General features: G+C 56.8%; 7 protein-coding genes across 10 annotated transcripts; 5 read left to right on the top strand and 2 right to left on the bottom strand.

Moving 5' to 3' along the window:
• Positions 1-2022: 2022 nt before the first annotated feature.
• On the top strand, positions 2023-7168 carry cldn7 (claudin 7). Of its 2 annotated transcripts, none has more exons than XM_031897785.1 (4): positions 2023-2457; positions 5858-6022; positions 6281-6365; positions 6498-7168. In XM_031897785.1, the coding sequence occupies exons 1-4, from the start codon at positions 2235-2237 to the stop codon at positions 6664-6666; spliced, it is 642 nt and encodes a 213-aa protein (XP_031753645.1). In that variant the 5' UTR covers positions 2023-2234; the 3' UTR covers positions 6667-7168.
• A 13353-nt stretch (positions 7169-20521) lies between these two features.
• On the top strand, positions 20522-32784 carry elp5 (elongator acetyltransferase complex subunit 5). 2 transcript variants are annotated; one of them, XM_031899651.1, is made up of 8 exons: positions 20522-20646; positions 25366-25426; positions 25635-25715; positions 27054-27277; positions 27423-27592; positions 29384-29464; positions 29554-29654; positions 32107-32784. In XM_031899651.1, exons 1-8 carry the CDS (start codon positions 20592-20594, stop codon positions 32213-32215), a joined length of 882 nt encoding a protein of 293 aa, XP_031755511.1. In that variant the 5' UTR covers positions 20522-20591; the 3' UTR covers positions 32216-32784. The 2 variants fall into 2 exon arrangements, with proteins under 2 accessions (XP_031755511.1, XP_031755512.1); XM_031899652.1 differs by lacking the exon at positions 25635-25715.
• Positions 32785-38330: 5546 nt separating this feature from the next.
• Positions 38331-57656, top strand: ctdnep1 (CTD nuclear envelope phosphatase 1). Of its 2 annotated transcripts, none has more exons than XM_031897958.1 (8): positions 38331-38727; positions 49790-49856; positions 49943-50061; positions 53039-53110; positions 53466-53582; positions 55195-55306; positions 56035-56119; positions 57335-57656. In XM_031897958.1, the coding sequence occupies exons 1-8, from the start codon at positions 38635-38637 to the stop codon at positions 57393-57395; spliced, it is 726 nt and encodes a 241-aa protein (XP_031753818.1). In that variant the 5' UTR covers positions 38331-38634; the 3' UTR covers positions 57396-57656. The 2 variants fall into 2 exon arrangements, with proteins under 2 accessions (XP_031753818.1, NP_001017177.1); NM_001017177.2 differs by having other exon boundaries at positions 38545-38736.
• A 7442-nt stretch (positions 57657-65098) lies between these two features.
• Positions 65099-77814, top strand: gabarap (GABA(A) receptor-associated protein like 1). The gene is given in 4 exon segments (NM_001011192.2): positions 65099-65288; positions 73500-73578; positions 74723-74841; positions 77422-77814. Coding segments are annotated over 4 exon segments (354 nt in total). The 5' UTR covers positions 65099-65198; the 3' UTR covers positions 77488-77814.
• Positions 77815-90929: 13115 nt separating this feature from the next.
• phf23 (PHD finger protein 23) lies at positions 90930-99354 on the bottom strand. Its single transcript, NM_001011148.1, has 5 exons — positions 99133-99354; positions 94712-94743; positions 94380-94475; positions 93836-94298; positions 90930-91485 (listed from the first exon to the last, which is right to left on the bottom strand). The coding sequence occupies exons 1-5, from the start codon at positions 99167-99169 to the stop codon at positions 91277-91279; spliced, it is 837 nt and encodes a 278-aa protein (NP_001011148.1). The 5' UTR covers positions 99170-99354; the 3' UTR covers positions 90930-91276.
• Positions 99355-99880: 526 nt separating this feature from the next.
• On the top strand, positions 99881-115844 carry dvl2 (dishevelled segment polarity protein 2). Its single transcript, NM_001079192.1, is given in 15 exon segments — positions 99881-100088; positions 104021-104090; positions 106814-106959; positions 107029-107129; positions 109265-109391; positions 109470-109560; positions 109648-109717; positions 110003-110142; positions 110225-110301; positions 110384-110451; positions 111899-112033; positions 112141-112290; positions 113838-114014; positions 114099-114323; positions 114413-115844. Coding segments are annotated over 15 exon segments (2199 nt in total). The 5' UTR covers positions 99881-99927; the 3' UTR covers positions 114874-115844.
• Positions 115845-119404: 3560 nt separating this feature from the next.
• LOC101734359 (olfactory receptor 1468-like) lies at positions 119405-120731 on the bottom strand. The gene has a single exon (XM_031898396.1). The coding sequence runs from the start codon at positions 120350-120352 to the stop codon at positions 119405-119407; it is 948 nt and encodes a 315-aa protein (XP_031754256.1). The 5' UTR covers positions 120353-120731.
• Between the last annotated feature and the right edge of the window lie 2409 nt (positions 120732-123140).

Here is a 123140-nt window from a genome sequence, read left to right as displayed (position 1 = left end):
GAGTAGATACAGCGTATCAGGGGATATTACTATAAAGTTACACAGGGAGTAGATACAGCGTATCAGGGGATATTACTATAAAGTTACACAGGGAGTAGATACAGCGTATCAGGGGATATTACTATAAAGTTACACAGGGAGTAGATACAGTGTATCAGGGGATATTACTATAAGTTACACAGGGAGTAGATACAGCGTATCAGGGGATATTACTATAAAGTTACACAGGGAGTAGATACAGTGTATCAGGGGATATTACTATAAAGTTACACAGGGAGTAGATACAGCGTATCAGGGGATATTACTATAAAGTTACACAGGGAGTAGATACAGCGTATCAGGGGATATTACTATAAAGTTACACAGGGAGTAGATACAGCGTATCAGGGGATATTACTATAAAGTTACACAGGGAGTAGATACAGTGTATCAGGGGATATTACTATAAAGTTACACAGGGAGTAGATACAGTGTATCAGGGGATATTACTATAAAGTTACACAGGGAGTAGATACAGCGTATCAGGGGATATTACTATAAAGTTACACAGGGAGTAGATACAGCGTATCAGGGGATATTACTATAAAGTTACACAGGGAGTAGATACAGTGTATCAGGGGATATTACTATAAAGTTACACAGGGAGTAGATACAGCGTATCAGGGGATATTACTATAAAGTTACACAGGGAGTAGATACAGCGTATCAGGGGATATTACTATAAAGTTACACAGGGAGTAGATACAGTGTATCAGGGGATATTACTATAAAGTTACACAGGGAGTAGATACAGCGTATCAGGGGATATTACTATAAAGTTACACAGGGAGTAGATACAGCGTATCAGGGATATTACTATAAAGTTACACAGGGAGTAGATACAGCGTATCAAGGGATATTACTATAAAGTTACACAGGGAGTAGATACAGTGTATCAGGGGATATTACTATAAAGTTACACAGGGAGTAGATACAGTGTATCAGGGATATTACTATAAAGTTACACAGGGAGTAGATACAGCGTATCAGGGGATATTACTATAAAGTTACACAGGGAGTAGATACAGTGTATCAGGGGATATTACTATAAAGTTACACAGAGTAGATACAGTGTATCAGGGGATATTACTATAAAGTTACACAGGGAGTAGATACAGCGTATCAGGGGATATTACTATAAAGTTACACAGGGAGTAGATACAGTGTATCAGGGGATATTACTATAAAGTTACACAGGGAGTAGACAGACTGTATGGGGGTAAATAGACGGTAGGGTCATAGATAGACTGTAAGGGGGGTAGATATGCTCTATGGGGGGGTAGATATGCTTTATGGGGGGTAGATACCTTGTATGGGGGGTAGATACACTGTATGGGGGTAGATACACTGTATGGGGGGTAGATATGCTCTATGGGGGGTAGATATGCTTTATGGGGGGTAGATACCTTGTATGGGGGGTAGATATACTGTATGGGGGGTAGATACACTGTATGGGGGGTAGATATACTGTATGGAGGGTAGATATACTGTATGGGGGGTAGATACACTGTATGGGGGGTAGATATGCTCTATGGGGGGGTAGATATGCTTTATGGGGGGTAGATACCTTGTATGGGGGGGTAGATACCTTGTATGGGGGGTAGATACCCTGTATGGGGGCAGATACAGTGTATGGGGGTAGATATACTGTATGGGGGTAGATATACTGTATGGGGGGCAGATATACTGTATGGGGGTAGATATACTGTATGGGGGGCAGATACAGTGTATGGGGGCAGATATACTGTATGGGGGGCAGATACAGTGTATGGGGGCAGATATACTGTATGGGGGGCAGATACAGTGTATGGGGGCAGATATAAACTCTATGGGGGGTATTATTGTTCCATAGAGAGAGAAAGAGCCTCTGATGTCACCGGTTTCAGTTGAGTCACCGTTTCACTCTCTCAGGTGCCCGGAGGTGGTGACGTCACGGTAGCTGGGCGGGGCCGGGGCCGGGCTCATATAGAAGGCGCAGGTGTCGCACCTGGCTCAGGTATCGGTGAGAGAGCGGAGGAAGGAGACGGATCGGATTCTATCGGCCGGGGATAAACTACTCGATCGTTCGGAGCCCCCCCCCCCCCCCCAGCAGCAGCGAGGAGTAGGGGCCCCTGTGTGTCCCTGAGCTTGTACTTACCCCCCCTAGTGCAGGGGCAAAGGACTCCTACCTACCCCCACACTCCAACCCCCCAGGGATGGCCAACTCCGGGCTGCAGCTGCTGGGCTTCGTACTGGCGCTGCTGGGATGGATCGCACTAATCGCAGCGACTATTATGCCGCAGTGGAAGATGTCCTCCTATGCCGGGGACCAGATCATCACGGCGGTGGCGATTTACCAAGGGCTGTGGATGTCTTGCGCCACCCAGAGTACGGGGCAGATTCAGTGCAAAGTCTATGACTCCCTACTGCAGCTGGACGGTAAGTGCCCCTGGGGCATCCTGTGTGGGAACTGCCCCTCCCCCACTTGTTTTCCCCTGCCCCAAACCGGTCTGACCGGTTCCGACTGGACTCTGTAACTGCCCCACCCGCCCGCCGGGCTCGGCTCTGGCGCTTCCTTGTGGGGGCAATCAAGTGGGGTGGGGTAGTTTCCCTTCCCTGTATGGGGTAACTGCATATTGACCCTTGTGCCCCGCCGTAAGGTGAAGGGCTTTATTTTCAGCCTTTGTTGCCCCCAGGTGGGGTATTTACTTACACATTACTGGTCTTAATGACGTGTTAGTTGCCCCTAGTTACTTGGAGGGGTGGGGGCTATTGTGTTAATGTGCCCTAAGTTTATTATTGCCCTCTCTAGTGCCCCCTTTCTTTGTGATGTAATGGTTCTGTGTTTATTGCCCCAGTGGCTGTTTATCTGTGCAACAGTAGCCCCAGTAGCAGCGATTCTGCCCGTTATGGCAGTGGTTTATCTGTGGAACAGTAGCCCCAGCCGTGTATCTGCCCCTGTAGCAGCGATTCTGTCGCTTATGGGCCGTTATGGCAGTGGTTTATCTGTGTAACAGTAGCCCCAGCCGTGTATCTGCCCCAGTAGCAGCGATTCTGTCGCTTATGGGCCGTTATGGCAGTGGTTTATCTGTGTAACAGTAGCCCCAGCCGTGTATCTGCCCCAGTAGCAGCCCGTTATGGCAGAGGCTTATCTGGGGTTGGTGCTGCAGGCTGCACTGGTATCTCTTATCTGCTGCTGATTAGACTGGGCCCAGATAGTGGGGTTACTGGGTTATCGGAGTTCTGCCAGTTTATATAGGAGGCTGAATGGCTGGGGTGTGTACAGCATGTATAGCGGCCGGGGGTTAGGGCCAGGTGTAGCATCATTCTGTAGGGTTATTCCTGGGAAGTGAATGGGGGGGGCACTACAGGGGGAAACGGGCTGAATGGGGGGGGGGGGGGTAGGAAACTGCAGATCTCCTCCCCACTTTACCTTTCCCAATCCCACCCCCTCACCTGGTTTCTGTGAAACTCACCTGCCCCTCCTTTATTGCCTTCCAATGGCTCCTCCCCCTTCTGTCCTCCCTACTCACCTTTCCCCTTCCTTCCCGGTAGCCATTCACCTTCCCTCTGCCCCCCCCCCCCTGCCCCCATATAGCAGAGATTCAAGTAAGATTTTGGGGGTGGCCCTTGGTATTCTAGGAGCTAGGGCTGTTAATCTGTATCCTTACTGTGTGTGATGGGGGGTTAGTCCCATTCCTTTCTTTCACTTTCACTGAGAATGTGTCCAGCGCCCCCTGCTGGGCTGAGGCCAATGCCACGCCCTGGGCGCATCTCATGATGGCGTCGGTGCATTAGGGTATGGGGGGCAATAGATCGGCCTATATGGTCCTGCTGTAAGCTGTTTGCCCCCCGTGGGGTAAGTTTGTGAGTCAATTAAGGCAGTGGCCCCGGGTTGTTTATTGTATGTTCTGGTTCTGGCCCGGCCTTATACCCCTGCTGTATGGGGCTGCCCTGATGCCCCTGTGCCCACTGATGCCCCTATGCCATGTATGTCATTCCTTGCAATAATATAGTACATGGGGGTAAAGGCAGGGGATTCTCTTGCCACAAGAGCTTACAGTCTAAAGGCTAATGGGAACCTGTGCTGCTCGGCGGTTACACTGCACCTGCTGCCACACGGGCCCCAACGGATTCCTCCTTTGAAATGGGGGCGGAGTTTCCCAGCCAACCAGTCGGGGTGATTCATGTCTTGGCAGGTATCCAATCCAGTGCAGCCAGCGGCAGGTAACAGGCTGTAATGCAGGGAGTCAGGTTGCAGCTACTGAATGTTTCCCTGGGGGTGTCATTGTGTTGCTGACTCTGCTGTCCCATGGGGGGTGCTGGGCTTGTGGGTGGGGCACGGTGCATCTATATATGGGTGGCACACTGGTACCGCTGCCTGGCAGTGCCCGGCTCACTGCTTCTGATATGGGCGCTGTCTGGGGGAAAATAGTATGGGTATTCTCCCTAAGGTGGTATTGGCCCACATGATGACAGGGGCCTTAGATTGTAAGCTCACTGGGGCAGGGGCTGATGGGAATGGGATAGGGACCTTAGATTGTAAGCTCACTGGGGCAGGGACTGATGGGAATGGGATAGGGACCTTAGATTGTAAGCTCACTGGGGCAGGGGCTGATTGGATAGGGACCTTAGATTGTAAGCTCACTGGGGCAGGGGCTGATGGGAATGTGATAGGGACCTTAGATTGTAAGCTCACTGGGGCAGGGGCTGATGGGAATGGGATAGGGACCTTAGATTGTAAGCTCACTGGGGCAGGGGCTGATTGGATAGGGACCTTAGATTGTAAGCTCACTGGGGCAGGGGCTGATGGGAATGTGATAGGGACCTTAGATTGTAAGCTCACTGGGGCAGGGACTGATGGGAATGGGATAGGGACCTTAGATTGTAAGCTCACTGGGGCAGGGGCTGATTGGATAGGGACCTTAGATTGTAAGCTCACTGGGGCAGGGGCTGATGGGAATGTGATAGGGACCTTAGATTGTAAGCTCACTGGGGCAGCGGCTGATGGGAATGGGATAGGGATATTAGATTGTAAGCTCACTGGGGCAGGGACTGATGGGAATGGGATAGGGACCTTAGATTGTAAGCTCACTGGGGCAGGGACTGATGGGAATGGGATAGGGACCTTAGATTGTAAGCTCACTGGGGCAGGGGCTGATTGGATAGGGACCTTAGATTGTAAGCTCACTGGGGCAGGGACTGATTGGATAGGGACCTTAGATTGTAAGCTCACTGGGGCTGATGTATAATCACTGCACAGCACTATGGGATATGTTGAGCCAGTGGATAAGAACATGATTGTGGCCCTTCCTTCCTGCCCCCTGGGGCCAGTTCATGCCCTGTGAGGCTGCCAGTGCTGATATGGTACCTGCGGGGCAGTTGGGTAGAGTGTCCCTTACAGGGAGGTGCTGCTGGGGCATCTCGGCTATGTGGGGCAAGATCAGGCAGGCCTGGGGCAGGGGAGATGCTGCTATGTCTTGGGGTAGGATTCTGTGCTGAATGAGGCCCAGGCACTAAGACATGACAAGTTCTGGCCTATGAACTGGGGGGGGGGGGTCTCTTTGGGGGTTGGGGTGCAGATAAGTAGTTGTAGGGGGGGCGACTGGCCTTAGAGTTTTAGGGAAATGTATGTTTTCTTTCTACCCCTGTGCTGCTTGGCCCAGCCTCTCTTCTGAGAAGGTATTGCTGTGGGGTAAATATCTGGTGGTGCTTGGTAGAATCTCAGGGTAGAATTGGGGTACCCATCTGTAAGGCTCTAACGTGGGGGGGTTGCTTTCAGTTGGAAGATGGTTCTTGGTGTTGGACTGTCTCTCACACTCTTCTTCTCTCTCTCCAGCATCTCTGCAGGCCACGCGGGCACTCATGGTGGTCTCCATCATCCTGGGGGTATTTGGCCTCGCCATATCTACCATGGGCATGAAATGCACCAACTGTGGGGGGGATGACAAAGTGAAGAAGTCTCGCATTGCAATGACTGGCGGATTTGTCTTTCTGATTGGGGGTAAGTACAGAACCACCCCCGTGGGTTCCTAGCTGCTCCTTGTATGGTCCAACACTGAAGCCTACTGAGATACCAGCTGGTCCCATGGCATCCAGGAGAGACCTTCTCTACATTAATAACCCTGGCATGGAGGCAGCTAAATATTCTGGGCTTGGTCCTGACCCGGACATGTCCCCACTGTGCATAACCGGACCCCACATGTCCCCACCTGTGCGTAACCGGACCCCCATCAATAATGGACTCTTCCTTCTTCTCTAGGTCTGGCAGCGCTCATTGCCTGCTCCTGGTATGGGAACCAGATCATTCGGGATTTCTACAACCCTCTCCTGCCAATCAATACCAAGTAAGTGCCCTGGCTTAGCCCATTGGCCGAGATGCCCCCACTGTATAACCCTGTCTATCCCGCCCCCCCAGCCCAGAGGCCACCTCCTACCCTGGTTCCTATGGGTTTCTAACCACGTTTCTCCTACCCCAGGTACGAGTTTGGTGCCGGAGTCTTCCTCGGCTGGGCCGGATCCTTCCTGGCGCTGATTGGTGGAGCCCTGTTGGCATGTTCATGTTCCCGCAAGAATAACTACCAGAAGGGGTACCCCAAGTCCGGGGCAAAGACCAAGGCTCCATCTTCTGCAAGGGACTATGTGTGATGCCTCAAACCCTGTTACCCACCTTATTCAAGCAGCACCCCCCAGGTCACGGCTCTCCACTTGCACCCCAACATTCAGCACTTAGGGGGAAAGAAGAACTGACTAGGTAGCGAGCCGCCCCGTGGCGGCCATGTTGGACCCTTCCTGTGCTTGGCGGGGTGACTTGGAGGGATACTGGGGTGCTGCTTCCTACTCCATTTGTGTGACTGACCAATGAACTGACATTTCTATGCTTGTTTAACCTGTTTATAATAATGCAGCTGATTGGCCGTGCCGGGGCTCCTATGTGATATTGGGGGGCGGGGGGGGATTTTATTGATGAAGTTTGTAAAGGGCATTGGGGGGGATTTTAACACTGATACCCTAATCCCAGATCAGCAGTAAGTGCAAGTGGGCCTGAGCCTGGGGTGTAGGGGCCCCCCATTATGTATCTAGATTTATACGCTTTGTGACTTGTAGCAGATTTTCTTGTTTTTGTAAATAAAACTTTTTTTCAAAGGGACGATCTGGTTTCTTGTAATGATTCTCAGGGCCCCCCCATTATGGTGCCCCCTCTGGAACCTTGGGGGGTAACGGACTGGCAATATCCTTCCAGTACAAGTTCTGAGGGGCTCCTACAGCCTCTGCTACCCACAAGTCCACAGCCCTGACCAATAAGCAAGAGCCTGCTGCTCACTGGCCAATGGAGTGATTGAAACCAGCCAACTGCCCCGGGGCTTTGTCCTACAGCCCAGGTTATACCCCCAGCTTGGGGGCTGAGTTGGGGTGTCTCTCGTAGATGTAGGGATTGATGGGTAAGTTCTGTAGGTAATGGATCGGCTTGGGAAGAACCCCACTCCCTTGGGTCTGTCATGGGCAGAATTTGTGGTCATCCTCTTTGCCCTCAAGTTTTGCCCTTATGGCACTGTTGGTTGGTACCTACTGATCATCCTCTGCCATGTGGCACAGGGGCAATAGCAGGAGGGGTAAGTATTGGGTTATACACCAGGAGGGGCAGTAAGAACACTACAGACTTAAGGCCATACCTACTCTACTCTCTCCCATCAGTGTGCCCATGTAATGTCTATGGGAACTGGCATGGCCCTGGCACGGGGGCCTGTGATAATGGCTGCCCTAAGGTGATTGGCTGGAGGGAGGGGCACTGCCCCCTAGAGCCATGGGAACCCAAACCCATTTGAAGCCAAATGAAGAATGGGAACCGGTTTATAGGGGAAGGGGGGGGGTTCAGGGGGATCATAGCAACCCCCCCAGAATAGAATGGGGAGCCCATAGGTCCCGGCTGCCTTTGGTCTTCTTCTCTCCGCAGCTGTTTAGTCACTGATCCGGAACATTCCATCTCTTCCCCCTGCCAAACCTGCTCAACCAGCAGCATCTGCCCTGGGGCACGTTGGGCAACTCCTGCCTTGTGCAACCAACCTTGCCAGCCTGATGCTGCCGGGGCAATTGCTTCATTCCAGCAGGGACCACACCTGGGCACCTGTTCCACATTCCTGTATCCCAGGGGGCGGAGCTTAGATTGGCCTCATTCTTGCAGCTTTCCCATTGGCCGCCTTTGTTGCATAGTATTTGACTGATTTGCCTTTCTCATCATAGCAGCCAATCAGATGTGTTTCCTTACAGGAGGGGTCCTTCCTCCAATCATTTCATTATAGAATGTATCTGGCTCCTCCCCTTCCAGGTGTTTAATTAGGTCTAATTGTGCTTGTAGGGTAAATAGGCCAAAGGCCGAGTGGGGTGCAATTAGCCCCTTCTCTCCCCTGGGGGTGCCACCTTGCCCTATTAATACTCGGCACCAAGCACCCTATTTCCTGGCCAGGTGGCGCCCCTACCCCAGGGTGCAATTAGCCCCTTCTCTCCCCTGGGGGTGCCACCTTGCCCTATCAATACTCGGCACCAAGCACCCTATTTCCTGGCCAGGTGGCGCCCCTACCCCAGGGTGCAATTAGCCCCTTCTCTCCCCTGGGGGTGCCACCTTGCCCTATTAATACTCTGCACCAAGCACCCTATTTCCTGGCCAGGTGGCGCCCCTACCCCAGGGTGCAATTAGCCCCTTCTCTCCCCTGGGGGTGCCACCTTGCCCTATTAATACTCGGCACCAAGCACCCTATTTCCTGGCCAGGTGGCGCCCCTACCCCAGGGTGCAATTAGCCACTTGTCTCCCCTGGGGGTGCCACCTTGCCCTATTAATACTCGGCACCAAGCACCCTATTTCCTGGCCAGGTGGCGCCCCTACCCCAGGGTGCAATTAGCCCCTTCTCTCCCCTGGGGGTGCCACCTTGCCCTATTAATACTCGGCACCAAGCACCCTATTTCCTGGCCAGGTGGCGCCCCTACCCCAGGGTGCAATTAGCCACTTGTCTCCCCTGGGGGTGCCACCTTGCCCTATTAATACTCGGCACCAAGCACCCTATTTCCTGGCCAGGTGGCGCCCCTACCCCAGGGTGCAATTAGCCACTTGTCTCCCCTGGGGGTGCCACCTTGCCCTATTAATACTCGGCACCAAGCACCCTATTTCCTGGCCAGGTGGCGCCCCTGTGACCAAAAACCCTTATACTGGCCCCATGTTTAGCCAGTGCATGATCTAGCCAAGATGGTGGCAGCCCATTGTTCTGTTTTCCCGCCGAAAGGGTTTTAAACAAAGAAGCTCCCAGAAGTCCCCTCCAGAGGAGCTGGGCAAGTCCCTCCTAGGTTAAACCCCTCCCCTAATGATGCTGCAGGGGACCCTGCCAATTGGAGCTGCTAGGGTTGGGTTAAGCAGAAGCAGGGTCAGCCTCCTAACCAATCAATCCTAGGGGGTGTGGAAAAGAGGGGAGGTACCAGCAGCAGGGTAGAAAACCCAGAGGTTGTGGGTGGAGAAGGAGCTTTTGGTTCATCTGGGTGTAACCTCGCTACGGCAGGACACCCTCCCCTGCGGTTCCTTGGGATCCATCCTAGCTCAGGCAGGAAGATTCCCTCCAACTGGATTACCCTAACCCCTGTGGAAGGACTGTTTGCCCCTGGAACCAAGGTAGTGTGTTTCTGTGGAACTACCCAAAAAGGAACTTTGTTTATTCCCATTGGAACTGCCTGGGGAGGCTACCCAGGTAATTGTGGGGTGTCTGGGTGGGACACCTTTGTGTATTGGGGGTTGGGCTGGGAGACTCGGCCTTTGTTCCCTGGAGACTGTGCAGAGGGGGGTTGCCCTGAAGACTCCCTGTAGGAGGATTGATGTGATTGGGACTTGTGGACCTTCCATGCGTATTGCCCTTTCCCTGTTTATCTACGTTTGGTTGTAATAAACCCCTGTGAAACAACCCCTGTGGCACGTGTGGTATTTCCCTGATTGTGCTAGCGGCTCATACGTCATACGTTGTGTGACAGCCCCTACCCCAGGGTTCAATTAGCCCCTTCTCTCCCCTGGGGGTGCCACCTTGCCCTATTAATACTCGGCACCAAGCACCCTATTTCCTGGCCAGGTGGCGCCCCTACCCCTGGGTGCAATTAGCCACTTGTCTCCCCTGGGGGTGCCACCTTGCCCTATTAATACTCGGCACCAAGCACCCTATTTCCTGGCCAGGTGGCGCCCCTACCCCAGGGTGCAATTAGCCCCTTCTCTCCCCTGGGGGTGCCACCTTGCCCTATTAATACTCGGCACCAAGCACCCTATTTCCTGGCCAGGTGGCGCCCCTACCCCTGGGTGCAATTAGCCACTTGTCTCCCCTGGGGGCGCCACCATGCCCTATTAATACTCGGCACCAAGCACCCTATTTCCTGGCCAGGTGGCGCCCCTACCCCAGGGTGCAATTAGCCACTTGTCTCCCCTGGGGGCGCCACCTTGCCCTATTAATACTCGGCACCAAGCACCCTATTTCCTGGCCAGGTGGCGCCCCTACCCCTGGGTGCAATTAGCCACTTGTCTCCCCTGGGGGCGCCACCATGCCCTATTAATACTCGGCACCAAGCACCCTATTTCCTGGCCAGGTGGCGCCCCTACCCCAGGGTGCAATTAGCCACTTGTCTCCCCTGGGGGCGCCACCATGCCCTATTAATACTCGGCACCAAGCACCCTATTTCCTGGCCAGGTGGCGCCCCTACCCCAGGGTGCAATTAGCCCCTTCTCTCCCCTGGGGGCGCCACCATGCCCTATTAATACTCGGCACCAAGCACCCCATTTCCTGGCCAGGTGGCGCCCCTACCCCAGGGTGCAATTAGCCGCCTCTCATCCCTCCTCATCTTCCCTCGCTCATTCACAGGCCTCTATTAAAGGGGAACTTAACCTAAATAGGATCCTGCCTTCACTTGTGCAAAGCCGGGGGTGGGGGATTCCCATTATCCTGTGCAACTGGCGCTGGGGGTTGTACTCCCAGGGCCCTCTGACAGCTGAAGGAAGTTGGACCACCCTGATCCTGTGACAGTGCTTGGAATTGGAGAGACACATCCTTTTCCCACAATCCTCTTGGATTGGGCATTCATTCTACCCAATGGGATTCTGGGCTGGCACCTGATTGGGTCTCTATAGCTGAGGGCCACAGTTCAGCCTTGGTGCCACCCTTACCCAGCATTCAGCAGTTCCAACCCCAACCAAGGCGGCACCCCGAGTGTAGGTACCGTACCCCCGAACCAGCAGGCCCGTATCGTAGGTACCGTACCCCCGGGGGAACCGGCAGGCCCGTGTCGTAGGTACCGTACCCCCGGGGGAACCGGCAGGCCCGTGTCGTAGGTACCGTACCCCCGGGGGAACCGGCAGGCCCGTGTCGTAGGTACCGTACCCCCGGGGGAACCGGCAGGCCCGTATAGTAGGTACCGTACCCCCGGGGGAACCGGCAGGCCCGTATAGTAGGTACCGTACCCCCGGGGGAACCGGCAGGCCCGTATAGTAGGTACCGTACCCCCGGGGGAACCGGCAGGCCCGTATCATAGGTACCGTACCCCCGGGGGAACCGGCAGGCCCGTATCGTAAGTACCGTACCCCCGGGGGAACCGGCAGGCCCGTGTCGTAGGTACCGTACCCCCGGGGGAACCGGCAGGCCCCTATAGTAGGTACCGTACCCCCGGGGGAACCGGCAGGCCTGTATCGTAGGTACCGTACCCCCGGGGGAACCGGCAGGCCCGTATCGTAGGTACCGTACCCCCAGGGGAACCGGCAGGCCCGTATCGTAGGTACCGTACCCCCGGGGGAACCGGCAGGCCCGTATAGTAGGTACCGTACCCCCGGGGGAACCGGCAGGCCCGTATCGTAAGTACCGTACCCCCGGGGGAACCGGCAGGCCCGTATCGTAGGTACCGTACCCCCGGGGGAACCGGCAGGCCCGTATAGTAGGTACCGTACCCCCGGGGGAACCGGCAGGCTCGTATAGTAGGTACCGTACCCCCGGGGGAACCGGCAGGCTCGTATAGTAGGTACCGTACCCCCGGGGGAACCGGCAGGCTCGTATAGTAGGTACCGTACCCCCGGGGGAACCGGCAGGCTCGTATAGTAGGTACCGTACCCCCGGGGGAACCGGCAGGCTCGTATAGTAGGTACCGTACCCCCGGGGGAACCGGCAGGCCCGTATAGTAGGTACCGTACCCCCGGGGGAACCGGCAGGCTCGTATAGTAGGTACCGTACCCCCGGGGGAACCGGCAGGCCCGTATAGTAGGTACCGTAGCCCCGGGGGAACCGGCAGGCCCGTGTCGTAGGTACCGTACCCCCGGGGGAACCGGCAGGCCCGTATCATAGGTACCGTACCCCCGGGGGAACCGGCAGGCTCGTATAGTAGGTACCGTACCCCCGGGGGAACCGGCAGGCTCGTATAGTAGGTACCGTACCCCCGGGGGAACCGGCAGGCCCGTATAGTAGGTACCGTACCCCCGGGGGAACCGGCAGGCCCGTATAGTAGGTACCGTACCCCCGGGGGAACCGGCAGGCCCGTGTCGTAGGTACCGTACCCCCGGGGGAACCGGCAGGCCCGTATCGTAAGTACCGTACCCCCGGGGGAACCGGCAGGCCCGTGTCGTAGGTACCGTAGCCCCGGGGGAACCGGCAGGCCCGTGTCGTAGGTACCGTACGCCCGGGGGAACCGGCAGGCCCGTATAGTAGGTACCGCACCCCCGGGGGAACCGGCAGGCCCGTATAGTAGGTACCGTACCCCCGGGGGAACCGGCAGGCCCGTATAGTAGGTACCGTACCCCTGGGGGAACAGGCAGGCCCGTATAGTAGGTACCGTACCCCCGGGGGAACCGGCAGGCCCGTATAGTAGGTACCGTACCCCCGGGGGAACCGGCAGGCCCGTATAGTAGGTACCGTACCCCCGGGGGAACCGGCAGGCCCGTGTCGTAGGTACCGTACCCCCGGGGGAACCGGCAGGCTCGTATAGTAGGTACCGTACCCCCGGGGGAACAGGCAGGCCCGTATAGTAGGTACCGTACCCCCGGGGGAACCGGCAGGCTCGTATAGTAGGTACCGTACGCCCGGGGGAACCGGCAGGCCCGTATAGTAGGTACCGCACCCCCGGGGGAACCGGCAGGCCCGTATAGTAGGTACCGTACCCCCGGGGGAACCGGCAGGCCCGTGTCGTAGGTACCGTACCCCCGGGGGAACCGGCAGGCCCGTATCGTAGGTACCGTACCCCCGGGGGAACAGGCAGGCCCGTATAGTAGGTACCGTACCCCCGGGGGAACCGGCAGGCTCGTATAGTAGGTACCGTACCCCCGGGGGAACAGGCAGGCCCGTATAGTAGGTACCGTACCCCCGGGGGAACAGGCAGGCCCGTATAGTAGGTACCGTACCCCCGGGGGAACAGGCAGGCCCGTATAGTAGGTACCGTACCCCCGGGGGAACCGGCAGGCCCGTATAGTAGGTACCGTACCCCCGGGGGAACCGGCAGGCCCGTATCGTAGGTACCGTACCCCCGGGGGAACCGGCAGGCCCGTATCGTAGGTACCGTACCCCCGGGGGAACAGGCAGGCCCGTATAGTAGGTACCGTACCCCCGGGGCCTGTACTGTAGGAAGTGTCGGGGGGAGGGGGTTCTGGGCAGAATTCCTGGGCAGGAATGTGCAGTCGGTGCCCAGTTACAGGACAAACAGCCCTTATGAGCGGATGAGTGGGAGGCGGAGCCGCAGTTTAACCCATAGTCATGGCGACAGACATACAGTTGCAGCTGCAGAAGGAAAGCGCAGAGATTCTGGTTCTGTAAAACATTCCAGTCATTTATTCTGGGTCTGTAGGTTTCTGTGTGAGACACTCAGGAACCCAGTCAGGGGGCAGAACTGGCTTTATAGTGAGGGGCTCTGGGAGGCAATAGAGGGGGGAGGGGGTGCTTCTAGCTGGGGCCCCAAGGTCCATAATTTGCACCTCCTGCCTGAGGAGCAAAGTCACACTGGGGGGGTCAGGGTATCAGGGGTCCTGCCCCGCTGGAGGGGCCTGGGGGGACGCAATAGCCACAATAACAATGGAACCTCACAAAGCCATAGATCCCTGGTGTCGGGAGTAGGCGGGGCAACAAAGTGGCAGCTCCACCCATCTTGCTTCAGGGATCCGATTGGTACAAATGTCACGGGATTCCCAGTAGAGCTAAAGGTGCAATAGGCCTGAATACTCAGTCCCATTAGTGAGGGGCCGCGGCACGTGAGCTTACATACTTTGGCCAAAGTGTGGTACTAACACCTCATTTTTTGTAAAAATTATTTTTAAAGGCAAACTAAGCACTGGCAATCTTTCATTCTCTTTGTGTATAATTAATGGCTTTTTAGCGTTTATAGCAGCTGGTCAGCGCCAGGTTGTGGGTTAGACCGAGCGCTGGCGAGTTTGGGCTTCTGCGCAATTCTTTCATTGGTGCCAGAACTGTGTGGGGCAGAAAGAATGATCCAATCACAGGCGGGTTACTTAAGGGGCCATATACGGGCTGATTCTAGCAGCTTATTGGCCAATGTATGGGTACTAACGACAGGCCTGCCCGGCCAACATCTGACCTGAAACCGGCCAAAGAACCGAACTGGCCCGATATTGCCCACCCATAGGTGAGAGGGGAGATCCGCTCGCCTGGCGTGTATGGGCATGTATGGGCTCGCTTGGCGTGTATGGGCATGTATGGGATCGCGTGGCGTGTATGGGCATGTATGGGCTCGCTTGGCGTGTATGGGCATGTATGGGCTCGCTTGGCGTGTATGGGCATGTATGGGCTCGCCTGGCGTGTATGGGCATGTATTGGCTCACTTGGCGTGTATGGGCATGTATGGGATCGCTTGGCGTGTATGGGCGTGTATGGGCATGTATGGGCTCGCTTGGCGTGTATGGGCTCGCCTGGCGTGTATGGGCATGTATGGGCTCACTTGGCGTGTATGGGCATGTATGGGCTCGCTTGGCGTGTATGGGCATGTATGGGCTCGCTTGGCGTGTATGGGCATGTATGGGCTCGCTTGGCGTGTATGGGCATGTATGGGCTCGCTTGGCGTGTATGGGCATGTATGGGCTCACTTGGCGTGTATGGGCATGTATGGGCTCGCTTGGCGTGTATGGGCATGTATGGGCTCACTTGGCGTGTATGGGCATGTATGGGCTCGCTTGGCGTGTATGGGCATGTATGGGCTCGCTTGGCGTGTATGGGCATGTATGGGCTCACTTGGCGTGTATGGGCATGTATGGGCTCGCTTGGCGTGTATGGGCATGTATGGGCTCGCTTGGCGTGTATGGGCATGTATGGGCTCACTCGGCACTATGGGCACCTGAAGAGAAGAAACTCGGCACTGGAAAAAGCAATAGATAAACGCAGAGTCGGCCGCTCGGCGCCTGTGACTGTAAGGAACAAACAGGCAAATTGTGTCATAAACAGAACCACCGTGCCGTCACCTAGCAACCCGACCCGGATAGAACAATGTGTGTGATTGGCCAACACGGCACTGACACCTTTACTGATTGGCCAACTCGGCACTGACACTTTTACTGATTGGGCAACTCGGCACTGACACCTTTACTGATTGGCCAACTCGGCACTGACACCTTTACTGATTGGGCAACTCGGCACTGACACCTTTACTGATTGGCCAACTCAGCACTGACACTTTTACTGATTGGGCAACTCGGCACTGACACCTTTACTGATTGGGCAACTCGGCACTGACACCTTTACTGATTGGGCAACTCGGCACTGACACCTTTACTGATTGGGCAACTCGGCACTGACACCTTTACTGATTGGGCAACTCGGCACTGACACCTTTACTGATTGGGCAACACGGCACTGACACCTTTACTGATTGGGCAACTCGGCACTGACACTTTTACTGATTGGGCAACTCGGCACTGACACCTTTACTGATTGGGCAACTCGGCACTGACACCTTTACTGATTGGGCAACTCGGCACTGACACTTTTACTGATTGGCCAACTCGGCACTGACACCTTTACTGATTGGCCAACTCGGCACTGACACTTTTACTGATTGGCCAACTCGGCACTGACACTTTTACTGATTGGCCAACTCGGCACTGACACCTTTACTGATTGGCCAACTCGGCACTGACACTTTTACTGATTGGCCAACTCGGCACTGACACCTGTACTGATTGGGCAACTCGGCACTGACACCTTTACTGATTGGGCAACTCTGCACTGACACCTTTACTGATTGGCCAACTCGGCACTGACACTTTTACTGATTGGGCAACACGGCACTGACACCTTTACTGATTGGCCAACACGGCACTGACACCTTTACTGATTGGGCAACATGGCACTGACACCTTTACTGATTGGGCAACTCGGCACTGACACCTTTACTGATTGGCCAACTCGGGACTGACACCTTTACTGATTGGGCAACACGGCACGGACATCTTTACTGATTGGGCAACTCGGCACTGACACCTTTACTGATTGGGCAACACGGCACGGACACCTTTACTGATTGGGCAACACGGCACTGACATCTTAACTGATTGGCCAACTCGGCACTGACACCTTTACAGATTGGGCAACTCGGCACGGACACCTTTACTGATTGGCCAACTCGGCACTGACACTTTTACTGATTGGGCAACTCGGCACTGACACCTTTACTGATTGGGCAACTCGGCACTGACACCTTTACTGATTGGGCAACAAGGCACTGACACCTTTACTGATTGGGCAACTCGGCACTGACACCTTTACTGATTGGGCAACTCGGCACTGACACCTTTACTGATTGGCCAACTCGGCACTGACACCTTTACTGATTGGCCAACACGGCACTGACACCTTTACTGATTGGGCAACACGGCACTGACACCTTTACTGATTGGGCAACTCGGCACTGACACCTTTACTGATTGGGCAACTCGGCACTGACACCTTTACTGATTGGGCAACTCGGCACTGACACCTTTACTGATTGGCCAACACGGCACTGACACCTTTACTGATTGGGCAACTCGGCACTGACACCTTTACTGATTGGGCAACACGGCACGGACACCTTTAGTGATTGGGCAACTCGGCACTGACACCTTTACTGATTGGGCAACTCGGCACTGACACCTCGGCACTGACACCTTTATTGATTGGGCAACACGGCACTGACACCTTTACTGATTGGCCAACACGGCACTTACACCTTTACTGATTGGGCAACTCGGCACTGACACCTTTAGTGATTGGGCAACTCGGCACTGACACCTTTACTGATTGGGCAACTCGGCACTGACACCTTTACTGATTGGGCAACTCGGCACTGACACCTTTACTGATTGGGCAACTCGGCACTGACACCTTTACTGATTGGGCAACTCGGCACTGACACCTTTACTGATTGGGCAACTCGGCACTGACACCTTTACTGATTGGGCAACTTGGCACTGACACCTTTACTGATTGGCCAAACGGCACTGACACCTTTACTGATTGGGCAACTCAGCACTGACCCCTTTACTGATTGGCCAAACGGCACTGACATCTTTACTGATTGGGCAACTCAGCACTGACACCTTTACTGATTGGCCAAACGGCACTGACATCTTTACTGATTGGGCAACTCAGCACTGACCCCTTTACTGATTGGCCAAACGGCACTGACACCTTTACTGATTGGGCAACTCAGCACTGACACCTTTACTGATTGGCCAAACGGCACTGACATCTTTACTGATTGGGCAACACGGCACTGACACTTTTACTGATTGGGCAACTCGGCACTGACACTTTTACTGATTGGGCAACACGGCACTGACACCTTTACTGATTGGGCAACTCGGCACTGACACCTTTACTGATTGGGCAACACGGCACTGACACCTTTACTGATTGGCCAAACGGCACTGACACCTTTACTGATTGGGCAACTCAGCACTGACCCCTTTACTGATTGGCCAAACGGCACTGACATCTTTACTGATTGGGCAACTCAGCACTGACACCTTTACTGATTGGGCAACTCGGCACTGACACCTTTACTGATTGGGCAACTCGGCACTGACACCTTTACTGATTGGGCAACTCGGCACTGACACCTTTACTGATTGGGCAACTCGGCACTGACACCTTTACTGATTGGGCAACTTGGCACTGACACCTTTACTGATTGGCCAAACGGCACTGACACCTTTACTGATTGGGCAACTCAGCACTGACCCCTTTACTGATTGGCCAAACGGCACTGACATCTTTACTGATTGGGCAACTCAGCACTGACACCTTTACTGATTGGCCAAACGGCACTGACATCTTTACTGATTGGGCAACTCAGCACTGACCCCTTTACTGATTGGCCAAACGGCACTGACATCTTTACTGATTGGGCAACACGGCACTGACACTTTTACTGATTGGGCAACTCGGCACTGACACTTTTACTGATTGGGCAACACGGCACTGACACCTTTACTGATTGGGCAACTCGGCACTGACACCTTTACTGATTGGGCAACACGGCACTGACACCTTTACTGATTGGCCAAACGGCACTGACACCTTTACTGATTGGGCAACTCAGCACTGACCCCTTTACTGATTGGCCAAACGGCACTGACATCTTTACTGATTGGGCAACTCAGCACTGACACCTTTACTGATTGGGCAACTCGGCACTGACACTTTTACTGATTGGGCAAAACAGCACTGACACCTTTACTGATTGGGCAACTCAGCACTGACACCTTTACTGATTGGGCAACTCGGCACGGACACCTTTACTGATTGGGCAACTCGGCACTGACACCTTTACTGATTGGGCAACACGGCACTGACACCTTTACTGATTGGGCAACTCGGCACTGACACCTTTACTGATTGGGCAACTCGGCACTGACACCTTTACTGATTGGGCAACACGGCACTGACACCTTTACTGATTGGGCAACTCGGCACTGACACCTTTACTGATTGGGCAACTCGGCACTGACACCTTTACTGATTGGGCAACACGGCACTGACACCTTTACTGATTGGGCAACTCGGCACTGACACCTTTACTGATTGGGCAACTCGGCACTGACACCTTTACTGATTGGGCAACTCGGCACTGACACCTTTACTGATTGGGCAACTCGGCACTGACACCTTTACTGATTGGGCAACACGGCACTGACACCTTTACTGATTGGGCAACTCGGCACTGACACCTTTACTGATTGGGCAACTCGGCACTGACACCTTTACTGATTGGGCAACTCGGCACTGACACCTTTACTGATTGGGCAACTCGGCACTGACACCTTTACTGATTGGGCAACTCGGCACTGACACCTTTACTGATTGGGCAACTCGGCACTGACACCTTTACTGATTGGGAAACACGGCACTGACACACTCTAATGGCCCTACCTCATTCCCATCAGTCCCTGCCCCAGTGAGCTTACAATCTAAGGTCCCTATCCCATTCCCATCAGTCCCTGCCCCAGTGAGCTTACAATCTAAGGTCCCTATCCCATTCCCATCAGTCCCTGCCCCAGTGAGCTTACAATCTAAGGCCCCTATCCCATTCCCATCAGCCCCTGCCCCAGTGAGCTTACAATCTAAGGTCCCTATCCCATTCCCATCAGTCCCTGCCCCAGTGAGCTTACAATCTAAGGTCCCTATCCCATTCCCATCAGCCCCTGCCCCAGTGAGCTTACAATCTAAGGTCCCTATCACATTCCCATCAGTCCCTGCCCCAGTGAGCTTACACTCTAAGGTCCCTATCCCATTCCCATCAGCCCCTGCCCCAGTGAGCTTACAATCTAAGGTCCCTATCACATTCCCATCAGCCCCTGCCCCAGTGAGCTTACAATCTAAGGTCCCTATCCCATTCCCATCAGTCCCTGCCCCAGTGAGCTTACAATCTAAGGTTCCTATCCCATTCCCATCAGCCCCTGCCCCAGTGAGCTTACAATCTAAGGTCCCTATCCCATTCCCATCAGCCCCTGCCCCAGTGAGCTTACAATCTAAGGTCCCTATCCCATTCCCATCAGTCCCTGCCCCAGTGAGCTTACAATCTAAGGTCCCTATCCCATTCCCATCAGCCCCTGCCCCAGTGAGCTTACAATCTAAGGTCCCTATCCCATTCCCATCAGCCCCTGCCCCAGTGAGCTTACAATCTAAGGTCCCTATCCCATTCCCATCAGCCCCTGCCCCAGTGAGCTTACAATCTAAGGTTCCTATCCCATTCCCATCAGCCCCTGCCCCAGTGAGCTTACAATCTAAGGTCCCTATCCCATTCCCATCAGCCCCTGCCCCAGTGAGCTTACAATCTAATGTCCATATCTCACACACTAGGGACCCCCAGTCTCTCCCCTCCCCCTGACTGTATTCAGCCCGCGGTATTTATTGGCAGGAGGAGCCAATAGGAAGCCAATACCCGAATCCTCCCCCTAAGGGAACCAATGGGATGTTTTCCCGCGCAGCAGCTGAGGTTTATATTACATTTTCCGCCCGACTGGATCACGTGATTAGCCCCCCCCACACGGTATAGTGACGTCACTAGAAGCCCAGGCGGAAGTACCCGGAAGTGCGATGATGCTGGAGAAGCTGAGGAACGGCGGTACCCCCGGAGTTCTGCTCATTTCCGGTACTGGGGGGGGGGGGGGTTTCCTGCCTGTCCGTCCCGTGTCATGTGCCCGCTCCCCCCGCACTGTGCGGCCCCAGCCCGGCACTGAGGGAAAGCAGGATAATGCGGCGGGGAAAGGGTTACACAGCCCGTGGGGGCTGCTGGGAGATGTTACGTGTCTCTTTAAAGGGGAGTTATTATTGGCGCTCAGAGTGGGAAGGAATTGAGGCGTGATTGGCTGCACACAATGCTCTGTGGGAGGGGCTATGGCTGTGGGGCCCATTTAGTCCCACCCCCTCCCTGGCTGCACCAATCCCACTCACTGTACCTGCCCCTGCTCTGCCCTCTGTGGGGCTTTCTGCCCAATTGCCCTCTTTTGCCCCCCCATGAGCTGCAGGGTATATATATATATATATATATATAGAGAGAGAGAGGGGGGGGGGAGAGATGCACAACCTGCTCTGAGGCCCCACAGTACTGAGTTACCCCCCCCCCCATGAGCTGCAGGGTATATATATGAGAGAGAGAGAGAGAGAGAGAGAGAAATTAAGTTTCACATTTACTTTATGTAACCCCGCCTCCATCCCATCAGTCGCTATAATTAGCCCCGCCCCTCCACCTGCTATTAATGCCCCTGTGTGCCCAGTCAGTCCCCTTTATCAGCCATGTGACATGGGCAGTCTCTGCGCTTAACGATACAATTGCCCCAGTGATTTGTCCTTTCCCTGTAAATACTGATTTGTAGGGGTGTATCGCCCCCCTAATGTCAGCCTTGTGTACTACAACTGCCCCGCTTGTGCCTGTCTTCCCTCTCTCCTACCCCCTGCCCCAGTCTCTCTCCCTTCCCTGTCTCTTACCCCCCTGCCCCAGTCTCTCTCCCTTCCCTGTCTCTTACCCCCTGCCCCATTCTCTCTCCCTTCCCTGTCTCTTACCCCCCTGCCCCAGTCTCTCTCCCTTCCCTGTCTCTTACCCCCCTGCCCCATTCTCTATCCCTTCCCTGTCTCTTACCCCCCTGCCCCAGTCTCTCTCCCTTCCCTGTCTCTTACCCCCCTGCCCCAGTCTCTCTCCCTTCCCTGTCTCTTACCCCCCTGCCCCAGTCTCTATCCCTTCCCTGTCTCTTACCCCCCTGCCCCAGTCTCTATCCCTTCCCTGTCTCTTACCCCCCTGCCCCATTCTCTATCCCTTTCCTGCCTCTTACCCCCCTGCCCCATTCTCTATCCCTTCCCTGCCTCTTACCCCCCTGCCCCATTCTCTATCCCTTCCCTGCCTCTTACCCCCCTGCCCCAGTCTCTCTCCCTTCCCTGCCTCTAACCCCCCTGCCCCAGTCTCTCTCCCTTCCCTGTCTCTTACCCCCCTGCCCCAGTCTCTCTCCCTTCCCTGTCTCTTACCCCCCTGCCCCAGTCTCTCTCCCTTCCCTGTCTCTTACCCCCTGCCCCAGTCTCTCTCCCTGCCCTGTCTCTTACCCCCCTGCCCCAGTCTCTCTCCCTGCCTCTTACCCCCCTGCCCCAGTCTCTCTCCCTGCCCTGTCTCTTACCCCCTGCCCCAGTCTCTATCCCTTCCCTGCCTCTTACCCCCCTGCCCCATTCTCTATCCCTTCCCTGCCTCTTACCCCCCTGCCCCAGTCTCTCTCCCTTCCCTGCCTCTAGAGAGAGAAATTAAGTTTCACATTTACTTTATGTAACCCCGCCTCCATCCCATCAGTCGCTATAATTAGCCCCGCCCCTCCACCTGCTATTAATGCCCCTGTGTGCCCAGTCAGTCCCCTTTATCAGCCATGTGACATGGGCAGTCTCTGCGCTTAACGATACAATTGCCCCAGTGATTTGTCCTTTCCCTGTAAATACTGATTTGTAGGGGTGTATCGCCCCCCTAATGTCAGCCTTGTGTACTACAACTGCCCCGCTTGTGCCTGTCTTCCCTCTCTCCTACCCCCCTGCCCCAGTCTCTCTCCCTTCCCTGTCTCTTACCCCCCTGCCCCAGTCTCTCTCCCTTCCCTGTCTCTTACCCCCCTGCCCCAGTCTCTATCCCTTCCCTGTCTCTTACCCCCCTGCCCCATTCTCTATCCCTTCCCTGTCTCTTACCCCCTGCCCCATTCTCTATCCCTTCCCTGCCTCTTACCCCCCTGCCCCATTCTCTATCCCTTCCCTGCCTCTTACCCCCCTGCCCCATTCTCTATCCCTTCCCTGCCTCTTACCCCCCTGCCCCAGTCTCTCTCCCTTCCCTGCCTCTAACCCCCCTGCCCCAGTCTCTCTCCCTTCCCTGTCTCTTACCCCCTGCCCCAGTCTCTCTCCCTTCCCTGTCTCTTACCCCCCTGCCCCAGTCTCTCTCCCTTCCCTGTCTCTTACCCCCCTGCCCCAGTCTCTCTCCCTGCCCTGTCTCTTACCCCCTGCCCCAGTCTCTCTCCCTGCCCTGTCTCTTACCCCCCTGCCCCAGTCTCTCTCCCTGCCTCTTACCCCCCTGCCCCAGTCTCTCTCCTGCCCTGTCTCTTACCCCCCTGCCCCAGTCTCTATCCCTTCCCTGCCTCTTACCCCCCTGCCCCATTCTCTATCCCTTCCCTGCCTCTTACCCCCCTGCCCCAGTCTCTCTCCCTTCCCTGCCTCTTACCCCCCTGCCCCAGTCTCTCTCCCTTCCCTGTCTCTTACCCCCTGCCCCATTCTCTCTCCCTTCCCTGCCTCTTACCCCCCTGCCCCAGTCTCTCTCCCTTCCCTGTCTCTTACCCCCCTGCCCCAGTCTCTCTCCCTGCCCTGTCTCTTACCCCCCTGCCCCAGTCTCTCTCCCTTCCCTGTCTCTTACCCCCCTGCCCCATTCTCTCTCCCTTCCCTGCCTCTTACCCCCCTGCCCCAGTCTCTCTCCCTTCCCTGTCTCTTACCCCCCTGCCCCAGTCTCTCTCCCTGCCCTGTCTCTTACCCCCCTGCCCCAGTCTCTCTCCCTGCCTCTTACCCCCCTGCCCCAGTCTCTCTCCCTGCCCTGTCTCTTACCCCCCTGCCCCAGTCTCTATCCCTTCCCTGCCTCTTACCCCCCTGCCCCAGTCTCTCTCCCTGCCTCTTACCCCCCTGCCCCAGTCTCTATCCCTTCCCTGTCTCTTACCCCCTGCCCCAGTCTCTATCCCTTCCCTGTCTCTTACCCCCCTGCCCCAGTCTCTATCCCTTCCCTGCCTCTTACCCCCCTGCCCCAGTCTCTCTCCCTTCCCTGTCTCTTACCCCCCTGCCCCAGTCTCTCTCCCTTCCCTGTCTCTTACCCCCCTGCCCCAGTCTCTCTCCCTTCCCTGTCTCTTACCCCCCTGCCCCAGTCTCTCTCCCTTCCCTGTCTCTTACCCCCCTGCCCCAGTCTCTCTCCCTGCCCTGCCTCTTACCCCCCTGCCCCAGTCTCTCTCCCTGCCCTGTCTCTTACCCCCTGCCCCAGTCTCTCTCCCTGCCCTGTCTCTTACCCCCCTGCCCCAGTCTCTCTCCCTGCCTCTTACCCCCCTGCCCCAGTCTCTCTCCCTGCCCTGTCTCTTACCCCCCTGCCCCAGTCTCTATCCCTTCCCTGCCTCTTACCCCCTGCCCCAGTCTCTCTCCCTGCCTCTTACCCCCCTGCCCCAGTCTCTATCCCTTCCCTGTCTCTTACCCCCTGCCCCAGTCTCTCTCCCTTCCCTGTCTCTTACCCCCTGCCCCAGTCTCTATCCCTTCCCTGTCTCTTACCCCCCTGCCCCAGTCTCTATCCCTTCCCTGTCTCTTACCCCCCTGCCCCAGTCTCTCTCCCTGCCCTGTCTCTTACCCCCCTGCCCCAGTCTCTCTCCCTGCCTCTTACCCCCCTGCCCCAGTCTCTCTCCCTGCCCTGTCTCTTACCCCCTGCCCCAGTCTCTCTCCCTTCCCTGTCTCTTACCCCCCTGCCCCAGTCTCTCTCCCTTCCCTGTCTCTTACCCCCTGCCCCAGTCTCTCTCCCTTCCCTGTCTCTTACCCCCCTGCCCCAGTCTCTCTCCCTTCCCTGTCTCTTACCCCCCTGCCCCAGTCTCTCTCCCTTCCCTGTCTCTTACCCCCTGCCCCAGTCTCTCTCCCTTCCCTGCCTCTTACCCCCCTGCCCCAGTCTCTCTCCCTTCCCTGTCTCTTACCCCCCTGCCCCAGTCTCTCTCCCTTCCCTGTCTCTTACCCCCTGCCCCAGTCTCTCTCCCTTCCCTGCCTCTTACCCCCCTGCCCCAGTCTCTCTCCCTTCCCTGTCTCTTACCCCCCTGCCCCAGTCTCTCTCCCTTCCCTGTCTCTTACCCCCCTGCCCCAGTCTCTCTCCCTTCCCTGTCTCTTACCCCCCTGCCCCAGTCTCTCTCCCTTCCCTGTCTCTTACCCCCCTGCCCCAGTCTCTCTCCCTTCCCTGTCTCTTACCCCCCTGCCCCAGTCTCTCTCCCTTCCCTGTCTCTTACCCCCCTGCCCCAGTCTCTCTCCCTTCCCTGCCTCTTACCCCCCTGCCCCAGTCTCTCTCCCTGCCCTGTCTCTTACCCCCCTGCCCCAGTCTCTCTCCCTTCCCTGTCTCTTACCCCCCTGCCCCAGTCTCTCTCCCTTCCCTGTCTCTTACCCCCCTGCCCCAGTCTCTCTCCCTTCCCTGTCTCTTACCCCCCTGCCCCAGTCTCTCTCCCTTCCCTGCCTCTTACCCCCCTGCCCCAGTCTCTCTCCCTTCCCTGCCTCTTACCCCCCTGCCCCAGTCTCTCTCCCTGCCCCAGTCTCTCTCCCTTCCCTGCAGTCTCACTGTAAGTCCCTGTTCCCTGTGCAGATGCAGCGCCACACAGTGGCAGGGAGTTGTTGCACAGCTTTATAGTGGCGGCGCTGGAGAGGTGAGTAGCCGCCCGTCCTACTGAGTGAGTGTGGGTAAGAAAGTGAGTATGAGTGAGTGTGTTTGAGTGAGTGTACATATCAGTGAGTGCGTATATGAGTGAGAGCGAGTGTGTGTATGGGAGTGAGTGCTTGGGTGAGTACCTGCCCGGGGGGGGGGGCACAGGGATGCATTGAGTGTAACCCCCCCACCCATCTCTTGCCTGACAGGGGGGAGCAGGTGCATGTATTGGGCTATGAGCGCTCACAGGAAGATTTCCTGCTGGGATTCCCGGCACCCCTTGTACCCAGGTGAGTTACTGGCCTCTTCCACCTCTTCTGCTACTGCTGTTCTCTAGCACTGCCGGGGGTTCTAGCGCTGCAGGGAGTTCTAGCACTGCCGGGAGTTCTAGCGCTGCAGGGAGTTCTAGCGCTGCCGGGGGTTCTATTGCTGCCGCGGGTTCTAGCGCTGCAGGGAGTTCTAGCGCTGCAGGGAGTTCTAGCGCTGCCGGGGGTTCTAGCGCTGCCGGGGGTTCTAGCGCTGCCGGGGGTTCTAGCGCTGATGGGAGTTCTAGCGCTGATGGGGATTCTAGCGCTGCCGGGGATTCTAATGCTGCCGGGGGTTCTAGCGCTGCCGGGGGTTCTAGCGCTGCCGGGGGTTCTAGCGCTGATGGGAGTTCTAGCGCTGATGGGAGTTCTAGCGCTGATGGGAGTTCTAGCGCTGATGGGAGTTCTAGCGCTGATGGGAGTTCTAGCGCTGATGGGGGAGTTCTAGCGCTGATGGGAGTTCTAGCGCTGATGGGAGTTCTAGCGCTGATGGGAGTTCTAGCGCTGATGGGAGTTCTAGCGCTGATGGGAGTTCTAGCGCTGATGGGAGTTCTAGCGCTGATGGGAGTTCTAGCGCTGATGGGAGTTCTAGCGCTGATGGGAGTTCTAGCGCTGCCGGGGGTTCTAGCGCTGCCGGGGGTTCTAGCGCTGCCGGGGGTTCTAGCGCTGCCGGGGGTTCTAGCGCTGCCGGGGGTTCTAGCGCTGCCGGGGTCTAGGCCGGGGTTCTAGCGCTGCCGGGGGTTCTAGCGCTGCCGGGGGTTCTAGCGCTGCCGGGGGTTCTAGCGCTGATGGGGCTTCTAGCGCTGCCGGGGGCTCTATCGCTGATGGGAGTTCTAGCGCTGATGGGAGTCCTAGCGCTGCGGGGAGTTTTCTAGCGCTGATGGGAGTTCTAGCGCTGATGGGAGTTCTAGCGCTGATGGGGATTCTAGCGCTGCCGGGGGTTCTAGCGCTTCCTGGGGTTCTAGCGCTGCCGGGGGTTCTAGCGCTGCCGGGGGTTCTAGCGCTGCCGGGGGTTCTAGCGCTGCCGGGGGTTCTAGCGCTGCCGGGGGTTCTAGCGCTGCCGGGAGTTCTATTGCTGCCGGGGGTTCTAGCGCAGGAAACCTCCATTCTGACTCATGCCCCCCCATCAGTTATTTGGTTGTGCCCAGCTTACTGGTATTAGGGTTTGGGGTAATGATATATAAGGGCTCAGTGGATGGAGACCCCCCGGCAGGTTCTACAGGGAGGGAGTGTTGGGTCTCAGGCTTTGGGTCAGTACCTCTCCTGCTGGGGGTCTCTGGGGGTGCATATTGGTTGTAACTAACTGAGCTTTCTCCCCCCAAGGCTGAACTTCCACGATGGATACTCGGACCCCCTGCAATGGCTTGGGGGCCCCCACTCACTTGGCCCCTCTGATTTCACAGCTGAGAGGATAGAGGCGCTGCTCCGGGATTCTGGTTCCGCAGTCACCTTGGTACTGGATTCCCTGAGCTGGATCTTGGCGCACTCTCCCCTTCCATCCGTCTGCCACACCCTCAGGGAGTTGTCTCGGGGGCAGAAAGGAACAGGTGGGTGGGGTTAAATTCTTGGGGGCGGGGATTTATTATTATAGTAGCGCCATTGTGCTGTTGCCCCTCCCTCGAGCGCGGCCAATTGGAAATGACCGCAGATGCCTTATCAATCTGCTTATGCTAGCTCCTCCCCTTTTCCCAGCATCCACAGTGACACGGTTGTTAGCGCTTTTGCACAAGGATTTGCACGACCCTGGGGCCCTCCGTTCCGTGAATCTTCTCGCCGACACCGTCATTAACATGGAAAGGAGGGGAGACTGGGACCGGGTCACCGTGACGCACCGCAAAAAGTCCAGAAAGGTCGAGACCAGCGTGAGTATGAGTGGGGACCCCCGGGGGCTATGGTGCCCTCCCCCGAGGGCTGTTATTCTGTACTACTATTCCATACTGCCCTGTCTGTACCCCCGGGGGCTATGGTGCCCTCCCCCGAGGGCTGTTATTCTGTACTACTATTCCATACTGCCCTGTCTGTACCCCCCGGGGGCTATGGTGCCCTCCCCCGAGGGCTGTTATTCTGTACTACTATTCCATACTGCCCTGTCTGTACCCCCGGGGGCTATGGTGCCCTCCCCCGAGGGCTGTTATTCTGTACTACTATTCCATACTGCCCTGTCTGTACCCCCGGGGGCTATGGTGCCCTCCCCCGAGGGCTGTTATTCTGTACTACTATTCCATACTGCCCTGTCTGTACCCCCCGGGGGCTATGGTGCCCTCCCCCGAGGGCTGTTATTCTGTACTACTATTCCATACTGCCCTGTCTGTACCCCCGGGGGCTATGGTGCCCTCCCCGAGGGCTGTTATTCTGTACTACTATTCCATACTGCCCTGTCTGTACCCCCGGGGGCTATGGTGCCCTCCCCCGAGGGCTGTTATTCTGTACTACTATTCCATACTGCCCTGTCTGTACCCCCCGGGGGCTATGGTGCCCTGCCCCGAGGGCTGTTATTCTGTACTACTATTCCATACTGCCCTGTCTGTACCCCCCGGGGGCTATGGTGCCCTCCCTAAGGCCCTCCCCCGAGGGCTGTTATTCTGTACTACTATTCCATACTGCCCTGTCTGTACCCCCTGGGGGCTATGGTGCCCTCCCTAAGGCCCTCCCCCGAGGGCTGTTATTCTGTACTACTATTCCATACTGCCCTGTCTGTACCCCCGGGGGCTATGGTGCCCTCCCTAAGGCCCTCCCCCGAGGGCTGTTATTCTGTACTACTATTCCATACTGCCCTGTCTGTACCCCCCGGGGGCTATGGTGCCCTGCCCCGAGGGCTGTTATTCTGTACTACTATTCCATACTGCCCTGTCTGTACCCCCCGGGGGCTATGGTGCCCTCCCTAAGGCCCTCCCCCGAGGGCTGTTATTCTGTACTACTATTCCATACTGCCCTGTCTGTACCCCCCGGGGGCTATGGTGCCCTCCCTAAGGCCCTCCCCCGAGGGCTGTTATTCTGTACTACTATTCCATACTGCCCTGTCTGTACCCCCGGGGGCTATGGTGCCCTCCCCCGAGGGCTGTTATTCTGTACTACTATTCCATACTGCCCTGTCTGTACCCCCGGGGGCTATGGTGCCCTCCCCCGAGGGCTGTTATTCTGTACTACTATTCCATACTGCCCTGTCTGTACCCCCTGGGGGCTATGGTGCCCTCCCTAAGGCCCTCCCCCGAGGGCTGTTATTCTGTACTACTATTCCATACTGCCCTGTCTGTACCCCCGGGGGCTATGGTGCCCTCCCCCGAGGGCTGTTATTCTGTACTACTATTCCATACTGCCCTGTCTGTACCCCCGGGGGCTATGGTGCCCTGCCCCGAGGGCTGTTATTCTGTACTACTATTCCATACTGCCCTGTCTGTACCCCCGGGGGCTATGGTGCCCTCCCCCGAGGGCTGTTATTCTGTACTACTATTCCATACTGCCCTGTCTGTACCCCCGGGGGCTATGGTGCCCTCCCTAAGGCCCTCCCCTGAGGGCTGTTATTCTGTACTACTATTCCATGTAGGTGCCTGTCCTGTCTGTACTTGGGGAGTCTCTTACACACCCTAAGCCCCGCCCCAGGGGGCAGTTATTGTGTGCTTATATGTACTGTGGCCCCTATGTTTCCCACGCAGGAGGAAATGGTGAGAATACGGGGGGATCTCTCCCTAGAGGTCTTTAGAGAAAAGGAAATGGAGCAAAGGAAAGGACAAGAGGTGAGAGGGGAGGGAATGGGCGGAGCTTATATGCCCGGGGCCCAGGGGCCACAGGAATGATCCTTGGTACCTGCCCTTCTTCTCTCCAGGTGGATCCGACAGCGAATCTGACCTTTAACCTGCGCCTGTCAGAAGCCGAGCGGGAAGTGAAGGATTCCGCCATCTTGCCCTTCACCTTCAGTGACAGCAAGTATGAGCATTCACTCACTGAGTATCCACTCCAATGGATAGCCCCCCGGGTCTGACAGATCTGCCCCCCCAACCACATTGCACTCGGAAATGGGCCCCTTCCCTTTTGGGCTGATCTGATTCCATTCATGTCCAAGCTTTGTGCCACTGCGTGCCCCGGGGCATCTTATTACCTACCCCTATATATGCCCCTGGCTTGTAGTGCATTGCAGCTGCCTTGCCCATGGGGTAGATAGCAGGTGTGCTGCCCAGTAGCGGGGGGATATATTGCCAGTGTGGTGCCCCTGGTAAAAAAAGAAGGTGTGGTGTCTGGGGGAGGGGCGGATTGCAGGCGGGAGGGTAGATTGTAGGTGGGGAGGTAGAATGTAGGCGGAGGGTAGAATGTAGGCGGGGGGATAGATTGTGGGTGGGGGGGTAGATTGTGGGTGGGGGGGTAGATTGCAGGCAGGAGGGTAGATTGCAGGCAGGAGGGTAGAATGTGTGTGTGTGGGGGGGTAGATTGTGGGTGGGGGGGTAGATTGCAGGCAGGAGGGTAGAATGTGTGTGGGTGGGTAGATTGCAGGCGGGAGGGTAGATTGTAGGTGGGGGGGTAGATTGCAGGCGGAGGGTAGAATGTAGGCGGGGGGATAGATTGTCGGTGGGGGGGTAGATTGCAGGCAGGAGGGTAGAATGTGTGTGTGTGGGGGGGTAGATTGCAGGCAGGAGGGTAGAATGTGTGTGTGTGGGGGGGTAGATTGCAGGCAGGAGGGTAGAATGTGTGTGGGTGGGGGGGTAGATTGCAGGCGGGAGGGTAGATTGTAGGTGGGGGGGTAGATTGCAGGCGGAGGGTAGAATGTAGGCGGAGGGATAGATTGTCGGTGGGGGGTAGATTGCAGGCAGGAGGGTAGAATGTGTGTGTGTGTGTGTGGGGGGTAGATTGCAGGTAGGAGGGTAGAATGTGTGTGTGGGGGGGTAGATTGCAGGTGGAGGGTAGAATGTAGGCGGAGGGTAGAATGTAGGCGGGAGGATAGATTGTGGGTGGGGGGGTAGATTGCAGGCGGAGGGTAGAATGTAGGCGGAGGGTAGAATGTAGGCGGGAGGATAGATTGTGGGTGGGGGGGTAGATTGCAGGCAGGAGGGTAGAATGTAGGTGGGGGGTAGATATTGTGGGTGGGGGGTAGATTGTGTGTGTGGGTGGGGGGGTAGATTGCAGGCGGGAGGGTAGATTGTAGGTGGGGGGGTAGGTTGTGTGTGGGTGGGGGGTAGATTGCGGGTGGGGGGGTAGATTGTGTGTGGGTGGGGGGGTAGATTGCGGGTGGGGGGGTAGATTGTGTGTGGGTGGGGGGGTAGATTGCAGGCGGGAGGGTAGATTATGGGTGGGGAGGGTAGATTGCAGGCGGGAGGGGTAGATTGCAGGCGGGAGGGGTAGATTGTGTGTGGGGGGGGTAGATTGTGGGTGGGGGGGTAGATTGCAGGCGGGAGGGTAGATTGTGGGTGGGGGGGTAGATTGCAGGCAGGAGGGTAGAATGTAGGTGGGGGGGTAGATATTGTGGGTGGGGGGTAGATTGTGTGTGTGGGTGGGGGGGTAGATTGCAGGCGGGAGGGTAGATTGTAGGTGGGGGGTAGGTTGTGTGTGGGTGGGGGGGTAGATTGCGGGTGGGGGGTAGATTGTGTGTGGGTGGGGGGGTAGATTGCGGGTGGGGGGTAGATTGTGTGTGGGTGGGGGGGTAGATTGCAGGCGGGAGGGTAGATTATGGGTGGGGAGGGTAGATTGCAGGCGGGAGGGGTAGATTGCAGGCGGGAGGGGTAGATTGTGTGTGGGGGGGGTAGATTGTGGGTGGGGGGGTAGATTGCAGGCGGGAGGGTAGATTGTGGGTGGGGGGTAGATTGTGGGTGGGGGGGTAGATTGCAGGCGGGAGGGTAGATTGTGGGTGGGGGGGTAGATTGCAGGCGGGAGGGTAGATTGTGGGTGGGGGGTAGATTGCAGGCGGGAGGGTAGATTGTGGGTGGGGGGTAGATTGCAGGCGGGAGGGTAGATTGCGGGTGGGGGGGTAGATTGCAGGCGGGAGGGTAGATTGTGGGTGGGGGGGTAGATTGCAGGCGGGAGGGTAGATTGTGGGTGGGGGGGTAGATTGCAGGCGGGAGGGTAGATTGTGGGTGGGGGGGTAGATTGCAGGCGGGAGGGTAGATTGCGGGTGGGGGGGTAGATTGCAGGCGGGAGGGTAGATTGCGGGTGGGGGGTAGATTGCAGGCGGGAGGGTAGATTGCAGGCGGGAGGGTAGATTGCGGGTGGGGGGTAGATTGCAGGCGGGAGGGTAGATTGCGGGTGGGGGGGTAGATTGCAGGCGGGAGGGTAGATTGCAGGCGGGAGGGTAGATTGTGGGTGGGGGGGTAGATTGCATGGCTGGGGGGGGTAGATTGCAGGCATGGGGCCCCAGTACCCAAGTGGCAGACCCAGGTTTTTGTTCTTGCAGGAAATCCTCGCTGCTGCAGTCGGGCCCCGGTTCTGCCAGAGTTTATTATGATCCGGACCCGGCAGATGATGTGGATGAGGAAGATCCAGACGACGACCTGGATGTGTGATTGGGCCGGTACTGGGAGCCACGGGATGATGGGCCGGGTGTGTCGCATTTCTGCCATTGGATCCAGTGGTTGGGGGGGCGGGGCTCTGGTGCGGTTCCGCCCAGTAATATGGGGCAGACATGGTTGGACTTTCTTTCATGAGAACATTTCCCATAAGCCATTGCTGTGTGGGTGGAGTCTCAGTGCTGTACCCCTAATATGGGTGGAGGGGGGTAATTTATCCCTTCCTGGTCATGTGACTGGGGTGGGTCTTGGCACGGGGGGTTCCTGTATGTATCTTGGGTGCCCCCCCTTACTGATCCCTCCAGGGGGGCGGGGGGTAAAGGAAACCCCAACAAAGAGTTTGGACCATCGGTTATGGAGGAATATGGCGGCTGCCGTCGTTACCGACTGTCATTTTCTCTAGGCCTGTGCATTATTTGTGCAAAATAAATGGCGTCTCGGAGGGGCCCCGGCCGCCACTCGCTTGGGAAATATACACGTTTGTGGGTTTGCTTGTCCTTTAACTGATAATCCCCTCCCCCTGGCGATGTCTCCTCCCCTATTAATAAACTGCTCTTGTAATGAAAGGTGCAGGGAGTTCTGTTGCCTGTGGCCCCCGGGCCAGTAACCCACTGAGGGGAACCTCGCAGTCAGTAGCCCCCCCCCAGCCAAGGGGTCTGACGAACTCTGGCACTATCACTAAGGGGTAGGCAAGGGGTATGAGGTGCTCCTTATGGCTGGAGTTTGCCCCCGGGTTCTCCTTATGGCCGGAGTTTGCCCCTGGGTTCTCCTAATGGTCGGAGTTTGCCCCTGGGTTCTCCTAATGGTCGGAGTTTGCCCCTGGGTTCTCCTAATGGTCGGAGTTTGCCCCTGGGTTCTCCTAATGGTCGGAGTTTGCCCCTGGGTTCTCCTTATGGCCGGAGTTTGCCCCCGGGTTCTCCTAATGGCCGGAGTTTGCCCCCGGGTTCTCCTTATGGCCGGAGTTTGCCCCCGGGTTCTCCTTATGGCCGGAGTTTGCCCCTAGGTTCTCCTAATGGTCGGAGTTTGCCCCTGGGTTCTCCTTATGGCCGGAGTTTGCCCCCGGGTTCTCCTTATGGCCGGAGTTTGCCCCCGGGTTCTCCTTATGGCCGGAGTTTGCCCCCGGGTTCTGCTTATGGCCGGAGTTTGCCCCCCGGTTCTCCTAATGCCCGGAGCTTGCCCCTAATGCCCGGAGCTTGCCCCTAATGCCCGGAGCTTGCCCCTAATGCCCGGAGCTTGCCCCTAGGTTCTCCTAATGCCCAGAGTTTGCCCCCGGGTGCCCCTACTGGCCGGAGCTTGCCCCCGGGTGCCCCTACTGGCCGGAGCTTGCCCCCGGGTGCCCCTAATGGCCGGAGCTTGCCCCCGGGTTCTCCTTATGGCCGGAGTTTGTCCCCGGGTTCTCCTAATGCCCGGAGTTTGCCCCCGGGTGCTCCTTATGGCCGGAGCTTGCCCCCGGGTGCCCCTACTGGTCGGAGTTTGCCCCCGGGTGCCCCTACTGGGCGGAGTTTGCCCCCGGGTGCCCCTACTGGCCGGAGCTTGCCCCCGGGTGCCCCTAATGGCCGGAGCTTGCCCCCGGGTTCTCCTTATGGCCGGAGTTTGTCCCCGGGTTCTCCTAATGCCCGGAGTTTGCCCCCGGGTGCTCCTTATGGCCGGAGCTTGCCCCCGGGTGCCCCTACTGGTCGGAGTTTGCCCCCGGGTGCCCCTACTGGCCGGAGCTTGCCCCCGGGTGCCCTTACTGGCCGGAGCTTGCCCCCGGGTGCCCCTACTGGCCGGAGCTTGCCCCCGGGTGCCCTTACTGGCCGGAGCTTGCCCCCGGGTGCCCCTAATGCCCGGAGCTTGCCCCCGGGTGCCCCTAATGCCCGGAGCTTGCCCCCGGGTGCCCCTAATGCCCGGAGCTTGCCCCCGGGTGCCCCTAATGCCCGGAGCTTGCCCCCGGGTGCCCCTAATGCCCGGAGCTTGCCCCCGGGTGCCCCTAATGCCCGGAGCTTGCCCCCGGGTGCCCCTAATGCCCGGAGCTTGCCCCCGGGTGCCCCTACTGGGCGGAGTTTTCCCCCGGGTGCCCCTAATGCCCGGAGCTTGCCCCCGGGTGCACCTACTGGCCGGAGCTTGCCCGCGGGTGCCCCTACTGGGCGGAGCATGCCCCCGGGTGCCCCTACTGGCCGGAGCTTGCCCCCGGGTGCCCCTAATGCCCGGAGCTTGCCCCCGGGTGCCCCTAATGCCCGGAGCTTGCCCCCGGGTGCCCCTAATGCCCGGAGCTTGCCCCCGGGTGCCCCTAATGCCCGGAGCTTGCCCCCGGGTGCCCCTAATGCCCGGAGCTTGGCCCCGGGTGCCCCTACTGGGCGGAGTTTTCCCCCGGGTGCCCCTAATGCCCGGAGCTTGCCCCCGGGTGCCCCTACTGGCCGGAGCTTGCCCGCGGGTGCCCCTACTGGGCGGAGCTTGCCCCCGGGTGCCCCTACTGGCCGGAGCTTGCCCCCGGGTGCCCCTACTGGCCGGAGCTTGCCCCCGGGTGCCCCTACTGGCCGGAGCTTGCCCCCGGGTGCCCCTACTGGCCGGAGCTTGCCCGCGGTTGCCCCTACTGGCCGGAGCTTGCCCCCGGGTGCCCCTAATGCCCGGAGCTTGCCCCCGGGTGCCCCTACTGGCCGGAGCTTGCCCGCGGTTGCCCCTACTGGCCGGAGCTTGCCCCCGGGTGCCCCTAATGCCCGGAGCTTGCCCCCGGGTGCCCCTACTGGCCGGAGCTTGCCCGCGGGTGCCCCTACTGGCCGGAGCTTGCCCCCGGGTGCCCCTACTGGCCGGAGCTTGCCCCCGGGTGCCCCTACTGGCCGGAGCTTGCCCCCGGGTGCCCCTACTGGCCGGAGCTTGCCCCCGGGTGCCCCTACTGGCCGGAGCTTGCCCCCGGGTGCCCCTACTGGCCGGAGCTTGCCCGCGGTTGCCCCTATTTGCCGGAGCTTGCCCCCGGGTGCCCCTACTGGCCGGAGCTTGCCCGCGGGTGCCCCTACTGGCCGGAGCTTGCCCCCGGGTGCCCCTACTGGCCGGAGCTTGCCCCCGGGTGCCCCTACTGGCCGGAGCTTGCCCCCGGGTGCCCCTACTGGCCGGAGCTTGCCCGCGGTTGCCCCTACTGGCCGGAGCTTGCCCCCGGGTGCCCCTAATGCCCGGAGCTTGCCCCCGGGTGCCCCTAATGCCCGGAGCTTGCCCCCGGGTGCCCCTACTGGCCGGAGCTTGCCCCCGGGTGCCCCTACTGGCCGGAGCTTGCCCCCGGGTGCCCCTACTGGCCGGAGCTTGCCCCCGGGTGCCCCTACTGGCCGGAGCTTGCCCCCGGGTGCCCCTACTGGCCGGAGCTTGCCCCCGGGTGCCCCTACTGGCCGGAGCTTGCCCCCGGGTGCCCCTACTGGCCGGAGCTTGCCCCCGGGTGCCCCTACTGGGCGGAGCTTGCCCCCGGGTGCCCCTACTGGGCGGAGCTTGCCCGCGGGTGCCCCTACTGGCCGGAGCTGGCCCCCGGGTGCCCCTACTGGCCGGAGCTGGCCCCCGGGTGCCCCTACTGGCCGGAGCTGGCCCCCGGGTGCCCCTACTGGGCGGAGCTGGCCCCCGGGTGCCCCTACTGGGCGGAGCTTGCCCCCGGGTGCCCCTACTGGCCGGAGCTTGCCCCCGGGTGCCCCTACTGGCCGGAGCTTGCCCGCGGGTGCCCCTACTGGGCGGAGCTTGCCCGCGGGTGCCCCTACTGGGCGGAGCTTGCCCGCGGGTGCCCCTACTGGCCGGAGCTTGCCCCCGGGTGCCCCTACTGGCCGGAGCTTGCCCCCGGGTGCCCCTACTGGCCGGAGCTTGCCCGCGGGTGCCCCTACTGGCCGGAGCTTGCCCGCGGGTGCCCCTACTGGCCGGAGCTGGCCCCCGGGTGCCCCTACTGGCCGGAGCTGGCCCCCGGGTGCCCCTACTGGCCGGAGCTTGCCCCCGGGTGCCCCTACTGGCCGGAGCTGGCCCCCGGGTGCCCCTACTGGGCGGAGCTGGCCCCCGGGTGCCCCTACTGGCCGGAGCTGGCCCCCGGGTGCCCCTACTGGGCGGAGCTTGCCCCCGGGTGCCCCTACTGGGCGGAGCTTGCCCCCGGGTGCCCCTACTGGGCGGAGCTTGCCCCCGGGTGCCCCTACTGGCCGGAGCTGGCCCCCGGGTGCCCCTACTGGCCGGAGCTGGCCCCCGGGTGCCCCTACTGGCCGGAGCTTGCCCCCGGGTGCCCCTACTGGCCGGAGCTGGCCCCCGGGTGCCCCTACTGGCCGGAGCTGGCCCCCGGGTGCCCCTACTGGGCGGAGCTGGCCCCCGGGTGCCCCTACTGGCCGGAGCTGGCCCCCGGGTGCCCCTACTGGGCGGAGCTTGCCCCCGGGTGCCCTTACTGGCCGGAGCTTGCCCGCGGGTGCCCCTACTGGGCGGAGCTTGCCCGCGGGTGCCCCTACTGGGCGGAGCTTGCCCCCGGGTGCCCCTACTGGCCGGAGCTTGCCCCCGGGTGCCCCTACTGGCCGGAGCTGGCCCCCGGGTGCCCCTACTGGCCGGAGCTTGCCCCCGGGTGCCCCTACTGGCCGGAGCTTGCCCGCGGGTGCCCCTACTGGGCGGAGCTTGCCCGCGGGTGCCCCTACTGGGCGGAGCTTGCCCGCGGGTGCCCCTACTGGCCGGAGCTGGCCCCCGGGTGCCCCTACTGGCCGGAGCTGGCCCCCGGGTGCCCCTACTGGCCGGAGCTGGCCCCCGGGTGCCCCTACTGGCCGGAGCTGGCCCCCGGGTGCCCCTACTGGCCGGAGCTTGCCCCCGGGTGCCCCTACTGGCCGGAGCTTGCCCCCGGGTGCCCCTACTGGCCGGAGCTTGCCCCCGGGTGCCCCTACTGGCCGGAGCTTGCCCCCGGGTGCCCCTACTGGCCGGAGCTTGCCCCCGGGTGCCCCTACTGGCCGGAGCTTGCCCGCGGGTGCCCCTACTGGGCGGAGCTTGCCCGCGGGTGCCCCTACTGGCCGGAGCTGGCCCCCGGGTGCCCCTACTGGCCGGAGCTTGCCCCCGGGTGCCCCTACTGGCCGGAGCTTGCCCCCGGGTGCCCCTACTGGCCGGAGCTGGCCCCCGGGTGCCCCTACTGGGCGGAGCTGGCCCCCGGGTGCCCCTACTGGCCGGAGCTGGCCCCCGGGTGCCCCTACTGGGCGGAGCTTGCCCCCGGGTGCCCTTACTGGCCGGAGCTTGCCCGCGGGTGCCCCTACTGGGCGGAGCTTGCCCGCGGGTGCCCCTACTGGCCGGAGCTTGCCCCCGGGTGCCCCTACTGGCCGGAGCTGGCCCCCGGGTGCCCCTACTGGCCGGAGCTGGCCCCCGGGTGCCCCTACTGGCCGGAGCTTGCCCCCGGGTGCCCCTACTGGCCGGAGCTTGCCCCCGGGTGCCCCTACTGGCCGGAGCTTGCCCGCGGGTGCCCCTACTGGCCGGAGCTGGCCCCCGGGTGCCCCTACTGGCCGGAGCTGGCCCCCGGGTGCCCCTACTGGCCGGAGCTTGCCCCCGGGTGCCCCTACTGGGCGGAGCTTGCCCCCGGGTGCCCCTACTGGGCGGAGCTTGCCCGCGGGTGCCCCTACTGGGCGGAGCTGGCCCCCGGGTGCCCCTACTGGCCGGAGCTTGCCCCCGGGTGCCCCTACTGGCCGGAGCTTGCCCCCGGGTGCCCCTACTGGCCGGAGCTTGCCCCCGGGTGCCCCTACTGGCCGGAGCTTGCCCCCGGGTGCCCCTACTGGCCGGAGCTTGCCCCCGGGTGCCCCTACTGGCCGGAGCTTGCCCCCGGGTGCCCCTAATGCCCGGAGTTTGCCCCCGGGTTCTCCTTATGGCCGGAGCTTGCCCCCGGGTGCCCCTACTGGCCGGAGCTTGCCCCCGGGTGCCCCTAATGCCCGGAGCTTGCCCGACGCTCTATTCTGGGCGCCAAGAGCGCAGCTCCAACATTCCGGTACCTCAGGCAGCAGCCTTAGTACAGCCCACACAGGGCGGCGCCAATCAACGGACCAATGAACTCGTTATTCCCGCCCACTCCCACACAGACACAGCAGACTGGATGGGAAGGTACGGGCCCCACAGCACACAGTTGCGCCGGAATGCGCATGTGCAAGTATAAGATCTGAGCATGCGCACAACGTTAGCCGAATACCGCCTGAATTGGAAGCTGTAGCGCATGCGTGTGGACGCGGCGAGTTCTCTCGCATGTGCAGCAGTTGAGGCGCTTTAGTGAGGCATGTGCGCAGGCGCAGCAGAGTGACACGGTCCGGAAGTGACGCGGAGCCCCGCTATGGCGGCTGTCAGAGGGCCCCGCAGCGCCTCCCAGAGCGGAATGGGAGTGTAACCGGCTCCTTAGCCGCCACTTCCTCCCAGCGTGTAACGGAGCCTGCTCCTCTCTCCCCCGCTGCCCTGCCCGGCCCTAGCACCGGATTCCCGGGATGATGCGGACTCCAGGGCTCCTTGGCCTCAGGGGCTTCGTGGCCTTTGCAGCCAAACTGTGGAGCTTCGTCCTCTACCTGCTCCGCCGGCAGGTCCGCACCGTGAGTACCCTGGGGCCCTCCTGTATATATCCCTACCCCCCCTGGGGCCCTCCTGTATATATCCCTATCCCCCTGTATATATCTATATACCCCTGGGGCCCTCCTGCACTCATCCCTACCCCCCCTGGGGCCCTCCTGTATATATCTATATACCCCCTGTATATATCTATATATCCCCTGGGGCCCTCCTGCACTCATCCCTACCCCCCCTGGGGCCCTCCTGTATATATCTATATACCCCCTGTATATATCTATATATCCCCTGGGGCCCTCCTGCACTCATCCCTACCCCCCCTGGGGCCCTCCTGTATATATCTATATATCCCCTGGGGCCCTCCTGCACTCATCCCTACCCCCCCCTGGGGCCCTCCTGCACTCATCCCTACCCCCCCGGGGCCCTCCTGCACTCATCCCTACCCCCCCCCTGGGGCCCTCCTGCACTCATCCCTACCCCCCCCCTGGGGCCCTCCTGCACTCATCCCTACCCCCCCTGGGGCCCTCCTGTATATATCTATATACCCCCTGTATATATCTATATATCCCCTGGGGCCCTCCTGCACTCATCCCTACCCCCCCCTGGGGCCCTCCTGCACTCATCCCTACCCCCCCCGGGGCCCTCCTGCACTCATCCCTACCCCCCCTGGGGCCCTCCTGCACTCATCCCTACCCCCCTGGGGCCCTCCTGCACTCATCCCTACCCCCCCTGGGGCCCTCCTGCACTCATCCCTACCCCCCCTGGGGCCCTCCTGCACTCATCCCTACCCCCCCTGGGGCCCTCCTGCACTCATCCCTACCCCCCCTGGGGCCCTCCTGCACTCATCCCTACCCCCCCTGGGGCCCTCCTGCACTCATCCCTACCCCCCCTGGGGCCCTCCTGCACTCATCCCTACCCCCCCCTGGGGCCCTCCTGCACTCATCCCTACCCCCCCCTGGGGCCCTCCTGCACTCATCCCTACCCCCCCCTGGGGCCCTCCTGCACTCATCCCTACCCCCCCCTGGGGCCCTCCTGCACTCATCCCTACCCCCCCTGGGGCCCTCCTGCACTCATCCCTACCCCCCCTGGGGCCCTCCTGCACTCATCCCTACCCCCCCTGGGGCCCTCCTGCACTCATCCCTACCCCCCCTGGGGCCCTCCTGTATATATCTATATACCCCTGGGGCCCTCCTGCACTCATCCCTACCCCCCCCTGGGGCCCTCCTGCACTCATCCCTACCCCCCCCTGGGGCCCTCCTGCACTCATCCCTACCCCCCCCTGGGGCCCTCCTGCACTCATCCCTACCCCCCCCTGGGGCCCTCCTGCACTCATCCCTACCCCCCCCTGGGGCCCTCCTGCACTCATCCCTACCCCCCCCTGGGGCCCTCCTGCACTCATCCCTACCCCCCCCTGGGGCCCTCCTGCACTCATCCCTACCCCCCCCTGGGCCCTCCTGCACTCATCCCTACCCCCCCTGGGGCCCTCCTGCACTCATCCCTACCCCCCCCTGGGGCCCTCCTGCACTCATCCCTACCCCCCCTGGGCCCCCTGCACTCCCTACCCCCCCTGGGGCCCTCCTGTATATATCTATATACCCCCCCCCCTGTATATATCTATATACCCCTGGGGCCCTCCTGCACTCATCCCTACCCCCCCTGGGGCCCTCCTGCACTCATCCCTACCCCCCCTGGGGCCCTCCTGCACTCATCCCTACCCCCCCCTGGGGCCCTCCTGCACTCATCCCTACCCCCCCCTGGGGCCCTCCTGCACTCATCCCTACCCCCCCCCTGGGGCCCTCCTGCACTCATCCCTACCCCCCCCCTGGGGCCCTCCTGCACTCATCCCTACCCCCCCTGGGGCCCTCCTGCACTCATCCCTACCCCCCCCCTGGGGCCCTCCTGCACTCATCCCTACCCCCCCCCCTGGGGCCCTCCTGCACTCATCCCTACCCCCCCTGGGGCCCTCCTGCACTCATCCCTACCCCCCCCCTGGGGCCCTCCTGCACTCATCCCTACCCCCCCCTGGGGCCCTCCTGCACTCATCCCTACCCCCCCCCCCTGGGGCCCTCCTGCACTCATCCCTACCCCCCCTGGGGCCCTCCTGTATATATCTATATCCCCCCCTGGGGCCCTCCTGCACTCATCCCTACCCCCCCCTGGGGCCCTCCTGCACTCATCCCTACCCCCCCCTGGGGCCCTCCTGCACTCATCCCTACCCCCCCCTGGGGCCCTCCTGCACTCATCCCTACCCCCCCCCTGGGGCCCTCCTGCACTCATCCCTACCCCCCCTGGGGCCCTCCTGTATATATCTATATCCCCCCTGGGGCCCTCCTGCACTCATCCCTACCCCCCCTGGGGCCCTCCTGCACTCATCCCTACCCCCCCCCTGGGGCCCTCCTGTATATATCTATATCCCCCTGGGGCCCTCCTGCACTCATCCCTACCCCCCCTGGGGCCCTCCTGCACTCATCCCTACCCCCCCTGTGGCCCTCCTGCACTCATCCCTACCCCCCCTGGGGCCCTCCTGCACTCATCCCTACCCCCCCTGGGGCCCTCCTGCACTCATCCCTACCCCCCCTGGGGCCCTCCTGCACTCATCCCTACCCCCCCTGGGGCCCTCCTGCACTCATCCCTACCCCCCCTGGGGCCCTCCTGCACTCATCCCTACCCCCCCTGGGGCCCTCCTGCACTCATCCCTACCCCCCCTGGGGCCCTCCTGCACTCATCCCTACCCCCCCTGGGGCCCTCCTGTATATATCTATATCCCCCCTGGGGCCCTCTTGCACTCATCCCTATCCCCCCTGGGGCCCTCCTGTATATATCTATATACCCCCCCCTGGGGCCGTCCTGTATATATCTATATACCCCCCCCTGGGGCCCTCCTGTATATATCTATATACCCCCCCCCCTGGGGCCCTCCTGTATATATCTATATACCCCTGGGGCCCTCCTGTATATATCTATATACCCCTGGGGCCCTCCTGTATATATCTATATACCCCTGGGGCCCTCCTGTATATATCCCTATCCCCCCTGGAGCCCTCCTGTATATATCCCTATCCCCCCTGGGGCCCTCCTGCACTCATCCCTACCCCCCCTGGGGCCCTCCTGTATATATCTATATACCCCTGGGGCCCTCCTGTATATATCCCTATCCCCCCTGGGGCCCTCCTGCACTCATCCCTACCCCCCTGGGGCCCTCCTGCACTCATCCCTACCCCCCCAGGGGCCCTCCTGTATATATCTATATACCCCTGGGGCCCTCCTGTATATATCTATATACCCCTGGGGCCCTCCTGTATATATCTATATACCCCTGGGGCCCTCCTGTATATATCTATATACCCCTGGGGCCCTCCTGTATATATCTATATACCCCTGGGGCCCTCCTGTATATATCTATATACCCCTGGGGCCCTCCTGTATATATCCCTATCCCCCCTGGGGCCCTCCTGCACTCATCCCTATCCCCCCTGGGGCCCTCCTGCACTCATCCCTATCCCCCCTGGGGCCCTCCTGTATATATCTATATACCCCTGGGGCCCTCCTGTATATATCCCTATCCCCCCTGGGGCCCTCCTGCACTCATCCCTATCCCCCCTGGGGCCCTCCTGTATATATCCCTATCCCCCCCTGGGGCCCTCCTGTATATATCCCTATCCCCCCCTGGGGCCCTCCTGTATATATCCCTATCCCCCCCTGGGGCCCTCCTGTATATATCCCTATCCCCCCCTGGGGCCCTCCTGTATATATCCCTATCCCCCCCTGGGGCCCTCCTGTATATATCCCTATCCCCCCCTGGGGCCCTCCTGTATATATCCCTATCCCCCCTGGGGCCCTCCTGTATATATCCCTATCCCCCCCTGGGGCCCTCCTGTATATATCCCTATCCCCCCCTGGGGCCCTCCTGTATATATCCCTATCCCCCCCTGGGGCCCTCCTGTGTGTGTGTATATATATATATGGGATCCCCCCCCCTGAATCAGTGGTACTGGCAGATACATTAGATAGGTACAAGGAAGGGGAGTTACAGGGGGGCTGGGAAGTTGTGGGATCCCCCCCCCCCCCGAATCAGTGGTACTGGCAGATACATTAGATAGGTACAAGGAAGGGGGGTTACAGGGGGGCTGGGAAGTTGTGGGATCCCCCCCCCCCTGAATCAGTGGTACTGGCAGATACATTAGATAGGTACAAGGAAGGGGAGTTACAGGGGGGCTGGGAAGTTGTGGGATCCCCCCCCCCTGAATCAGTGGTACTGGCAGATACATTAGATAGGTACAAGGAAGGGGAGTTACAGGGGGGGCTGGGAAGTTGTGGGATCCCCCCCCCTGAATCAGTGGTACTGGCAGATACATTAGATAGGTACAAGGAAGGGGAGTTACAGGGGGGCTGGGAAGTTGTGGGATCCCCCCCCTGAATCAGTGGTACTGGCAGATACATTAGATAGGTACAAGGAAGGGGAGTTACAGGGGGGCTGGGAAGTTGTGGGATCCCCCCCCCTGAATCAGTGGTACTGGCAGATACATTAGATAGGTACAAGGAAGGGGAGTTACAGGGGGGCTGGGAAGTTGTGGGACCCCCCCTGAATCAGTGGTACTGGCAGATACATTAGATAGGTACAAGGAAGGGGAGTTACAGGGGGGCTGGGAAGTTGTGGGACCCCCCCTGAATCAGTGGTACTGGCAGATACATTAGATAGGTACAAGGAAGGGGAGTTACAGGGGGGGCTGGGAAGTTGTGGGATCCCCCCCCTGAATCAGTGCTACTGGCAGATACATTAGATAGGTACAAGGAAGGGGAGTTACAGGGGGGCTGGGAAGTTGTGGGATCCCCCCCCCCCGAATCAGTGGTACTGGCAGATACATTAGATAGGTACAAGGAAGGGGAGTTACAGGGGGGGCTGGGAAGTTGTGGGATCCCCCCCCCCCCGAATCAGTGGTACTGGCAGATACATTAGATAGGTACAAGGAAGGGGAGTTACAGGGGGGCTGGGAAGTTGTGGGATCCCCCCCCCCCGAATCAGTGGTACTGGCAGATACATTAGATAGGTACAAGGAAGGGGAGTTACAGGGGGGCTGGGAAGTTGTGGGATCCCCCCCCCCTGAATCAGTGGTACTGGCAGATACATTAGATAGGTACAAGGAAGGGGAGTTACAGGGGGGGCTGGGAAGTTGTGGGATCCCCCCCTGAATCAGTGGTACTGGCAGATACATTAGATAGGTACAAGGAAGGGGAGTTACAGGGGGGCTGGGAAGTTGTGGGATCCCCCCCCCCTGAATCAGTGGTACTGGCAGATACATTAGATAGGTACAAGGAAGGGGAGTTACAGGGGGGGGCTGGGAAGTTGTGGGATCCCCCCCCTGAATCAGTGGTACTGGCAGATACATTAGATAGGTACAAGGAAGGGGGGTTACAGGGGGGGCTGGGAAGTTGTGGGATCCCCCCCCCCTGAATCAGTGGTACTGGCAGATACATTAGATAGGTACAAGGAAGGGGAGTTACAGGGGGGGCTGGGAAGTTGTGGGATCCCCCCCCCCTGAATCAGTGGTACTGGCAGATACATTAGATAGGTACAAGGAAGGGGAGTTACAGGGGGGGCTGGGAAGTTGTGGGATCCCCCCCCGAATCAGTGGTACTGGCAGATACATTAGATAGGTACAAGGAAGGGGAGTTACAGGGGGGGCTGGGAAGTTGTGGGATCCCCCCCCTGAATCAGTGGTACTGGCAGATACATTAGATAGGTACAAGGAAGGGGAGTTACAGGGGGGGCTGGGAAGTTGTGGGATCCCCCCCCTGAATCAGTGGTACTGGCAGATACATTAGATAGGTATAAGGAAGGGGAGTTACAGGGGGGGGCTGGGAAGTTGTGGGACCCCCCCCTGAATCAGTGGTACTGGCAGATACATTAGATAGGTACAAGGAAGGGGAGTTACAGGGGGGGCTGGGAAGTTGTGGGATCCCCCCCCCCTGAATCAGTGGTACTGGCAGATACATTAGATAGGTACAAGGAAGGGGAGTTACAGGGGGGGCTGGGAAGTTGTGGGACCCCCCCCCCTGAATCAGTGGTACTGGCAGATACATTAGATAGGTACAAGGAAGGGGAGTTACAGGGGGGCTGGGAAGTTGTGGGATCCCCCCCCCCTGAATCAGTGGTACTGGCAGATACATTAGATAGGTACAAGGAAGGGGAGTTACAGGGGGGCTGGGAAGTTGTGGGATCCCCCCCCTGAATCAGTGGTACTGGCAGATACATTAGATAGGTACAAGGAAGGGGAGTTACAGGGGGGGCTGGGAAGTTGTGGGATCCCCCCCCCCTGAATCAGTGGTACTGGCAGATACATTAGATAGGTACAAGGAAGGGGAGTTACAGGGGGGCTGGGAAGTTGTGGGATCCCCCCCCCTGAATCAGTGGTACTGGCAGATACATTAGATAGGTACAAGGAAGGGGAGTTACAGGGGGGGCTGGGAAGTTGTGGGACCCCCCCCTGAATCAGTGGTACTGGCAGATACATTAGATAGGTACAAGGAAGGGGAGTTACAGGGGGGCTGGGAAGTTGTGGGATCCCCCCCCCCCCGAATCAGTGGTACTGGCAGATACATTAGATAGGTACAAGGAAGGGGAGTTACAGGGGGGGCTGGGAAGTTGTGGGATCCCCCCCCCTGAATCAGTGGTACTGGCAGATACATTAGATAGGTACAAGGAAGGGGAGTTACAGGGGGGCTGGGAAGTTGTGGGACCCCCCCCCCCCCGAATCAGTGGTACTGGCAGATACATTAGATAGGTACAAGGAAGGGGAGTTACAGGGGGGCTGGGAAGTTGTGGGATCCCCCCCCCCTGAATCAGTGGTACTGGCAGATACATTAGATAGGTACAAGGAAGGGGAGTTACAGGGGGGGCTGGGAAGTTGTGGGACCCCCCCCTGAATCAGTGGTACTGGCAGATACATTAGATAGGTACAAGGAAGGGGAGTTACAGGGGGGGCTGGGAAGTTGTGGGATCCCCCCCCCCTGAATCAGTGGTACTGGCAGATACATTAGATAGGTACAAGGAAGGGGAGTTACAGGGGGGGCTGGGAAGTTGTGGGATCCCCCCCCCTGAATCAGTGGTACTGGCAGATACATTAGATAGGTACAAGGAAGGGGGGTTACAGGGGGGCTGGGAAGTTGTGGGATCCCCCCCCTGAATCAGTGGTACTGGCAGATACATTAGATAGGTACAAGGAAGGGGAGTTACAGGGGGGCTGGGAAGTTGTGGGATCCCCCCCCTGAATCAGTGGTACTGGCAGATACATTAGATAGGTACAAGGAAGGGGGGTTACAGGGGGGCTGGGAAGTTGTGGGATCCCCCCCCCCTTAATCAGTGGTACTGGCAGATACATTAGATAGGTACAAGGAAGGGGAGTTACAGGGGGGCTGGGAAGTTGTGGGATCCCCCCCCCCTGAATCAGTGGTACTGGCAGATACATTAGATAGGTACAAGGAAGGGGAGTTACAGGGGGGGCTGGGAAGTTGTGGGATCCCCCCCTGAATCAGTGGTACTGGCAGATACATTAGATAGGTACAAGGAAGGGGAGTTAAAGGGGGGCTGGGAAGTTGTGGGATCCCCCCCCCCTGAATCAGTGGTACTGGCAGATACATTAGATAGGTACAAGGAAGGGGAGTTACAGGGGGGCTGGGAAGTTGTGGGACCCCCCCCCCCGAATCAGTGGTACTGGCAGATACATTAGATAGGTACAAGGAAGGGGAGTTACAGGGGGGGCTGGGAAGTTGTGGGATCCCCCCCCTGAATCAGTGGTACTGGCAGATACATTAGATAGGTACAAGGAAGGGGAGTTACAGGGGGGGCTGGGAAGTTGTGGGATCCCCCCCCCTGAATCAGTGGTACTGGCAGATACATTAGATAGGTACAAGGAAGGGGAGTTACAGGGGAGCTGGGAAGTTGTGGGATCCCCCCCCCCCTGAATCAGTGGTACTGGCAGATACATTAGATAGGTACAAGGAAGGGGAGTTACAGGGGGGGCTGGGAAGTTGTGGGATCCCCCCCCTGAATCAGTGCTACTGGCAGATACATTAGATAGGTACAAGGAAGGGGAGTTACAGGGGGGCTGGGAAGTTGTGGGATCCCCCCCCTTAATCAGTGGTATTGGCAGATACATTAGATAGGTACAAGGAAGGGGAGTTACAGGGGGGGCTGGGAAGTTGTGGGATCCCCCCCCCCCCCTGAATCAGTGGTACTGGCAGATACATTAGATAGGTACAAGGAAGGGGAGTTACAGGGGGGCTGGGAAGTTGTGGGATCCACCCCCCCCTGAATCAGTGGTACTGGCAGATACATTAGATAGGTACAAGGAAGGGGAGTTACAGGGGGGGCTGGGAAGTTGTGGGATCCCCCCCCCCCTGAATCAGTGGTACTGGCAGATACATTAGATAGGTACAAGGAAGGGGAGTTACAGGGGGGCTGGGAAGTTGTGGGATCCCCCCCCTGAATCAGTGGTACTGGCAGATACATTAGATAGGTACAAGGAAGGGGAGTTACAGGGGGGCTGGGAAGTTGTGGGACCCCCCCTGAATCAGTGGTACTGGCAGATACATTAGATAGGTACAAGGAAGGGGAGTTACAGGGGGGCTGGGAAGTTGTGGGATCCCCCCCCTGAATCAGTGGTACTGGCAGATACATTAGATAGGTACAAGGAAGGGGAGTTACAGGGGGGCTGGGAAGTTGTGGGATCCCCCCCCCTGAATCAGTGGTACTGGCAGATACATTAGATAGGTACAAGGAAGGGGAGTTACAGGGGGGGCTGGGAAGTTGTGGGACCCCCCCTGAATCAGTGGTACTGGCAGATACATTAGATAGGTACAAGGAAGGGGAGTTACAGGGGGGGCTGGGAAGTTGTGGGATCCCCCCCCTGAATCAGTGGTACTGGCAGATACATTAGATAGGTACAAGGAAGGGGAGTTACAGGGGGGGCTGGGAAGTTGTGGGATCCCCCCCCCCTGAATCAGTGGTACTGGCAGATACATTAGATAGGTACAAGGAAGGGGCTGGGTAGGTAGTACAGCTGTAGGGGTTGGGGCTGTATCGGGGGGGTAGGTAGTACAGCTTTAGGGGTCGGGGCAGTATCGGGGGTAGGTAGTACAGCTTTAGGGGTCGGGGCAGTATCGGGGGGTAGGTAGTACAGCTGTAGGGGTCGGGGCAGTATCGGGGGGGTAGGTAGTACAGCTTTAGGGGTCGGGGCAGTATCGGGGGGGTAGGTAGTACAGCTGTAGGGGTCGGGGCAGTATCGGGGGGGTAGGTAGTACAGCTTTAGGGGTCGGGGCAGTATCGGGGGTAGGTAGTACAGCTTTAGGGGTCGGGGCAGTATCGGGGGTAGGTAGTACAGCTGTAGGGGTCGGGGCAGTATCGGGGGGGTAGGTAGTACAGCTGTAGGGGTTGGGGCTTTATCGGGGGGTAGGTATTACAGCTGTAGGGGTTGGGGCAGTATCGGGTCAGTAGGTTGTACAGCTGTAGGGGTCGGGGCAGTATCGGGGGTAGGTAGTACAGCTGTAGGGGTCGGGGCAGTATCGGGTCAGTAGGTTGTACAGCAGTAGGGGTCGGGGCAGTATCGGGGGGTAGGTAGTACAGCTGTAGGGGTCGGGGCAGTATCGGGGGGTAGGTAGTACAGCTGTAGGGGTTGGGGCAGTATCGGGGGTAGGTAGTACAGCTGTAGGGGTCGGGGCAGTATCGGGGGGGTAGGTAGTACAGCTGTAGGGGTCGGGGCAGTATCGGGGGGTAGGTAGTACAGCTGTAGGGGTCGGGGCAGTATCGGGGGGTAGGTAGTACAGCTGTAGGGGTCGGGGCAGTATCGGGGGGGTTGGTAGTACAGCTGTAGGGGTCGGGGCAGTATCGGGGGGTAGGTAGTGCAGCTGTAGGGGTCGGGGCAGTATTGGGGGGTAGGTAGTACAGCTGCAGGGTTCGGGGCAGTATTGGGGGGGTAGGTAGTACAGCTGCAGGGTTCGGGGCAGTATTGGGGGGTAGGTAGTACAGCTTTAGGGGGGTAGGTAGTGCAGCTGTAGGGGTCGGGGCAGTATTGGGGGGGTAGGTAGTACAGCTGTAGGGGGGTAGGTAGTGCAGCTGTAGGGGTCGGGGCAGTATTGGGGGGGGTGGGTAGTGCAGCTGTAGGGGGGTAGGTAGTGCAGCTGTAGGGGTCGGGGCAGTATTGGGGGGGTGGGTAGTGCAGCTGTAGGGGGGTAGGTAGTGCAGCTGTAGGGGTCGGGGCAGTATTGGGGGGGTAGGTAGTACAGCTGTAGGGGGGTAGGTAGTGCAGCTGTAGGGGTTGGGGCACTATTGGGGGGGTGGGTAGTGCAGCTGTAGGCGGGTAGGTAGTGCAGCTGTAGGGGTCGGGGCAGTATCGGGGGGGTAGGTAGTACAGCTGTAGGGGGTAGGTAGTGCAGCTGTAGGGGGGTAGGTAGTACAGCTGTAGGGGTCGGGGCAGTATTGGGGGGGTAGGTAGTGCAGCTGTAGGGGTTGGGGGGTAGGTAGTGCAGCTGTAGGGGGGTAGGTAGTGCAGCTGTAGGGGGGTAGGTAGTGCAGCTGTAGGGGGGTAGGTAGTGCAGCTGTAGGGGGGTAGGTAGTGCAGCTGTAGGGGGGTAGGTAGTGCAGCTGTAGGGGGGTAGGTAGTGCAGCTGTAGGGGGGTAGGTAGTGCAGCTGTAGGGGGGTAGGTAGTGCAGCTGTAGGGGGGTAGGTAGTGCAGCTGTAGGAGGGTAGGTAGTGCAGCTGTAGGAGGGTAGGTAGTGCAGCTGTAGGAGGGTAGGTAGTGCAGCTGTAGGGGGGTAGGTAGTGCAGCTGTAGGGGTCGGGGCAGTATTGGGGGGGTAGGTAGTGCAGCTGTAGGGGGGTAGGTAGTGCAGCTGTAGGGGTCGGGGCAGTATTGGGGGGGTAGGTAGTGCAGCTGTAGGGGTTGGGGGGTAGGTAGTGCAGCTGTAGGGGTCGGGGCAGTATCGGGGGGTAGGTAGTGCAGCTGTAGGGGTCGGGGGGGTAGGTAGTACAGCTGTAGGGCCCACGTGCCGCTAAGAGATCATGTGACCGCGTGTCTCTTACAGATCATACAGTACCAGACGGTGAGATACGACGTTCTGCCGCTCTCTCCGGCTTCCCGCAACCGCCTCAGTAAGTAGCCCCTCCCCCTCCCTCCCATTGGTCGGATCCTGCTGGTTTTCCGCTCTGTGATATCTCCGCTCTCCTTTCTTCCGCAGGTCAGGTGAAACGGAAAGTTCTAGTTCTAGATTTAGATGAGACCCTGATCCATTCTCATCACGATGGGGTTCTGCGCCCGACGGTCCGACCCGGGACCCCCCCAGATTTTATACTTAAGGTTATTATAGTGTCTCCATCTTGTCTCTCTCTACTCTCTCCCTTCTCCGCCCCCCCTCCTGTCACTGTCCCAATGAGCCTTCCCTACAGTCAGTGCCCCCCCATCTCATGATTCTCCCTCTGTCTCCGCCCCCTCCTGTCACTGTGCCAATGAGCCTTCCCTATAGACCCCGCCTCCCTCTCCAGTCAGTGCCCCCCATCTCATGATTCTCCCTCTGTCTCCGCCCCCCTCCTGTCACTGTGCCAATGAGCCTTCCCTATAGACCCCGCCTCCCTCTCCAGTCAGTGCCCCCCATGTCATGATTCTCCCTCTGTCTCCGCCCCCCTCCTGTCACTGTGCCAATGAGCCTTCCCTATAGACCCCGCCTCCCTCTCCAGTCAGTGCCCCCCCATCTCATGATTCTCCCTCTGTCTCCGCCCCCTCCTGTCACTGTGCCAATGAGCCTTCCCTATAGACCCCGCCTCCCTCTCCAGTCAGTGCCCCCATCTCATGATTCTCCCTCTGTCTCCGCCCCCCTCCTGTCACTGTGCCAATGAGCCTTCCCTATAGACCCCGCCTCCCTCTCCAGTCAGTGCCCCCCATGTCATGATTCTCCCTGTCTCCGCCCCCCCATCACTGTCCCAATGAGCCTTCCCTATAGACCCCGCCTCCCTCTCCAGTCAGTGCCCCCCATGTCATGATTCTCCCTGTCTCCGCCCCCCATCACTGTCCCAATGAGCCTTCCCTATAGACCCCGCCTCCCTCTCCAGTCAGTGCCCCCCCATCTCATCATTCTCCCTCTGTCTCCGCCCCCCTTCTGTCACTGTGCCAATGAGCCTTCCCTACAGACCCCGCCTCCCTCTCCAGTCAGTGCCCCCCCATCTCATGATTCTCCCTCTGTCTCCGCCCCCCTCCTGTCACTGTGCCAATGAGCCTTCCCTATAGACCCCGCCTCCCTCTCCAGTCAGTGCCCCCCCATCTCATGATTCTCCCTCTGTCTCCGCCCCCTCCTGTCACTGTGCCAATGAGCCTTCCCTATAGACCCCGCCTCCCTCTCCAGTCAGTGCCCCCATCTCATGATTCTCCCTCTGTCTCCGCCCCCCTCCTGTCACTGTGCCAATGAGCCTTCCCTATAGACCCCGCCTCCCTCTCCAGTCAGTGCCCCCCATGTCATGATTCTCCCTGTCTCCGCCCCCCCATCACTGTCCCAATGAGCCTTCCCTATAGACCCCGCCTCCCTCTCCAGTCAGTGCCCCCCATGTCATGATTCTCCCTGTCTCCGCCCCCCCATCACTGTCCCAATGAGCCTTCCCTATAGACCCCGCCTCCCTCTCCAGTCAGTGCCCCCCCATCTCATCATTCTCCCTCTGTCTCCGCCCCCCTTCTGTCACTGTGCCAATGAGCCTTCCCTACAGACCCCGCCTCCCTCTCCAGTCAGTGCCCCCCCATCTCATGATTCTCCCTCTGTCTCCGCCCCCCTCCTGTCACTGTCCCAATGAGCCTTCCCTTTAGACCCCGCCTCCCTCTCCAGTCAGTGCCCCCATCTCATGATTCTCCCTCTGTCTCCGCCCCCTTCCTGTCACTGTGCCAATGAGCCTTCCCTATAGACCCCGCCTCCCTCTCCAGTCAGTGCCCCATCTCATGATTCTCTCTGTCTCCGCCCCCTTCCTTTCACTGTGCCAATGAGCCTTCCCTATAGACCCCGCCTCCCTCTCCAGTCAGTGCCCCCCATCTCATGATTCTCCCTCTGTCTCCGCCCCCCCATCACTGTCCCAATGAGCCTTCCCTATAGACCCCGCCTCCCTCTCCAGTCAGTGCCCCCCATCTCATGATTCTCCCTCTGTCTCCGCCCCCTTCCTTTCACTGTGCCAATGAGCCTTCCCTATAGACCCCGCCTCCCTCTCCAGTCAGTGCCCCATCTCATGATTCTCTCTGTCTCCGCCCCCTTCCTTTCACTGTGCCAATGAGCCTTCCCTATAGACCCCGCCTCCCTCTCCAGTCAGTGCCCCCCCATCTCATGATTCTCCCTCTGTCTCCTCCCCCCATCACTGTCCCAATGAGCCTTCCCTATAGACTCCGCCTCCCTCTCCAGTCAGTGCCCCCCCATCTCATGATTCTCCCTCTGTCTCCGCCCCCCTCCTGTCACTGTGCCAATGAGCCTTCCCTATAGACCCCGCCTCCCTCTCCAGTCAGTGCCCCCCCATCTCATGATTCTCCCTCTGTCTCCTCCCCCCCGTCACTGTCCCAATGAGCCTTCCCTATAGACCCCGCCTCCCTCTCCAGTCAGTGCCCCCCCATCTCATGATTCTCCCTCTGTCTCCGCCCCCTCCTGTCACTGTGCCAATGAGCCTTCCCTATAGACCCCGCCTCCCTCTCCAGTCAGTGCCCCCCCATCTCATGATTCTCCCTCTGTCTCCGCCCCCTCCTGTCACTGTGCCAATGAGCCTTCCCTATAGACCCCGCCTCCCTCTCCAGTCAGTGCCCCCCATCTCATGATTCTCCCTCTGTCTCCGCCCCCCCTCCTGTCACTGTGCCAATGAGCCTTCCCTATAGACCCCGCCTCCCTCTCCAGTCAGTGCCCCCCATCTCATCATTCTCACTCTGTCTCCGCCTCCCTCCTGTCACTGTGCCAATGAGCCTTCCCTATAGACCCCGCCTCCCTCTCCAGTCAGTGCCCCCCCATCTCATGATTCTCCCTCTGTCTCCGCCCCCTCCTGTCACTGTGCCAATGAGCCTTCCCTATAGACCCCGCCTCCCTCTCCAGTCAGTGCCCCATCTCATGATTCTCCCTCTGTCTCCGCCCCCTCCTGTCACTGTGCCAATGAGCCTTCCCTATAGACCCCGCCTCCCTCTCCAGTCAGTGCCCCCATCTCATGATTCTCCCTCTGTCTCCGCCCCCTCCTGTCACTGTGCCAATGAGCCTTCCCTATAGACCCCGCCTCCCTCTCCAGTCAGTGCCCCCCATCTCATGATTCTCCCTCTGTCTCCGCCCCCGCAGGTTGTTATAGATAAACATCCGGTGCGATTCTTTGTACATAAACGGCCGCACGTGGATTTCTTCCTGGAGGTGGTGAGTATTGTGGGGGGGCAGTTCATTGGGGGGGCTTGGGGGGCTTAGAAGTGAGTGATAGGAAAGGGGGACAGAATATAGGGGGTATTATAAGAATGAATGGAGGAGGTAGGACGGGTGCTACCAAGTTGTTTGGGGCCCCCCAGTGACAGTAGAAAAGTGCCCTGGGCTGGGGCATTTTATAAGGAGGAGGAGCGCCAGGCCTAGGTAGAAAGTAATAATACTGGGGGGGCTGCATGGCCCTCTTTATTGCTTCTGCCCCCTGTAGAAAGTAGTCCTGCTGTATGCGACGGGGCAGCTGGGAGTATGGAGACTGCCCCCGGGGCAACTGATTTATATATATATACCCCCCCAGGTGAGCCAGTGGTACGAGCTGGTGGTATTTACAGCCAGCATGGAGATCTACGGCTCCGCTGTGGCCGACAAGTTAGATAACAACAGGGGCGTGCTGCGGAGGCGTTTCTACAGACAGGTGAGTTGGCTGCACTCTATACGCCATGTACTTGGGGCGGGGCTTCTTACTCAATGGGAGTTTAGCCTTTATACGCTGTCTCCATACAAATTACGGAGCACCGGCATGAAATTGGCTACAGAACAGTGACCACTAGTGGCCGTAATTATAACAATTTATAACGATGACACCTAGTGGAGAATCCACATTATTACACTTTGCAATAGTGTGGGTGTTTATAATTGGAGCTTAGTGATGTCATTTCTGTCACGTGACTCACTGAAACTTGTATATTATAATAAAGGGTGTACCCCCTGCTGTAAAATATAAGGATATTACAAGTCACCGAGGAGTTCCATGACCTGTGTAAAAGCACTCAGCCTCGTCCCTTTTATATGGTCTTGGGACACCTCGTGACTTATAATATCCTTATATTTTACAGCAGGGGGTTCTTTATTCAGTGTATCTAGTGTTCAGTAAAGGGGATGTTCACCTTTGCGGTAACTTTCAGTGTGACAGAGAGTGATATTTTGAGACAATTTGCAGTTGGTCTTCATTTTTTATTTGTAGTTTTTCCGTTAATTCACTTTTTGTTCAGCGGCTCTGCAGTTTGGAGTTTCAGCAGCTGTCTGGTTGCTAGGGACAAAATTACCTTAGCGACCTTGGAGTGGTTTAAATAAGAGGCTGGTATAGGAATAAGAGAGGGGCTGAATAGAAAAGTATCAATAAAACTGGAGCCTCGCATAGTGGAAGCTGTTTGGCTGCCACAGCCATGTGACCTGTGCTCTGATAAACTTCAGTCTCACTTTACTGCTGCGCTGCAAGTTGGAGTGATACCCCCCCCCTCACCCCCAGCAGCCAATCAGCAGAACAATGGGAAGGGAGCAAGATAGCAGCTCCCAGTAGGTATCAGAATAGCACTCAATAGTAAGAAATCCAAGTCCGGCTTGGGACTCCTCCAGTTACATGGGAGTAGGAGAAACAATAGGTTAGCTGAAAGCAGTTCTAATGTGTAGCGCTGGCTGAAAGCTCAGACTCAGGCACACTTTACTGCTGCGCTGCAAGTTGGAGTGATATCCCCCCCCCTCACCCCCAGCAGCCAATCAGCAGAACAATGGGAAAGGAGCAAGATAGCAGCTCCCAGTAGGTATCAGAATAGCACTCAATAGTAAGAAATCCAAGTCCGGCTTGGGACTCCTCCAGTTACATGGGAGTAGGAGAAACAATAGGTTAGCTGAAAGCAGTTCTAATGTGTAGCGCTGGCTGAAAGCTCAGACTCAGGCACACTTTACTGCTGCGCTGCAAGTTGGAGTGATATCCCCCCCTCCCCCCAGCAGCCGATCAGCAGAACAATGGGAAGGGAGCAAGATAGCAGCTCCCAGTAGGTATCAGAATAGCACTCAATAGTAAGAAATCCAAGTCCGGCTTGGGACTCCTCCAGTTACATAGGAGTAGGAGAAACAATAATAAAAATGCCTCACTAATGTTAAGGGGGGCAAATAATTATTTCACCCTTCCCAAGGGGCACCCTGACTGTCACATTTCTTCACTGTTGTGTCTGTAGTTGGGGGGGGTTACCAGGATACTAGTTACGAGCACTGATCCACTCACCCTGACATGCTTTTCTCCTTAGCACTGTACGTTGGAGCTGGGCAGTTACATTAAGGACCTGTCAGTGGTGCACAGCGACCTGTCTAGTGTGGTCATTCTGGATAACTCCCCCGGAGCCTACAGGAGCCACCCAGGTACCCAGCACCTTCCTTCCTGCACCCCACAGGCCAGCTCTAGTACCCCCTACTGTAAATGATAAGGATATTAGCAGTCACTGAGGGGTTCTGTGCCCCCATATAAAGGCACAAGGCTGCAGGCTGATAATACAGGGAACTCTGAGTATCACTCATGTATTATAAGGGATAATGTACCCCCTACTGTAAATGATAAGGATATTAGCAGTCACTGAGGGGATTCTGTGCCCCCCATATAAAGGCACAAGGCTGCAGGCTGAGTTATACAGGGAACTCTGAGTATCACTCATGTATTATAAGGGATAATGTACCCCCTACTGTAAATGATAAGGATATTAGCAGTCACTGAGGGGTTCTGTGCCCCCCATATAAAGGCACAAGGCTGCAGGCTGAGTTATACAGGGAACTCTGAGTATCACTCATGTATTATAAGGGATAATGTACCCCCTACTGTAAATGATAAGGATATTAGCAGTCACTGAGGGGTTCTGTGCCCCCCATATAAAGGCACAAGGCTGCAGGCTGAGTTATACAGGGAACTCTGAGTATCACTCATGTATTATAAGGGATAATGTACCCCCTACTGTAAATGATAAGGATATTAGCAGACAGTGAGGGGCAGTGGGTGAGCAGACCAGATGTGCCGGGAGGGAGAGGGGCAGGTACAGTAGGGGGAGGGGTAAAGCCGGGTGTGGCACAGATACTCAGTGTGACTATTTACCCCACAGATAACGCGATTCCCATAAAGTCGTGGTTCAGTGACCCCAGCGACACGGCCCTATTGAATCTGCTGCCAATGTTGGACGCTCTCAGGTAAAGTCTGGGGGGGGGGGGGGGGGGGGGGGTAGTTACACTTGGGCAGAAGGCGCATATTGTGCCACTAATTGCCCCGCCAGTAACCCGGGATCCTTCTCTTTAGCCCCAGTTAGTAGTTATGGGTGAGAGTGGGGGTGGGGCTGGGATATAAAGTACCCGGGTAACCGTGGCCACACCCACACCAATTAAAGCTGCCCATTTGGCCCCTCCAGGCTGAGCCAGTAGCTGATTGGTCCAGGGACTGGCCGCTCACAAAGGCCCATAGGATATCTGCCTAAGCATCATGAAGGGGGGAGACGGCTCGGTGTTGTATGGGGGTGTATATGGGGGGCTCGGTGACCCCCGTGTCTCTGGGGCTGTATATGGGGGGCTCAGTGACCCCTGTATCTCAGGGGGTGTATATGGGGGGGCTCGGTGACCCCTGTGTCTCTGGAGGTGTATATGGGGGGCTCGGTGACCCCCGTGTCTCTGGGGCTGTATATGGGGGGCTCGGTGACCCCCGTGTCTCTGGGGCTGTATATGGGGGGCTCAGTGACCCTTGTATCTCAGGGGGTGTATATGGGGGGCTCGGTGACCCCCGTGTCTCTGGGGCTGTATATGGGGGGCTCGGTGACCCCTGTGTCTCTGGGGGTGTATATGGGGGGCTCGGTGACCCCCGTGTCTCTGGGGCTGTATATGGGGGGCTCGGTGACCCCTGTGTCTCTGGGGGTGTATATGGGGGGCTCGGTGACCCCTGTGTCTCTGGAGGTGTATATGGGGGGCTCGGTGACCCCCGTGTCTCTGGGGCTGTATATGGGGGGCTCGGTGACCCCCGTGTCTCTGGGGCTGTATATGGGGGGCTCGGTGACCCCCGTGTCTCTGGGGCTGTATATGGGGGGCTCGGTGACCCCATTGTCTCTGGGGCTGTATATGGGGTGGCTCGGTGACCCCATTGTCTCTGGGGCTGTATATGGGGGGCTCAATGACCCTTGTGTCTCTGGGGGTGTATATGGGGGGCTCGGTGACCCCCGTGTCTCTGGGGCTGTATATGGGGGGCTCGGTGACCCCCGTGTCTCTGGGGCTGTATATGGGGGGCTCATTGAATGACTCTCGTGTATATGGGGGGCTCAGTGACCCCCCTATCTCTGGGGGTGTATATGGGGGGCTCAGTGACCCCCCTATCTCTGGGGGTGTATATGGGGGGCTCATTGAATGACTCTCGTGTCTCTGCAGGTTCACAGCCGACGTCCGGTCCGTTCTAAGCCGCAATCTCCACCAGCACCGACTGTGGTGACAGTGACCCCCGCTCACCCCTCTCCTGAATATCCCCTGCCCCCCCCCCGGTGCATTTACAGACAGAGACTGTACCCCTCAGCGAGGAAGGAGGATACGGAGCGCCCTCTTTCTACCTCTCGGACACTTTACGGGGAGGGTGACATGGACTCTAAGATGCCCCTTCTGCCCCTTTTTTTCAGGGGTTGGGGGTGCGTGGGGGGAAGGAGGGGCTGGTTTTTAATTGTAGACTTTCTTGTATAAAGAGAATTATTTCAAGTTATTTGGGGCCCATTTTCCTCTTTCGCTCTGGGCATTTTGGGTGCATGGAGAATGGCGGCACCCCTGCCCCCCCCGGGGCTGGCACCCTGGGCATTTTGGGTGCAGTTGTTGCTCCCCGTACTGCTGAGCTGCATGGAGAATGGCGGCACCCCTGCCCCCCCCGGAGCTGGCACCCTGGGCATTTTGGGTGCAGTTGTTGCTCCCCGTACTGCTGAGCTGCATGGAGAATGGCGGCACCCCTGCCCCCCCCCCGGGGCTGGCACGCTGGGCATTTTGGGTGCAGTTGTAGCTCCCCGTACTGCTGAGCTGCATGGAGAATGGCGGCACCCCTGCCCCCCCCCCGGGGCTGGCACCCTGGGCATTTTGGGTGCAGTTGTAGCTCCCCGTACTGCTGAGCTGCATGGAGAATGGCGGCACCCCTGCCCCCCCCCGGGGCTGGCACCCTGGGCATTTTGGGTACAGTTGTAGCTCCCCGTACTGCTGAGCTGCATGGAGAATGGCGGCGCCCCCCCCGGGGCTGGCACCCTGGGCATTTTGGGTGCAGTTGTCGCTCCCCGTACTGCTGAGCTGCATGGAGAATGGCGGCACCCCTGCCCCCCCCCCGGGGCTGGCACGCTGGGCATTTGGGTGCAGTTGTTGCTCCCCGTACTGCTGAGCTGCATGGAGAATGGCGGCACCCCTGCCCCCCCCCCGGGGCTGGCACCCTGGGCATTTTGGGTGCAGTTGTTGCTCCCCGTACTGCTGAGCTGCATGGAGAATGGCGGCACCCCTGCCCCCCCCCCCCCCGGGGCTGGCACCCTGGGCATTTTGGGTGCAGTTGTCGCTCCCCATACTGCTGAGCTGCATGGAGAATGGCGGCACCCCTGCCCCCCCCCGGGGCTGGCATGCTGGGCATTTGGGTGCAGTTGTTGCTCCCCATACTGCTGAGCTGCATGGAGAATGGCGGCACCCCTGCCCCCCCCCCCCGGGGCTGGCACGCTGGGCATTTGGGTGCAGTTGTTGCTCCCCGTACTGCTGAGCTGCATGGAGAATGGCGGCACCCCTGCCCCCCCCCCCGGGGCTGGCACCCTGGGCATTTTGGGTGCAGTTGTTGCTCCCCGTACTGCTGAGCTGCATGGAGAATGGCGGCACCCCTGCCCCCCCCCCCCGGGGCTGGCACCCTGGGCATTTTGGGTGCAGTTGTCGCTCCCCATACTGCTGAGCTGCATGGAGAATGGCGGCACCCCTGCCCCCCCCCCGGGGCTGGCATGCTGGGCATTTGGGTGCAGTTGTTGCTCCCCGTACTGCTGAGCTGCATGGAGAATGGTGGCACCCCTGCCCCCCCCCCGGGGCTGGCACCCTGGGCATTTGGGTGCAGTTGTTGCTCCCCGTACTGCTGAGCTGCATGGAGAATGGCGGCACCCCTGCCCCCCCCCCGGGGCTGGCACCCTGGGCATTTTGGGTGCAGTTGTCGCTCCCCATACTGCTGAGCTGCATGGAGAATGGCGGCACCCCTGCCCCCCCCCTGGGGCTGGCATGCTGGGCATTTGGGTGCAGTTGTTGCTCCCCATACTGCTGAGCTGCATGGAGAATGGCGGCACCCCTGCCCCCCCCCGGGGCTGGCACCCTGGGCATTTGGGTGCAGTTGTTGCTCCCCGTACTGCTGAGCTGCATGGAGAATGGCGGCACCCCTGCCCCCCCCCCCGGGGCTGGCACCCTGGGCATTTTGGGTGCAGTTGTCGCTCCCCATACTGCTGAGCTGCATGGAGAATGGTGGCACCCCTGCCCCCCCCCCCCCCGGGGCTGGCATGCTGGGCATTTGGGTGCAGTTGTTGCTCCCCGTACTGCTGAGCTGCATGGAGAATGGTGGCGCCCCCCCGGGGCTGGCACAAGGGCGAGAGGAGGAACATCTGGCTCTTTGGATTGAGCCCATTGGCTCTTGGATTGTACCGAGCTTTCCCGCTGCCCAACAGGATTCTGGGAAACTTCTTCCAAAGCTCCATTCCTTATTGTATGGTTTGGGGGGGAGAGCCTATCTGGGGGTGCAGCTTCCCCTTCCTGTACCCACGAGTGCTACGCAGAATGTCGTGCCCACAAGAACAGTGGTACCCCTATTGCTCTGTTTGGCCCCCCATTTACCTTGGGGAGAGCTCAAACCAAAGCCTCCCTGGCCCCCCGGCCTCTGTTCTCTGCTGATTGGGTATAAATGGGAGGCCGCTCTCTGCTGATTGGGTATAAATGGGAGGCCGCTCTCTGCTGATTGGGTATAAATGGGAGGCCGCTCTCTGCTGATTGGGTATATAAGCGGCACGGCTGGGTCCCAGACAGACCAGTTCCCTCGGGCCAGTACTTGCCAGCCTATCATGGCTTCTGAGCTGCCTGTGCCCTCATTTGAGTTGGGGAGAAACAGGAGGCTAAATGTGAGCGCAGTGATTGGCTGAACACAAAGCAAAATAATTGGGCCCTTTTTCCCCTGCAGCCTTTGGGGCCCCTTTCCTGCACCCCCCCCTGTCTACACAAACCCTTAGGGGAACTAGATCTGGGGAGTCTGGGTAATTACTGAGCACACACATTGGGGCCCCCCAGCACTACTCATAGCCCCCCCTGTGAGCCTCTTAGCCTAACTGGGCCTGTTAGTAGCAAGGTCCAACCCACTCTGGAATTTCACTCTAAAGGGCAACTGCACCTAAAGGGAAAATCCATAGCAACTTCCCAATGTGCATTAAAGGACAAGGAAACCCAGTCATTGGTTACACTGGGGAAGGGGCAGTTAAGGGGTGGGGGTCACTATATATAAATATATAAGGGGGGGCAGTAATGAAATAGAGAAAGTACAGGGAAGAGCGACTAAGCTGATAAAGGGAATGGGCTCAGTTATGGGGAAAGGCTGGCCCAGTTGGGATTGGTTACACTGGGGGGGGGGCAGTTAAGGGGGGGTCACTATATATAAATATATAAGGGGGGGGGCAGTAATGAAATAGAGAAAGTACAGGGAAGAGCGAGTAAGCTGATAAAGGGAATGGGCTCAGTTATGGGGAAAGGCTGGCCCAGTTGGGATTGGTTACACTGGGGGGGGGGGGGCAGTTAAGGGGGGGTCACTATATATAAATATATAAGGGGGGGGCAGTAATGAAATAGAGAAAGTACAGGGAAGAGCGACTAAGCTGATAAAGGGAATGGGCTCAGTTATGGGGAAAGGCTGGCCAGTTGGGATTGGTTACACTGGGGGGGGGGGGGGCAGTTAAGGGGGGGGGGGTCACTATATATAAATATATAAGGGGGGGCAGTAATGAAATAGAGAAAGTACAGGGAAGAGCGACTAAGCTGATAAAGGGAATGGGCTCAGTTATGGGGAAAGGCTGGCCCAGTTGGGATTGGTTACACTGGGGGGGGGGGGGCAGTTAAGAGGGGGGGTCACTATATATAAATATATAAGGGGGGGCAGTAATGAAATAGAGAAAGTACAGGGAAGAGCGACTAAGCTGATAAAGGGAATGGGCTCAGTTATGGGGAAAGGCTGGCCCAGTTGGGATTGGTTACACTGGGGGGGGGGGGCAGTTAAGGGGGGGGGTCACTATATATAAATATATAAGGGGGGGGCAGTAATGAAATAGAGAAAGTACAGGGAAGAGCGACTAAGCTGATAAAGGGAATGGGCTCAGTTATGGGGAAAGGCTGGCCCAGTTGGGATTGGTTACACTGGGGGGGGGGGGGGCAGTTAAGGGGGGGGGGGTCACTATATATAAATATATAAGGGGGGGCAGTAATGAAATAGAGAAAGTACAGGGAAGAGCGACTAAGCTGATAAAGGGAATGGGCTCAGTTATGGGGAAAGGCTGGCCCAGTTGGGATTGGTTACACTGGGGGGGGGGGGGCAGTTAAGAGGGGGGGTCACTATATATAAATATATAAGGGGGGGCAGTAATGAAATAGAGAAAGTACAGGGAAGAGCGACTAAGCTGATAAAGGGAATGGGCTCAGTTATGGGGAAAGGCTGGCCCAGTTGGGATTGGTTACACTGGGGGGGGGGGGGGCAGTTAAGGGGGGGGTCACTATATATAAATATATAAGGGGGGGGCAGTAATGAAATAGAGAAAGTACAGGGAAGAGCGACTAAGCTGATAAAGGGAATGGGCTCAGTTATGGGGAAAGGCTGGCCCAGTTGGGATTGGTTACACTGGGGGGGGGGCAGTTAAGGGGGGTCACTATATATAAATATATAAGGGGGGGCAGTAATGAAATAGAGAAAGTACAGGGAAGAGCGACTAAGCTGATAAAGGGAATGGGCTCAGTTATGGGGAAAGGCTGGCCCAGTTGGGATTGGTTACACTGGGGGAGGGGCAGGTTCCTCTGGGTCGGTACCAGTTGGGATTGGTTACACTGGGGCAGGGGCAGTTAAGTGGGGGGGTCACTATATATAAATATATAAGGGGGGGCAGTAATGAAATAGAGAAAGTACAGGGAAGAGCGACTAAGCTGATAAAGGGAATGGGCTCAGTTATGGGGAAAGGCTGGCCCAGTTGGGATTGGTTACACTGGGGGGGGGGGGGGGGGGGGGCAGTTAAGGGGGGGGTCACTATATATAAATATATAAGGGGGGGGGCAGTAATGAAATAGAGAAAGTACAGGGAAGAGCGACTAAGCTGATAAAGGGAATGGGCTCAGTTATGGGGAAAGGCTGGCCCAGTTGGGATTGGTTACACTGGGGGGGGGGGGGGGGCAGTTAAGGGGGGGGCACTATATATAAATATATAAGGGGGGGCAGTAATGAAATAGAGAAAGTACAGGGAAGAGCGACTAAGCTGATAAAGGGAATGGGCTCAGTTATGGGGAAAGGCTGGCCCAGTTGGGATTGGTTACACTGGGGAAGGGGCAGTTAAGGGGGGGTCACTATATATAAATATATAAGGGGGGGCAGTAATGAAATAGAGAAAGTACAGGGAAGAGCGACTAAGCTGATAAAGGGAATGGGCTCAGTTATGGGGAAAGGCTGGCCCAGTTGGGATTGGTTACACTGGGGGGGGGGGCAGTTAAGGGGGGGGTCACTATATATAAATATATAAGGGGGGGCAGTAATGAAATAGAGAAAGTACAGGGAAGAGCGACTAAGCTGATAAAGGGAATGGGCTCAGTTATGGGGAAAGGCTGGCCCAGTTGGGATTGGTTACACTGGGGGGGGGGGGCAGTTAAGGGGGGGTCACTATATATAAATATATAAGGGGGGGCAGTAATGAAATAGAGAAAGTACAGGGAAGAGCGACTAAGCTGATAAAGGGAATGGGCTCAGTTATGGGGAAAGGCTGGCCCAGTTGGGATTGGTTACACTGGGGGGGGGGGGCAGTTAAGCGGGGGGTCACTATATATAAATATATAAGGGGGGGGCAGTAATGAAATAGAGAAAGTACAGGGAAGAGCGACTAAGCTGATAAAGGGAATGGGCTCAGTTATGGGGAAAGGCTGGCCCAGTTGGGATTGGTTACACTGGGGGGGGGGCAGTTAAGGGGGGGTCACTATATATAAATATATAAGGGGGGGCAGTAATGAAATAGAGAAAGTACAGGGAAGAGCGACTAAGCTGATAAAGGGAATGGGCTCAGTTATGGGGAAAGGCTGGCCCAGTTGGGATTGGTTACACTGGGGGGGGGGCAGTTAAGGGGGGGGGGTTACTATATATAAATATATAAGGGGGGGGGGCAGTAGGAGGGGGCACTCACACACACACTCACTCTCTCACTCACACTCACTCTCTCACACACACACTCACTCTCACCCTCACTCTCACACACACACTCACTCTCACACACACACTCACTCTCTCACACACACACTCACTCTCACACACACTCACTCTCTCACACACACACTCACTCTCACACACACACTCACTCTCACACACACACTCACTCTCACAAACACACACACTCACTCTCACAAACACACACACTCACTCTCACCCTCACTCTCACACACACACTCACTCTCACACACACACTCACTCTCACACACTCACCCTCACTCTCACACACACACTCACTCTCACCCTCACTCTCACACACACACTCACTCTCACCCTCACTCTCACACACACTCACTCTCACCCTCACACACACACTCACTCTCACCCTCACTCTCACACACACACTCACTCTCACCCTCACTCTCACACACACACTCACTCTCACACTCACTCTCACATACACACACACACTCACACTCACTCTCACATACACACACACTCACTCTCACCCTCACTCTCACATACACACTCACTCTCACAAACACACACACTCACTCTCACCCTCACTCTCACACACACACTCACTCTCACCCTCACTCTCACACACACACACTCACTCTCACACACACACTCACTCTCACACACTCACTCTCACCCTCACTCTCTCACTCACACTCACTCTCACACTCACACTCTCACTCACACTCACTCTCTCTCACACTCACTCTCTCACTCACACTCTCTCACTCACGCTCTCTCACTCACACTCACACTCTCACACTCACGCTCTCTCACTCACACTCACACTCTCACACTCACTCTCACACTCACTCTCTCTCTCACACTCACTCTCACACTCACACACACACTCACTCTCACACTCTCTCACTCACACTCACGCTCTCTCACTCACACTCACACTCACTCTCACACTCTCACTAACACTCACTCTCTCTCTCTCTCTCTCTCACACACTCTCTCACTCACACTCACGCTCTCTCACTCACACTCACTCTCACACTCACTCTCTCTCTCACACTCACACTCACTCTCACACTCACACTCACACTCACTCTCACACTCACTCTCTCTCTCACACTCACTCTCACACTCACACTCACTCTCACACTCACTCTCACTCTCACACTCACACTCACTCTCACTCTCACACTCACACTCACTCTCACACTCACTCTCTCTCTCACTCTCACACTCACTCTCACTCTCACACTCACTCTCACACTCACTCTCACACTCACTCTCTCTCTCACACTCACTCTCACTCTCACTCTCACTCTCACTCTCACACTCACTCTCACACTCACACTCACTCTCTCTCTCACACTCACTCTCACACTCACTCTCACTCTCACACTCACACTCACACTCACTCTCACACTCACTCTCACACTCACTCTCACACTCACTCTCTCTCTCACACTCACTCTCACACTCACTCTCACTCTCACACTCACTCTCACACTCACTCTCACACTCACACACACACACTCCCACTCACGCTCTCTCACTCACACTCTCACACTCACTCTCACACTCACTTCTCTCTCACACAAACAGAATGAAACAGACTGAAAGGTTTCCGTTCCAATCGCACAAGTGAGTGAAGGGGCGGGAGGGGCGGTTGCTATGGTTACAGAGCTCCGGGCCCGATATGACGCAGCGGCTGACGTTGGGAAGGCGGAGCCACGATGCGGAAGTGGGGGGCGGGGCTCGGCCTGTTTATTTCCTGTCAGTGTCAGTCCTGAAAACAACAGGAACCGAAACTCCAATCGCAGTCTCGAACCGGTACCGCCCGGAGAGTCCGCCATGAAGTTCGTGTATAAAGAGGAACATCCCTTCGAGAAGCGCCGCTCCGAGGGGGAGAAAATCCGCAAGAAATACCCCGACCGAGTCCCGGTGTGTGACATACTGCCCCCGGGGCAACTACTGGGGCAGGAACCTTCCTCTGGGGCAGGAACCTTCCTCTGGGGCAGGAACATGGGGAGAGACTGGGGGTATAACATGGGGAGAGAGAGAGACTGGGGGTATAACATGGGGAGAGAGAGAGACTGGGGGTATAACATGGGGAGAGAGAGAGACTGGGGGTATAACATGGGAGAGACTGGGGGTATAACATGGGGGGAGAGAGAGACTGGGGTATAACATGGGGAGAGAGAGAGAGACTGGGGTATAACATGGGGAGAGACTGGGGGTATAACATGGGGAGAGAGAGACTGGGGGTATAACATTGGGGAGAGAGAGACTGGGGGTAATAACATGGGGAGAGAGAGACTGGGGGTAATAACATGGGGAGAGAGAGACTGGGGGTATAACATGGGGAGAGAGAGAGACTGGGGGTATAACGTGGGGAGAGACTGGGGGGTAAACATGGGGAGAGACTGGGGGTATAACATGGGGAGAGAGAGACTGGGCGGGTTATAACATGGGGAGAGAGAGACTGGGGGTATAACATGAGAGAGAGAGACTGGGGGTATAACATGGGGAGAGACTGGGGGTATAACATGGGGAGAGAGAGACTGGGGGTATAACATGGGGAGAGAGAGAGACTGGGGGTAACATGGGGAGAGACTGGGGTATAACATGGGAGAGAGAGAGAGACTGGGGTATAACGTGGGGAGAGAGAGAGACTGGGGGTATAACATGGGGAGAGAGAGAGACTGGGTATAACATGGGGAGAGAGAGAGAGACTGGGGTATAACGTGGGGAGAGAGAGAGACTGGGGTATAACGTGGGGAGAGAGAGAGACTGGGGGTATACATGGGGAGAGAGAGACTGGGGGTATAACATGGGGAGAGAGAGAGACTGGGGGTATAACATGGGGAGAGAGAGAGACTGGGGGTATATACGTGGGGAGAGAGAAGACTGGGGGTATAACATGGGGAGAGAGAGAGACTGGGGTATAACATGGGGAGAGAGAGAGACTGGGGGTATAACATGGGGAGAGAGAGACTTGGGGGTATAACATGGGGAGAGAGAGAGACTGGGGGTATAACATGGGGAGAGAGAGAGACTGGGGGTATAACATGGGGAGAGAGAGAGACTGGGGTATAACATGGGGAGTGACTGGGGTTACATGGGGAGTGACTGGGGGTATAACATGGGGAGTGACTGGGGGTTATACATGGGGAGAGAGAGAGACTGGGGGTATAACATGGGGAGAGAGAGAGACTGGGGGTATAACATGGGGAGAGACTGGGGTATAACATGGGGAGTGACTGGGGGTATAACATGGGGAGAGAGAGAGACTGGGGGTATAACATGGGAAGAGAGAGACTGGGGGTATAACATGGGGGAAGAGAGAGACTGGGGTATAACATGGGGAGAGAGAGAGACTGGGGGTATAACATGGGGAAGAGAGAGACTGGGGTAGACTGGGGGTATAACATGGGGAGAGAGAGAGACTGGGGGTATAACATGGGGAGAGAGAGAGACTGGGGGTATAACATGGGGAGAGAGAGAGACTGGGGGTATAACATGGGGAGAGAGAGAGACTGGGGGTATAACATGGGGAGAGAGAGAGACTGGGGGTATAACATGGGGAGAGAGAGAGACTGGGGTATAACATGGGGAGAGAGAGAGACTGGGGGTATAACATGGGGAGAGAGAGAGACTGGGGGTATAAACATGGGGAGTGACTGGGGGTATAACATGGGGAGTGACTGGGGGTATAACATGGGGAGAGAGAGAGACTGGGGGTATAACATGGGGAGAGACTGGGGGTATAACATGGGGAGTGACTGGGGTATAACATGGGGAGAGAGAGAGACTGGGGGTATAACATGGGGAGAGGAGAGAGACTGGGGGTATAACATGGGGAGAGAGAGAGACTGGGGGTATAACATGGGAGAGAGAGAGACTGGGGTTATACATGGGGAGAGAGAGAGACTGGGGGTATAACATGGGGAGAGAGAGACTGGGGGTTTAACATGGGGGAGAGAGAGACTGGGGGTATAACATGGGGAGAGAGAGAGACTGGGGGTATAACATGGGGAGAGACTGGGGTATAACATGGGGAGAGAGAGAGACTGGGGGTATAACATGGGAGTGACTGGGGGTATAACATGGGGAGAGAGATGGGGGGTATAACATGGGGAGTGACTGGGTATAACATGGGGAGTGACTGGGGGTATAACATGGGGAGAGAGAGGACTGGGGGTATAACATGGGAGAGAGAGAGACTGGGGGTATAACATGGGGAGAGAGAGACTGGGGGTATAACATGGGGAGAGAGAGAGACTGGGGGTATAACATGGGGAGAGAGAGAGACTGGGGGTATAACATGGGGAGAGAGAGAGACTGGGGGTATACATGGGAAGGAGAGAGACTGGGGGTTTTAAACATGGGAGAGAGAGAGACCTGGGGGTATAACATGGGAGAGAGAGAGACTGGGGGTATAACTCGGGAGAGAGAGACTGGGGGTAAATAACATGGGGAGAGACTGGGGTATAACAAGGGGAGAGACTGGGGGGTATAACATGGGGAGAGGAGGACTGGGGTATAACATGGGGAGAGAGAGAGACTGGGGGTATAACCATGGGGAGAAGAGAGACTGGGGGATAACATCGGGGAGAGACTGGGGTAATAACATGGGCAGACTGGGGTATAACAATGGAGAGAGAGAGACTGGGGGTATAAATGGGGAAAGAGAAGGACTGGGGTATAACATGGGGAGAGAGAGAGCTGGGTATAACATGGGGAGAGGAGAGACCTGGGGGGTATATACATGGGGAGAGAGAGACTGGGGGTATAACATGGGAGAGACTGGGGGTAAATAACATGGGGAGAGGACTGGGGGTATAACAATGGGAGAAGAGAGAGAGACTGGTATAACATGGGGAGAGAGAGAGAGACTGGGGGTATACCATGGGGAGAGAGAAGAGAGACTGGGGGGTATTAACAGGGGAAGAGACTGGGGGTATAACATGGGAGAGGAAGAGAGACGGGGGTATAACATGGGGAGAGAGAGAGAGAGACTGGGGGTATACAATGGGGAGAGAACTGGGGGTATAAACATGGGGAGAGAGAGCACTGGGGTTTAACCATGGGGAGAGAGAGAGACTGGGGTATAACAATGGAGAGAGAACTGGGGGTAATAACATGGGGAGAGAGAGGAGCTGGGGGTAATAACATGGGAGAGAGAGAGACTGGGGGTATAACAATGGGAGAGACTGGGGGTATAACATGGGAGAGACTGGGGTATAACAATGGGGAGAGACTGGGGGTATAACATGGGGAAGAGAGAGAACGGGGTTAACATGGGAGAGAGGAAGAGACGGGGGTATACAATGGGGAGAGGAAGACTGGGTATAACAATGGGGAGAGAGAAGAGACTGGGGGTATAAACTGGGGAGAGAGGAACTGGGGGTATAAACATGGGGAGAGAGAGACTGGGGTATAACATGGGAGAGACTGGGGGTATAACATGGGGAGAGAGAGACTGGGGGTATAACATGGGAGAGAGAGACTGGGGTAAACCATGGGGGAGAGAGAAATGGGGGTTATAACATGGGGAGAGAGAGAGACTGGGTATAACATGGGGAGAGCCGAGAGACTGGGGGTATAACATGGGGAGAGAGAGAGACTGGGGTAATACACATGGGAGAGAGAGACTGGGGTATAACATGGGGAGAGACTGGGGGTATAACATGGGAGAGACTGGGGTATAACATGGGGAGGAGAGACTGGGGGTATAAACATGGGGAGAGAGAGACTGGGGTAATAACATGGGGAGAGCATGGGGGTATAACATGGGGAAGAGAGAGAGAGACTGGGGTATAACATCGGGAGAGAGAGAAGAGACTGGGGTATAACATGGGATGAGAGAGAGGACTGGGGGTATAAATGCGGAGAGAACCTGGGTATAACATGGGGAGAGAGAGACGAGACTGGGGTATACAACATGGGGAGAGAGAGAGAGAGACTGGGGTATAACATGGGGAGAAGACCTGGGGGGATACACATGGGGGAGAGAGAAGAGACTGGGTATAACATGGGGAGAGAGAGAGAGACTGGGGGTAAAACATGGGGAGAAGCGAAACTGGGGGTATACCATGGGGAGAAGACTGGGGGTATAACATGGGAGAGAGAGAGACTAGGGGTATAACATGGGGAGAGAGAGAAGAGACTGGGGGTATACATGGGAGAGAGAGAGACTGGGGGATAACATGGGAGAGTGACTGGGGGTAACATGGGGAGAGAAGACAGAGACTGGGTATAAACATGGGGAGAGAGAGACTGGGATATAACATGGGAGGAGAGAGAACCTGGGGGTATAACATGGGGAGAGAGAGAGACTGGGGTTAACATGGGGAGAAGAGAGAGACTGGGGTATAACATGGGAGAGAGAGAGACTGGGGGATACATGGGGAGAGAGAGAGCTGGGGGTATAACATGGGGAGAGAGAGAGACTGGGGGTATAACATGGAGAGAGAGAAGACTGGGGGTATACATGGGGAAGAGAGACTGGGGTATAACATGGGGAGAGAGAGACTGGGGGTATAACATGGGGAGAGAGAGAGACTGGGGTTAACATGGGAGAGAGAGAGACTGGGGTATACACATGGGAAGAGAGAGAGAGAGATGGGGGTATAACATGGGGAGAGAGAGACTGGGGTATACACATGGGAGAAGAGAGAGACTGGGGTATAACATGGGGGAGAGGAGAGAGAGAGACTGGGGTATACAATGGAGGAGGAGAGACTGGGTATACATGGGGAGAGAGAGAGAGCTGGGTATAACATGGGAGAGAGAGAGAGACTGGGGGTATAACATGGGGGAGAGAGAGAGACTGGGGTATAACATGGGGAGAGAGAGAGACTGGGGGTATAACATGGGGAGAGACTGGGGGTATAAAATGGGGAGAGAGAGACTGGGGTATAACATGGGGAGAGAGAGAGACTGGGGGTATAACATGGGGGAGAAGAGAGACTGGGGGTATAACATGGGGAGAGAGAGAGACTGGGGGTATAACATGGGGAGAGACTGGGGGTATTAACATGGGGAGAGACTGGGGTATAACATGGGGAGAGACTGGGGTATAACATGGGAGAGACTGGGTATAACATGGGAGAGACTGGGTATAACATGGGGAGAGAGAGAGACTGGGGTATAACATGGGGAGAGAGAGAGAGACTGGGGGTATAACATGGGGAGTGACTGGGGGTATAACATGGGGAGAGAGAGAGACTGGGGGTATAACATGGGCAGAGACTGGGGTATAACATGGGGAGAGAGAGAGACTGGGGGTATAACATGGAGAGAGAGAGAGACTGGGGGTATAACATGGGGAGAGAGAGAGACTGGGGGTATAACATGTGGAGAGACTGGGTATAACATGGGGAGAGAGAGAGACTGGGGGTATAACATGGGGAGAGAGAGACTGGGGTATAACATGGGAGAGAGAGAGACTGGGGTATAACATGGGGAGAGAGAGAGACTGGGGGTATAACATGGGGAGAGACTGGGGTATAACATGGGGAGAGAGAGAGAGACTGGGGGATATAACATGGGGAGAGAGAGAGAGACTGGGGGTATAACATGGGGAGAGAGAGAGAGACTGGGGGTATAACATGGGAGAGAGAGAGACTGGGGGTATAACATGGGGAGAGAGAGAGACTGGGGGTATAACATGGGGAGAGAGACTGGGGTATAACATGGGGAGAGAGAGACTGGGGGTACATAACATGGGGAGAAGAGAGACTGGGGGTATAACATGGGGAGAGAGAGAGAGACTGGGGTATAACATGGGGAGTGACTGGGGGTATAACATGGGGAGAGAGAGAGACTGGGGGTATAACATGGGAAAGACTGGGGGTATAACATGGGGAGAGAGAGAGACTGGGGGTATAACATGGGAGAGAGAGAGACTGGGGGTATAACATGGGGAGAGACTGGGGGTATAACATGGGAGAGAGAGAGACTGGGGGTATAACATGGGAGAGAGAGAGAGAGACTGGGGGTATAACATGGGGAGAGACTGGGGGTATAACATGGGGAGAGAGAGAGACTGGGGGTATAACATGGGAGAGAGAGAGAGAGACTGGGGGTATAACATGGGGAGAGAGAGAGACTGGGGGTATAACATGGGGAGAGAGAGAGAGACTGGGGTATAACATGAGGAGAGAGAGAGAGAGAGAGAGACTGGGGGTATAACATGGGGAGAGACTGGGGGTATAACATGGGGAGAGAGAGAGACTGGGGGTATAACATGGGGAGAGAGAGAGAGACTGGGGGTATAACATGAGGAGAGAGAGAGACTGGGGGTATAACATGGGGAGAGAGAGAGAGACTGGGGTATAACATGGGGAGGACTGGGGTATAACATGGGGAGAGAGAGAGACTGGGGTATAACATGGGGAGAGAGAGAGACTGGGTATAACATGGGGAGAGAGAGAGACTGGGGTTTAACATGGAGAGAGAGAGAGACTGGGGGTATAACATGGGGAGAGAGAGAGACTGGGGGTATAACATGGGGAGAGAGAGAGACTGGGGGTATAACATGGGGAGAGAGAGAGACTGGGGGTATAACATGGGAGAGAGAGAGACTGGGGGTATAACATGGGAGAGAGAGAGACTGGGGTATAACATGGGGAGAGAGAGAGACTGGGGGTATAACATGGGGAGAGAGAGAGACTGGGGGTATAACATGGGGAGAGAGAGAGACTGGGGGTAAACATGGGAGAGAGAGAGACTGGGGGTATAACATGGGGAGAGAGAGACTGGGGGTTTAACATGGGAGAGAGAGAGACTGGGGTATAACATGGGAGAGAGAGAGACTGGGGGTATAACATGGGGAGAGACTGGGGGTATAACATGGGAGAGACTGGGGGTATAACATGGGGAGAGAGAGACTGGGGGTATAACATGGGAGAGACTGGGGGTATAACATGGGGAGGGAGAGAGAGACTGGGGGTATAACATGGGGAGAGAGAGAGACTGGGGGTATAACATGGGGAGAGAGAGACTGGGGGTTTAACATGGGGAGAGAGAGAGACTGGGGTATAACATGGGAGAGACTGGGGTATAACATGGGGAGAGAGGACTGGGGTATAACATGGGGAGAGACTGGGGGTATAACATGGAGAGAGAGAGACTGGGGGTATAACAGGGAGAGACTGGGGTATAACATGGGGAGAGAGAGAGACTGGGGTATAACATGGGGAGAGAGAGACTGGGGGTTTAACATGGGGAGAGAGAGACTGGGGTATAACATGGGGAGAGAGAGACTGGGGGTATAACATGGGGAGAGAGAGACTGGGGTATAACATGGGGAGAGACTGGGGGTATAACATGGGGAGAGAGAGAGAGACTGGGGTATAACATGGGAGAGAGAGAGACTGGGGTATAACATGGGGAGAGACTGGGGGTATAACATGGGGAGAGGGAGAGACTGGGGTATAACATGGGGAGAGGGAGAGACTGGGCGTATAACATGGGGAGAGGGAGAGACTGGGGGTATAACATGGGGAGAGGGAGAGACTGGGGTATAACATGGGGAGAGGGAGAGACTGGGGGTATAACATGGGGAGAGGGAGAGACTGGGGGTATAACATGGGGAGAGGGAGAGACTGGGGGTATAACATGGGAGAGGGAGAGACTGGGGGTATAACATGGGGAGAGGGAGAGACTGGGGGTATAAACATGGGAGAGGGAGAGACTGGGGTATAACATGGGAGAGACTGGGGGTATAACATGGGGAGAGGAGAGACTGGGGTATAACATGGGGAGAGGGAGAGACTGGGGGTATAACATGGGAGAGAGGAGAGACTGGGGGTATAACATGGGGAGAGAGAGAGACTGGGGGTATAACATGGGGAGAGAGAGAGACTGGGGTATAACATGGGGAGAGAGAAGACTGGGGTATAACATGGGAGAGAGAGAGACTGGGGTATAACATGGGGAGAGAGAGAGACTGGGGGTATAACATGGGGAGAGAGAGAGACTGGGGGTATAACATGGAGAGAGAGAGAGACTGGGGGTATAACATGGGGAGAGAGAGAGACTGGGGTAAATGAGAACATTAGAATATTCATGGCGCAGCACAAGCTGTAGCCAATCAGAGGATGTAGAGCATTAGGCGGCGCTAATATCCACGCGTCTCATTGGCAGGTTATTGTGGAAAAGGCGCCCAAAGCGCGAATAGGAGATCTGGACAAGAAGAAATACCTGGTTCCCTCTGACCTCACAGGTAGGTGTGGCCTCCTCCCCTCCCCCTGTAGGGCAGTATCTGGGGTATGTGGGTAGGGGTATTATGGGTTCCAGTAGGGCAGTACCTGGGGTATGTGGGTAGGGGTATTATGGGTTCCAGTAGGGCAGTACCTGGGGTATGTGGGTAGGGGTATTATGGGTTCCAGTAGGGCAGTACCTGGGGTATGTGGGTAGGGGTGTTATGGGTTCCAGTAGGGCAGTACCTGGGGTATGTGGGTAGGGGTATTATGGGTTCCAGTAGGGGCAGTACCTGGGGTATGTAGGTAGGGGTATTATGGGTTCCAGTAGGCAGTACCTGGGGTATGTTGGGTAGGGTATTATGGGTTCCAGTAGGGCAGTACCTGGGTATGTGGGTAGGGGTACTAAGTGTGTGGGGTGCCAGTAGGGGCAGTACCTGGGGTATGTGGGTAGGGGTACTAAGGTGTGTGGGGTGCCAGTATGGCAGTACCTGGGGTATGTGGGTAGGAGGTACTAAGCGTGTGTGGGTGCCAGTAGGGCAGTACCTGGGGTATGTGGGTAGGGGTACTAAGGTGGGTGCCAGTAGGGCAGTACCTGGGGTATGTGGGTAGGGGTATTATGGGTTCCAGTAGGGCAGTACTTGGGGTATGTGGGTAGGGGTATTATGGGTTCCAGTAGGGCAGTACCTTGGGTATGTGGGTAGGGGTACTAAGGTGTGTGGGTGCCAGTAGGGCAGTACCTGGGGTATGTGGGTAGGGGTACTAAGGTGTGTGGGTGCCAGTAGGGCAGTACCTGGGGTATGTGGATAGGGGTACTAAGGTGTGTGTGGGTGCCAGTAGGGCAGTATCTGGGGTATGTGGGTAGGGGTATTATGGGTTCCAGTAGGGCAGTACCTGGGGTATGTGGGTAGGGGTACTAAGGTGTGTGGGTGCCAGTAGGGCAGTACCTGGGGTATGTGGGTAGGGGTACTAAGGTGTGTGTGGGGTGCCAGTAGGGCAGTACCTGGGGTATGTGGGGTAGGGGTATTATGGGTTCCAGTATGGCAGTACCTGGGGTATGTGGGTAGGGGTACTAAGGTGTGTGGGTGCCAGTAGGGCAGTACCTGGGGTATGTGGGTAGGGGTACTAAGGTGTGTGGGGCACTGACTGTCTCTGGTTTCCCCCCAGTGGGGCAGTTTTACTTCCTCATTAGAAAGAGAATTCACCTTCGTGCTGAGGACGCTCTCTTCTTCTTTGTCAATAATGTGATACCCCCAACCAGCGCCACCATGGGGCAATTGTACCAAGTAAGTGCTAGGGGCAGTCTCCTTTCTTGGGTTTTGGGGTGGAGAGGGTAGAATGAGGGGTAGGTAAGTACAAGGGGTGATAGGAGAGGGTAGAATGAGGGGTAGGTAAGTACAAGGGGTGATAGGAGAGGGTAGAATGAGGGGTAGGTAAGTACAAGGGGTGATAGGAGAGGGTAGAATGAGGGGTAGGTAAGTACAAGGGGTGATAGGAGAGGGTAGAATGAGGGGTAGGTGAGGAGCTGGGCTTGGGGGTAGGTGAGGGGCAGGAACTGGGTTGGGGGAAACCGAGTTGCAGGAGGTGGGGGGAGCATAGTCGGGGTGAGTAGGAGGGGCAGGAGCTGGGGGTGAGTATGAGGGACTGGGGGTGAATATGAGGGGCAGGAGCTGGGGGTGAGCAGGAGGAGGGGCAGGAAGCTGGGGGGTGAGTAGGAGGAGGGGCAGGAGCTGGGGGGTGAGTAGGAGGAGGGGCAGGAGCTGAGGGGTGAGTAGGAGGAGGGGCAGGAGCTGGGGGTGAGTAGGAGGAGGGGGCAGGAGCTGGGACTGCAGTAGGAGGGGGGGCAGAGGAGCAAGGGGTAAGTAGGGAGGGGGGCAGAGGAGCAATGGGTAAGTAGGAGGGGGGGGCAGAGGAGCAAGGGTGAGTAGGAGGGGGAGGAGCCGGGCGGTAAGTAGGAGGGGGGGCAGAGGAGCAAGGGGTAAGTAGGAGGGGGGGCAGAGGAGCAAGGGGTGAGTAGGAGGGGGGGCAGAGGAGCAAGGGGTAAGTAGGAGGGGGGGGGGCAGAGGAGCAAGGGTGAGTAGGAGGGGGAGGAGCAAGGGTGAGTAGGAGGGGGAGGAGCGGGGGTGAGTAGGAGGGGGTGCAGAGGAGCAAGGGGTAAGTAGGAGGGGGGCAGAGGAGCAAGGGGTAAGTAGGAGGGGGGGCAGAGGAGCAAGGGGTGAGTAGGAGGGGGAGGAGCCGGGGGTAAGTAGGAGGGGGGGCAGAGGAGCAAGGGCTGAGTAGGAGGGGGGGCAGAGGAAGCAAGGGGTAAGTAGGAGGGGGGGCAGAGGAGCAAGGGGTAAGTAGGAGGGGGGGCAGAGGAGCAAGGGGTAAGTAGGAGGGGGGGCAGAGGAGCAAGGGGTGAGTAGGAGGGGGGCAGAGGAGCAAGGGGTGAGTAGGAGGGGGGGCAGAGGAGCAAGGGGTGAGTAGGAGGGGGGGCAGAGGAGCAAGGGGTAAGTAGGAGGGGGGGCAGAGGAGCAAGGGGTAAGTAGGAGGGGGGGCAGAGGAGCAAGGGGTAAGTAGGAGGGGGGGCAGAGGAGCAAGGGTAAGTAGGAGGGGGCAGAGGAGCAAGGGGTAAGTAGGAGGGGGGCAGAGGAGCAAGGGGTAAGTAGGGGGGGGGCAGAGGAGCAAGGGGTGAGTAGGAGGGGGAGGAGCGGGGGTAAGTAGGAGGGGGGCAGAGGAGCAAGGGGTAAGTAGGAGGGGGGCAGAGGAGCAAGGGTAAGTAGGAGGGGGGGCAGAGGAGCAAGGGGTAAGTAGGAGGGGGGCAGAGGAGCAAGGGTAAGTAGGAGGGGGGGCAGAGGAGGCAAGGGGTGAGTAGGAGGGGGGGCAGAGGAGCAAGGGGTAAGTAGGAGGGGGGGCAGAGGAGCAAGGGGTGAGTAGGAGGGGGGAGGATCCGGGGGTAAGTAGGAGGGGGGCAGAGGAGCAAGGGGTGAGTAGGAGGGGGGCAGAGGAGCAAGGGGTGAGTAGGAGGGGGGGCAGAGGAGCAAGGGGTGAGTAGGAGGGGGGGCAGAGGAGCAAGGGGTAAGTAGGAGGGGGCAGAGGAGCAAGGGGTGAGTAGGAGGGGGAGGAGCCGGGGGTAAGTAGGGAGGGGGGGCAGAGGAGCAAGGGGTGAGTAGGAGGGGGGGCAGAGGAGCAAGGGGTGAGTAGGAGGGGGGGGCAGGAAGCCGGGGTAAGTAGGGAGGGGGGCAGAGGAGCAAGGGGTAAGTAGGAGGGGGCAGAGGAGCAAGGGGTGAGTAGGAGGGGGGGCAGAGGAGCAAGGGGTGAGTAGGAGGGGGGGCAGAAGCCGGGGGTAAGTAGGAGGGGGGCAGAGGAGCAAGGGGTAAGTAGGAGGGGGGGGGCAGAGGAGCAAGGGGTGAGTAGGAGGGGGGGCAGAAGCCGGGGTAAGTAGGAGGGGGGGCAGAGGAGCAAGGGGTAAGTAGGAGGGGGGGGGCAGAGGAGCAAGGGGTAAGTAGGAGGGGGGGGGGCAGAGGAGCAAGTGGTAAGTAGGAGGGGGGGGGCAGAGGAGCAAGGGGTAAGTAGGGGGGGGGCAGAGGAGCAAGTGGTAAGTAGGAGGGGGGGCAGAGGAGCAAGGGGTGAGTAGGAGGGGGGGCAGAAGCCGGGGGTAAGTAGGAGGGGGGCAGAGGAGCAAGGGGTGAGTAGGAGGGGGGGCAGAGGAGCAAGGGGTGAGTAGGAGGGGGGGGCAGAGCCGGGGTAAGTAGGAGGGGGGCAGAGGAGCAAGGGGTAAGTAGGAGGGGGGGGGCAGAGGAGCAAGGGGTGAGTAGGAGGGGGGGCAGAAGCCGGGGGTAAGTAGGAGGGGCATAACCGAGTGTTTCTTTTCTCTCCCCCCGGAGGAACACCACGAGGAGGATTTCTTCCTGTACATTGCCTACAGTGATGAGAGTGTGTATGGGCTGTGAGCCCCCCGTACCCCCCGTACCCCCGTGCCCCCCGCTTCATCCCCTGTACCCCCTCCTGTCTGTATGCCTCAGTGTGCCCGCCGGGGTGGGGCAGGATTATCTACCCCTCCTGGGGCAATTTCATAACAAATAAGCGGAGAACAGAATAAGTCCAACACAGAGGCGGAAAAGATCCAGTACTACCCCCGGGGCATTAGCCCCTTTCTTTTCTATTGGACCCCATTGCCAGATGGGTGGAGCCGCGTGTGGCCCCTGGGGGCCCAATCATCAATATCATTTAATTTCTATGTTGTGTGCACTTTGGAAGGAAATAAAGTATCTGTCTCAGCCTGGGGCCCCTTGCCTTATTGGTACCGACCCGGAAATGGTACCGGGGGGGGGGGTCTGTATCTCTGGGGGGGCCGGGACCCCTGAACCCGAGTGTGAGTGCTTATAGGGGGGGACCCCAGTACCCGAGTGTGAGTGCTTATAGGGCCGGGACCCCCCTTGCCTTATTGGTACCGACCCGGATATGGTACCGGGGGGGGTCTATCTCTGGGGGGGCCGGGACCCCTGAACCCGAGTGTGAGTGCTTATAGGGGGGGACCCCAGTACCCGAGTGTGAGTGCTTATAGGGCCTGGACCCCAGTACCCGAGTGTGAGTGCTTATAGGGCCTGGACCCCAGTACCCGAGTGTGAGTGCTTATAGTGCCGGGACCCCAGTACCCGAGTGTGAGTGCTTATAGGGCCGGGACCCCCCTTGCCTTATTGGTACCGACCCGGAAATGGTACCGGGGGGGGGTCTGTATCTCTGGGGGGGCCGGGACCCCTGAACCCGAGTGTGAGTGCTTATAGGGGGGGACCCCAGTACCCGAGTGTGAGTGCTTATAGGGGGGACCCCAGTACCCGAGTGTGAGTGCTTATTAGGGCCGGGACCCCAGTACCCGAGTGTGAGTGCTTATAGGGCCTGGACCCCAGTACCCGAGTGTGAGTGCTTATAGGGCCTGGACCCCCAGTACCCGAGTGTGAGTGCTTATAGGGGGGGACCCCAGTACCCGAGTGTGAGTGCTTATAGGGCCTGGACCCCAGTACCCGAGTGTGAGTGCTTATAGGGCCTGGACCCAGTACCCGAGTGTGAGTGCTTATAGGGGGGACCCCAGTACCCGAGTGTGAGTGCTTATAGGGCCTGGACCCCAGTACCCGAGTGTGAGTGCTTATAGGGCCTGGACCCCAGTACCCGAGTGTGAGTGCTTATAGGGCCTGGACCCCAGTACCCGAGTGTGAGTGCTTATAGGGCCTGGACCCCAGTACCCGAGTGTGAGTGCTTATAGGGCCCTGGACCCCAGTACCCGAGTGTGAGTGCTTATAGTGCCGGGACCCCAGTACCCGAGTGTGAGTGCTTATAGGGCCTGGACCCCAGTACCCGAGTGTGAGTGCTTATAGGGGGGGACCCCAGTACCCGAGTGTGGAGTGCTTATAGGGCCGGACCCCCAGTACCCGAGTGTGAGTGCTTATAGGGGGGGACCCCAGTACCCGAGTGTGAGCGCTTATAGGGGGGGACCCCAGTACCCGAGTGTGAGTGCTTATAGGGGGGGACCCCAGTACCCCAGTGTGAGTGCTTATAGGGGGGGACCCCAGTATCCGAGTGTGAGTGCTTATAGGGCCGGGACCCCAGTAACCGAGTGTGAGCGCTTATAGGGGGGGGACCCCAGTACCCGAGTGTGAGTGCTTATAGGGGGGACCCCAGTACCCCAGTGTGAGTGCTTATAGGGGGGGACCCCAGTATCCGAGTGTGAGTGCTTATAGGGCCAGGACCCCCAGTACCCGAGTGTGAGCGCTTATAGGGGGGGGACCCCAGTACCCGAGTTGTGAGTGCTTATAGGGGGGGGACCCCAGTACCCGAGTGTGAGTGCTTATAGGGGGGGGACCCAATACCCGAGTGTGAGTGCTTATAGGGCCGGGACCCCAGTACCCGAGTGTGAGTGCTTATAGGGCCGGGACCCAGTACCCGAGTGTCAGTGCTTATAGGGCTGGGACCCAGTACCCGAGTGTGAGCGCTTATGGGGGACCCCAGTACCCGAGTGTGAGTGCTTATAGGGCCGGGACCCAGTACCCGAGTTTGAGTGCTTATAGGGCCGGGACCCCAGTACCCGAGTGTGAGTGCTTATAGGGGGGGGACCCAGTACCGAGTGTGAGTGCTTATAGGGGGGGCACCCAGTACCCGAGTGTGAGTGCTTATAGGGTGGGGACCCCAGTACCCGAGTGTGAGTGCTTATAGGGGGGGGACCCCAGTACCCGAGTGTGAGTGCTTATAGGGCCAGGACCCAGTACCCGAGTGTGAGTGCTTATAGGGGGGGACCCCAGTACCCGAGTGTGAGCGCTTATAGGGGGGACCCCAGTACCCGAGTGTGAGCGCTTATAGGGCCGGGACCCCAGTACCCGAGTGTGAGTGCTTATAGGGGGGGACCCCAGTACCCGAGTGTGAGTGCTTATAGGGCCGGGACCCCAGTACCCGAGTGTGAGCGCTTATAGGGGGGGACCCCAGTACCCGAGTGTGAGTGCTTATAGGGGGGGACCCCAGTACCCCGAGTGTGAGCGCTTATAGGGGGGGAACCCCAGTAACCGAGTGTGAGTGCTTATAGGGCCGGGACCCCAGTACCCGAGTGTGAGTGCTTATAGGGGGGGGACCCCGGGTACCCGAGTGTGAGTGCTTATAGGGGGGGGAGCCTGGTACCCGAGTGTGAGCGCTTATAGGGCGGGACTCCAGTACCCGAGTGTGAGTGCTTATAGGGGGGGACCCCAGTACCCGAGTGTGAGTGCTTATAGGGGGGACCCCAGAACCCGAGTGTGAGTGCTTATAGGGGGGACCCCAGTACCCGAGTGTGAGTGCTTATAGGGCCGGGACCCCAGTACCCGAGTGTGAGTGCTTATAGGGGCCGGGACCCCAGTACCCGAGTGTGAGTGCTTATAGGGGGGGCAGTACCCGAGTGTGAGTGCTTATAGGGCCGGGACCCCAGTACCCGAGTGTGAGTGCTTATGGGGGGGCAGTACCCGAGTGTGAGTGCTTATAGGGCCGGGACCCCCAGTACCCAAGTGTGAGTGCTTATAGGGCCGGGACCCCAGTACCCGAGTGTGAGTGCTTATAGGGCCGGGACCCCAGTACCCGAGTGTGAGCGCTTATAGGGGGGGACCCCAGTACCCGAGTGTGAGCGCTTATAGGGGGGGACCCCAGTACCCGAGTGTGAGTGCTTATAGGGGGGGACCCCAGTACCCGAGTGTGAGTGCTTATAGGGCCGGGACCCCAGTACCCGAGTGTGAGTGCTTATAGGGCCTGGACCCCAGTACCCGAGTGTGAGTGCTTTATAGGGCCGGGACCCCAGTACCCGAGTGTGAGTGCTTATAGGGCCGGGACCCCAGTACCCGAGTGTGAGTGCTTATAGGGGGGGACCCCAGTACCCGAGTGTGAGTGCTTATAGGGCCGGGACCCCAGTACCCGAGTGTGAGTGCTTATAGGGCCTGGACCCCAGTACCCGAGTGTGAGTGCTTATAGGGGGGGGACCCCAGTACCGAGTGTGAGTGCTTATAGGGCCTGGACCCCAGTACCCGAGTGTGAGTGCTTATAGGGCCGGGACCCCAGTACCCGAGTGTGAGTGCTTATAGGGGGGGACCCCAGTACCCGAGTGTGAGTGCTTATAGGGGGGGGACCCCAGTACCCGAGTGTGAGTGCTTATAGGGCCGGGACCCCAGTACCCGAGTGTGAGTGCTTATAGGGGGGGGACCCCAGTACCCGAGTGTGAGTGCTTATAGGGGGGGACCCCAGTACCCGAGTGTGAGTGCTTATAGGGGGGGACCCCAGTACCCGAGTGTGAGTGCTTATAGGGCCTGGACCCCAGTACCCGAGTGTGAGTGCTTATAGGGCCGGGACCCCAGTACCCGAGTGTGAGTGCTTATAGGGGGGGGACCCCAGTACCCGAGTGTGAGTGCTTATAGGGGGGGGACCCCAGTACCCGAGTGTGAGTGCTTATAGGGCCGGGACCCCAGTACCCGAGTGTGAGTGCTTATAGGGGGGGACCCCAGTACCCGAGTGTGAGTGCTTATAGGGCCTGGACCCCAGTACCCGAGTGTGAGTGCTTATAGGGCCGGGACCCCAGTACCCGAGTGTGAGTGCTTATAGGGCCGGGACCCCAGTACCCGAGTGTGAGTGCTTATAGGGCCTGGACCCCAGTACCCGAGTGTGAGTGCTTATAGGGGGGGACCCCAGTACCCGAGTGTGAGTGCTTATAGGGCCGGGACCCCAGTACCCGAGTGTGAGTGCTTATAGGGGGGGGACCCCAGTACCCGAGTGTGAGTGCTTATAGGGCCTGGACCCCAGTACCCGAGTGTGAGTGCTTATAGGGCCGGGACCCCAGTACCCGAGTGTGAGTGCTTATAGGGGGGGGACCCCAGTACCCGAGTGTGAGTGCTTATAGGGGGGGGACCCCAGTACCCGAGTGTGAGTGCTTATAGGGCCGGGACCCCAGTACACGAGTGTGAGTGCTTATAGGGGGGGGACCCCAGTACCCGAGTGTGAGTGCTTATAGGGGGGGACCCCAGTACCCGAGTGTGAGTGCTTATAGGGGGGGACCCCAGTACCCGAGTGTGAGTGCTTATAGGGCCGGGACCCCAGTACCCGAGTGTGAGTGCTTATAGGGCCTGGACCCCAGTACCCGAGTGTGAGTGCTTATAGGGGGGGACCCCAGTACCCGAGTGTGAGTGCTTATAGGGGGGGGGCCCAGTACCCGAGTGTGAGTGCTTATAGGGCCGGGACCCCAGTACCCGAGTGTGAGTGCTTATAGGGCCGGAACCCCAGTACCCGAGTGTGAGTGCTTATAGGGCCGGGACCCCAGTACCCGAGTGTGAGTGCTTATAGGGGGGGGCAGTACCCGAGTGTGAGTGCTTATAGGGCCGGGACCCCAGTACCCGAGTGTGAGTGCTTATAGGGCCGGGACCCCAGTACCCGAGTGTGAGCGCTTATGGGGGGGGCAGTACCCGAGTGTGAGTGCTTATAGGGCCGGAACCCCAGTACCCGAGTGTGAGTGCTTATAGGGCCGGGACCCCAGTACCCGAGTGTGAGCGCTTATAGGGGGGGACCCCAGTACCCGAGTGTGAGCGCTTATAGGGGGGGACCCCAGTACCCGAGTGTGAGTGCTTATAGGGGCCGGGACCCCAATACCCGAGTGTGAGTGCTTATAGGGCCTGGACCCCAGTACCCGAGTGTGAGTGCTTATAGGGCCGGGACCCCAGTACCCGAGTGTGAGTGCTTATAGGGCCGGGACCCCAGTACCCGAGTGTGAGTGCTTATAGGGCCGGGACCCCAGTACCCGAGTGTGAGTGCTTATAGGGGGGGGACCCCAGTACCCGAGTGTGAGTGCTTATAGGGGGGACCCCAGTACCCGAGTGTGAGTGCTTATAGGGCCGGGACCCCAGTACCCGAGTGTGAGTGCTTATAGGGGGGGACCCCAGTACCCGAGTGTGAGTGCTTATAGGGCCTGGACCCCAGTACCCGAGTGTGAGTGCTTATAGGGGGGGGACCCCAGTACCCGAGTGTGAGTGCTTATAGGGCCTGGACCCCAGTACCCGAGTGTGAGTGCTTATAGGGCCGGGACCCCAGTACCCGAGTGTGAGTGCTTATAGGGGGGGACCCCAGTACCCGAGTGTGAGTGCTTATAGGGGGGGGACCCCAGTACCCGAGTGTGAGTGCTTATAGGGGGGGGACCCCAGTACCCGAGTGTGAGTGCTTATAGGGCCGGGACCCCAGTACCCGAGTGTGAGTGCTTATAGGGGGGGGACCCCAGTACCCGAGTGTGAGTGCTTATAGGGGGGACCCCAGTACCCGAGTGTGAGTGCTTATAGGGCCGGGACCCCAGTACCCGAGTGTGAGTGCTTATAGGGCCTGGACCCCAGTACCCGAGTGTGAGTGCTTATAGGGGGGGACCCCAGTACCCGAGTGTGAGTGCTTATAGGGGGGGGCCCAGTACCCGAGTGTGAGTGCTTATAGGGCCGGGACCCCAGTACCCGAGTGTGAGTGCTTATAGGGGGGGACCCCAGTACCCGAGTGTGAGTGCTTATAGGGGGGGGGCCCAGTACCCGAGTGTGAGTGCGTATAGGGGGGGGCCCCAGTACCCGAGTGTGAGTGCGTATGGGGGGGGCCAGTACCCGAGTGTGAGTGCTTATAGGGCCGGGACCCCAGTACCCGAGTGTGAGTGCTTATAGGGGGGGGACCCCAGTACCCGAGTGTGAGTGCTTATAGGGGGGGGACCCCAGTACCCGAGTGTGAGTGCTTATAGGGGGGGACCCCAGTACCCGAGTGTGAGTGCTTATAGGGCCGGGACCCCAGTACCCGAGTGTGAGTGCTTATAGGGGGGGGGACCCCAGTACCCGAGTGTGAGTGCTTATAGGGGGGGGACCCCAGTACCCGAGTGTGAGTGCTTATAGGGGGGACCCCAGTACCCGAGTGTGAGTGCTTATAGGGGGGGACCCCAGTACCCGAGTGTGAGTGCTTATAGGGCCGGGACCCCAGTACCCGAGTGTGAGTGCTTATAGGGCCGGGACCCCAGTACCCGAGTGTGAGTGCTTATAGGGCCGGGACCCCAGTACCCGAGTGTGAGTGCTTATAGGGCGGGACCCCAGTACCCGAGTGTGAGTGCTTATAGGGCCGGGACCCCAGTACCCGAGTGTGAGTGCTTATAGGGCCGGGACCCCAGTACCCGAGTGTGAGTGCTTATGGGGGGGCAGTACCCGAGTGTGAGTGCTTATAGGGGGGGGCAGTACCCGAGTGTGAGTGCTTATAGGGGGGGGCCCAGTACCCGAGTGTGAGTGCTTATAGGGGGGGGCAGTACCCGAGTGTGAGTGCTTATAGGGGGGGGGCCCAGTACCCGAGTGTGAGTGCTTATAGGGGGGGGACCCCAGTACCCGAGTGTGAGTGCTTATGGGGGGGGGGACTGGTTAAAGGGCCGGTTCACCTTTAATGAAACTTACTGAGATGTATTATATACTTTTCAAATTATTTGCCTTTCTCTTCTGCTCCTTTCCAGCCTTCAGATGGGGGTCACTGACCCCGGCAGTTTCTTATGTGGGAAACGAGGGGTTAAACCCAAACAGGAAGTTATGTAAAGAGCTGCATGGAAGTCTGGGAAACCTTGGAGGACATCATGTGTGATGGAGGCTCACAGAGGGGGGCAATGCCTGGCCCCAGGGAGCCTGAGACTTGCCCCTCGGGGGGGTACCATAGGGTAGTTAGGGCAGATAGGGGTAGGGGAGAGACCCCAGGGAGCCTGAGACTTGCCCCTCGGGGGGGTACTATAGGGTAGTTAGGGCAGATAGGAGTAGGGGAGAGACCCCAGGGAGCCTGAGACTTGCCCCTCGGGGGGGTGCCATAGGGTAGTTAGGGCAGATAGGGGTAGGGGAGAGACCCCAGGGAGCCTGAGACTTGCCCCTCGGGGGGAGCCATAGGGTAGTTAGGGCAGATAGGGGTAGGGGAGAGACCCCAGGGAGCCTGAGACTTGCCCCTCGGGGGGAGCCATAGGGTAGTTAGGGCAGATAGGGGTAGGGGAGAGACCCCAGGGAGCCTGAGACTTGCCCCTCAGGGGGGTGCCATAGGGTAGTTAGGGCAGATAGGAGTAGGGGAGAGACCCCAGGGAGCCTGAGACTTGCCCCTCAGTGGGGGGTACCATATAGTAGTTAGGGCAGATAGGGGTAGGGGAGAGACCCCAGGGAGCCTGAGACTTGCCCCTCAGGGGGGTGCCATAGGGTAGTTAGGGCAGATAGGAGTAGGGGAGAGACCCCAGGGAGCCTGAGACTTGCCCCTCAGTGGGGGGTACCATATAGTAGTTAGGGCAGATAGGAGTAGGGGAGAAACCCCAGGGAGCCTGAGACTTGCCCCTCGGGGGGGTACCATAGGGTAGTTAGGGCAGATAGGGGTAGGGGAGAGACCCCAGGGAGCCTGAGACTTGCCCCTCAGGGGGGTGCCATAGGGTAGTTAGGGCAGATAGCTGACTGTAGGTGGGGGGGAGCAGTTGAGGCTCCCAGAGGGGTAGGGAAGGTGCCGTTGCCCCTGGGGTACCTCCCCAGACTGGGACCCAGAGGCAGAAGGCAGTGGGGAGCTCTGGTACCTCAGGGCAGGGCTCCCCCAGTAACTGAACCCCCCCAGCAAGTGCCAGTCACTAGGGGCAATTTACCCGTAAGTAACACTGTACCATCCCCACAGGGGCAGCCCAGCAAGCCTAGGGGTATTATACAGGGTATATAACACTGTAACTAGGGGCAATTTACCCGTAAGTAACACCGGTACCACCCCCACAGGGCAGCCCAGCAAGCCTAGGGGTATTATACAGGGTATATAACTGTAACTAGGGGCAATTTACCCATAAGTAACACCGGTACCATCCCCACAGGGGCAGCCCAGCAAGCCTAGGGGTATTATACAGGGTATATAACGCTGTAACTAGGGGCAATTTACCCGTAAGTAACACCGTACCATCCCCACAGGGGCAGCCCAGCAAGCCTAGGGGTATTATACAGGGTATATAACACTGTAACTAGGGGCAATTTACCCGTAAGTAACACCGTACCATCCCCACAGGGGCAGCCCAGCAAGCCTAGGGGTATTATACAGGGTATATAACTGTAACTAGGGGCAATTTACCCGTAAGTAACACTGTACCATCCCCACAGGGGCAGCCCAGCAAGCCTAGGGGTATTATACAGGGTATATAACTGTAACTAGGGGCAATTTACCCGTAAGTAACACTGTACCATCCCCACAGGGGCAGCCCAGCAAGCCTAGGGGTATTATACAGGGTATATAACTGTAACTAGGGGCAATTTACCCGTAAGTAACACTGTACCATCCCCACAGGGGCAGCCCAGCAAGCCTAGGGGTATTATACAGGGTATATAACTGTAACTAGGGGCAATTTACCCGTAAGTAACACTGTACCATCCCCACAGGGGCAGCCCAGCAAGCCTAGGGGTATTATACAGGGTATATAACTGTAACTAGGGGCAATTTACCCGTAAGTAACACTGTACCATCCCCACAGGGGCAGCCCAGCAAGCCTAGGGGTATTATACAGGGTATATAACTGTAACTAGGGGCAATTTACCCGTAAGTAACACCGTACCATCCCCACAGGGGCAGCCCAGCAAGCCTAGGGGTATTATACAGGGTATATAACTGTAACTAGGGGCAATTTACCCGTAAGTAACACTGTACCATCCCCACAGGGGCAGCCCAGCAAGCCTAGGGGTATTATACAGGGTATATAACTGTAACTAGGGGCAATTTACCCGTAAGTAACACCGGTACCACCCCCACAGGGGCAGCCCAGCAAGCCTAGGGGTATTATACAGGGTATATAACTGTAACTAGGGGCAATTTACCCGTAAGTAACGCCGTACCATCCCCACAGGGGCAGCCCAGCAAGCCTAGGGGTATTATACAGGGTATATAACTGTAACTAGGGGCAATTTACCCGTAAGTAACGCCGTACCATCCCCACAGGGGCAGCCCAGCAAGCCTAGGGGTATTATACAGGGTATATAACACTGTAACTAGGGGCAATTTACCCGTAAGTAACGCCGTACCATCCCCACAGGGGCAGCCCAGCAAGCCTAGGGGTATTATACAGGGTATATAACACTGTAACTAGGGGCAATTTACCCGTAAGTAACGCCGTACCATCCCCACAGGGGCAGCCCAGCAAGCCTAGGGGTATTATACAGGGTATATAACTGTAACTAGGGGCAATTTACCCGTAAGTTATGCCGTACCACCCCCACAGGGGCAGCCCAGCAAGCCTAGGGGTATTATACAGGGTATATAACTGTAACTAGGGGCAATTTACCCGTAAGTAACACCGTACCATCCCCACAGGGGCAGCCCAGCAAGCCTAGGGGTATTATACAGGGTATATAACTGTAACTAGGGGCAATTTACCCGTAAGTAACGCCGTACCACCCCCACAGGGGCAGCCCAGCAAGCCTAGGGGTATTATACAGGGTATATAACTGTAACTAGGGGCAATTTACCCGTAAGTAACACCGTACCATCCCCACAGGGGCAGCCCAGCAAGCCTAGGGGTATTATACAGGGTATATAACACTGTAACTAGGGGCAATTTACCCGTAAGTAACAACGTACCATCCCCACAGGGGCAGCCCAGCAAGCCTAGGGGTATTATACAGGGTATATAACTGTAACTAGGGGCAATTTACCCCTAAGTAACACCGGTACCATCCCCACAGGGGCAGCCCAGCAAGCCTAGGGGTATTATACAGGGTATATAACTGTAACTAGGGGCAATTTACCCCTAAGTAACACCGGTACCATCCCCACAGGGGCAGCCCAGCAAGCCTAGGGGTATTATACAGGGTATATAACTGTAACTAGGGGCAATTTACCCCTAAGTAACACCGGTACCATCCCCACAGGGGCAGCCCAGCAAGCCTAGGGGTATTATACAGGGTATATAACTGTAACTAGGGGCAATTTACCCGTAAGTAACACTGTACTATCCCCACAGGGGCAGCCCAGCAAGCCTAGGGGTATTATACAGGGTATATAACACTGTAACTAGGGGCAATTTACCCGTAAGTAACACTGTACTATCCCCACAGGGCAGCCCAGCAAGCCTAGGGGTATTATACAGGGTATATAACTGTAACTAGGGGCAATTTACCCGTAAGTAACACCGGTACCATCCCCACAGGGGCAGCCCAGCAAGCCTAGGGGTATTATACAGGGTATATAACTGTAACTAGGGGCAATTTACCCGTAAGTAACACTGTACCATCCCCACAGGGGCAGCCCAGCAAGCCTAGGGGTATTATACAGGGTATATAACTGTAACTAGGGGCAATTTACCCATAAGTAACACTGTACCATCCCCACAGGGGCAGCCCAGCAAGCCTAGGGGTATTATACAGGGTATATAACTGTAACTAGGGGCAATTTACCCGTAAGTAACAACGTACCATCCCCACAGGGGCAGCCCAGCAAGCCTAGGGGTATTATACAGGGCATATAACTGTAACTAGGGGCAATTTACCCGTAAGTAACACCGGTACCATCCCCACAGGGGCAGCCCAGCAAGCCTAGGGGTATTATACAGGGCATATAACTGTAACTAGGGGCAATTTACCCGTAAGTAACACCGGTACCATCCCCACAGGGGCAGCCCAGCAAGCCTAGGGGTATTATACAGGGTTTATAACTGTAACTAGGGGCAATTTACCCGTAAGTAACACCGGTACCATCCCCACAGGGGCAGCCCAGCAAGCCTAGGGGTATTATACAGGGTATATAACTGTAACTAGGGGCAATTTACCCGTAAGTAACACTGTACCATCCCCACAGGGGCAGCCCAGCAAGCCTAGGGGTATTATACAGGGTATATAACTGTAACTAGGGGCAATTTACCCGTAAGTAACAATGTACCATCCCCACAGGGGCAGCCCAGCAAGCCTAGGGGTATTATACAGGGTATATAACTGTAACTAGGGGCAATTTACCCGTAAGTAACACTGTACCATCCCCACAGGGGCAGCCCAGCAAGCCTAGGGGTATTATACAGGGTATATAACTGTAACTAGGGGCAATTTACCCGTAAGTAACAATGTACCATCCCCACAGGGGCAGCCCAGCAAGCCTAGGGGTATTATACAGGGTATATAACTGTAACTAGGGGCAATTTACCCGTAAGTAACACCGTACCATCCCCACAGGGGCAGCCCAGCAAGCCTAGGGGTATTATACAGGGTATATAACTGTAACTAGGGGCAATTTACCCGTAACTAACACCGGTACCACCCCCACAGGGGCAGCCCAGCAAGCCTAGGGGTATCAAACCCGTATGGACCTCCACTTTATTCTCACTATAAGTCCCCTCCACATGTGTCAGGGGTTAATAATTTGGCCAGTAATTGCCCTATAGAGGGTTTTGGGGGCCATGAACTACCGAGGTAGGGCAACTGGGCCATTGCCCAGGGGGAGGAGCCAACTGACAGTTAATTGGGGGCTGATATACTGGTCTGGGCGCTGCTGGGCCTATAGGGTGATACGGGCAGCTTGCCCAGGGGGAGAGGCCAGCTGACAGCTAATTGGGGGCAGATATACTGGTCTGGGTGCTGCTGGGCCTATAGGGCGATACGGGCAGCTTGCCCAAGGGGAGGGGCCAACTGACAGGGTTAATTGGGGCAGATATACTGGTGTGGGTGCTGCTGGGCCTATAGGGCGATACGGGCAGCTTGCCCAGGGGGAGGGGCCAACTGACAATTAATTGGGGGCAGATATACTGGTCTGGGTGCTGCTGGGCCTATAGGGTGATACGGGCAGCTTGCCCAGGGGGAGGGGCCAACTGACAGTTAATTGGGGGCAGATATACTGGTCTGGGTGCTGCTGGGCCTATAGGGCGATACGGGCAGCTTGCCCAGGGGGAGGGGCCAACTGACAGGGTTAATTGGGGGCAGATATACTGGTCTGGGTGCTGCTGGGCCTATAGGGTGATACGGGCAGCTTGCCCAGGGGGAGGGGCCAACTGACAGTTAATTGGGGGCAGATATACTGGTCTGGGTGCTGCTGGGCCTATAGGGCGATACGGGCAGCTTGCCCAGGGGGAGGGGCCAACTGACAGGGTTAATTGGGGCAGATAAATTGGTCTGGGTGCTGCTGGGTGAGGCCCAGATCCCAAGATGGCACCGGAGGAGCCTGGATCCATTGCCTAAAATGCTATGTGCCCCCCAGAGCAGCGAGGGCACTTTGGGCACAGAGCAGTATGAGGTGCCCAATGGCCCAGCTGAGCTCTCTATGGTACAGACTGGGCACTGCCAGTTCTGTGTTGCCCCCTTCCTGCTGAGTGTAAGCACTAGTGCCCCCATGTACCAGCTGTCATACACACAGAGTAACCTAGGTACCCACGCTGGCAGTGCCAAGGGGCAGGAGCCAGAGGTGCCATACACAGTTACCTGGGTACCCACACTGGCCGTGCCAAGGGGCAGAAGGGGTAGGAGCCGGAGGTGCTATAGTTACCTGGGTACCCACGCTGGCAGTGCCAGGGGGCAGAAGAGGGAGGAGCCAGAGGTGCTATACACAGTTACCCCCAGGGGGCAGAAGAGGGAGGAGCCAGAGGTGCTATACACAGTTACCCCCAGGGGGCAGAAGAGGGAGGAGCCAGAGGTGCTATACACAGTTACCCCCAGGGGGCAGAAGGGGGAGGAGCCAGAGGTGCTATACACAGTTACCCCCAGGGGGCAGAAGCCAGAGGTGCTATACACAGTTACCCCCAGGGGGCAGAAGGGGGAGGAGCCAGAGGTGCTATACACAGTTACCCCCAGGGGGCAGAAGGGGGAGGAGCCAGAGGTGCTATACACAGTTACCCCCAGGGGGCAGAAGGGGGAGGAGACAGAGGTGCTATACACAAAGTAACTTTATTTGTAGGGTACAAACCGCATTTATTACAGGAGAGACAAAAAAAATAAAGATTCTGTCCATTATTTACACGAGCCGCTGGCATAGGGGGCGCCACTGCCCCACCCCCGGCAACGGCACCTTGGGACACACACAGCAATGCTCCGAGGGGAGTAGGGAGAGATCGGCTCCGTGGGGGGCGGAGTTCACCCCGCCCCTGCTCTGTATGCCCCTCCCACCCCCGCAGTCTCTCCCTATTCGCCCGGGCTCATTGTGATCCCCCCCACAAAACAACACAAATCTTCCACAAGTAGGTGCTCTAGGGTGGGGTACACTGTGCCCGCCCCTCAGTCTCTGTGTTTGGGCTCAGGGGGCGGAGTCTGCCTTTGGCGTGGTGGCCCCCGGGAGCCTTCCTGCCCTGCACTTCTGGCAGTAGTAGACGTCGGGCACGTTGCTCTTGCGGATCTTGGCACAGGAGAGGTGCACCCACGTGCAGCACACGTTGCACTCGATCATGGGGCGCCCCGCAAACGGCTTCTCGCAGTAACATGTGACCAGGTCCCACGAGTCGTCCCCTGCGGTGAGAGAGGGGCATCAGGAAGGGACACATGGGGGCAGCCCCTCCCACATACTCACCCTCTCCTCTATACTGGGCACAGAGCCTGCGTAGCCCCTCCCACATACTCACCCTCTCCTCTATACTGGGCACAGAGCCTGCGTAGCCCCTCCCACATACTCACCCTCTCCTCTATACTGGGCACAGAGCCTGCATAGCCCCTCCCACATACTCACCCTCTCCTCTATACTGGGCACAGAGCCTGCGTAGCCCCTCCCACATACTCACCCTCTCCTCTATACTGGGCACAGAGCCTGCATAGCCCCTCCCACATACTCACCCTCTCCTCTATACTGGGCACAGAGCCTGCGTAGCCCCTCCCACATACTCACCCTCTCCTCTATACTGGGCACAGAGCCTGCATAGCCCCTCCCACATACTCACCCTCTCCTCTATACTGGGCACAGAGCCTGCGTAGCCCCTCCCACATACTCACCCTCTCCTCTATACTGGGCACAGAGCCTGCGTAGCCCCTCCCACATACTCACCCTCTCCTCTATACTGGGCACAGAGCCTGCGTAGCCCCTCCCACATACTCACCCTCTCCTCTATACTGGGCACAGAGCCTGCGTAGCCCCTCCCACATACTCACCCTCTCCTCTATACTGGGCACAGAGCCTGCGTAGCCCCTCCCACATACTCACCCTCTCCTCTATACTGGGCACAGAGCCTGCATAGCCCCTCCCACATACTCACCCTCTCCTCTATACTGGGCACAGAGCCTGCATAGCCCCTCCCACATACTCACCCTCTCCTCTATACTGGGCACAGAGCCTGCGTAGCCCCTCCCACATACTCACCCTCTCCTCTATACTGGGCACAGAGCCTGCGTAGCCCCTCCCACATACTCACCCTCTCCTCTATACTGGGCACAGAGCCTGCATAGCCCCTCCCACATACTCACCCTCTCCTCTATACTGGGCACAGAGCCTGCATAGCCCCTCCCACATACTCACCCTCTCCTCTATACTGGGCACAGAGCCTGCGTAGCCCCTCCCACATACTCACCCTCTCCTCTATACTGGGAACAGAGCCTGCGTAGCCCCTCCCACATACTCACCCTCTCCTCTATACTGGGCACAGAGCCTGCGTAGCCCCTCCCACATACTCACCCTCTCCTCTATACTGGGCACAGAGCCTGCGTAGCCCCTCCCACATACTCACCCTCTTCTCTATACTGGGCACAGAGCCTGCATAGCCCCTCCCACATACTCACCCTCTCCTCTATACTGGGCACAGAGCCTGCGTAGCCCCTCCCACATACTCACCCTCTCCTCTATACTGGGCACAGAGCCTGCATAGCCCCTCCCACATACCCTCTCCTCTATACTGGGCACAGAGCCTGCGTAGCCCCTCCCACATACCCTCTCCTCTATACTGGGCACAGAGCCTGCGTAGCCCCTCCCACATACCCTCTCCTCTATACTGGGAACAGAGCCTGCGTAGCCCCTCCCACATACCCTCTCCTCTATACTGGGCACAGAGCCTGCGTAGCCCCTCCCCCATACTCACCCTCTCCTCTATACTGGGCACAGAGCCTGCGTAGCCCCTCCCACATACTCACCCTCTCCTCTATACTGGGCACAGAGCCTGCGTAGCCCCTCCCACATACTCACCCTCTCCTCTATACTGGGCACAGAGCCTGCGTAGCCCCTCCCACATACTCACCCTCTCCTCTATACTGGGCACAGAGCCTGCGTAGCCCCTCCCACATACTCACCCTCTCCTCTATACTGGGCACAGGGCCTGCATAGCCCCTCCCACATACTCACCCTCTTCTCTATACTGGGCACAGAGCCTGCGTAGCCCCTCCCACATACTCACCCTCTCCTCTATACTGGGCACAGGGCCTGCATAGCCCCTCCCACATACTCACCCTCTCCTCTATACTGGGCACAGAGCCTGCGTAGCCCCTCCCACATACTCACCCTCTCCTCTATACTGGGCACAGGGCCTGCATAGCCCCTCCCACATACTCACCCTCTCCTCTATACTGGGCACAGAGCCTGCATAGCCCCTCCCACATACTCACCCTCTCCTCTATACTGGGCACAGAGCCTGCATAGCCCCTCCCACATACTCACCCTCTCCTCTATACTGGGCACAGAGCCTGCGTAGCCCCTCCCACATACTCACCATTACTAACAGGCCCCACCCCTGAGGAGCAGGCACCATTTAGGCAACACTCTGTGTGCCAGGGACATGATTGGGGCTATTCTCCCAGCAGCCCCAGGGTGCCACCCTACTGCCCCCCTCTGGCAGCTCCCCAGCACACACCCCCATGTGGGGTACCCCAATACCCCACTCACCTGATTCCACCATAATATCCTCGTCCATCACTTGGGTGTCTGCGTCGCTGGAGCTGCCCCCTCCGTCTCGGCTGCTTTCTGCACTGGGGGGCAGTTGGGGGGCAGGCAGTGACCCCGGTGCCGCCGGTCTCTCCTCTCGCTCTTCCTCGTCCGTATCGGTGTCGCTCATTCTCACGCCCCCCCGGTGCCGCTGCCGCCTTTTCCTGCGACTCCCCTTTTTCGCTTGCACCTCCTCCTCCTCCGCGCCATCTTCTTGCCCCCCGGGCATCTTGCTACTGCCCCCACCGGCCCCTTGGGATTTAGCTTTCATGACAAAAGTCTCGATGGTGCTGATATCGGAGGTTGCAGGGGGCTGAGGAGGCTCAGGGGGTGCAGGGAGTTGGGGGGGGTCGGGGGAGTCCCAGCCATCACTTTCCTCTGTTCGGTGGGGAGACACGGAGCTTGGAGGGGTCCACGCGCGCTCCTGGGGGGGCAGAAGGTTAGTATGAGAGGCTTTCTGCCCCTACCCCATAGGCCCCGCCCATGTTAGGGCCCCGGTACTTACCTCTTTAGCAGGGGTGGGTATGTACCCGGCGTAGGCCAACACGAAGCTGCAAAAGCGGTTAAAGTCTTCCACCGTGCGAGAGCGTTTCTGGGGGGGCTAAAGAGAGAGACCGTGAGGCACATGTGGCCCCTCCCCTCATATACACCTGCCCAGAGCTCCACCCACCTCCCATACTGCCCAATCAGTTACAGTCACATGACTCCCTTTGTACTGCAACCCCCCACCCCCACCAGCCATAGTACCCCAGCCCCCCCCCCCATGCCTTACTGATCCCTCCCTCCTCCTCATGCCCCGCCCATCACACCTGATAGCCTGGCACCGCCTCTACTTACCTGAGACAGGGACTTCAAGTTCAGGGGCGGATCTGGGGGGAAAAGGGGAAACATGAGAATGAGGCTCAAACAGACTCCTCCCCCAACCGATCGGTTTGGCTGCACAATCCCCGCCCTTGTCATGTGACACAGCAGCCCAATGCTCTATAAGCCACACCCCTTGTACATACCCCACACAGTATATACCCCACTAACTGCCCCTTACACACACAGTATATACCCCACTAACTGCCCCCTTCCACACACAGTATATACCCCACTAACTGCCCCTTCCACACACAGTATATACCCCACTAACTGCCCCTTCCACACACAGTATATACCCTACTAACTGCCCCTTCCACACACAGTATATACCCTACTAACTGCCCCCTTCCACACACAGTATATACCCCACTAACTGCCCCTTCCACACACAGTATATACCCTACTAACTGCCCCCTTCCACACACAGTATATACCCCACTAACTGCCCCTTCCACACACAGTATATACCCCACTAACTGCCCCCTTCCACACACAGTATATACCCCACTAACTGCCCCTTACACACACAGTATATACCCCACTAACTGCCCCCTTCCACACACAGTATATACCCCACTAACTGCCCCTTCCACACACAGTATATACCCCACTAACTGCCCCTTCCACACACAGTATATACCCCACTAACTGCCCCTTCCACACACAGTATATACCCTACTAACTGCCCCTTCCACACACACAGTATATACCCCACTAACTGCCCCTTCCACACACAGTATATACCCCACTAACTGCCCCCTTCCACACACAGTATATACCCCACTAACTGCCCCTTCCACACACAGTATATACCCCACTAACTGCCCCTTCCACACACAGTATATACCCCACTAACTGCCCCTTCCACACACAGTATATACCCCACTAACTGCCCCTTCCACACACAGTATATACCCCACTAACTGCCCCCTTCCACACACACACACAGTATATACCCCACTAACTGCCCCTTCCACACACAGTATATACCTCACTAACTGCCCCTTACACACACACAGTATATACCCCACTAACTGCCCCTTCCACACACACAGTATATACCCCACTAACTGCCCCTTCCACACACAGTATATACCCCACTAACTGCCCCCTTCCACACACAGTATATACCCCACTAACTGCCCCTTCCACACACAGTATATACCCCACTAACTGCCCCTTCCACACACAGTATATACCCCACTAACTGCCCCTTCCACACACAGTATATACCCCACTAACTGCCCCTTCCACACACAGTATATACCCCACTAACTGCCCCCTTCCACACACACACAGTATATACCCCACTAACTGCCCCTTCCACACACAGTATATACCCCACTAACTGCCCCTTACACACACACAGTATATACCCCACTAACTGCCCCTTCCACACACAGTATATACCTCACTAACTGCCCCTTACACACACACAGTATATACCCCACTAACTGCCCCTTCCACACACAGTATATACCCCACTAACTGCCCCTTCCACACACAGTATATACCCCACTAACTGCCCCTTCCACACACAGTATATACCCCACTAACTGCCCCTTCCACACACAGTATATACCCTACTAACTGCCCCCTTCCACACACAGTATATACCCCACTAACTGCCCCTTCCACACACACAGTATATACCCCACTAACTGCCCCCTTCCACACACAGTATATACCCCACTAACTGCCCCTTCCACACACAGTATATACCCCACCAACTGCCCCTTACACACACAGTATATACCCCACTAACTGCCCCTTCCACACACAGTATATACCCCACTAACTGCCCCTTCCACACACAGTATATACCCCACTAACTGCCCCCTTCCACACACAGTATATACCCCACTAACTGCCCCCTTCCACACACAGTATATACCTCACTAACTGCCCCTTCCACACACAGTATATACCCCACTAACTGCCCCTTCCACACACAGTATATACCCCACTAACTGCCCCTTCCACACACAGTATATACCCCACTAACTGCCCCCTTCCACACACACACAGTATATACCCCACTAACTGCCCCTTCCACACACAGTATATACCTCACTAACTGCCCCTTACACACACACAGTATATACCCCACTAACTGCCCCTTCCACACACACAGTATATACCCCACTAACTGCCCCTTCCACACACAGTATATACCCCACTAACTGCCCCCTTCCACACACAGTATATACCCCACTAACTGCCCCTTCCACACACAGTATATACCCCACTAACTGCCCCTTCCACACACAGTATATACCCCACTAACTGCCCCTTCCACACACAGTATATACCCCACTAACTGCCCCCTTCCACACACACACAGTATATACCCCACTAACTGCCCCTTCCACACACAGTATATACCTCACTAACTGCCCCTTACACACACACAGTATATACCCCACTAACTGCCCCTTCCACACACAGTATATACCCCACTAACTGCCCCTTCCACACACAGTATATACCCCACTAACTGCCCCTTCCACACACAGTATATACCCCACTAACTGCCCCTTCCACACACAGTATATACCCTACTAACTGCCCCCTTCCACACACAGTATATACCCCACTAACTGCCCCTTCCACACACACAGTATATACCCCACTAACTGCCCCCTTCCACACACAGTATATACCCCACTAACTGCCCCTTCCACACACAGTATATACCCCACCAACTGCCCCTTACACACACAGTATATACCCCACTAACTGCCCCTTCCACACACAGTATATACCCCACTAACTGCCCCTTCCACACACAGTATATACCCCACTAACTGCCCCCTTCCACACACAGTATATACCCCACTAACTGCCCCCTTCCACACACAGTATATACCCCACTAACTGCCCCCTTCCACACACAGTATATACCTCACTAACTGCCCCTTCCACACACAGTATATACCCCACTAACTGCCCCCTTACACACACAGTATATACCCTACTAACTGCCCCTTCCACACACACAGTATATACCCCACTAACTGCCCCCTTCCACACACAGTATATACCCCACTAACTGCCCCTTCCACACACAGTATATACCCCACTAACTGCCCCTTCCACACACAGTATATACCCCACTAACTGCCCCTTCCACACACAGTATATACCCCACTAACTGCCCCTTCCACACACACAGTATATACCCCACTAACTGCCCCTTCCACACACAGTATATACCCCACTAACTGCCCCTTCCACACACACAGTATATACCCCACTAACTGCCCCCTTCCACACACAGTATATACCCTACTAACTGCCCCTTCCACACACACAGTATATACCCCACTAACTGCCCCTTCCACACACAGTATATACCCCACTAACTGCCCCTTCCACACACAGTATATACCCCACTAACTGCCCCTTCCACACACACAGTATATACCCCACTAACTGCCCCTTCCACACACAGTATATACCTCACTAACTGCCCCTTCCACACACACAGTATATACCCCACTAACTGCCCCTTCCACACACAGTATATACCCCACTAACTGCCCCTTCCACACACAGTATATACCCCACTAACTGCCCCTTACACACAGTATATACCCCACTAACTGCCCCTTACACACAGTATATACCCCACTAACTGCCCCTTCCACACACAGTATATACCCCACTAACTGCCCCTTCCACACACAGTATATACCCCACTAACTGCCCCTTACACACACAGTATATACCCTACTAACTGCCCCCTTCCACACACAGTATATACCCTACTAACTGCCCCTTCCACACACAGTATATACCCCACTAACTGCCCCTTCCACACACACAGTATATACCCCACTAACTGCCCCTTCCACACACAGTATATACCCCACTAACTGCCCCTTCCACACACACAGTATATACCCCACTAACTGCCCCTTCCACACACAGTATATACCTCACTAACTGCCCCTTCCACACACAGTATATACCCCACTAACTGCCCCTTCCACACACAGTATATACCCCACTAACTGCCCCTTCCACACACAGTATATACCCCACTAACTGCCCCTTCCACACACACAGTATATACCCCACTAACTGCCCCTTCCACACACACAGTATATACCCCACTAACTGCCCCTTCCACACACAGTATATACCCCAATAATTGCCCCCCCACTACCTGTTATACCTTTTTAACTGCCCCGTCCATGTGTTATTTACCCCAAACCTTGGAAACTACCCCCCCCGGGGTAACTATCTCCCGTTGCCCCCCAAGCTTCTGCCCCAACATATTGAGCCCCAGTTTGATCCAAGTGCCCCATCCGCCCCTGGGAAGGGCAGTTTTGTCCCATTCTGCCCCAATTACCCCACCGGCCCGACCTACCCCTCCCCACACGACTCACCTTCAGGACTGGCCTCCCCCATGGTGGTTTCCAGCATCTCCGAGCCCTGATACCCCCTCCGGGGCAGAAACAGACTCCGTCACACGATCGTCTCCGGCCAGGGGATGGAACAGCTCCAACTGCCCCTCCTAGGGGCAAATGTTCAGGCCCTACTGCCCCCCTCACTAACAGAAGTACCCCCCCACCCCGGGGCTTATACCCTGCCACTTGGGCTGCTACCCCTCCCGAACCGCCTGCTCTCCCGTCGCAGGGAACACCAGAGATGTAGTTCAGCCGCCGGCGCAAAGCATTACGGTCCTTGTAGTTCAAGAACCATGGTCACTCCCCAACGAAAAAGCCAAGTTCTCCGAATAAGAACTACAACTCCCAGGAAACCTTGCGCAACTGAGCCCTCCCAGCAGCCCCCGCGCTTAGCTATTAATCAGCACAGAAAGGGAGGGGCGTGAAGCGCATGCGCATTAGGGACCGAGGCGTCGTGATGCATGCTGGGAAATGTAGTTTGCGTCCTCTACCCGCTGTTGGGCGTGACCAGCGCCGTAAGTTTTGTCCCGCCCTTGGCGCTAGCGGAAAGCGCTGTCTGTGGGAAGTGCGTGGTGCGACAACGTAACGGCAATTTGCAGAGTCTTGTGATTGGCCCCTGTGGGCCTGTCAGAGAGGCGTCTCCTAGTTAGTCCCGCCCCGCAAGTGCGTCATTCCGTCACACGCCGCTCTGGGGAGCTGCTGGGATTCGTGGGCGGTAGAGGCCGCAGCGGGTAGTACGGGAGGCCGGGGCTTGGGGTTGCGCTAGGCCGCAGGATGGCGGAGACTAAAGTCATTTACCATCTGGACGAGGAGGAGACCCCGTACCTGGTGAAGGTTCCGGTCCCGGCCAATGAGATCCGCCTGCGGGACTTCAAGGCTGCGCTGGGCCGGGGCCACGCCAAATATTTCTTCAAGGCCATGGACCAGGACTTCGGGTACGCCCCTCCCCTGTGGCCCCTGGGGGTCATGCCCCGCCCCTTCAGGCCTGCCCTCCTGCTGCTTCTTCTGCAGCCCTAATGTCTACCTGATAACTGCCCCACTAACTGCCCCTACTACTGATATTTACCCCTCAGCCCTAATGTCTGCCTGATAACTGCCCCACTAACTGCCCCTACTACTGATATTTACCCCTCAGCCCTAATGTCTGCCTGATAACTGCCCCCAGTAACTGCCCCCAGTAACTGCCCCCAGTAACTGCCCCCAGTAACTGCCCCCACTACTGATATTTACCCCTCAGCCCTAATGTCTGCCTGATAACTGCCCCACTAACTGCCCCTACTACTGATATTTACCCCTCAGCCCTAATGTCTGCCTGATAACTGCCCCCAGTAACTGCCCCCAGTAACTGCCCCCAGTAACTGCCCCCACTACTGATATTTACCCCTCAGCCCTAATGTCTGCCTGATAACTGCCCCACTAACTGCCCCTACTACTGATATTTACCCCTCAGCCCTAATGTCTGCCTGATAACTGCCCCACTAACTGCCCCCTGCTACTGTTATTTACCCCTCACCCCTAATGTCTGCCTGATAACTGCCCCACTAACTGCCCCTACTACTGATATTTACCCCTCAGCCCTAATGTCTGCCTGATAACTGCCCCACTAACTGCCCCACTAACTGCCCCTACTACTGATATTTACCCCTCAGCCCTAATGTCTGCCTGATAACTGCCCCACTAACTGCCCCTACTACTGATATTTACCCCTCAGCCCTAATGTCTGCCTGATAACTGCCCCACTAACTGCCCCTACTACTGATATTTACCCCTCAGCCCTAATGTCTGCCTGATAACTGCCCCACTAACTGCCCCCACTACTGATATTTACCCCCTCACCCCTAATGTCTGCCTGATAACTGCCCCACTAACTGCCCCCACTACTGATATTTACCCCTCAGCCCTAATGTCTGCCTGATAACTGCCCCAGTAACTGCCCCTACTACTGATATTTACCTCTCAGCCCTAATGTCTGCCTGATAACTGCCCCAGTAACTGCCCCCTGCTACTGTTATTTACCCCTCACCCCTAATGTCTGCCTGATAACTGCCCCAGTAACTGCCCCTACTACTGATATTTACCCCTCAGCCCTAATGTCTGCCTGATAACTGCCCCACTAACTGCCCCCACTACTGATATTTACCCCTCAGCCCTAATGTCTGCCCCACTAACTGCCCCTCTAACTGCCCCTACTACTGATATTTACCCCTCAGCCCTAATGTCTGCCCCACTAACTGCCCCTACTACTGATATTTACCCCTCACCCCTAATATCTGCCTGATAACTGCCCCAGTAACTGCCCCTACTACTGTTATTTACCCCTCAGCCCTAATGTCTGCCCCACTAACTGCCCCCACTACTGATAATTACCCCTCAGCCCTAATGTCTGCCTGATAATTGCCCCCACTAACTGCCCCACTAACTGCCCCTACAACTGATATTTACCCCTCACCCCTAATGTCTGCCTGATAACTGCCCCAGTAACTGCCCCCTGCTACTGTTATTTACCCCTCACCCCTAATGTCTGCCTGATAACTGCCCCCACTAACTGCCCCAGTAACTGCCCCTACTACTGATATTTACCCCTCACCCCTAATGTCTGCCTGATAACTGCCCCAGTAACTGCCCCCTGCTACTGATATTTACCCCTCAGCCCTAATGTCTGCCTGATAACTGCCCCACTAACTGCCCCCACTACTGTTATTTACCCCTCAGCCCTAATGTCTGCCTGATAACTGCCCCACTAACTGCCCCTACTACTGATATTTACCCCTCAGCCCTAATGTCTGCCTGATAACTGCCCCACTAACTGCCCCTACTACTGATATTTACCCCCTCACCCCTAATGTCTGCCTGATAACTGCCCCCAGTAACTGCCCCCAGTAACTGCCCCCAGTAACTGCCCCCAGTAACTGCCCCCAGTAACTGCCCCCAGTAACTGCCCCCAGTAACTGCCCCCAGTAACTGCCCCAGTAACTGCCCCCACTACTGTTATTTACCCCTCAGCCCTCAGCCCTAATGTCTGCCTGATAACTGCCCCACTAACTGCCCCTACTACTGATATTTACCCCCTCACCCCTAATGTCTGCCTGATAACTGCCCCAGTAACTGCCCCCAGTAACTGCCCCCAGTAACTGCCCCCAGTAACTGCCCCCAGTAACTGCCCCCAGTAACTGCCCCCAGTAACTGCCCCCACTACTGTTATTTACCCCTCAGCCCTAATGTCTGCCTGATAACTGCCCCACTAACTGCCCCTACTACTGATATTTACCCCTCAGCCCTAATGTCTGCCTGATAACTGCCCCAGTAACTGCCCACTGCCCCTACTACTGTTATGTACCCCCTCAGCCCTAATGTCTGCCTCATAACTGCCCCTACCAATGTTATGTACCCCCTCAGTCCTAATATCTGGTACAGCTTATTGTGTGCCCAGAACATTCCCTCTCTGTATATTTGTATTTATACATATGGGTAGGAGGTGCCATAGTGTTTCCCTTAGACAGTACAGTATGGGGGTACAGCTTATTGTGTGCCCAGAACATTCCCTCTCTGTATATTTGTATTTATACATATGGGTAGGGGGTGCCATAGTGTTTCCCTTAGACAGTACAGTATGGGGGCGGAGCTTATTGTGTGCCCAGAACATTCCCTCTCTGTATATTTGTATTTATACATATGGGTAGGAGGTGCCATAGTGTTTCCCTTAGACAGTACAGTATGGGGGTACAGCTTATTGTGTGCCCAGAACATTCCTTCTCTGTATATTTGTATTTATACATATGGGTAGGGGGTGCCATAGTGTTTCCCTTAGACAGTACAGTATGGGGGTACAGCTTATTGTGTGCCCAGAACATTCCTTCTCTGTATATTTGTATTTATACATATGGGTAGGGGGTGCCATAGTGTTTCCCTTAGACAGTACAGTATGGGGGTACAGCTTATTGTGTGCCCAGAACATTCCTTCTCTGTATATTTGTATTTATACATATGGGTAGGGGGTGCCATAGTGTTTCCCTTAGACAGTACAGTATGGGGGTACAGCTTATTGTGTGCCCAGAACATTCCTTCTCTGTATATTTGTATTTATACATATGGGTAGGGAGGTGCCATAGTGTTTCCCTTAGACAGTACAGTATGGGGGTACAGCTTATTGTGTGCCCAGAACATTCCTTCTCTGTATATTTGTATTTATACATATGGGTAGGGGGTGCCATAGTGTTTCCCTTAGACAGTACAGTATGGGGGCGGAGCTTATTGTGTGCCCAGAACATTCCCTCTCTGTATATTTGTATTTATACATATGGGTAGGGGGTGCCATAGTGTTTCCCTTAGACAGTACAGTATGGGGGCGGAGCTTATTGTGTGCCCAGAACATTCCCTCTCTGTATATTTGTATTTATACATATGGGTAGGAGGTGCCATAGTGTTTCCCTTAGACAGTACAGTATGGGGGTACAGCTTATTGTGTGCCCAGAACATTCCCTCTCTGTATATTTGTATTTATACATATGGGTAGGGGGTGCCATAGTGTTTCCCTTAGACAGTACAGTATGGGGGTACAGCTTATTGTGTGCCCAGAACATTCCTTCTCTGTATATTTGTATTTATACATATGGGTAGGGGGTGCCATAGTGTTTCCCTTAGACAGTACAGTATGGGGGTACAGCTTATTGTGTGCCCAGAACATTCCCTCTCTGTATATTTGTATTTATACATATGGGTAGGGGGTGCCATAGTGTTTCCCTTAGACAGTACAGTATGGGGGCGGAGCTTATTGTGTGCCCAGAACATTCCCTCTCTGTATATTTGTAGGAATAGGAGGTGCCTTATGACCCCTATGGGGGTAATTACCTCTCTAATCTCATTGCAGGGTAGTTAAGGAGGAGATATCGGATGACAATGCCAAGCTGCCCTGCTTTAATGGCCGTGTGGTGTCGTGGGTAAGTGCCCGGTACCCCCCCCCCCCCCCCTCTGTTCCTGGGTGAGGCCTTCTGGGAAATACCCCATAGCACTTCTTTTGCCTAAATGTCATTCTGATCCCCTTCCCTATATCCATTCCTCATTCTCTGCACTGCTGGTTCTGACTCCTGATACAACTCCCCAATACCCATTCATCCCTCATTCTCACTGGGTTTATAGTTATGTGTAACTGTCACTGTGTCTGTCCCTTTCCCTTCCCTGCACTGCTGGTTCTGACTCCTGATACAACTCCCCAATACCCATTCATCCCTCATTCTCACTGGGTTTATAGTTATGTGTAACTGTCACTGTCCCTTTCCCTTCCCTGCACTGCTGGTTCTGACTCCTGATACAACTCCCCAATATCCATTCATCCCTCATTCTCACTGGGTTTATAGTTATGTGTAACTGTCACTGTCCCTTTCCCTTCTCTGCACTGCTGGTTCTGACTCCTGATACAACTCCCCAATATCCATTCATCCCTCATTCTCACTGGGTTTATAGTTATGTGTAACTGTCACTGTCCCTTTCCCTTCCCTGCACTGCTGGTTCTGACTCCTGATACAACTCCCCAATATCCATTCATCCCTCATTCTCACTGGGTTTATAGTTATGTGTAACTGTCACTGTGTCTGTCCCTTTCCCTTCCCTGCACTGCTGGTTCTGACTCCTGATACAACTCCCCAATATCCATTCATTCCTCATTCTCACTGGGTTTATAGTTATGTGTAACTGTCACTGTGTCTGTCCCTTTCCCTTCCCTGCACTGCTGGTTCTGACTCCTGATACAACTCCCCAATATCCATTCATCCCTCATTCTCACTGGGTTTATAGTTATGTGTAACTGTGTCTGTCCCTTTCCCTTCCCTGCACTGCTGGTTCTGACTCCTGATACAACTCCCCAATATCCATTCATCCCTCATTCTCACTGGGTTTATAGTTATGTGTAACTGTCACTGTGTCTGTCCCTTTCCCTTCCCTGCACTGCTGGTTCTGACTCCTGATACAACTCCCCAATATCCATTCATCCCTCATTCTCACTGGGTTTATAGTTATGTGTAACTGTCACTGTCCCTTTCCCTTCCCTGCACTGCTGGTTCTGACTCCTGATACAACTCCCCAATATCCATTCATTCCTCATTCTCACTGGGTTTATAGTTATGTGTAACTGTCACTGTGTCTGTCCCTTTCCCTTCCCTGCACTGCTGGTTCTGACTCCTGATACAACTCCCCAATACCCATTCATCCCTCATTCTCACTGGGTTTATAGTTATGTGTAACTGTCACTGTGTCTGTCCCTTTCCCTTCCCTGCACTGCTGGTTCTGACTCCTGATACAACTCCCCAATACCCATTCATCCCTCATTCTCACTGGGTTTATAGTTATGTGTAACTGTCACTGTGTCTGTCCCTTTCCCTTCCCTGCACTGCTGGTTCTGACTCCTGATACAACTCCCCAATATCCATTCATCCCTCATTCTCACTGGGTTTATAGTTATGTGTAACTGTCACTGTGTCTGTCCCTTTCCCTTCCCTGCACTGCTGGTTCTGACTCCTGATACAACTCCCCAATATCCATTCATTCCTCATTCTCACTGGGTTTATAGTTATGTGTAACTGTCACTGTGTCTGTCCCTTTCCCTTCCCTGCACTGCTGGTTCTGACTCCTGATACAACTCCCCAATATCCATTCATCCCTCATTCTCACTGGGTTTATAGTTATGTGTAACTGTCACTGTGTCTGTCCCTTTCCCTTCCCTGCACTGCTGGTTCTGACTCCTGATACAACTCCCCAATATCCATTCATTCCTCATTCTCACTGGGTTTATAGTTATGTGCCGGTTGGGTGCCTGTGTGGCGCCGGTTGGGTGCCTGTGTGGCGCCGGTTGGGTGCCTGTGTGGCGCCGGTTGGGTGCCTGTGTGGCGCCGGTTGGGTGCCTGTGTGGCGCCGGTTGGGTGCCTGTGTGGCGCCGGTTGGGTGCCTGTGTGGCGCCGGTGGGTGCCTGTGTGGCGCCGGTTGGGTGCCTGTGTGGCGCCGGTTGGGCCGGTGGCGCCGGTGGGCCTGTGGCGCCGGTTGGGTGCCTGTGTGGCGCCGGTTGGGTGCCTGTGTGGCGCCGGTTGGGTGCCTGTGTGGCGCCGGTTGGGTGCCTGTGTGGCGCCGGTTGGGTGCCTGTGTGGCGCCGGTTGGGTGCCTGTGTGGCGCCGGTTGGGTGCCTGTGTGGCGCCGGTTGGGTGCCTGTGTGGCGCCGGTTGGGTGCCTGTGTGGCGCCGGTTGGGTGCCTGTGTGGCGCCGGTTGGGTGCCTGTGTGGCGCCGGTTGGGTGCCGGCCCGTGGGTGCTGGGGTGCCTGTGTGACGCCGGTTGGGTGCCGGTTGGGTGCCTGTGTGACGCCGGTTGGGTGCCGGTTGGGTGCCTGTGTGACGCCAGTTGGGTGCCTGTGTGACGCCGGTTGGGTGCCGGTTGGGTGCCTGTGTGGCGCCGGTTGGGTGCCTGTGTGACGCCGGTTGGGTGCCTGTGTGACGCCGGTTGGGTGCCAGGTTGGGTGCCTGTGTGACGCCGGTTGGGTGCCTGTGTGACGCCGGTTGGGTGCCTGTGTGACGCCGGTTGGGTGCCTTTGTGACGCCGGTTGGGTGCCTTTGTGACGCCGGTTGGGTGCCAGTTGGGCGCCCGCGTACGTTTAATTCCCCCCCTGTCTCTCTGGTGCAGCTCGTGTCCTCCGAGACCTCCCAGACGGATTCTGCCCCCCCAGCTGCAGAGGTCCGACCCGACCCACCCCCTGTCCCACCCCCTGTGCCGCCGCCCCCCGCAGAGAGGACCAGTGGTATTGGAGACTCGCGGCCTCCCTCCTTTCAGTAAGTATGAGGGTGTGGCCCCGGGGCCCCCCTGCCCGCAGGAACTGACTGTGCTTATGTCTCTCTCAGCCCCAACGTGTCGGGCAGCACCGAGCAACTGGATCAGGACAACGAGTCTGTAATCTCCATGCGCAGAGACCGGGTCAGGCGCCGAGACAGCACCGAGCAAGGTGAGGGGCACCGGGGGCACAATGCCAGGGTACTATGGTTGCTTGGTTCCCACAGGTGGGGGAGGGGCCGGGGGCACAATGCCAGGGTACTATGGCTGCTTGGTTCCCACAGGTGGGGGAGGGGCCGGGGGCACTGGGGGCACAATGCCAGGGTACTATGGCTGCTTGGTTCCCACAGGTGGGGGAGGGGCCGGGGGCACAATGCCAGGGTACTATGGCTGCTTGGTTCCCACAGGTGGGGGAGGGTCCGGGGGCACAATGCCAGGGTACTATGGCTGCTTGGTTCCCACAGGTGGGGGAGGGGCCGAGGGCACTGGGGGCACAATGCCAGGGTACTATGGTTGCTTGGTTCCCACAGGTGGGGGAGGGTCCGGGGGCACAATGCCAGGGTACTATGGCTGCTTGGTTCCCACAGGTGGGGGAGGGGCCGAGGGCACTGGGGGCACAATGCCAGGGTACTATGGTTGCTTGGTTCCCACAGGTGGGGGAGGGGCCGGGGGCACAATGCCAGGGTACTATGGTTGCTTGGTTCCCACAGGTGGGGGAGGGGCCTGGGGCACTGGGGGCACAATGCCAGGGTACTATGGCTGCTTGGTTCCCACAGGTGGGGGAGGGCCGGGGGCACAATGCCAGGGTACTATGGTTGCTCGGTTCCCACAGGTGGGGGAGGGGCCTGGGGCACAGGGGGCACAATGCCAGGGTACTATGGCTGCTTGGTTCCCACAGGTGGGGGAGGGGCCTGGGGCACTGGGGGCACAATGCCAGGGTACTATGGCTGCTTGGTTCCCACAGGTGGGGGAGGGGCCTGGGGCACTGGGGGCACAATGCCAGGGTACTATGGCTGCTTGGTTCCACAGGTGGGGGAGGGGCCGGGGGCACTGGGGGCACAATGCCAGGGTACTATGGTTGCTTGGTTCCCACAGGTGGGGGAGGGGCCGGGGGCACAATGCCAGGGTACTATGGCTGCTTGGTTCCCACAGGTGGGGGAGGGGCCGGGGGCACTGGGGGCACAATGCCAGGGTACTATGGTTGCTCGGTTCCCACAGGTGGGGGAGGGCCTGGGGCACCGGGGGCACAATGCCAGGGTACTATGGCTGCTTGGTTCCCACAGGTGGGGGAGGGGCCGGGGGCACTGGGGGCACAATGCCAGGGTACTATGGTTGCTTGGTTCCCACAGGTGGGGGAGGGTCCGGGGGCACAGGGGGCACAATGCCAGGGTACTATGGCTGCTTGGTTCCCACAGGTGGGGGAGGGGCCGGGGGCACAGGGGGCACAATGCCAGGGTACTATGGTTGCTTGGTTCCCACAGGTGGGGGAGGGGCACCGGGGGCACAATGCCAGGGTACTGTGGCTGCTTGGTTCCCACAGGTGGGGGAGGGGCACCGGGGGCACAATGCCAGGGTACTGTGGCTGCTTGGTTCCCACAGGTGGGGGAGGGGCCGGGGGCACAATGCCAGGGTACTATGGCTGCTTGGTTCCCACAGGTGGGGGAGGGGCCGGGGGCACTGGGGGCACAATGCCAGGGTACTATGGCTGCTTGGTTCCCACAGGTGGGGGAGGGGCCTGGGGCACAGGGGGCACAATGCCAGGGTACTATGGCTGCTTGGTTCCCACAGGTGGGGGAGGGGCCTGGGGCACAATGCCAGGGTACTATGGCTGCTTGGTTCCCACAGGTGGGGGAGGGGCCTGGGGCACTGGGGGCACAATGCCAGGGTACTATGGCTGCTTGGTTCCCACAGGTGGGGGAGGGGCCTGGGGCACTGGGGGCACAATGCCAGGGTACTATGGTTGCTCTGTTCCCGCAGGTGGGGGAGGGGCCTGGGGCACAGGGGGCACAATGCCAGGGTACTATGGCTGCTTGGTTCCCACAGGTGGGGGAGGGGCCTGGGGCACTGGGGGCACAATGCCAGGGTACTATGGCTGCTTGGTTCCCACAGGTGGGGGAGGGGCCTGGGGCACTGGGGGCACAATGCCAGGGTACTATGGCTGCTTGGTTCCCACAGGTGGGGGAGGGGCCTGGGGCACTGGGGGCACAATGCCAGGGTACTATGGTTGCTCTGTTCCCGCAGGTGGGGGAGGGGCCTGGGGCACAGGGGGCACAATGCCAGGGTACTATGGTTGCTCTGTTCCCGCAGGTGTTGCCAGGGGGGTGAATGGACGGGCAGAGCGGCACCTCTCGGGGTACGAATCCTCCTCGACGCTTCTGACCAGTGAGATTGAGACGAGTATCTGTGACTCGGAGGAGGACGACGCTATGAGCAGGTACTGTGGCCCCGCCCAGATGCCAGGGAGTGGGAGGGGCTTGCATGGGGCCTGATGCCAATATGGCTGTTCCCTCAGGTTCAGCAGTTCCACGGAGCAGAGCAGCGCATCCCGCCTCCTGAAGCGCCACCGGCGCCGCCGCAAGCAGAGACCCCCCCGCCTGGAGAGGGTGAGTTACAGCAGGGATAGCTATAGAGTGCCCTGATTGGTGCTCCAGCCAGGCCCCACCCTCAGCCCCGCCTTCTCTCTCTTACAGACCTCCTCCTTCAGCAGCGTCACCGACTCCACCATGTCCCTCAACATCATCACCGTCACGCTGAATATGGGTGAGTCGGCCCCGCCCACTCTGCTCCCATTGGCTTAGCTCGCCTTCTCTGTACCCCAGGGGGGCAGTTACTGAGACAGGAGATTGACCTTTAACCCTGACTCACAGCTTCCCCCCACCAATCACTACAGCCCTGATGAGAGGAGGAACAGCTCCCCCTACTGGTCAGTGGGCAGTGCTTGGGCCCAGGCTTGGCGCAGTTGCACCAGGGGTGTCCGGGGGACTCCCAGCCATGTGACCCCGCCCCTTTATGGGCAGTTCTTAACCCTTTCCTCTCCCTCCCCAGAGAAGTACAATTTCCTGGGCATCTCTATCGTGGGGCAGAGCAACGAGCGCGGTGACGGGGGCATTTATATTGGCTCCATAATGAAGGGCGGAGCCGTGGCAGCCGACGGGAGGATTGAACCCGGGGACATGTTGCTGCAGGTAAGTGTTGCCCCTCCCTTGCTGGATAGGTAGATACCCCCGGGCACTTACCCCCATGCACTCTCTCTCTCTCTCTCTGCAGGTCAATGACATCAATTTTGAGAATATGAGCAACGACGATGCTGTTCGTGTCCTTAGGGATATTGTCCATAAGCCGGGGTAAGGGGGTGGGTCCTAGGGGCAACTAATAGCCTGGGGGGTAAGTGTTTATGCCTTTAATTTTACCCTGCCTCTCTTACAGGCCTATTATCCTGACCGTGGCCAAATGCTGGGACCCTTCCCCACAGGGCTACTTCACTCTCCCCCGCAGTAAGTCCCCCCACTTCTACACCCCCCTCCTCTTGTACCCCCAAACTCTTTCTGCACCTCTTCCATGTCCTCCCTCACTGTATTGTCTTCTACTCTCCTCCCCCTACCGAATCATGTGACCCAGTCGTCTCCTCCCCTGCCCCTCCCATTCCCTCACTGTTTCATGTGACTCTGTGCTGTCTCCTCCCCTGTCCCCCAACCCTCACTGTATCATGTGACTCTGTGCTGTCTCCTCCCCTGTCCCCCAACCCTCACTGTATCATGTGACTCTGTGCTGTCTCCTCCCCTGCCCCTCCCATTCCCTCACTGTATCATGTGACTCTGTGCCGTCTCCTCCCCTGCCCCCCAACCCTCACTGTATCATGTGACTCTGTGCCGTCTCCTCCCCTGCCCCCCAACCCTCACTGTATCATGTGACTCTGTGCTGTCTCCTCCCCTGCCCCCCAACCCTCACTGTATCATGTGACTCTGTGCCGTCTCCTCCCCTGCCCCTCCCATTCCCTCACTGTATCATGTGACTCTGTGCCGTCTCCTCCCCTGCCCCCCAACCCTCACTGTATCATGTGACTCTGTGCTGTCTCCTCCCCTGCCCCCCAACCCTCACTGTATCATGTGACTCTGTGCTGTCTCCTCCCCTGCCCCCCAACCCTCACTGTATCATGTTACTCTGTGCTGTCTCCTCCCCTGCCCCTCCCATTCCCTCACTGTATCATGTGACTCTGTGCTGTCTCCTCCCCTGCCCCCCAACCCTCACTGTATCATGTGACTCTGTGCCGTCTCCTCCCCTGCCCCCCAACCCTCACTGTATCATGTGACTCTGTGCTGTCTCCTCCCCTGCCCCCCAACCCTCACTGTATCATGTGACTCTGTGCCGTCTCCTCCCCTGCCCCCCAACCCTCACTGTATCATGTGACTCTGTGCCGTCTCCTCCCCTGCCCCCCAACCCTCACTGTATCATGTGACTCTGTGCTGTCTCCTCCCCTGCCCCCCAACCCTCACTGTATCATGTGACTCTGTGCCGTCTCCTCCCCTGCCCCTCCCATTCCCTCACTGTATCGTGTGACTCTGTGCTGTCTCCTCCCCTGCCCCTCCCATTCCCTCACTGTATCATGTGACTCTGTGCTGTCTCCTCCCCTGCCCCCCAACCCTCATGTATCATGTGACTCTGTGCTGTCTCCTCCCCTGCCCCTCCCATTCCCTCACTGTATCATGTGACTCTGTGCTGACTCCTCCCCTGCCCCTCCCATTCCCTCACTGTATCATGTGACTCTGTGCTGTCTCCTCCCCTGCCCCTCCCATTCCCTCACTGTATCATGTGACTCTGTGCTGTCTCCTCCCCTGCCCCTCCCATTCCCTCACTGTATCATGTGACTCTGTGCTGACTCCTCCCCTGCCCCTCCCATTCCCTCACTGTATCATGTGACTCTGTGCTGACTCCTCCCCCCAGACGAGCCCATCCAACCGATTGACCCTGCTGCCTGGGTGTCCCACTCGGCTGCACTTAGCGGATCGTTCCCAGTGTACCCCGGCAGCGCCTCCATGAGCAGCATGACCTCCAGCACCTCTGTGACTGAGACCGAGCGTAAGTGTCTCACTACTGGGGGGCCCTGTACCCCACCTGGGAAGGAATGGGTTAACAGACGCGGGCAGTCATGTGACAGGTACGTTTAACCATTTCTGTGCCTGCAGTTTCCCACGCACTCCCGCCGGTGTCGCTCTTCAGCCTCTCTGTACACACGGACTTGGCTTCCGTCGCGAAGGTCATGGCCTCCCCGGAGTCCGGCCTCGAGGTCCGAGATCGTATGTGGCTCAAAATCACCATTCCCAACGCTTTCCTGGGTGAGACCCTCCTCTTGCCCCTCCCTCTGCCCCCTCATGGGGTCAGTCTGGTCTGGGGCAGTTCCATGGGGTACTAATGGCAGGGATGTCTCTGTGGGGCAGTTCCATGGGGTACTAATGGCAGGGATGTCTCTGTGGGGCAGTTCCATGGGGTACTAATGGCAGGGATGTCTCTGTGGGGCAGTTCCATAGGGTACTAATGGCAGGGATGTCTCTGTGGGGCAGTTCCATGGGGTACTAATGGCAGGGATGCCTCTGTGGGGCAGTTCCATGGGGTAACTAACGGTACTTGCCCCCCCAGTGTACGTGACTGTCCCCTTGCCCCCCCCCGTGTACGTGACTGTCCCCTTGCCCCCCCAGTGTACGTGACTGTCCCCTTGCCCCCCCCCCCAGTGTACGTGACTGTCCCCTTGCCCCCCCCCCCCCAGTGTACGTGACTGCCCCCTTGCCCCCCCCCCCAGTGTACGTGACTGCCCCCTTGCCCGCCCCAGTGTACGTGACTGCCCCCTTGCCCCCCCAGTGTACGTGACTGCCCCCTTGCCCCCCCAGTGTACGTGACTGCCCCCTTGCCCCCCCAGTGTACGTGACTGCCCCCTTGCCCCCCCAGTGTACGTGACTGCCCCCTTGCCCCCCCAGTGTACGTGACTGCCCCCTTGCCCCCCCAGTGTACGTGACTGCCCCCTTGCCCCCCCCCAGTGTACGTGACTGCCCCCTTGCCCCCCCCCAGTGTACGTGACTGCCCCCTTGCCCCCCCCAGTGTACGTGACTGCCCCCTTGCCCCCCCCCCAGTGTACGTGACTGTCCCCTTGCCCCCCAGTGACTGTCCCCTTGCCCCACCAGTGACTGTCCCCTTGCCCCACCAGTGACTGTCCCCTTGCCCCCCCAGTGACTGTCCCCTTGCCCCCCCAGTGTACGTGACTGTCCCCTTGCCCCCCCAGTGACTGTCCCCTTGCCCCCCCAGTGTACGTGACTGTCCCCTTGCCCCCCCAGTGTACGTGACTGTCCCCTTGCCCGCCCCAGTGTACGTGACTGCCCCCTTGCCCCCCCCAGTGTACGTGACTGCCCCCTTGCCCCCCCCAGTGTACGTGACTGCCCCTTGCCCCCCCCAGTGTACGTGACTGCCCCCTTGCCCCCCCCAGTGTACGTGACTGCCCCCTTGCCCCCCCCAGTGTACGTGACTGCCCCCCCAGTGTACGTGACTGCCCCCCCCAGTGTACGTGACTGCCCCCTTGCCCCCCCCAGTGTACGTGACTGCCCCCTTGCCCCCCCCCAGTGTACGTGACTGCCCCCCCAGTGTACGTGACTGCCCCCCCCAGTGTACGTGACTGCCCCCTTGCCCCCCCCAGTGTACGTGACTGCCCCCTTGCCCCCCCCAGTGTACGTGACTGCCCCCTTGCCCCCCCCCAGTGTACGTGACTGCCCCCTTGCCCCCCCCAGTGTACGTGACTGCCCCCTTGCCCCCCCAGTGTACGTGACTGCCCCCTTGCCCCCCAGTGACTGCCCCCTTGCCCCCCCAGTGTACGTGACTGTCCCCTTGCCCCCCCCAGGCTCAGACATGGTAGACTGGCTGTACCACCACGTGGAGGGCTTCCAGGACCGGCGGGAGGCGCGCAAGTTTGCCAGTAACCTGCTGAAGGCCGGGCTCATTCGCCACACGGTGAACAAGATCACCTTCTCGGAGCAGTGTTACTATATCTTCGGGGATCTCACCGGCTGTGAGAACTGTAAGTGCGGGGGGTAACTGGGGTAGGGACATTGGGGGGGCAGTGGGGCAGATGGTCTCTGAGTGTTTTGCTCTCCCCCCGCAGACATGGCCAACCTCTCTCTAAATGACAATGATGGATCCAGCGGTGCCTCCGACCAGGACACTTTGGCCCCTCTGCCTCTCCCTGGGGCCTCCCCGTGGCCCCTACTCCCCACCTTCTCCTACCAGTACCCAGCCCCCCACCCGTACAGCACCCAGCCCCCCGCCTACCATGAGTTATCCTCCTACAGCTACGGCATGGGCAGCGCCGGCAGCCAGCACAGCGAGGGTGAGTCCAAGGGGGCAATAAGGGGCAATATTCTGTGTGGGTCACCGGTCCATCCTATTGGCTAATCTCTCCTTTCTTTGGTCCCACAGGGAGCAGGAGCAGCGGCTCCAACCGCAGCGACGGGGGGCGGGGCACGCAGAAGGACGAGCGCTCGGGGGTAGTCGGGGTGGGCGGGGGGGAGTCTAAGTCGGGATCTGGAAGTGAGTCGGAATACTCCACCCGCAGCAGCATAAGGAGAATAGGGGGTGGGGAGGCTGGCCCCCCCAGCGAGCGCTCCACTTCATCGCGGCCTCCACTTCACCATCCACCCTCGGTCCATTCCTACGCGGCCCCCGGCGTCCCCCTCTCCTACAACCCCATGATGCTCATGATGATGCCCCCCCCACCGTTACCTCCGCCTGGGGCGTGCCCTCCGTCGTCTTCTGTTCCACCCGGAGCTCCGCCCCTTGTGCGGGATCTAGCGTCTGTTCCCCCGGAGCTAACTGCCAGCCGCCAGTCGTTCCACATGGCCATGGGCAACCCCAGCGAGTTCTTTGTGGATGTCATGTGACACTAAGGGGCCGTTAGTGCCCTTCCTACCCCCCCCCCCGGGCTCTGTACGTACAATCAGCGTTTATATGGTCACACTTACATTTCAGCCTAGGGCAGGGATGCCCCTTGCTCACTACATGGACCCGGGCTCTCCTGAAGGGGGCAATAAACCCAGAAGGATTATGGGAAGCCCACCACAAAGGGGACTATCGATACGATGCTATTCCAGCAAGGGGTACGGACTATCCCCGCCTTTGCTTTTCTTATTATGGGAGAAATTAAGCTTTTTTTTTTCTTTCCTCCTGTTTATGTTGACACTATAGTTAGTCGTGATGTCATAGCCCGGTGACATCACTCAGAGGGGCGTTGGCTAAACTCTATAACAGTAGGGTCTTACTCTAACCCTGTTTGTAGGAAGAGAACGTAAGGAAATAGTTGAAACGAACAAATTCTGAACTCTGATGTCACCCATCAGTGACCTCATTGGTGACATCATAACCTCTGTCTGTTACTAAACACTAAAACTCCGAGGGGTCCGCTGTACGCTCCTATCTACACGCACACGTATGTATCTCTACACAGACGGTACTTGCCCCGCAGGGTGCAGTGATAATGAAGTATGTTTATCCGTGTATGTTAATAATGTGCCCCCCTGGGGGCAGGAAGGGGGGGGGGGGGCAGCCTTTCTGCCCCACGAGACACTGCTTCTCTGTTACCAATAGACATTTCTTTGTATTTTTACACGTAAAGCTGTCGCTGTGAAACAGACTCCACCCCCAAACCCCCCCATTCTGGCGCCGTCGGTGCCTTGTCAGACCAACCAATGAATGCCTTAGTGTTGGGCCCAGATGGGGGAGGGATTGTGGCCCTCTGGCTCTGCCCCGGGGGCAAATTAAGTGCCTCGGTTACTTGCCTCTTATTGTATTTATTACTTTTTTTTAGTGCATAAACCTCAGTAATAAAGGAAATAAACCTTGTGTTTTATAGCAAGACCTCCCTCTGCGTGCTGATTGGTGGGACTGGTTGGATCCACTTCTGCCTTTTCCCTCCTACAGAACCAGCGCCACAAGGTACCACAGAGGCTCTTGGTTGGGAGAACTCGGACCTTAAGTACTGGGGTTGTTTCTGCTAGAGAGGCTTCCGGCCACCAATCACCGGTGCCGTATTCTTCTGCAGGGCAGGGACCCCCAACCAGTAACTCGGGGCAACATGTTGCTCCCCAATCCCTTGGGTGTTGCTCCCAGTGGCCCCAAACCGGGCAGTTATTTTTGAATTCCTGGATTGGGGGCATAAAAACCAGGTGTACTGGCAAACAGAGCCTCCTATAGGCTACCAGTCCTCATAGGGGCTACCAAATAGCCAATCAGAGACCTTATGTGGCTTTATTTGTTCTTGGGTTGCTCCCCAATTCTTTTTACATTTGAATGTGGCTCATTGGTAAAAAAGGTTGGGGATCCCCCCCCCCCCGGCTCTAGAGCATAGAGAGCTCCCCTACTGGTGCTTTAATCTTCCCTCCAATAGGGCTGTTCTGCCCCCAATAAGGGGTAATTATATCTTAGTTGGGATCAAGTACAGGTACTGTTTTATTATTACAGAGAAAAGGGAATCATTTAACCATTAAATAAACCCAATAGGGCTGTTCTGCCCCCAATAAGGGGTAATTATATCTTAGTTGGGATCAAGTACAGGTACTGTTTTATTATTACAGAGAAAAGGGAATCATTTAACCATTAAATAAACCCAATAGGGCTGTTCTGCCCCCAATAAGGGGTAATTATATCTTAGTTGGGATCAAGTACAGGTACTGTTTTATTATTACAGAGAAAAGGGAATCATTTAACCATTAAATAAACCCAATAGGGCTGTTCTGCCCCCAATAAGGGGTAATTATATCTTAGTTGGGATCAAGTACAGGTACTGTTTTATTATTACAGAGAAAAGGGAATCATTTAACCATGAAATAAACCCAATAGGGCTGTTCTGCCCCAATAAGGGGTAATTATATCTTAGTTGGGATCAAGTACAGGTACTGTTTTATTATTACAGAGAAAAGGGAATCATTTAACCATTAAATAAACCCAATAGGGCTGTTCTGTCCCAATAAGGGGTAATTATATCTTAGTTGGGATCAAGTACAGGTACTGTTTTATTATTACAGAGAAAAGGGAATCATTTAACCATGAAATAAACCCAATAGGGCTGTTCTGCCCCCAATAAGGGGTAATTATATCTTAGTTGGGATCAAGTACAGGTACTGTTTTATTATTACAGAGAAAAGGGAATCATTTAACCATTAAATAAACCCAATAGGGCTGTTCTGCCCCCAATAAGGGGTAATTATATCTTAGTTGGGATCAAGTACAGGTACTGTTTTATTATTACAGAGAAAAGGGAATCATTTAACCATGAAATAAACCCAATAGGGCTGTTCTGCCCCAATAAGGGGTAATTATATCTTAGTTGGGATCAAGTACAGGTACTGTTTTATTATTACAGAGAAAAGGGAATCATTTAACCATTAAATAAACCCAATAGGATTTCCAGCTCCAATTGGGCTTTAGGGCCGTATTTATGTAGTAGATAACAGATAACCACGAGTTTTAATAACCCATTTGGGGCGAGTAATCACCACGGCGACTAATTCCATACACACATATACAAGTCGCCGCATGTGAAATCTCCCGCACAGTACAATCTGCTGTCATTATATAAATGGCAATTAGTCGATGTGACTGGGTTTTTAAAAATCGGGGCAACTATCCAGTAGAAATAAGTCTAAAGCAACTGGACTTTCTGAGTTTCCTTAACGTTTCATCCTCATCCAAGCAGCTTCTTCAGTTCCACAGAGTGATAGGAAATTACAGTCACAGACATCCAATCACAACGGTTTCGTTGAACTTATTCAGTTGGGTGTTGGCTGGAACCCACAAGTGTGAGAAGGTGAGATCCAGTCACAATGGTGCCACAATGGAGGGGAAATCCTTACTGGTGAAGAACCCATTTGGATGAAGGCTCAACACTGACTATGAAGAGTCTCAATCATCCAGCCCATGATATACAGTATCCCGTAGGGTTAAGTCTAAAGCAACTGGACTTTTCATAAAATATTTCACACTCATCCAAGCAGCTTCTTCAGTTCCCAGACGTCCAATCACAACGGTTCCGTTTAACTTATTCAGTTGGGTGTTGGCTGGAACCCACAGGTGTGAGAAGGTGAGATCCAGTCACAATGGTTTCGTTGAACTTATTCATTTGAGTGTTGGCTGGAACCCACAGGTGTGAGAAGGTGAGATCCAGTCACAATGGTTCCGTTGAACTTATTCATTTGAGTGTTGGCTGGAACCCACAGGTGTGAGAAGGTGAGATCCAGTCACGATGGTTCCATGGAACTTATTCAGTTGGGTGTGAAGAGTCTCAATTATCCAGCCCATGATATACAGTATCCAGTAGGGTTAAGTCTAAAGCAACTGGACTATTCTTAAAAATATTTCACGCTCATCAAAGCAGCTTCTTCAGTTCCACTGGTAGGGGATTACAGTCACAGACATCCAATCACAACGGTTCCATTGAACTTATTCAGTTGGGTGTTGGCTGGAACCCACAGGTGTGAGAAGGTGAGATCCAGTCACAATGGTGCCACAATGGAGGGGAAATCCTTACTGGTGAAGAACCCATTTGGATGAAGGCTCAACACTGACTATGAAGAGTCTCAATCATCCAGCCCATGATATACAGTATCCCGTAGGGTTAAGTCTAAAGCAACTGGACTTTTCTGAGTTTCCTTAACAACATGGTTCAGGACCTCAATTGAGAAGTTAGTCTGTCTCACCCGTTCTGGTTGGTTCTGGGCTTTCTGTAGGATCAGCTTGGCCCTGTGGCCCCGTGGCGTTTTAGTGAAGAACCCAGACGTAGGCTGCACGGTGTGATTCCCGGATATCGGCATCGTAGGTTAAAGCACAGACAGTTTCTGTAATCCACGAGGTTACTGGAGGTCCTTCCCCCCAAAATGAGCAGCAATATGTCTATGAAGATTCTCAAAAATATCATAATGTAAGAGCTGCAGAGAGATCCAGGCAGAAATGATGGTTGCATGTGTCACTTCCTTCTCTTACAGGAAGTGGTCACGGCGCGGACTGACAGTTGGACAGACTGACAGTTTACGTAGCTTGGCTAATAAAGGGTGCAGGAAGTTGCCCAGAGAACCAGATGATTTTTCCCCTTGTACATAGTTTAAATAAAGAATGTTGTTGAGAAATATTCTATAGAAAAGGTCTGGCCGAGTGGTGAGAGACTGCCCACCATTACATGTGGGTACAGAGACAGTCACATGATGAATAGCAGTCAGAGCGGGAAGGCGGGGAATGGCAGGACTGGGGGGGAGAAGCGCCCCAACTTCTGTCTCTCAGGGGCGCCTCCCAGCTCTACTGGCCCCGCCCTCAGATGGAAGTAAGGGAGGGGGTGGGACTCAAGCAGGTTGTTGGGGTTTTGTACAGAAACGCCACCAGAAAGGTTTGGGAGATATAGTGTTGCCTTGAATTGTAAGTGATATATTATCTGTGGGAACATTGGGCAAAGCAGGGGTTCATGTCCCCTATGAGGGCCCCATTCATGTCTTTATTTCTCAGGCTGTAAATGATTGGGTTAAACAAAGGGATCACTATGGTCAGTAACAGAGAGAGAACTTTACTTGTGGTCTGTGATTGGTTTCTGGGGGGAACCACATAAATAGCAATGAGAGTCCCATAAAACATGGAGACCACGGCCAAGTGGGAGCTGCAGGTGGAGAAGGCTTTTTGCCTCCCGGTATGGGACACTATCTTTAGGATTGCATGGGCAATACACATATATGATACACTGATGAGTATAAAGGGGCAAATAATCACTGGGATAGTAACGATCATTAGTTCCAATTGCACCAAGAACGTATCTGAGCAGGAAAGTTCTAGAAGAGGTAACAAATCACAGAAGAAATGGTTAATGGTATTTTGGTCACAGAACTGTAGTGTCCCTATTAGATTCACTGTAATCACTGCAAGGCCAAAGCCAACAGCCCACAACATTAATGTTATTTTCACACAAACCCTGTGGGACATTATAGAAGTGTATCTCAGGGGGATGCAGATGGCCACATATCTGTCATAGGCCATTACTGCCAGGAGCAAACACTCAAAGCCTTCTGGGGCACAAAACAGAGAATATTGAGTGACACAGCCAACAAAGGACAAGATGGCCTCTCTATTTATTACAGACCGGAGCAGGGTGGGGACAATATTTGAGGACTCCAGTAGATCGGAGAGGGACAGCTGCTGGAGAAAGAAGTACATGGGGGAGTGGAGGTTCCGGCTGAAGGCCACCAACACTATGATGAGGACGTTCTCCCAAACTGTCAGAATGTAAATCAGAAGGAACAGAGAGAACAGGGGAACCTTGAAGTTGTGGAGATTCTGAAACCCCAAGAGAACAATCTCACTGACCCACGTCTGGTTCTTCTCATTCATTGCACTGAGACTTGTGAGATTCTGTAGAACAAGGGACAGTATGAAGCCAATGACTTGATCTCTCAAACCTTTTCATGAAGGACAGAGATTAACCTGTGGCCCACGTGTTGGCTGCTGGGCATAGGGATCATGGTACAAAGCCTTTCCCTACGGTGCAGATTAGTAGGTTAGGGCAATGCTCTTTCCAAAAAAAGTGGCAGCTAAAAAGTAGAGGTGCACCAAAACCCAAACATCTGCCCGAACCTGATCCAGACCCATATTAACCCAACTCTTAGTTGATAATCAGATCCCTAGTAATTCACAAAAGCCCCATAAAGACCAAAATACCCACAGGTATAAGTCACGCAGCTCCTTCCATTACTGCCAGGGAACTGACCCATCTGTCCAACCTTCTCCCAGAGTGGCCCCATACGGATGGCTGTAGATGAAAAAAAAAAATAATTATAATTACAGTAAATAGTTTTAAAATAAAATAATAAAATATCTACAACATTTGATATGATACAAGAACTGCCCCTTAAATGTATAATTAGGCACTGACCTTCTGCCTTTGGTTCATAAGAATGAGGGAAAGCCATTGGCTGCAGTTACTACCCCTAGATACCACCCCTGCACCCCCTAAGGCTACACACTGGCTCAATGGGAGCAAGGTAGGTAGTAACTACCATTTTGCACATAAACCTCCTATTGCCCCAGGTAGGGCACCACTACATCCCACTCAGCTGGGCACAGGAATAGCAGAGATGGGCCAAGAAGCATTGCCGCCCAAGTCCTCCACTGTTGACCCGACACCCCACCAACCCATCCTTATCGGCTCTCTTCTACAACCACCCACCCCCAGCAACGTTCCTGTGAAGGTATGTTGGGGCACTAGTGCCATGGGGCAAGATGAGATTCTTGCCCCATGGTGCCAGTGCCCCCACTGGACAGACTGATGGATCAATGCCCTAGTAGTAATGGAAGGAGCCGCTTGACTTATACCTGTGGCACTTGGAGTATTTTAATCTTTATGGGGCTTTTGTGGCAAAGAATTACTATGGATCTGATTATCAGTTAAGAGTTGGGTTAATATGGGTCTGGATCAGGTTCAGGGAGATGTTTGGGTTTTGGTGCACCTTTACTTTTTTTGGAAAGAGGGTTTTCATGGGTGGCAAAAAGAGCAATAGCGGTGCAACTCCACCTTGGCCCCCTTCATTACTGAGAAGTTTAGTGTGGGGGGACAAGGGGGGCAGCATCAGAAAGGTCACCTCAGGCGGCCCTGGGGCCACGATCTCCCTGAAGGCAAGTGGCAATAGCCATTGTGTGAGTATGAAATGAAACCTCTGGCAGGTACAAACCCATTGGGCAACTATAAACATGCGCTTTATTGGCAGGGAAGGGGGAACATGTTACTCTTTACCCCCTTGCTGTTGCTCCCAGGAGCCTCAAAGTAGGTCTTCATTATTGAATTTCTAACATGGAGGCATAAAGCCCATGGGTACTGCCAAACAGAGCCCCCTGTAGGCTGCCAGTCCCCATAGGGGCTGCCCAATACCCAATAACAGCCTTAATTAGTTACCCCCAAGGAACATTTTTCATGCTTGTGTGGCGATGCGGCCCCCTCGACCCTCTCTGAAACAAAAAAACAAGTGCGGGGGGGGGGGGGGGGTGGCGGCATTGATTTGGTTGCCTTGGGGTGGTGAGGGGCCCTGAGATGTCTCTGCACAGCATGGAGCAATAGTATGGCAGCCATTGGCCATTCCAGCCATACATTTCCGCCCCGTGGAACCTGGTTCTGCAGAACATTTCTACCCACAGTCCCAATTACTGAAACGGGCACAATGTTCATGGTTCTGTCCCAGATCTACTGATGCACAACTGCGGGAGTATAAAGTGCTGCAACCTGGGCCCCTACATTTATATAGTCTTCTGATTTAGGGGCAGATCTGTGATTGCTGGAGCTTTTAGTAGCAACATAAACCTGCCCCTTAGTCTTCTTTAATATTACCCCATAAACATGACTACTGCTTGTAGGGAGAGCAGCCCATAGCGAGAGACCAACCAAAATCTTTCTTCAGTCATAAATGGTGAGATGGGGAGCAACCCCGATACCTTCAGTTTCTTCCAGGGATTTAGTGTAGTGGGGCATCATGAAATGGGAACCAGAGGAAGATGTTCTTGGGAATATTCTACTCAGCTGATTTGCACCTACCAGAACCGCCCCAGATACTGTGGAACCATAGGAAGATGCCCCCATGAGCTTCTCCCAATGTGTAACCTGCTCTGCATTTCTCCTGCCATTTTGCTAACACAATCCCAACCATTTCTTTCCAATCAAATCACTTTACAGGAAAGATGTTCTTGGGGGAATATTCTACTGATTTGCCCCTACCAGAACCGCCCCAGATACTGTGGAACCATAGGAAGATGCCCCCATGAGCTTCTCCCAATGTGTAACCTGCTCTGCATTTCTCCTGCCATTTTGCTAACACAATCCCAACCATTTCTTTCCAATCAAATCACTTTACAGGAAAGATGTTCTTGGGGGAATATTCTACTGATTTGCCCCTACCAGAACCGCCCCAGATACTGTGGAACCATAGGAAGATGCCCCCATGAGCTTCTCCCAATGTGTAACCTGCTCTGCATTTCTCCTGCCATTTTGCTAACACAATCCCAACCATTTCTTTCCAATCAAATCACTTTACAGGAAAGATGTTCTTTGGGGGAATATTCTACTGATTTGCACCTACCAGAACCGCCCCAGATACTGACTTGGCAGGGAAGAACAGATCTCCTTTTATTACCC

Source organism: Xenopus tropicalis, chromosome 3 (genome assembly GCF_000004195.4).
Source record: "Xenopus tropicalis strain Nigerian chromosome 3, UCB_Xtro_10.0, whole genome shotgun sequence".
NCBI classification, from domain to species: Eukaryota; Metazoa; Chordata; class Amphibia; order Anura; family Pipidae; genus Xenopus; species Xenopus tropicalis.
Note: the sequence above shows the minus strand (reverse complement) of the source record. Positions and strands in the feature narration are given on the sequence as shown.

What these genes read in the sequence shown, in the direction of transcription:
- cldn7 (XM_031897785.1), top strand. Translation starts at nt 2,235, where the DNA reads ATGGCCAACTCCGGGCTGCAGCTGCTGGGCTTCGTACTGGCGCTGCTG. An exon ending in CTCCCTACTGCAGCTGGACG is followed by an intron (nt 2,458 to 5,857) that starts GTAAGTGCCCCT and finishes CTCTCTCTCCAG; the next exon opens with CATCTCTGCAGGCCACGCGG. An exon ending in CTCCTGCCAATCAATACCAA is followed by an intron (nt 6,366 to 6,497) that starts GTAAGTGCCCTG and finishes CTCCTACCCCAG; the next exon opens with GTACGAGTTTGGTGCCGGAG.
- elp5 (XM_031899651.1), top strand. Translation starts at nt 20,592, where the DNA reads ATGATGCTGGAGAAGCTGAGGAACGGCGGTACCCCCGGAGTTCTGCTC. An exon ending in CCGGCACCCCTTGTACCCAG is followed by an intron (nt 25,716 to 27,053) that starts GTGAGTTACTGG and finishes TCTCCCCCCAAG; the next exon opens with GCTGAACTTCCACGATGGAT. An exon ending in AGCAAAGGAAAGGACAAGAG is followed by an intron (nt 29,465 to 29,553) that starts GTGAGAGGGGAG and finishes TCTTCTCTCCAG; the next exon opens with GTGGATCCGACAGCGAATCT.
- ctdnep1 (NM_001017177.2), top strand. Translation starts at nt 38,635, where the DNA reads ATGATGCGGACTCCAGGGCTCCTTGGCCTCAGGGGCTTCGTGGCCTTT. An exon ending in TCCGCCGGCAGGTCCGCACC is followed by an intron (nt 38,737 to 49,789) that starts GTGAGTACCCTG and finishes TGTCTCTTACAG; the next exon opens with ATCATACAGTACCAGACGGT. An exon ending in CCCCAGATTTTATACTTAAG is followed by an intron (nt 50,062 to 53,038) that starts GTTATTATAGTG and finishes CCGCCCCCGCAG; the next exon opens with GTTGTTATAGATAAACATCC.
- phf23 (NM_001011148.1), bottom strand. Translation starts at nt 99,169, where the DNA reads ATGCTGGAAACCACCATGGGGGAGGCCAGTCCTGAAG. An exon ending in ACTTGAAGTCCCTGTCTCAG is followed by an intron (nt 94,476 to 94,711) that starts GTAAGTAGAGGC and finishes CTCTCTCTTTAG; the next exon opens with CCCCCCCAGAAACGCTCTCG. An exon ending in TACCCACCCCTGCTAAAGAG is followed by an intron (nt 94,299 to 94,379) that starts GTAAGTACCGGG and finishes CTGCCCCCCCAG; the next exon opens with GAGCGCGCGTGGACCCCTCC.
- LOC101734359 (XM_031898396.1), bottom strand. Translation starts at nt 120,352, where the DNA reads ATGAATGAGAAGAACCAGACGTGGGTCAGTGAGATTGTTCTCTTGGGG.